At 41.9% G+C, this 141,197-nt stretch overlaps 9 protein-coding genes across 20 annotated transcripts in view; 2 read left to right on the top strand and 7 right to left on the bottom strand.

Annotated features, from left to right (window-relative positions):
- Positions 1–1,586, top strand: part of pycard (PYD and CARD domain containing) — a 3,284-nt gene extending 1,698 nt beyond the window's left edge. Inside the window, exons 2-3 of the mRNA XM_036135534.1 lie at positions 19–72; positions 1,244–1,586. Coding sequence (XP_035991427.1) covers positions 19–72; positions 1,244–1,503 — 314 coding nt within the window. The 3' untranslated portion in view covers positions 1,504–1,586. The remainder of the gene's footprint in view (positions 1–18; positions 73–1,243) is intronic.
- Positions 1,587–4,839: 3,253 nt separating this feature from the next.
- Positions 4,840–9,565, bottom strand: etsrp (ETS1-related protein). 2 transcript variants are annotated; one of them, XM_012856905.3, is made up of 8 exons: positions 9,438–9,565; positions 9,198–9,288; positions 7,886–8,005; positions 7,725–7,799; positions 7,484–7,636; positions 7,144–7,395; positions 6,918–7,036; positions 4,840–5,621 (listed from the first exon to the last, which is right to left on the bottom strand). In XM_012856905.3, exons 2-8 carry the CDS (start codon positions 9,277–9,279, stop codon positions 5,346–5,348), a joined length of 1,077 nt encoding a protein of 358 aa, XP_012712359.2. In that variant the 5' UTR covers positions 9,280–9,288; positions 9,438–9,565; the 3' UTR covers positions 4,840–5,345. The 2 variants fall into 2 exon arrangements, with proteins under 2 accessions (XP_012712359.2, XP_021168864.2); XM_021313189.2 differs by having other exon boundaries at positions 7,886–7,972.
- An 8,037-nt stretch (positions 9,566–17,602) lies between these two features.
- Positions 17,603–42,785, top strand: fli1rs (Fli-1 proto-oncogene, ETS transcription factor-related sequence). 3 transcript variants are annotated; one of them, XM_036135511.1, is made up of 10 exons: positions 17,603–17,806; positions 29,308–29,513; positions 30,469–30,638; positions 34,697–34,900; positions 35,573–35,659; positions 39,386–39,457; positions 39,543–39,605; positions 41,032–41,079; positions 41,585–41,671; positions 41,889–42,785. In XM_036135511.1, the coding sequence occupies exons 1-10, from the start codon at positions 17,789–17,791 to the stop codon at positions 42,410–42,412; spliced, it is 1,479 nt and encodes a 492-aa protein (XP_035991404.1). In that variant the 5' UTR covers positions 17,603–17,788; the 3' UTR covers positions 42,413–42,785. The 3 variants fall into 3 exon arrangements, with proteins under 3 accessions (XP_035991404.1, XP_035991406.1, XP_035991405.1); XM_036135512.1 differs by lacking the exon at positions 17,603–17,806 and adding an exon at positions 18,003–18,267; XM_036135513.1 differs by lacking the exon at positions 41,585–41,671.
- Positions 42,786–45,275: 2,490 nt separating this feature from the next.
- On the bottom strand, positions 45,276–56,693 carry zp3d.2 (zona pellucida glycoprotein 3d tandem duplicate 2). 2 transcript variants are annotated; one of them, XM_036135510.1, is made up of 9 exons: positions 56,578–56,693; positions 50,828–51,288; positions 48,802–48,917; positions 48,612–48,715; positions 47,591–47,765; positions 47,394–47,499; positions 47,210–47,295; positions 47,054–47,127; positions 45,276–45,618 (listed from the first exon to the last, which is right to left on the bottom strand). In XM_036135510.1, exons 1-9 carry the CDS (start codon positions 56,579–56,581, stop codon positions 45,359–45,361), a joined length of 1,386 nt encoding a protein of 461 aa, XP_035991403.1. In that variant the 5' UTR covers positions 56,582–56,693; the 3' UTR covers positions 45,276–45,358. The 2 variants fall into 2 exon arrangements, with proteins under 2 accessions (XP_035991403.1, XP_035991401.1); XM_036135508.1 differs by having other exon boundaries at positions 45,278–45,618; positions 47,210–47,298.
- Positions 56,694–58,787: 2,094 nt separating this feature from the next.
- Positions 58,788–61,352, bottom strand: LOC105921201 (protein Bouncer). The gene is made up of 3 exons (XM_012856904.3): positions 60,915–61,352; positions 59,662–59,781; positions 58,788–59,563 (listed from the first exon to the last, which is right to left on the bottom strand). Exons 1-3 carry the CDS (start codon positions 61,114–61,116, stop codon positions 59,355–59,357), a joined length of 531 nt encoding a protein of 176 aa, XP_012712358.2. The 5' UTR covers positions 61,117–61,352; the 3' UTR covers positions 58,788–59,354.
- Positions 61,353–63,563: 2,211 nt separating this feature from the next.
- ccdc105 (coiled-coil domain containing 105) lies at positions 63,564–70,333 on the bottom strand. Its single transcript, XM_021313190.2, has 8 exons — positions 69,953–70,333; positions 69,056–69,322; positions 68,837–68,941; positions 68,419–68,563; positions 65,997–66,163; positions 65,137–65,232; positions 64,949–65,062; positions 63,564–64,690 (listed from the first exon to the last, which is right to left on the bottom strand). The coding sequence occupies exons 1-8, from the start codon at positions 70,205–70,207 to the stop codon at positions 64,493–64,495; spliced, it is 1,347 nt and encodes a 448-aa protein (XP_021168865.2). The 5' UTR covers positions 70,208–70,333; the 3' UTR covers positions 63,564–64,492.
- Positions 70,334–71,727: 1,394 nt separating this feature from the next.
- On the bottom strand, positions 71,728–86,141 carry si:ch73-95l15.5. 3 transcript variants are annotated; one of them, XM_036135499.1, is made up of 11 exons: positions 85,965–86,141; positions 84,102–84,337; positions 83,033–84,030; positions 82,217–82,366; positions 79,182–79,259; positions 77,506–77,622; positions 77,117–77,266; positions 76,894–77,034; positions 75,430–75,552; positions 74,721–74,912; positions 71,728–72,444 (listed from the first exon to the last, which is right to left on the bottom strand). In XM_036135499.1, exons 2-11 carry the CDS (start codon positions 84,271–84,273, stop codon positions 72,340–72,342), a joined length of 2,226 nt encoding a protein of 741 aa, XP_035991392.1. In that variant the 5' UTR covers positions 84,274–84,337; positions 85,965–86,141; the 3' UTR covers positions 71,728–72,339. The 3 variants fall into 3 exon arrangements, with proteins under 3 accessions (XP_035991392.1, XP_012712349.2, XP_035991391.1); XM_012856895.3 differs by having other exon boundaries at positions 75,430–75,555; positions 85,965–86,136; XM_036135498.1 differs by lacking the exon at positions 85,965–86,141 and adding an exon at positions 85,471–85,630 and having other exon boundaries at positions 75,430–75,555.
- A 2,369-nt stretch (positions 86,142–88,510) lies between these two features.
- On the bottom strand, positions 88,511–132,325 carry LOC105924439 (lysosomal thioesterase PPT2). Of its 6 annotated transcripts, none has more exons than XM_036135504.1 (9): positions 114,629–116,010; positions 110,010–110,402; positions 109,399–109,552; positions 100,637–100,732; positions 100,419–100,526; positions 100,253–100,336; positions 90,490–90,574; positions 89,437–89,491; positions 88,511–89,047 (listed from the first exon to the last, which is right to left on the bottom strand). In XM_036135504.1, the coding sequence occupies exons 2-9, from the start codon at positions 110,166–110,168 to the stop codon at positions 88,904–88,906; spliced, it is 885 nt and encodes a 294-aa protein (XP_035991397.1). In that variant the 5' UTR covers positions 110,169–110,402; positions 114,629–116,010; the 3' UTR covers positions 88,511–88,903. The 6 variants fall into 6 exon arrangements, 4 of the variants coding, with proteins under 4 accessions (XP_035991397.1, XP_035991395.1, XP_035991393.1 ...); XR_004930772.1 differs by lacking the exons at positions 88,511–89,047; positions 89,437–89,491; positions 90,490–90,574; ... (2 more) ...; positions 100,637–100,732; positions 109,399–109,552 and adding exons at positions 116,536–116,590; positions 116,905–116,989; positions 123,523–123,606; ... (2 more) ...; positions 129,485–129,638; positions 132,057–132,310 and having other exon boundaries at positions 110,187–110,402; positions 114,629–116,155; XR_004930773.1 differs by lacking the exons at positions 88,511–89,047; positions 89,437–89,491; positions 90,490–90,574; ... (2 more) ...; positions 100,637–100,732; positions 109,399–109,552 and adding exons at positions 116,536–116,590; positions 116,905–116,989; positions 123,523–123,606; ... (2 more) ...; positions 129,485–129,638; positions 132,057–132,310 and having other exon boundaries at positions 110,187–110,399; positions 114,629–116,155.
- A 7,154-nt stretch (positions 132,326–139,479) lies between these two features.
- Positions 139,480–141,197, bottom strand: part of LOC118556396 (lysosomal thioesterase PPT2-A-like) — a 9,122-nt gene continuing 7,404 nt past the window's right edge. The window contains exon 8 of the mRNA XM_036135505.1: positions 139,480–141,197. This exon is cut by the window's right edge and continues 195 nt beyond it. The gene's annotated coding sequence lies outside the window, so the exon portion shown is untranslated.

Here is a 141,197-nt window from a genome sequence, read left to right as displayed (position 1 = left end):
TTTTGGATTTTTTTGCAGCCGAAGCGGCTAAAAAGGCAGGTTTTCCATACCAAGGTGGTGCTTCCGGTGAAGGTGAGTGTCTCAGCTTTTTTATTTTAAAAAGGAAATAAATAAATAAATGTTAAACTGAATGCAAACAACCATCCTGACTGATGGTCTCTGTTATTAACGTGTAATAAAAAAGTTTCTAATGAATCATTATCACCTTAAAAACACTGATTATCTCCACATAGCATTTTTTATTTTATTTTCTGCAGCCAAAGAGGCTAAACAGGAAAGTTTACGATCCCCAGACGCTGCTTCTGGCGAAGGTGATTGGTTCTGCTTTAATTTTATTTATAAAGGAAACAAGTAGATAAATGTTAAACTGAATACTAAACAACCATCCTGACTGATGGCGTCTGTTATTAACAAATGAGTTAACATAATTTAGTGTCTAGTTAATCATTATCTACTGAAAAACGTTGTTACAGCAGAAGATTATCTCCACATAGCAAAAAGAAAAACCCGGTCAGAGTTCATGAGATTATAAACATTTCCTTTAATAAACTTTTATTTTCTTTTTTAATTTTTTTGCAGTTGATAAAGTTAAAATCAAATGTTTTCTATCCTCAGACGTTGCTTTGAACTTTTCTGCGTCTTCATTCTTAACATGAAATAAACTGTTTAGTTTTTTTTTTTAGTTTTTACGCTTCTGATGATGCCATAAATTAGTCTCAGGTTTCTTCTCTGCCTGAAAAACATTTTGAGCTGCAGTGTTGTTAGTTTTTGCATAGCTGCAACAGATAAATTCCCGCTGATCTGGATTCAGTTTGGACCTAACGCAGCCGTCGGTTCAGCTAAACAGTTAGGCTCGATTTATTCATAAATTTTATTTATAAGTAAAGACGCATAAATTTGTTAGGAGTGGCACCAAAGTCTTTAAACCCTGGAAACCAGTCGACAGGCTTTACTGTTGCTTTAACTTCGCTTCCTGTTGAATAATTCGCTCTGACTTTGTGTGTCTGTAGGTCCATGTTAGCCTTGATATTCCCGCCTCCTAGAACCAAAGAAATTCCCAGAACTTGGTATTTTAGAGGAAAAATGGAGGAGCTCTAGAGCCACACGTTAAACCGAGAAATTCAACTATATATACAGTTAACATGTGAATTTCTCAGAGCATCATGCGTACATGTAAAAGTGAATATTGTACAGTAACGTGGCTTTCTGTGACTAAACAGCTTCTATTCTGTTTTTTCCTCAGAGGAGCACTTTGTGGACCAACACATGGTTGAGCTGGTCCAGAGCGTGACCAGCATTGCACCCATTTTGGACAAGCTGTTAAAAGCCAAAATTATGCAAGATGAAACTTACGATGAAATCAGCGCCCTACCCACCTGTCAGGCCAAGATGAGAGCGCTCTACAGAGGACCGTTGAAGGCCAGCAAACGCTGCAAAGATGTCTTCTACGAAATCCTGGAGGAACTAGAACCTTTCCTCATTAAAGACCTCATGGGGAAATAAATCCTGGGTGGGAAATCAAATTAATTTTAGACAGAGAATCAAGACAAATTTCTTGTAATTGAATAAAAAAAGTTTGACTTGTTTGTTTTAGTGATTTTTCCTGATGTCTGAGACCCACTTCAGCAAAGCTCATGTCAGACCAGATATAAGAGTTAAGCTGTTAAAGTTTACCATTCACCAATCAATTTCCTGGTATTTAATGGTAAATTACATGAAATATGTAATGTCTCTGCATCAGTCAGGGAGGTTCAGTGAATCCAGAAGAATCCCAGACATTTCAGGGCTCCATTGGGTTCAGGACAACTACACTAAAGCTGTCCAACTTAGTGTTTAATTTCATTTACAACGACTGATTAAAGTCTGATTCTCAGACGTCAGCACAGCAGATGCTCTGCAGAGCCTCTCCTGCAGACATCTGCATTTTCTGACGAATTGTCCCTTTTATTTTCCTCAGTAGACGACCGGCACCCTCAGCTGGATTTAAACCACTGGCTTGACTTGGTTATATGAGAAGTTTCCAGGTTTTAGCCGTCAGGATCTTCTGTGTCTCCTCGTCAGTAGTTTGGAGACATTTTGTTAGAACCTGAGCAGATCAGGAGTGTCTATCAACCTCATGTTATCATCAGCATCCATCATCGGTAGAGAGGAGAGTCCAGTTTCTGTGAGAGCGGTTCAGGCCTGAACCAGAACCAGAACCCCACCAGAACCACCATTAACATGAGCTGCCCTGATGTCTGATCCAGGTCCATCCTGCTCTCATTTGTTCAGAAAGTCTCTTTCCAGAATTCTCCAGCCTCACAAGAACGGATCCCAAATCCAACGGTCCTGTCATCGAACCCATGTAGTAGTTTCATCCTGTCGTCTCAGGGAATCTGTTCCTGAAGTCGTCTTTGGATGGGAGTGTCTGAGAAACAACGAGCGTCCTGCAGATGTTAGCAGCACATTCTGTCTGTAAAGGCTTCTCCTCACAGCTGAGTTTGTAATCCTAACTCTGATTTTAGTTTTTCAGACCCAGAGTAGCTCCCTAGACTCTCATTGGTCCATTTTCCTCCACATGTTGAGCAACTACAAACTAAATATTTGTGTTAGATGATGATTTCAGGGAAGCATTTGTGATACTAAAGCTGAAAACTGCAATATCTATCAAAATAATCCATCATTATCATTAAATAATGGTCCAAGCCCACTCCACTAGCTTTAGCATCACAGCCACTGAGTAAATTCACCTGGTGTGGCCTTAAAGAGTCCATGTGACTGGCCAAATATACATACTAGAGATATGCAGAGCATGAATTTCATTTCCCACCAAAGATTGCATCTATGCAGTCCTTTGTGATTGTGATGCTGTACACGCTGACATTGTGGTTAGGATTGTAATAACATCTAATATGCATTTCTGGGAATGCTGGAGATAGGCACCAGCACCACTCAAGACCCCACAAAGGACAAGTTTTTATAGATAATGGATGGATGGATGGATGGAGAGATGGATGGATGGATGGAGGATGGATGGATGGATGGATGGATGGATGGATGGATGGATGGATGGAGAGATGGATGGATGGATGGAGGATGGATGGATGGATGGATGGATGGATGGATGGATGGACGGATGGATGGATGCATTTCTGGTTTGCATCAAGCAAACCAACAATTATTTCAACAACATGCAGTGAAAGCTCAGCTGTAACAGCATAAATGTTGTTGGTGCACATTAGCCTCATATTCCTGGGTTACATTGGTTTGGTTAAGAAACTCATATCACTGTAAATAAATATAGCACACACATAAAGAATCTAAAATAAATCCCTTTTCTAACCTAATTTAAATGTGCAAAGCTTTTACAGCTTTTTCAGCAAACATTTTTATCAACTCTTGATTTTACTTTAATTGTGTTTGAAGTTGATGATCTTTGAGTTTCATTAGTCCATCAGAGCAAAAGTAAAGACTTCCTGCATATTTCTTATTAAATGGAGATACATTTGCTTCTCACAGGTTCTTTTTAACAACCTGAAACATTAATCAAATTAGCATCAGGCCTACAGTAAATTGTGGTAAAAATATCAATTTATTAGAATAAACACAGACCTTGAAGAGGAAAGTCTGATTAAGATGAAGCGATTAGATCCACCAAATGGATCTGATTTTATGAAGTCTACTAACCTCTAAAGTTATATTATTGGAAAGGAGTTTATTGTTTTAATAAAATCAACTTCATCTTAATCATTTTAATCTGGATGGCATTAAATTGGCCTCTGGTAGTAAAAGTAAAAAGCTTTGGTGTTATTTTTGACCAGGACATTAAATTTAAATCCCATATTTAAACAGGTTTAATTTTCAATCTAACTTTGTAAAATGCCTTGAGATGATATGAGTTGTGAATTGGAGCGATATAAATAAAATTTGATTCAGTTGTTTTGCAGGCAAAAACTTGTGGCAGCTGAAATTAGGTACATACTGTATATGATAATGTAGAAAATGTTATATCATCAATAAGTATATAGGCTATTAATCTAAGTTAAAGGGGTGTGTATTTTATTAGTAAAGCTGGAGTGGTAGACTTTGTTGTGTCGATGTTTCTTGCACTTGTAAAGGGTGTGAAATGTAGATCCGAGTGTTCTGTAGGGGTTATTATTAATATTATTATTATTGTTTTTTTTTTCTTGTCGCATTGTTTCCTGGCAGTTGTGCAATATTGACTCCGTTTTGTTTTGTTCCTTTTATTTTTCCTCACTGTTGCTACAGAAACAGGGATGTTACCTAATGTAGCAGACGGATTGTGTTTTGTGTAAATTATGCTGCAGTTCTGGCGTGTTTAATGTCCCTCTGGGGCTGCCGTATCGAGAAAGGCCACTAATGCTGTGGTTGGTGTTGATTGTAGTAAAAAATATTACTTATCTCTGTATATCATTTAAATAATTAGATTTATTTCTCTACACTTTATTCATCCTAGTGTTTATTTTATTAATTCAAAATATTTTAATTGTATATAATTCTTCTTTTTTTTGATTAGCTTTTGGTTATTGAACACAGATGGCCTGATCTCTGATAGAAGTCTAGTTTTATGAAAATGTTTATATTAATATCAATAGACCTTATTTTTGATTATATAAAAAAAACAATAATATGATTTCTATTAGACCGTTTTCTTTGTTATAATGGGGTGTGATATACATGCAGAAATGTTCTCACCTAATGTATAGTGATTTTGTTGTTACTATAACTACTTGTTAAGAATAAAGTTCATGTAAAAAAAATAAAAATTAAAAAATTAAAAATTAATATAAATAACAGGAAGCATCAGTGACACCTAGTGTTCCAGAAATATAACGTCACTCATTTTTTCTGCACCTAGTTTTATTTACACAGAGACCAATAAAAACCTTCCCTGGCAGTGTCTGAACTAAACACCTGTTAATATTTCTCAGTAGCAAAGGAGGTAGAAATGAGCTTTGTATCAAAAAATAACAATAAAAATAAAATAAATGCACAAAACTCTACAAAGTAGTCTTTAAACAATATTTACACTTTTGTTCTTAGACATGCACCAAGTGAAAAGGCGTTTCAGACCCAATCTGTAACATCTGTAGTGCTTTAAATGGCTGCTTCCTGGGCTGCACCGCTCCCTAGGTTTAAAACATTTTACATGAAATGTATTTTTCTTTTAGCCAAAAAAAAAAAGACTGCATTGTAGAAATGTCTGTTTCTGCTAGTCTTCCTTCCTGAAATGCAGCATCTTTACATTCCCTGAAACAGATTCAGCCTCTGAGGACGGTCCGGACTCAGCAGAGTTCCTGTGGCTCCCAGCTGCCTGGATCCTAACCCTCCCAGGGACCCTCGGCCTACTGGGACCCCCACGCCCCGCTGCTCTGCTCGGCCGCAGCTCCGCCCGGGGACGGCCACGTCTCTGCGTTCGTGGGCAGGATGTTCAGGCTGCTCAGGACCTCCTGCGCCGTCTTTCCCAGCATGCCTTGCATGTCACAGACGAAGCGGTAGACGTAGCGCTTGCCCGCCGTCTTGTGGATGATGTTTTTGTGGTAGTAGTAACGCAGGCCGCGGCTCAGCTTCTCGTAGTTCATCTTTGGTTTGTTCTTACACTGACCCCAGCGTTTGGCCACCTGTAGCAACGATAAAAAGTTAGACTTTAACATCAACAAGTAACTAAGGAATTATTTTAAAGCATAGAAAATGAACAATTAGAGTGCAACTGTGCATTATCATGGTCGGTATGTTTAAAAGAGGGTAAAATCCTGTCAAATAATCTTCTAACCTGTAAAAACTATGAAGAAATTATGAATTAGCATAATTAAGACAGTTTTACAGCAATGCTTTATTTATGACCCAATTTATTTAGATGTTAACTAGTTTCTTTATTGGTGTCTTGGTGCAGATTCCCATATGTATGTTGATGAGCCAGTTTTATGTGGCGCTGATGATAAACTGTGTCAATGGACGGAGGGAAACATTCAGCAGCCTGAGTGTGTGCAGTCACTGACATCGATCCGGATTAGAACCAGGACAACAGAAAACAGTGTGTAATATCAATCGTTTAAAAAATAGTAAATTAAGGAGATAATTGTTTATGATTAAGTATCTCCATAAATGATGAGAAATCCCTTACGAGCGTGAGAAATTAACAGAAATGTAAAGGTTAGGCCTATAGGTGGAAGAGGAATGCACAAAATGGCAAAAAGCAGGAATGAAAGGATTCGAGACAAATGTTTCTGTTTTGGATTTTAATCAATTAATACATTTATCAACCAGTTTGTGTATTTTTTTTATTTCCGCCCATCATATATCGCAGGATGCTGTTTTTCCATTAACATTCTGTAAATGTAGGTATTTTAGTTTCACCTTATCTGTCCATAAAAAAAAAATGCAAATTTAATTAATAAACAAAAGTTTACCAATTTGATTAATGGTTAAAACTTTGGTTAAATGTTTTTAAATAAAACCAACTTTTATGGGGGATGATAACAGCTTGAAACAAAAACATGTTGCTCTAATTTTTTTTTATTCTTTAAGCAACAATTTTTGTTTCGTCTGACATTTTCCCCTCAGATTATTTTATAACAGGTTGACTAAAGTGTTTCTCCTACAGAAATACTTAAAAATCTTGATTTTTCACCACTGCCTGACTTTTCCTCCATTATCTCAGTTCTTTAAACAGATTTTTTAAAACATGTTTAACTATTTTTGCTGTTTTCAACTATCTTGTTTGTCTATTTTAAACTTGTCTGTGTTTTATTTCTCTATTTTAATTGTACAGTTATTTGCAGTTGTCTTTGTGCAGAACTTTGCTGACCTTTGCTCTTGTAAACTGCTTCATGAATAAATCTGGCATTAGAACCTGAAGTTTTTTCACGTTCTAAAGAGAGAAGAGGTTCTCGACCTGAAACCAGAGCGTTCCTCACCTCGGTGGGGTCAGACATCTTGAACTCCCAGCCGTCTCCCGTCCAGGAGATAAACGTTCTGCAGGCAGAGTCCAGAAGGAGTTCCAGTAAAAACTGCCATAGCTGAATGGGACCAGAACCTGAACAATCCAGGGAGAAATATATATATATTTTTTTACACTCAATTCATCTGAAATAAGCACTAATTTTGAATTATTCAGAACGTGTTTTTTCTGATTTGTCAGACCTGGATATGCTGACATTCCCGTTATCTGGCCCTCCCTCTCCGGCCTCTGGAGGTGTGCGTTCTTCCGCTTGACCACACGGGGGCAGTAGTGCTCTGTTTGCTGAGTGCTGGGGTTTGAGGCGCAGGATGCAGGAGGAGGAGGAGGAGGAGGGTGAAGTGGAGGAGAGGTGAAGCTGGGAGATGGATACTCGGACCAGAAGGATGAAGTCTGCCTGTGTCCGTCTGAGTCGTAGAAACTCTGGTCCGTTTTATCTGGGAAAACACAGAAAGACCCGAAGTTAGAGAGGAGCGCTGAGACTGAGGGAGGCCTGGGTTTATCTGTTTGGGCCCAACGTCTTACTCTGTAATGTGTTTGATCCTTTTTCGGTCAGAAACGGGCTGTGGCTGCTCCCCAGCGCCGGGCTGAACTGTCCGGGGGCCTGAGGCACCAGGTTCTGGTACGTCTGCTGAGACTCCTGGTATCCAGTTTGGGACTGGTCCAGAGTCGGCCCGTCTGTGGATGATGGAGACAGTCACAAAACCAGAAAAAAAAAAAAACATCCTGGGAGTCATTTTGCACACAGCAGGAGTCCCCGTCTCACCGTGTGGGTAGGAGGCCCACCAGTTAAAGTCAGGGTGTGAGTCCAAGTTGAAAAGCCCGGCATCGGCGGTACCAACTGAGGAAGAAGATGATCCCAATTAGAGGGAAGTCCACAGCAGGATGAGAGTAGAAACCTTAGTGTGAGGCGTCTGGAGGTTTTACCTTTGGCGTCATACGGGTTCTGAGCTTTAGGCGGTTCTGGGTAGCTGCTGTCCGCCGCGTACTGCTGCTGCCCAAAAGCTCTGCTGTCTAACAGAAAAGACAGGTCTTCACCACGGCAGTCTGGAGGTCAAACACAACGCAGACAGAGGGAGGCAGCGAGGTTAGAGGGATGGAGGAGGCTGAGCAGGTGCTGGTTAGGAAGCAAATTAATCAGATTCCTCAGGCTCATCTCTCCTGCTTTCAGGTCCAGACGCACCGATCACGCTTTACCGGCCAATACCGATTAGTTTAAGGCCTGACCTGATGACCCCGGTTTTTATTGATTACGACGCGCCCAGAGTGAAACATTACAGCTAAATGTTTAAACATTGACCAGAAAAGAGGGAATACCCATGAATTAATGAAACGTCTCCGTACTGATGCTGCAGATCAGAGCCGATCGCTGGCTGGTGGATTTGTGCATCTCTATTGGTCAACAGAAAAAATAATAGTTCAGGGAAGGAACAGCTTAAAAAATGTATATGAAGCTGCCAAACACTTTTTAAAGTAAAGTAAAGCCTCTATCTAAAATCCTGGCTCCTGAAGCGCTCTTTGGACCCCCATGGTGGCACATGAAACACCAAGTCAGGATCAGAGATGATGCTGATAGCGCCAATAACGTTTCAAATGAGCCTGCGTGGTGATTTTGTGTTTTATTTATGGTAAGAGGCAGAAACAATCATTATATAGAATTTTTACAGCATGTTTGGCTGTTTCTGCACCTGACAAGTCGAGTAAGCCCGCGTCCTAAATCAGAACCGTGAGGCCGGAGGTTCTTCCAAGCTGGGCTCTCATCAGCAGCAGGAAACGTGGGATGGGTTAGCGTGTTAATGACATGAACCTTCAGCTCAGTGGATGGACAGGGCAGTGAGGAAGCGCTGCAGGGAGGGGGAGGAAACGCCTGCAGAGGGAGTGTGACAGAGCAGTGATGGAGAGATGGGAGGAGGAAGAGGAGGAGGGAGAACTCTAAATCTGTTGGAGGAGGAAATCTGGAGGAAAGGATTAGGGAAGACAGAGACGGGAGTGAACCATGGAGCGAGTCTTTGGCCTGGCCACCCAGCTTCTCCCCCGTCTCTGGCCACCTCCGCCTGGGTCAGGGTCTCACCCAGGAGCCTCTGACAGATGTGATGACACAGTCTGTGGACACGTTTCCTGCGTCCTTCAGCTGCTCGGCCTCAGAGGAAACACCTCAGATAAACAGGCAGAAAGCCCCCCTCCTCCCCCTCCTCCTCCTCCTCCTCCTCTGAGAGGAATCAGCAACATCTGAACTCACCATAAGACGCAAAGTCGAAGCCTGCGGGCACTTCCTGCGTGCTGAAGTCCTCCGTGAAGAATCCGGTGTGGCAAACCTCCATCTCCTCTTTCTGCGGGCAGAAAAACATAAAATATAACTTTTATTCTCAGAAATAATCAAAGCAGACGTAGAAAGAGTGAAAATGTTCTGTGTGGGCTCAGGAGCATCAGTCCGGGTCAGGAATGGATGGATGAGGAGGAAAAACGCAGCGGAACCCACCTTTAATCTCAGCTTCTCTCCCTCTGCGCGTCTCCACGTCTAATGTTCCCAAAACTTCGCCAGAAAGAAGGTCCTGCTGCGGCGGAAGCGGAGCTCTCGGGCTGGTGGTCGGTGTGTCGGAGGGTCGGTGGGCTCCGGGCCCGCTTATAAGTGCGCGGCGGCGCGTGGGCGGGGCGCGTGTCTGCGGTGCGTCGTGACCTGCGGATCCTGGGTTTGTTTACGTCACCCCCCCCCCCCCCCCTACAGCCGCCCCACCCCCACATGGACCAGAGACCAACATTCATTCATAAAAGATCCGCCACAAGCATCTGAAGACCGTTAAAATGTTTCTAAATGTTTTTATAGTAATAAATATAATATTTTACCACCGAGGAAGAAGTGGGGAAAACGTAACATGGAAAAAAACACTTAAATTAGGAACACTGTAGGGCTTGTTTTAACAATAAATGCGATTTAAACCAAATTGTTCTGCCTCATATTGTATAAATCAGACAAAAAAAAGCGGAATTTGTGTTGAGAATATTCAGATTATTAAAGTTTTGTGGAAAACTGTCAGAGTGGAGGCTTCACGGAGCTTTTGGGCGGGGTCTCTGGTTAGGAACGAGGGAAAAGGTGAAAAATAGGTTTACAACAGCATACCAAAAAGAAACTTCTACTATTGTTCACACATGGAGCATTAATAAGGCTCACCGCCCAGGGCGCCGTCCTGTCTGAGGGTGGCACAAGGCCTTGGAGAAAAGTTCTCTGAGTTGTGTCCCAAACTACTTTCATATTGATTGTTTGCTTGTTCCTTTATTGAGATGGATGGATGGGCCCTATGTGTTGTGCAACGCATAAACTGTTGTCTTTAAAGCTGGTGTATGATTCACAGTAGGGCTGATCGACATGGAAGAAAAGCGATATGTTGTTGTATATGTAAATGTATATGTTTAGGCTCAATGTCAATATTTTTCTCCATATGTTTTACTTTTCATTAAGAAATCGTAAAAAGGCGTCTCGGAATCACAGCTTTATCCAAAATGTCTCACAGGCACATTTTTTAACAAACAGCAGTAGATAAATATGTGAAACAGCTGAAAAATAACTCAGTGGAGTACATAAAAGTATAAATATAACGCAACATAGACCTCTTCTTCTTTTTCTCCTGCTTATCGGGTGGCGGGGGCAGCAGCTTCAGTAGGGAGGCCCAGACGTCCCTCTCTCCAGCCACTTGGGCCAGCTCCTCAGGAGGAATCCCAAGGCGTTCCCAGCAGAGAGACATAGTCCCTCCAGCGTGTCCTGGGTCTTCCCCTGGGCCTCCTCCCGGTGGGACGTGCCCGGAACACCTCACCAGGGAGGCGTCCAGGAGGCATCCTGACCAGATGCCCGAGCCACCTCAACTGGCTCCTCTGGACGTGGAGGAGCAGCGGCTCTACTCTGAGTCCTCCCCGGATGACTGAGCTCCTCACCCTATCTCTAAGGGAGAGCCCAGACACACTACGGAGAAAACTCATTTCAGCCGCTTGTATCCGGGATCTCGTTCTTTAGGTCACGACCCAAAGCTCGTGGCCATAGATGAGGGTAGGAACGTAGATCGACCGGTAAATCGAGAGCTTCGCCTTTTGGCTCAGCTCTCTCTTCACCACAACGGATCGGTACAGCGCCCGCTTCACAGCAGACGCTGCACCAATCCGCCTGTCGATCTCCCGCTCCATCTTCCCCTCATTCCTGAACAAGACCCCAAGATACTTGAACTCCTCCACTAGGGGTAACATGGACCATCTCGATATAAACAATATAGTCTCATCTTATCTATCTTTTTCTTTTAAGCTCGATATATTTAAAATCTCAACATATTGCCCAGCCTGAATTCACAGATTCTGTTTAAAGAGACGTTCCACAACTTTCATGGACTCCATCTGATTATGTCTAACATGTAAAATACCTCAAGTGACCAACTCTGAATGCTGGTGACATATTTACAAGGATTTCTGTTAATAGAGAAAAATGTGAAATCTAGTTTTGAACTGTTTAATAACTGAAAAAGCCCTCTGACACCATAGACAATGAGGAAAAAGCTGTAGAGTTACATTTACATGTAACATTAACTGTTTAGTCTGATAGGAAAGCTGTGGAGAACCAGGGTTCTGTGCTTGGTCCTAAACATTTAATGCTGTGTATAAATGACCTCTGTGATGCCTCAAAGACTTTATTTTCAGATGAATGAACACTAAACCGCTCTGGTAAAAGTTTGGAACAGCTTCTGAAAACGGGTGGCTTGACATATAAAACCTGATTTAGGGTAAAAGGTGTAACGAGGATTTAAGAGAGTCTGAGTCACCATTTAAATATATAAAAAAAAATACAGAAACATGTGGGAAACAAATCTAAAAGTGAAGTTTAGTTATCAGTGATTTGAGCTGATTCTCCCATTCATCGCGTCTTTGCTGTTTTTTTCTTGTTTTTTATTTTTAAAAAGCAAAATACTGTCATGTAAGTCAAAGGGATGGTGAGAAAAGTGAAGGTTTGACTTAGTTTAACTTCTGCTGCTGATTCTTCCCTCTATAGTTTGTGAATGTGTTATAAATGTATAATTTATAACTTATTTACAGCTATTGTTTAAATGTTGACACTGAGTAAAAATAAGAATCATGTCATGACATCGTTCTGGCCACATGGTTTTATTGCAAGCAGAGACTAAAGATTATTTAACACTCAGTTTGAGTTTTATGAAACATATTAAACAGCTTTTTCAATGATTTGTCGCCATCAGGACCGTTAGGTGAAAAATGATCCTGGGATCAAAAATTACTTACAGAGATTTCTCCTTTTTTATATAATAAAAACAGACGTTCTGATATTTTGGTTTTGGAATAAAGATTTGAGATGAAGAGAAAACTTGACTGACGCATCAACGTCTAATCAGTTTTAATCACATTTTTATTCATTATGAGAACAGAAAACAAACTTGGTTCAAACTGAGTATTTATTTAAGTTTTTCTCTTATTTTTTCTTATTTTTTGGGGCCATAACTCTACAGCCTGCTGGGTCATTGTTATTCACGCTGCAGAGTTCCAGATCAGCATTGTTATTCATGCTTGGTTACCTTAATCTGGAAGCTCCTGCATTCATAGATAAAAAGACAGACTGAAGAGTATTAATTGTGTATTTTAAATAATCTCAGTCCAGGTTTTTAACTAAACCAATGCAGGTAAATGTATTTTTGTGCTGCTAAAGTTGCACCTTTTACTTTTTCATGTCCGGTGATAATGTATAATTTCATCAAATTTAATCATTTGTCAAAAAATTAAATAAAAAAATCAAACAAGCAAAGTAAAATAAACCCAAAGTAACTGAAAAGGTGTCAGCAGCACCTATGTATTAAATTAAATTGATTAAATTGGTTGAATTGATTTTCTTTCTGTAGAAAACATGATATAGTTATTTGTTTTTAACCCAATTAACACATTTTTATGTGATAACTAAATTAAATGGTAACATAGAGAGGACCACTGCCCCTGTTCACTTTTTTGAGTGACGTCTGTTAAAGTTTTCACAAAGTTAATTTTAAATGTCCTTTATGAATTTATTTCGCCAACTGTTGTCTCTCATTTGTATTTTGTTGATGCCTCCTGACCAGAGGAACATGTCAGGGAACATTTCTGGTTTATTACATATTTTTTTCTTGATGATTTTCTTGAGTTTTCTACATCTGACGGTGATTCCTCGCTAGTTTGACCTCTCATGCAGTTTGTTTTAGTTTTCAGGATTGAGCCTGATTCTTATTTTCTGTTATGGAGAAAGCGGTTGGTTTGGAGTTTGGGTGCAGATTAAATCATGAAAGCAGGCCGACTCTGTTATTACAGGTCTCCATTGTGCGCGGATGGCTTTAACACGGTTCAGCTCCTGATTGTCTCGCTGCAGCCTGAGCGCTGGGTGGAGATCAGCCTGTTTGAAATCAGAGCTCTTTATAATGAGGTGGAGGCCAAGAACAGAAAGAAAAAAAAATCTCTGTATCTTTAAAAACCATTTGACAAAACAATGGCCCGTAAACGCCCCCCCCCCCCCCCCACACACCCCACACACACACACCAAGAGCTGCTGAAGAAAGTCTGAAATCACAGCGTGAGTGGCTGCTGCAGATAAGGCCGAGTCCGGAGACCTGAGTAAACAAACAGTCGCTCATTCTGTTGCGCGCACGCACACGCACATGCGCACACACAGACGCAGAGAGACGCGCGCACGCACGGGGGAAGGCTTGCATCTGGAAAAGTGCGGCGGCGCAGAAGTCGTGCGCAGACAGGAGTCGTGATTGGGAGAAGGAGACATGAGGGATAAAGTTCCACAACAAGCGATTAAGCAGCAGAACGCGTGAGCGCAGGAATCTGGGGGACAGCAGAGGACATGTCCCCCTGAAACCAGGAGAAAAAGGCTCAAAGCAACACGTCTTATTCAGTAATTTAAAGATAACATTAAAAACAGCTTCTATAAACTGCAGACACGGCTGCGCAGAGAAAACACGATGCGCAAAATTAAATCCATACATTCTTCAATATGTTTTTTATTTTCTTTATTTTCTTATTTATTAGAAGATACAGGATATATATATATATATATATATATATATATATATATATATATATATATATATATATATATATATATATATATATATATATATATATATATATATATATTCTGCTCAAACTGAGGTCTGATTGGTTAATTAACTGTCATAATTAACTGCGTCATCCCCACTATTTTCATCCCTGAAACTTCCACCCTTTAACATTCCTGTTGGATCGGTTTGAAGTCACCCAGAACTTGTCACAGATAACTAAAGTTCTGTTTTTAAGGGTCCAGAAGGTCTTGTTTCATATCCTTAGCTTTTCATTAGTTGATTTCCCAGAAATGAGACTGCAGGAGGAACTCCGAACTGAACTGAGAGGCCATCCAGTTCAACAATCATATCTCAACAGATTTTCTTAATAAAGGAACTGTTTCCATTTATTAAAATAATAAATTCAATGAAAGTACATTTGTTTAAAGCAGCGCAGGTTTTCATTTGTAATTTTCTTGTCCTGCTTTTATCTGATTTAAACATGTTTTTTACCGAGCAGGCTGCACCTTGTTAACTCATTATATCCTTTATTGATGATCGAAGGTTTTAACAAATCAGGTGAGAGGTGAGATTAGCAAAATGTAAACATCACAGAATCAGAACCTTAAAGCCAAGCCATCCTGATTTTGGACCTTATTGATCAAATGCAATCTGATGTTTGTGTTTGACGTTTTGATCTATAGATGCACATTGTGGACATATCTACTTCCATCTATCTCTCTCTCAGAGAAGAAGACAAATAAAATATCATATTTTTTAAACTGTGAGTCTAAAACATAATTTCAACGGCAGGTAATGGCTCCTTTTCTTGAAAACAGAAATAAGAAATTGCCTAGTTTGAAGTCAAATAAAGCTGAAATGTGATTTTAGTTTGGTCTTCATTGCAGGACTGCAGACAAATCCGTGTTTTCTAACATGTTGTGCAGGAATTATTGCAGAACTGAACCTGATTGGTGTAAAATCCACCAGTAGACTCTGTGCTGCAGGAATCTGCCCCGTAATGGAGGCCAGAGGGCCGAACTTTGTCCTGCATCACAAATATAAAAGCGAAGCGTTCAGCATCACAACTTTTCAGCCGTTTAAATCTGCTGCAGGTGTTCTTCAGCTAAAGAAGGATGTTAACATGAAGTCATGAAGAGCTCATGATGCTCCTCTGTCTGCTCTACAGCAGATTATGAAGATGAAGAAGTCTGGAATAAACACATTTCATGTTTAATGAGTTCTTTCCTTCTGTTGCTGCAGAACAATCATGCTCGCAGTATTTATTCAGCCAAGATGGGAAACTGGACCAAACTTTCCTCCTGCTGCTTCCGGATTCATTTCCTCCTCTGACGCATCGCTTACCGAAAAAAAAAAAATCCTTGATGGGACGCAGATATTCCAGACAGGAAAAATAAGAGAAGAAAGGAACCTGGACCCGAAGGAGGAGACAACAAGGAAATAAACATGCCAACGTCTTGGTCCAGCAGTCAGTTCTGCCAGGTTTCCTTCCTGAGACCCAGACTGTCCTGTAAGCTGGTGAAGTTGCATCAATCAACATTTTTCCAGGTTTATTTTTGGACTTTTACTCTCACTTGGGAATTGCTGAGGCAGAAACTGGATCCTCGGCCTCTTTGTTGGCAGCAGTCTGTCACAAAGACCATATTTGTCTCCGTTTATGCAGCTGAATTTCCAAGAAAATCCCAAAGTTTGCAGATAAACCTTCTTTTCACACTGAGACGTAAAATCCCCCTGAAGGTGGAGCGCCTTTAGGAACGCAGGAGCCACCCAGGGGCCCAGGCAGGCCTGGAGGCTTGTGTCTGATCATTTCGGAGCTGCGTTGGCCTGCAAATGGCTGTTCAGGAAAACGGTGGATTCTCTGGGCTGAAATTAATCTTGAACTGAACCTTTTCAAACGGACCCTCGAGCCCGAGCCTAAGCCTGGTGAATTGTAGCCAAGCAGAAATTCAGAGGGTTCTGTTCCTGCTGGTGCTGAGGAGACCTGCAGGTTTCTTGTTCTCGCCAGTTAACAGCAGCTCTCTGCTCATTGACTTCTGGCTCTTCTTTGAACTAAGCAGGTTTTAGAGGCTTGGATTTAGGCCCAGGGGCCATTTATGTTTGAAGCCCAGGGCTGGGCTGAGGTATAAGTAAACTTAGCAGCTGTTTGGGCCACTATGCTGCCCTCAAGGCCAGACTGGACCAGTTGACAAATCTAGAAATACTGAGAAAAGCTTCTCTGTTCTGAAAATTCTGAGGTTTTGGTGATTTTGACCCGCCGTCGCTGTAAAAAACAACGTAAGAATCAGAAAAGATAATTTTACATTCATTCTGAGGAGAGACTGGGTTTTTTTGGGAGGCAATAAGATCAACCATGACAATAACGAGTCTGTTGTTTTAACGGCACAGAACCATCATGAAAAAGATCAGCGTCACGACCGGAGACCAGCCAGATTCTGACAGATCCTGTTGGTCCGATCCGGCAACCCTCAGGTTCTTCCGCTCAACATGGACCCATTCAGGAAGAGTTCTCTTAAAACTCACTGCTAAAACACACTGAAATTAAGGTTTCACTGGTTTATTACTGAACATATTATTAGAAGGCCAGCGTGGCAAAAAGCTCTTTTTATTGAGGATATATTTTCTTTAGTTTTTTGCATATTTTAGGTTAGAAAACAAAAACAGCAAAGCAAACTGGTGGTTTGGGCGAGAACAAAATCTGACCACAAATTTGGTTCCAGCTTGAGGAAGTCTCTATTTTTACTCCTTACTTCTTCAACTGCAACCTTTATTGTTGTTAATGCATAACTCCTTTTCTTTAACCTTTGCTTCACTCAAAGACATCCCAGAAGCTCAGACGGATCGATGCAGGACTTTATTTTATTGTTGGCAAAGAACTTAAAGCTGGGATATTTTCTGCAGCAGAAAAATAAATATTAAAGCTGATTAGGTCCACCCTCCACTAAACACAAAACAATTCATTCATGCAGAAGGATTTTCTAGTTTCCTAAATTCTGGTCCCTTCATTCTAAATAATTTGGAGCAGGAACAGAACCGAACATGAGTGAAAACGCAGTAAAAGTCCCAGAAGAGCTCGAAGAACTGTTGATTAAAATAATAATAATACAGAGAAAAATCAGTCTGTTTCTTAGTAAGTTAATGAAAACATAAGCCACATGCAAATAATGGCTGATTTAATGTTTTGAACACATGTATCCATTAGTCATTCTGCTGATGGCACATTTATTCTCTTCTCGGTTCCCATTAAACAAAGTTTCTTGAGTAATCTTTTAGTTGCTCCACATTTTAATCCTACTCATAAATCTATATTTATTTCCTCCCAAATACGCAAAAGTGTCGTTTAAACCATTAAAACGTGTTTTTTTTATTGATGTTTAGCAGCTCTGTGAGCGTCAGACTGAATATTCTGTTGCCAGAAAGCTGAAACGCTTGTGTTTCAGCTCTGTTGTGGCTGCTTGTAAGCGTTTAAAAAGCTGGTTTTTGTCGTTCTTTGTGTGCAGGAGGTGTTGGTTTCATGAGAAGCGTTTTCTGGGTGACTTCATTTCCCAATTTTAGAGGGCGAGAGAGAGAGCGAGAAAAAAAGAGCTGTCATCCGGTTAGAGAGTGCAGCAGAAACTGACTGCAATGGTTTGCGCCACAGAGGCAATGCAAGGCTGCACGAAGTGAACTGAGGTCAGAGGCTGAATTGGCTCCAAGTTTCCCCCCAAACCGACTAAATGCCAGAGAGCTGGAGACATCTGCCGCTGCTGCCGACATGGACTGCTCCATAAAGGTAAGAGGTGCCGCTGGGGCCGCTGCTGGAGCCGCTGGATGCGGCGGGCGGCCACCCACAGCAGACTGCGCAGTGAGAGAGGCTCCCCACTCTTTCCTTCTGCTACAAAATTTCCTCTTCCTTCCCGTTCGTGGTTGTATGTCGGCTCTATAATAACACAACTAACCGCTGCATCTTTACACTCAGATAAAAACACTAATTGGTGGCCGGCTGCGCGCGTAAAAAGCGGAATCTGCCCACGTTTTCGCGTTTTTTCCCCTCTGTCTGCCTCATGAGTGCAACCACGGGCAGAGACACGGAGCGTGGACTCACGCTGAGCTTTTTCTTTGGTTTTATTTTTTGAATTTAACGGAGAAGGAAGGAGTCCATGAACGGATCTCGCAGATGCGCGCAGAGCAGGTGTCACTGAAGGCGTCATGGATCGAACCGGAGCAGGAGGATCCATTCCCAGCTACTAACTGGTATTTCTCAGCTCCTACCTGTCCAGTCCACCTGTTCACCCTCTGCCAGCGGCTTCTTGCTTCTTCGTGTTGAAACTGAGACTCAGAGGCCCGTGGGCCTTTTGTTGCTTCGCGAAAAAAACTTCGCTTTTAAATCGAATTTAAACTTTAACCTACTTATTGCGTAATAAAGGGAAAAATAACCCATCATAAATGTAAAATTTTAGGTTCCGAAGCTAAATTATTCATAGCAAAACTGGAAAGGATGTTTTTTAAATACGTTTTGAAATTAAAAAAAAATCTAACTTTTAGAAAATCTTCCGATTTTCAAACTAATTTAAATATTTCACACTTTTAAAAAATACACGATTTTATTGGGTTGAAGTAGAATAATTTCTAACATTCATTTTTATCTAAATTAAATGCGTGTTTTTTTCTACAAAAACAAGCGCCTCAGATTGAGGAACTAATATTTCACTCGTTTCTTGTTTTCTTTCGGACAAACTTTCATGTGTTCTGACCCATTTCTGGCCTCTAACAGCGGTTCGGTTCGACCGGATTCGCTTTCAGATAAAAATGCGTAATTCGGTTTGTAATTCTGAATAAAATGTGAACTTTCTCCTGATTTCTGGTGTTTCGGTGTCATTCTAACGGTCGGTTGTGGGATTGTTTGCTGGTGAAGGTTAATGATTCTTTTCCAGATGATTTTTCTCCTGAGCTCCGCGCTGCAGATTGTGTTTGCGGGTTATTTTAAGGAGAATTTATGGCTGCAAACGGGAGCGCTTGTCAGGTGTCGTTATCTGAACTCTGCAGGCTTCCTGTCTCAAACCTCAGACTTTCCGCACACATTTCCGCACCCTGGACCCCAGAACACACACAGACACACACAGACACACACACACACAGACACACACACACGCGTACAAAAAGTCAGAAAGGCAACAAAAGGCCGCGCAGAACGGGCCCCTGGACCCACCGAACCTGCCGCTTTGTTTCAGGCCCCGCAGAGAGAAAAGCCCGCAGAAAGCCGCGCAGGCCTTTTGCACACTCAGCTCGCTCAGCCTCTACTTCTGCTTTTTGCGCCATATGGAGGACTGCGCCTTTGCACAACTCCATCTGAGGCCTCCTCGGGCTGCATGTCGCTCCTTCCCTAAAAATCCAGCTTCACGTTCGTAAAAAAAAGAAACAAATCAGCTCAAACGTTTAAAATCTGCGTTAAAATAAAAACACAAAAAAAGGAGCTAAAAAAAAAGACATTTGTAGTTTCTAGAAAAACGCAACGAGGAAAAACTTAAGAGCCCACAAATACTTAAATAACCGAGCTTTTCGTTTTAAAATAAAATTCACAGTAACCAGTAAGAAAACATTCATCTAAACCAACATTTTTATTCAGGTGTGGCTGAATTCCCTGAAAGGCGGCTGAACCAAAAAAAAGTGTCTTTATTAGCAGTTCTTAGTGTGAAAACTAAAGACGCGATGACCCAGAAGTGTGTCACAAACTGATGGATATGACTGTGGTTTCAAGAAGAAAAGTGAACCACAAGCTGAGCTGCAGGCTGAGGAAGTCCTTCCTTTTTTACTTGTAACCTCTATAAATGCAGCTATTTTTGTGGCTTTTCATGCAGAACTTATTTAGAGGCATCAGGGACACATCCAAACACTAATTTATTTAGTTATGATAAAGAAATATGACGTAATAAGAGATACTTTCTGAAGCCAAAAGGACATTTTTATTTAGTTCTCTTTGATACAGAAATTTACTGATCTGACATCTTAAAAACACAAATAGTTTTAAGTGGAGAGAAAAAAACGTCACCTGAATTAGTCTGTTTAGTGTTGAAGTTGGTGAATTTAAACCGTTTTTAGGTTCCTCTCATAGCTTAAATTATACAATGCTTTAATTTTGGATAAATTATAGCAGAAAACAGCCTGGGTAAAGAAATACAGTTTCTTATTTGAGTTATTTGAACAGGACAAGAACGTAAATAAAAAAACAAAAACAAATGCACTGACTGCAAGAAATAAAAAAATAAAAAGTTTTTAAATGAATAAATTCAATTAAACTGCTTCCCAGAAATATAATAATTGTTGATAGAGATGTTTGACTGCTGTGCTGCACTCAAGTCTAAAAGTTTCATGAGCACGAAGAAGATGAAGAAATCCTCCAACATGGCGAGATCTGCTGATCTTTGCCATTATTCTGTTAAAGGAGGCAAACATCTGTGTTGTAAACAGCCTGTGATCGTGTTGAGAGCCGCTGCCGCCGCTGCTGCTGCTGCTGCCGCTTTGGGCAACGGTGCATGATGCAACCTGCAGAGCTGCTGACAGCACAGCCATCTTTTCTAAAAGTTTCCATGCAGGACCTGCTCTTTGTGCAGCAGCAGCAGCAGCAGCAGCAGCAGCAGCAGCAGTGGGTGAAAAGCTGCACAGGCTCCGAGAATTTTTAGGACATCAGCATCTGCTTCAACAGGGTCATGTTTTTTTTAAAAAGTTGTTTTGTGTCACTGAGCAACAGGCTGAAACACATTGAACAGGAAGTCAGTTGTGGCATCAGCGGTCAGGCCACAGTTTGGTATATTTGTATCAGTGTGCAGAGAGAGAGAAGCAGAGAGAAACAGATAAAGGTGCACGGCCTTATTACCCGCCTCACATGCAGAACAAAACACAGGATCCTCGTAACATCGGCAGGAATGAAAGGAACTTGTCAAGTGTTTATTATTCTGGCGAGAGTTTGGTGTCAGAAGTCAGTTTTTATCCCGCCTTCAGGCAAAAGTTTCACTTCTGCACAGAGTAAAGCGGCTCTGCAGAATGAGAGAGAAGCTTCACTACATCAGCAGAAAGAGAAACAGACCACAATCAGTCCAAAACAACAGTCGTTTCACGTAAGAAAGTCACCTTTTTTTTTTTTACGTCATGCAATGGTCATCTGAAAACTGCTCCGAATAAACGCTTTCCTCAATCAGTTTGGTACCAAAGACGAAGGTTTGACCTCTTCCAGAACCTCCTAGAATGATTCCCAGCCCTGGAACCTTTCCTCCATTTGTCACGTTTCAACTAACAGCTTCACGGTAATTTATTCTGTGAAACCGACCGACCCAAACTGGTCCATAATTGTGAAGTGGAAGGGAAATGAAACAAGGTTTCAAAAAGTGTGCTCTACATTGATCATCTCAGAGGTTCTGTGGAGAACATCCAGCATCATGGAGACCAGGGAACCCAGCAGACGGGTCAGGGAGGAAGTTCTGGTCCAGTTTACATCAGGGTCAGGTTCTACAACAACATCCCAGAGTTCTGATCATCATGTGGACCTGGAGAGAGGATGGACCACCTGCAGACCTACCAGGACATGGACGTCCACCTGGACTGACAGGCTGGACCAGGAGAGCATTGATCAGAGAAGCAGGAGGACCAAGGAGGCTCTGGAGGAGCTGCAGAGATCAGCAGCTCAGGTGGGAGAATCTGTCAACAGGACAACTATTAGTGGTGGACTCCATGAGTCTGGTCTTCATGGGAGATTGGCCAGAAGAAGTCCTAGTTGCAGTTCACCTTCGGGTAAAGTAGCTCCTTGGTGAGAACAAAACTGCATGCAAACTACTCTGTTGTGGAAAACACCAAACATCTCTGTGAGCACACAATGACCCACAGTGGAGGCAGCATCATGCTGTGGGGATCATTTTCTTCAGCAGAGGTGATGGATGGAGCTGAATTCAGGACAATCCTGGAACAAAACCTGTTAGAGGCTGCAGAAGACCAGAGAGTGGGGTGGAGGTCCAGCTTCCAGCAGGAGAACCAGCCTGAACAAGCAGCCTGAGATGTTATGGGAGGGTTTAGATCAAGGCGTGTTCATGTCTTAAAATGGCCTAGTCAAAGTCTATACCTGAACGCAACTGAGACTCTGTAGCAAGACGCTCTCCGTCCAATCTGACTCACAGTGAGATGTTCTGTAAAGTGAAGCAGAAATGTCCAGAGCTGGTGGAGCCGCGCCCAGAAGACCTGCAGCTGTGAATGCTTCCCGTTGTGCTGATCTGTCAGAAAATCCCCCAAAAATCCACTGAAGTTGTTGTAATGTGACAAAAGGATGAAAAAAGTTCAGGGGCTTGAACATTGTTTCAGGCACTGTGCGTGTTTTTATTTTTATTTATTTTAATCAGGCATTCAGACGTTGGAAAGGAAGCCCAGACTGCTTTTAAATGTTCTTTTAGGCCCTAAAAGCTTAATGCTGAAGTTCTGCTGATTTCATATACAGGCTGTGTTAGCTCTACTGGTTTTAAACTAAGAACGGCTTTTTTTGGCTCCCTCTAAGCTCTGGTGCGTTGGCTGATGTGTAAAATTTGCTGATCACACCTCTGCAGGATGTTTGAGGCCTGCAGCAGGTGCCTGCATCAAGGCCGAGCGCCAAACCATGAAGAATTAATGAAGTCTTCATGTGCAACTGATGTGAAACAGACAGAAGTGCAGGTTTTGATCGGTGCGAAGCATGTTTTCGTGTCAGGAGCTGCAGTGATCCCACACGCTGCTGACAGCCAGCTTCACTGCAGCGTTCAGGAAATGCCAAACTGTGTGCCATGCATTAAGATGTGGTTTCCAGCGCTCAGCTACTGAGCTAAAATAAAAACAACAACACAAAGAAAGAACAATGCCGTGGCGGCACTTCAAACGAGTTTGTGCTCTCCTTTCTGTCCAATGAACCCGAGCCGAGTTGTTTTCCAGCTTTAAAATGACCCATATTCATACAGCGTGCCTCCGCCCCTCCCTGCCCCCCAATCTCCGCCATTTCCTCTCCCTTGGCCTATGCCAAAAGGTTCCTGTGCACATGGCGGCCCCGTTTCCTGTAGGCCACTGAAAAAGCACGGCACTGACGTACGAGGCCCGAAGACAATGCTCGGCTCCTCTAAACAAACACGCGTTGCTCCCGCTTCTCAATCGGCGGTTGGGGCGCGCATGCACGCACTTAATTTGAGGAGCAGACAAGAACAACAGGCCCGGTTGCTTAAGAGGGCGGGATGGAAGTGCCATCTTAGGGTGGTTTTTGGAGGCCTCTGTGTTCAGAGGAACACAGGAAGACGGAGTTAAATCTGAATTAGACTCCACCTTGAGCTTGCACCCCTCCCCCGCAGCAACCCCGATCCTAACGACAAAATAAAACTGTGGTTAAGGTTACTGATGTCATGTGAGATTAGACAACCTCCTGGCTGCCTTCGCACTATTTCTGAACGCTACATTTCTCACTTTGCTGCTCAGAGCTTTTCTTAGACGCTCAAAAACCTCCCGTAGCTGCAGTTGTTTAAGCTAAACATGCAACGCTTTTAATCGGAGGTTTAAGCGTCGTATGCAGTTTTCTTAGCAAAGCAAATAAAGTTTGTCTGTTTTAAATATTGTCCAACTCAGAGGGAAAAGATTATAAGACGACATTACAATGGATATGATGATATTCTGGTAGCTTCAGGCTTTTCAGATGCACCAAGTAACAACAAAGGCCACCCTTTGATGGTCCAAGTCCTCCAGAATGTAGATCAGTACAAATTTATCTGATTTAGTTCATTTCAATACAACCAAAAACTGTGATGTTTCTACTGAAGTCCAGCTTCCCACAGTCCCTCCATCGTCTGTCTCCTCCGGTTCTTTCCCGGTTCTGGTGGAGCGCTGGTTGCCTCAGCAGAAATATTTTCAAGTCTCTTCTGCTTTGTCTGAAAAACCTCTAAATTTAGTGACTGATTGTCTAAAATCCAATTACAATCTGAAGACCTTGCTCTATGGAACTAAGGTTCTTCGTTCTTAAGTCTTGAAAGTTCCTGCGTGTCCAGCAGCCAGATTTAGCTCAAGTCCATCAGATTTAAATGTTTCTGGTGAAACGGTTTCACCACGGAGAACCAAGGGCTCCACCCTGGTGTCCAGGACGCGGTTCCATAACGGGTCCTAAAGATCCGCTTCTTCTTTCAGGGTCATCGCTCGTTGTTCGGTCGGCGGGTAAAACTCAAACCAACTGATCCAGGGTGGGAAAACAGGGCGACATTTGGTTACATGTGGTGGATCCAAATAAGCTTCAACATTTTTTAAATATTGTTTCAAGACCAATAAAAATATTTCTCTACATTTGTTAAAAGTTAGAATCCACCCATTAAATTCCGCTCATCACAGATCGGGTTGCAGGGAACCAGATCCAGGAGGGAAACCGGGACATTCCTCTCGCTTCCAAGGCCTGATGGGATATCTACTCCCTCCAGGGAGTCTGGGTCTTCTCTTGGGTCGCCTCTTAGTGGGACGTTCCTGAAAAGACTCCAAACGGAGGCGCCCCAGGTGCATCCAGATCAGGACACCTCAGCAGAGACCTTTCAATGCAGAGAAGCAGCAGCTCTACTCTGAGCTCCTCGCCCATCTCTAAGGCTCAGACCGGCCGAGCACCAGGAGCCAAAGCTCGACCACCAGGCGCTGGCTGATGAGCTCCTCCCCCCTGGGAGCCTCTGTCTCCCTTATCCGGGCGAGGCTTGCCCCCGGAATCGCTGCCAGTCTGACCCCCTCCGCTGAGGCCAGTTCACATTGGGAGACTCTACCAGGAGCTGAAGCTCCAACCAGCATAGCCTCAGGATCATAGGGGCACACAGACCCTCCACCACGTTAAGGTGGAGGTGGAGGCGAAATTCACATCGCTTTAAATAAATATACAAAAAGTTTCAGTTATTCGCTGAAGTCTGACTTACATTTTATATCCTGCATCCTGCTGGAGACAAACAGGATCCTGGGCATCGGTTCTCAGAGTTCCCAGAACAACGATGTTCACACACATGTGAAAACAGCAGGACTGGACCTTTCTCTTGTTTTTTTTATGGTTGGTCTTAAAAACAAAAGAACATTTAAACAAAATCTTCATGATTGGTTGGGTTATTTATGCTTCTCACTTTTTCTACTCAGAAGCTGAATTATTGAAGTTCCACATTGGAAAAATGATCAGAAAAGTGCCACAAAGTCTGACTTCTCAGTGGGAAAGTCGGAGGTTTCTCACCAAAAACAAACTCAAAATGCAGTACGGCTTCTTTGCATCAAACCAGTGCAGTAAAAACCTCAGATTTAAAAAATGAATCTTCCACACATAGAAGCACACATCCTCCTGTCTTGTCCCAGTGGTTTTTCAACTTGAAACCGGAACCTTCCCAGATCCAAGTCAAAGCGTCCCTCTCATCCACTGCTGGTGCCGGCAGGACTTGGAGCTTTCTCCACTGCACCTCCTCCAGTTTGTGAGGAGGCAATGATCAGTGTGATGAAATAACTCAGCTCCTTTAGGGCCTTTAGGCGCTGCTTTGGAGCTCTACACCACAGGTAGTTTTACCTGGAAAAGCCGAAAATCTTCTGAGCTCTGCCCAAGTTGGCCCGCGTAGAACCGGAGGTACTAAAGTTTGAGATGCGTGGTTCTAAGGAACGATGAAAACAACATTAAAACATCACCGCAATGCTGGGATCTCAAGTTATTCTTTCACTTGATTTGTTCACTTCATGCAGAAAACATAAACCGTAACATAATGCCAGGGGCCCCAATCAAATGGACCCATCGGGTCGCCAAGCTTCCTGCACCAGTGAAAGGTTCAGTTATGAAGCCTCAGAAATGTTTCTCATACTAAACGCCACTTTAGGTTTAGGGTCAACGACCTCGCTAATGTTTTGGGGAATTACAAATTTACTGAGAAGCAGAATTGAAGTAAAAACCGTGTCCATCTAGAAATCTAACATGGTGGACCTCCAGGGGTCAGCATCTAAGAGGCAGCATGCTGATGCTGAAAACATCTATCTGGACATCCTCAGTGCTTTTATTAAAATGTCATCAGTAAAACTGTCTAGTAGTCACTTTGCTCTAACAAATCCAACAGAGCTAAATGTGAACCTGAACAACAGACTGAATGCAGTTCATTCAGACCAGCTTATCGTCTCCCAAAGCCGTAACAGTTCCTGCTTTACCAGGTGACCAACGTGGTTAAGAAGCCATGAGGAACAGGCTGAGTGGGACGTAAAGTGACACACATCCACGTCACGACGCGTAAAATATCTGATCTGTGAGCAGCCGGCATGCCGGTGGTAGAAAACGTAGAAAAAACCAGCGTGGAGGAGCTTCTTTAGGGGCTGCAGACAGCTTAACTCAGGTAGATGCAGGTGTGCTCACCTGACGGGGGACACCTGGCTCAGGTGAGGATTAGGAGCAGCGATGTGCTGTTGGAGCCATTTCACTCAGCAGTCGGGTCTCTGAATGACGGCGCGTGTTTTTAATCATAAGTTCGACATCCAGTGGAATCAGCACATGGATGAAGATAAAGCTGACTGATGTTAGCGCTGAAAATCTGTTCTGGACCTGCTTCTCCACGCAGGACATGAGGGGCTGCTTCCTCTGGTTAGGAACGAAGGGGGCGGTACACCCGGGACGGGTGGCTGGTCCATCACAGGGCAACGCAAACCCAATGCATTAACGCAGTTATTTAAATACACAGCAGCCATGTTGGATTTGGAGGTGTTGGTGAGGAACCTCTGATTTAAAGGTTCAGTTGTTTCTTCATCTTGGAACATGAATGTTTGGATACGATGGATAAAAATCTGCCACTCAAATACGACATCTCCTGAACAGGAGGATGATAATGACGTCCAACAACTTGCCTGCTATAAAACCCGGTTTGCTGATAAAGTAATGAAATAGCAGGTAGTTAAAATGCTGGTAGCACGTTCCGAGCGCTAACTCAGGATTTGATATGCATCCAGCAACAATTAACATATTTATTATAATATTTTAAAAAGCCGTGCTTTCCACATGCCGTATTTCTATTATTGGTCTTCTTAGACTCTTGTCAAAGTCAAGTTTCTACCAATCAGAGTAGGAAGTCAACACTAAGTGGGCCTGTAAGCTGGTATTTCTCTTCATTTTATATATTTAATAAAAAAAATAAACATGTTTAACAGCTGAGGTCATACAGTACCGTCTGTGCCGCTGATTTAATGAGATACAATCAGTTAAATGTGCAAATATTTTTTTATTTTAAAATGTTTGGAATTTTCAAATGTCTGAATACAAAAAATGCTCAAAAAGTTAATAATTATCCATAATTAGCTGTTTCTGGAGGCTAAAGGTAACAGCTTGTCGAGACCAAACCAGATTTGTACAGAATTTAAACAACTCCAATCTTACCTCACTTGGTAAAAAATCTAAAATATTCTAGCAGTTTAAGGGATTTTATTTAATATTCTGCCTGGATGTGCACAACACTTGTTTTGTGTGTATTTATATTATGATATACTTATGAAAAATGAGTTTAAATTGCCAGAGGGTTCAAAGTAAATAACACGATAAAACATTTAGTTTGCATCAGCTACTTGGACATTTTACATATAGTTGTTTCAGTCTTAACCTGACTGACGAGCTTTCAGCCTTTGATAAAAGCTGATGTATATTTCCTCAAAATTATGAAACTACAAAAGTTACCAACATTAAACTGCTGAACCCAAGTTGAAAAAGTCCCAACTAGACAAATCCAACTCAATCCCCTGAACTTTAGTTTCTGTAGAGTTATTAAATTCTTCATTAAACCCAGGGAGGAGCCTGCAGCTCCAGAAGACCCCAGTCCCTGCCCTAACCCCTCCAGTCTGTCCAAACTGAGTCTTAAATGAGCCAGACTGTTACCAGCAGTCCATGGCCTTTGAAACGGGTCGCGTCATGATGCCTCTGGTCGGTCATAACAGACAAGCAACAAGGAAACAAAGCATCAGGAAAACCCGTCCGCCCTGCAGCTAGCGGCCAGACTCAAGTAAGACAGGCTTGCACACACAAGCCAGCTCCTTCTTTGCCACGTCACCAAGTGAGACGGACAACAGGCGCAAGGGGAGGAGCTTAGCGGAGCATGTGTGCAACGCTTATTTGATATCCAAATATCGGCTGATTTTATCAGAGTGGTCCACCCGGCCTGCGCATGGCTGCCTCCTATTAGGCGGCCTGATGGGGCAGTGAGGCAGTTCATTTGAAATGAGTTGCTGCTGACTCAAAATGACAAAATGACTCGTTAGCGAAAGAAAGCGCTGCAGCGTCTGGGTGCACTGGTCTGACGGAGACAGCACAAACATGTGTAAGATTCTCCAGAAAATTATCTCATTCAAACACAGATATTCCACAAAGACTCGATATCGGTGGAAAGTTTCAGTTTGACCGATTCTGATCCAAATCTTGCCGTATGATTGCTGCCAGTGATTATTTCCTGGATAACACGAGTTACCTCAGATTGGCTCATTATCTGCATTTATTTAAAGAATAAATGTGACAATGAGTCAATCTTCTTCTTTTAAAGAACCGTTTAACAGAATCCAGTTAGAAGACCTCTCTGAAAGGACCAGGTCCAGAAGATCTCAAACAAAAAGTGTTTTTTTGATATTCCTGAAACATTTAAAAGGAAATTCATGTTGGGGAGAAACTTTTCCAAAGCACAACCATTTTTTAACAGTTTATTTTTGCTTTGAAAATTCTTTTTTAAAAACTTATCAAACTGGTTTAGATGAGAATGGAGGGAAAATCCTGATTTTTATCTAAGTTCAACAGAGAAAAATAGATTTTCTGAAAACAAATTGCACTAAATCAACCAGAGAACGTTGCCACTGACAGTAACTACACTGTAATTTCACCTTTTAGTCCATTCACTTGAAACCCCGAGTTTAACTGCTGAGCCCGACGTTGGTTTCACAGAAAACCCACAGATGCATCGGCACAGCTTCACTAGCAGGTGGCTGGCCGGGCCTCAGGTGACGGGCCGGGTTTTAGCGACACTTTCAGAGTTTTTGTGATGTTTGGAGCACAGCGGGTAAAACAGCAAACATGCTAATTTACAGAAAATAGTTTACTGTAGAGAAAAAAGGGCTCAAAAATCAAGTGAGAAATTAGAAAAGTTAATCCTGGAAAATAAATAAAATCTTAAAATGGAAATTGGAAAAGAGAAATGTATTTTTTTTTAAATTAATTTTTAATCTCCAGTCAGGTTAAATGAAGTATAGGGTCCAAATTTTCCATCATGCATCCTGAGCGTCTGCTGGTTCTGTGTTGGACAGGAAGCGCTTTCTGTGGTGAGTGAAGATCAGCCCATATTCGAGCCGGCCTTCTCAGCAGCGCCTGCCATGCACATGAAGAGCGAGATGACGTCGCCCGGCGGCTTCAACCAGGCCTCCAGGCCCAGTCCCGAGCCCACCGAGTCGGAATGGGTGGGGTCTGCGGCACAGAATCCCGGCAAGAGATCCGAACACGTCAACGGAACCAGGTGAGTCAGGGCCAGGGCCACACGGGGGGGTGGAGGCAGGGGGGACGGGTTCCCCCATGGTCTGGCTGGGTTTTTCCAGACGATTAAATTCTTTGTTTACCGTTCAGGATCCAAACTGAGCTCTCTGATTGTTTCTTTGTTCTTTTTTTAACCCGAACTGAAGGAATATACATCATCTGCGCTGGGAGGAAACCATTGCTAATGTCCTGCTACTACAAGACTAGCTTTCAATTATTTACGCAACCGTTTAAGTTCCTTTACAGATAAAAAGTGGATCAATTTAATATTAAACTAACAGGTCAAATAGTACAACTTTAGAAAACTTTAGATTTAGACTGAACTGAATTAAAAGATGACCAAACGTCTGCATGCGCTCACTTCATTTGATCTGAAGTGCATTCAACTCCACATTTTCCTCTACCTGCAGCTGCAGTTTGCAATTCAACAGATGCTTTTGGGCAAAAAGGACAATTTCAAGCTTCCCAATAGAAAATTCATTCAGTGATTGCATCATCGTCGTCAGACCAAGAGCTCAGGCCCTTCATAGGAAATGTGCGAATTAAACTAAATTAAATGAAATTAAAATGAAAATCTAAGTCAGACAACAAAGTAGGCTATGTGCAGGTGGTGAACATTAAAATGTTAGTATCTAAATTTTAACAGTTAATCTGCTTTAAGTCATTCTATTTAGTGATAAGCAGGCAGTGGTCAACTTCTCAGCAGAAAGGTTTTATTCTGATGGGACCTAATTTTATCTCCTGTCACCAACAGATAAAATTTATGCAAGAGGAAATGCACTAATGTTGCAAAATCTTCCCTGCTGCCAGAGATTAGCAGCCACAGCGGACCCCCTCGGCTTTAACGAGCGGCGGTTGCAGCTATCAGGGCGTTCAGAAAACACCTGAAATCTGAGATCCTGTGGAGAAAACCAGAGTTTCCCGTGTGTCTGTTGCAGCCGGGGCTCTCCGGTGGACTGCAGCGTCACCAAACGTTCCCGGCACATGAGCAGCGACGGGGCCCCCCTGCCGTACCAGGCGTCCTACCCGGAGCCTCGGGTCAGCCCCCAGACCGCCACGCCGCCCAGCAACAACCCCGCCGAGGAGAAGAGGGTCATCGTCCCCGCAGGTGAGGCCAGCCGTCTCACATGAGCCGCCGTCCTGCATCACGAGATGTTTCCCAACGGCTGGCACACAGCTCGGCTTGTGCAACAGCCGTAACTGACTCAGAGTTTGTGTGTCTGATCGCCCTCTGAGACGCACAGGCTGCAGCTTCTAGCTCCTATAAAATGCTCCGGCAGGACGGCAGGGGTCCAACAAACACGTTCAAGCAGTGGGAAAAGTAAAAAGGGGCAGATTTAGATCCAGTGAACTGGGATGTTGGACGTTGGTGTTTTTTTTAATCTGTCCAGCTTCCCTTTTCAGATCTGAACAGAAAACATTTCAATAACCTGAATCGGAAATCTAGAGTTGATGCTTCTGCATAAAACAGGAGTCCTTAAAGCCAATAAATGCACAATCCTTACAATAAACTCATCTATGTCGCTCCTAAATGATCAAACATAGTTTAACATTAGACAACAAATAACCTGAGAAGATACTAAATGTAGTTTTTAAATGATTTGTTAATTTGTTCAGAGCCACCACTGTGGAAGAATTTTGTCCCTCTCTGCTTCACAGAGTTTTTAAATTAAGACACATTGGAGGGTTTTCCAGCACAAACGGCCCGTTAAAGCTCTCAATGTGGTTCAAGCCCGGACTTTGACTAGGCCACTCTTTTCCCGGCCAGTCAGAGGTGGTCTTGTCGGTGAGTTTTGGATCATTTTCCTGCTGCTTCACCTCGTGTCAGCTGGAGTCCACAAACTGAACCTTCTTCATGAATTTTAGTTAGAAAGCAGAATTCCTTGTTCCATAAATCGCAGCAAGTCGTCCAGGTCCTGAAGAAGCAGGGCGGTCCCAGACCCCCTCCATGTTTGACTGCAGCAGCAGGCTTCTTTGTGTGAATTTGTTACCCAGACAAGACGGGACCTCCAGAAAGGTCCACTCATCAGCCTCACCAGCCCACAGAATATGTTCTCCAAAGTCCTGATGATCATCAGGATGTTCTTTGGTAATTGTGAACCAGGCTTTTGTGTTCTGTTAGGTCCCAGTCTGTCCCTCTCTCTTTTAGCTGAATCATGACTTCTGATCTTGATTGAGGCGTTGAGGCCTGCAGAGCTTTAGATGATGTTCTAGGTTCTCCTGGTTCCTCCTGGATCAGTCGTTGATGCTCTCCTGGAGTAATTCTGATGGGTCGGACTCTCCTGGGAAGGTTCTCCTCTGTTCCGTGTGTTCTCCATGTGTGGATCATGGTTCTGACGGTGGTTCTCTGGAGGCCCAAAGGCCGGTAACCCTCAGCAGACTGATAGACGTCAGAGCTGTTGGTTCTCAGCTGCTCATGGATGTCTTTAGATGGCAGAACTATGAGCAGGAATTAGACGAAAAAAACGACTAAACTATGACGCAAATGTTGAGAAATATCATCTGTTTTTTAAGATTTGTCTGGTGAAACCAGACGTACAGCCAAAATTATCAGAGATTACTAATTTGCCTTCATGTCACCTTGAACAAGACGGTCTCTCAGTGAAGTCATGGCTGTTTCTGGGTGAAATGGTTTTCTTATTTCTTATTTATCAGACGTTTTAGTCACTCTCTGCTGTCTGCGTTGTGAATAACTTCTCCAGCCTTCTAAAAGTAATCAGGCCCTCCTCCTCTACGCTGCTTCACACACGCAGACGGTCCTCTGGGGTCGTTTCTCTCTTCAGGTGCAGTCAGGGGGACCATTTCAAGCTCAGATTCACCGCGGAGTCACCAGCGGCGTTATTCTGCAGGATAATACGCGGATGTTGCATCAGGGAGGCGTTCGTTGACCGAGAACAATCAGGAGAGCAGGGTGTGGTCGCCCCGACGCTGCCGTCCAGTTCTGCTGGCCGTTCACATGACGCGCTCATTGTTCGCTTCTGGAAACCAGCGTCCTGAGTCAGTGCCAAAGTATTTCAGTGGATCGAGTCCAGCTAAACACGGCAGTAAAGCGTTTTACTGCGTTTTACCAGCAGAGAGCTTCAACCTCAGATTCCTGGTTATGATCCACTGGAGCTGCTGAACTTTACTGGCTTTCTACCAACAAGGTAGTTTTCATTTACAGAGAAAAATGAAACGCAGCTATTTCTACGAAGCATTCATGCTAACAACTCAAATGCTATTACAGTTCAGTTCAATTACAGTACAGTTTAATTAATAAGGGGAAAAAAAGCTTCAAAACATCCAGGCTTTTTAGAGGAAAGGTATTCACACCCTAATAATTTTTTCGTGCTTCACAGCAGCAGGTTCCATGCAGGCGATTGAGATAACTCTGTTCTCCATCAGCGTGGAGGAATTTGACCCACTCTGCTTTACAGAATTGATTCAGATGCAGTTTTCGAGCATCAGCCAGTTTAGTCCACAGCATCTTCAAATCTTCTGGGTTTTGTTTCTGTCTGTCAGAGTTGGACTGATGCTGCTCAAATGAGCTTCAGCCCAAAAACCGATGGTGGGATATTCTCCCTTAAGGTTCATGGTACCAGCGGTCTCTAAGTGGCCCCAGACCATCATACTACCAACACCATGTTTGACTGATGCGTTCCTTTTGACATTTCACATCCCACCTGGGAAGGTTCTCCACTTCTCCAGGTCTTCTCCGTATGTGGATAACGGTTCTGACCGGTTCTCCTGAGTCCCAAAGCGAGAGAACTGGATTGGTGCCCTTCTCCAGACTGATGGGTGTCAGGGATTTTGTTTCTCATCCTTGGGTTTGGCCATGAGGTGTGCCTTTATCAGATGTTTTAGCTTCATGATGTCAGATTTTTATTTATGTGGTTTCTTGATTCTTCAGGGCTGGGAGTAAACAGGAAGGAGTTCCCCTTAATAAATAAATGTTAAAAACTTTTTTTTTTTGCATTTACTTAGTTTATCTTTGATATTAAAATTAGATAAATGACCTAAAATATTGCGGGGAGGAGGCCCTGTTCACACGCAGACACAAAAACTGCGTTTTCTCAACAGCACTTTGAATCGTTATGGAAAAATGCTTTATAAAAAAACATATCTCCATTTTTTGTGATGTGAAACTGAGTTTTTATGTGGACGCAAGGCCAAAAAGCATAAACATCACTTGTTTTCTCAGATATCTGGCTACATGTAGGCCAGCCCTAAAACGCAGTTTTAGACATAAGATAAAATTCTGAAATGTTTTATAAGGAATTTGTCAGCATTATATGATTAATATGCATAAATATGCATTTAATCTAACTTAAATATCAGAGCCTGCATACTTTTACATGAGTGTAATTAAACATTTAGAGTTTACGTTTACCTGTGATTTATATTCACATTTATTCATTTAAGGTGTTCTTTGGCTCCAAACTGCCGGGATCCTGCCAGGTGCCTAAAATTAAAATAAAGACAACAATAATTATTATTCAATTAGTTTGGGGAATCCATGCACGAAGACTTGTTAATGTAACATTTTAAAACGATAACATATTTAAAACTGATGCTTCTAGAATCTGCATACCTCCAACACATTCTTCCTCCTGCTGACTGGAGAACCTGTCCAGCCTGTAAATAAACGTCTCACCTGTTCTCCAACAGAGCCGGCGGTGTTCAGTAATGAGAGCAGAAAACACGGAGCTGAACGTGGTTTCTGTTTTCACAGCTCGCTCATCTTCAGCTTATCACCAACGTTACAATCAGTATCAAAATCACAAGCATCACTGAGCAGTTTCCGCTGTTATTCTGCACCCTCATGTCCTCCAAACTAATCATGCCTACATAGCTTCTCCTCACAGTTTCTCTGTATGACTCCATCCTTTCTGTCACTTTACTACTGTTACTGCGTCTCAAAATAAAATGAAAACCCAACATGCATGGAGGTAGTTAGCAGGTTCAGCTTGTGAGCGCGGTAAGCTATGTGCATTTAACTCATATTTAAGATAAGCTCAAACCTTTCAGACTCAGGCTGTGCCATTTTAAGGGGAAACCCCTGTCTTATTTACAGACAAAGTAACTACAGTTTATATGACATTTGTTTTATTATAATTAAGAGTCTCTAAAACAGCAAACACAAAGGCACCGGTGTGTTCATGCCGCCCTCCCTCACTCTGCTTCCAGATCCTGAGGTGTGGAGCCAGGACCACGTCCGGCAGTGGTTGGACTGGGCCATCAAGGAGTACGTCCTGGAGGAGGTGGACGTCTCGCTCTTCCAGGCGCTGGACGGAAAGGCGCTGTGCAAGATGACCAAAGACGACATGATGCGGCTCACGTCCGCCTACAACGCCGACATCCTGCTCTCTCACCTCAATTACCTTCGGCAGAGTAAGGCCCGCGTTCCTGCGCTGCAGATAACACTGCGGCTCATCTGGTAGATTTCACAGCTCCTCATTAGTGCATGCTTCAGGTCTGGATGACTCAGCTGCTTTTTAAATTATATCAGCACCAATTTTAAGATTTGCCAAGAAAAAACAGCGTTATTTCATGCATATAATCAAGCATTTAAACTGAAAAGACTTTTGTTTATTGGAAGAAGTTCAATCTAACATTAAAACCACAGTGTGAAGACGTTTACAGCAGCAGGCCCTCTGCCTCTCTTTACTGAGATGAAGCCGTGAACCGCTGCACCGCTAAGCAGGTCTTTGGGCGCTCCTCTTTGCCAGCACACAACTTTTCTACAAATGCACCTTCATGATGAATTTGGATTTTTTTCTGCATGACATCATGTCGCCGTCGCTGCAGCTGATCGAGCTTCTGCAAATCACTGCAACAGTCATGCTCAAGTTGTTTTTCAAGAAGTAGTAACTCCAACGACCTCAGCTGGAGTCACTTCTTCTTGAACCTTTCCAGACTTGCAGACCTGTCTGGACACTTTTTTGAAGATCCAACAGGAAATTGTCCTTCTGTATTGAGACGTTTGCAGAGAAAACGGCTGATTATAAACTACTTTGTGAATGCTGGGTATCTAACAGTTTTTTTTTTCATGTTGTACCTCAGGTAGCCCTACGTTCTCATACTCCACAACTCCCACCACCAACACACCTCCACCACAACCTCCACCGCCCCGACTTCAAGTAAAATCAGGTGAGATTTCCACTTTCGTCACACACAAAATGAAAACAATCAACCCTTTTTAATATTAGCTTTTAAGGTGCTGCAAATGTCACAAACACTTTTTACATGAAGAGATTAAGAAGTCTTCTACACCTTATTGCTTCTAAAAGCAGAGTCCAATCATTGAACCCAGTTTGACATGAGAGTAAGAAAGTCTGCTCTGGTTACATGATGGGTGTGCCTGAAGGATGTGTGTTTGGCCCCCGTTAATTAGCCTCTACATAAATTATCTCCAACAACACCGTTTATATTTAAACCTGCATGTTGGCAGCTGAGAAACTAAGTCCTGCTGTGGTTGAGTGGCTTAATCAATCATGTCAGGTTTAAATATTATCCAGAGTTTTTTTACTGTTTTTTTTTTTTAATCAATATTTGGGACAGATTGTAACAGCAGCATTTTTTACCAGCAGTGGTCCATTAAATTAATCTCTGATTATGAGCATCTTTGGATTTATATCTTCTCTCTGGAAAACATTCAATGTTCAAATCTATTTAAATCAGCCGTGTCTTACTCCAGTCCTCCAGGGCCGGCCTCCTGCCTGTTTTAAATCCCTTCCTGCTTCAACATCTGATTCAAATAAACGATTTACCTTCTCAGTCTGTCATCCAGGTCTGCAGAGGACTGTTAATTAAGCACCCATTAGATTCAGCTGTGTGGAAGCAGGAAACACCTAAAACAGCACACTGGCCCTTGGACCTCAATGGTTTAAATTATTTTGCAGTTTAGAGGTGCTGCAAAAATACTTGTGAAAGGATTGATTTTCCTCGTTTTTGGGACAGACAATTACATCCGATCTTAAACCTAAAGTTAATACTTTATAGCATGATCAGTAATGTCAGTATTACATTCAGCTGCAACAGGAACAGGGTTTGCCTCTTCTAGACAGTGTAAATTATTTTTATTTTTTAAAAATTCAAGCAATAAAGATTTGAAATAAAAAAAAATTTCAGTTTTACCAAAATTAAAAAAATATAAAAATAGTTTCCTGAAGATTGCTGTTTATGTGTATAGATTTGAATCTGGTCCGTTACACAGACATCCAGACCTTAATCTACCAACATCACCATTTAACTTCATTACAGCTTGTTTTTGCTTAAAGTTTTGCTTTTAAAGTGACACAGTTACTTTAGGAGTCTGAAGTTCTGTTTTCATGTTTTTCTCAATCAATGGTGTGGACTTTTCTTTATTTCAACCATTCAGTTTGATTAAATCCAGTTCAATTGAATTTTATTTATGTACCGCCAATTCACAGCACACCTTCTCAAGGTTCTTTCCAAAGTCAGACTCCATCAGATCCTCCAGGTTGGTGAGAAAGTTTCCTCTCTAAGGAAACCCAGCAGGTTGCATCAAGTCTCTCCAAGCAGCATTCACTCCGCCTGAAAGAGCGTAGAGCCACAGTGGACAGTCGTCTGCATTGTTGATGGCTTTGCAGCAATCCCTCATACTGAGCATGCATGAAGCGACAGTGGAGAGGAAAACTCCCCTTTAACAGGGAGGAGAACCTCCAGCAGAACCAGAACCAGGCTCAGTGTGAACGCTCATCTGCCTCCACCCACTGGGGCTTAGAGAAGACAGAGCAGAGACACAGAAAGCTCAGAAGCTCACATTGACCCAGGAGTACTTTCTATGTTAGATGGTAATAGAGGATGACCTGCCTCCCCTGATGATGTCACAGCTAACAGAACGCCAGACCAGGTGTACCTTCTATGAAGAGAAAAATGACAGAGAACAATAAGTTAAAAGTTGGAATAACAATAAACAATGAAAATTGGAGAGCAGTAGGAGAACTAAGCAGAGTTAGAGAAATAGACCCTGATGTCCTCCAGCAGCCTAAGCCTATAGCAGCATAACTATAGAGGTAGCTCAGGGTAACATGAGCCATTCTGACTAGAAGCTTTGTCACAAAGGAAAGAAAGGAAACAATTAAATGTAAAAAATAAAATAAAAAAGTATCCTGCAGATCCATCCATCCATCCATCCATTTTCCAAACCGCTTTATCCCTCATGGGGTCACGGGGGTTGCTGGTGCCTATCTCCAGCGTTCACTGGGCGAGAGGCGGGGTACACCCTGGACAGGTCGCCAGTCTGTCGCAGGGCAACACAGAGACAAACAGGACAAACTATCCTGCAGATGTATTGATAAAATTAATAGAATATTAAAGTAATCTCCATTTTGGCACCAAAGCACGCCAATAACCCTCTGATTCAAATAAAGAACATCCAGTCTGTTGATGCGTTTACGAGCTCAAAAGAGAGCCTAAATCATGACTTCCTTTAATTTTTCATTTAGTCTCTTGTGTGATGTTGAGCACATTTTCTGTTCCTTCTGATTTTATCTAGAAGGTTTAAATGGGCTGTAAATAACCCACGAGAAGAAATATTTGACTCTTTAAAGGTGAATTATTGAGTCTATTGCCTCTTGATGGATCTGACAGACGTTCCCGGTCCTCCACAGACTCTGATGGTGGTCAGTTGGAAGGTTTGCGTGTCCTCTGACGACACCGTGATCTGTAGTGAGAAAAAGAGAGGTGGAGGTGTGCTCTGGTCTAGAAAGAAGAACAACGAAAGACAGAAACGTGTGGGTGAGAGGTTAGGAGCGACGAAGCTGCAAAGAACAGAGTTACTGAAGGTGGAAGAGTTCAAACTCCTGCAACCAACCATCCAAAGCGATCAGATAAAATACTGGATATATTAGACTAAAGTCGTCAGGGAGGAAGACATGAGGAAGGCCAGAGAAAAGGTTCATGGATGTAACGAATGAGGAGCTGAAAGGGAAAAATCAGTGTTTGATCCAGTAAATCAGCAGAAGGCGGCTCAACGCCCTGCAGAAGGTTTACCTGTCAGGTGTAGACCAAGACTCCCCACAGCAGCTCCAACTTCTGCTCAAACCTTTTCTAGATGCCTCGCCAGCGCTGCAGAGTTTCACACGTTTGTGAGCAGAATGAGTAACATCCTGTAAACATATGGCTCATTTAAATATTTCAAAAGGCCAAAGAGATTAAATAAAATCTCACTTTTACCGCTCCGTGTCTTTACATAAGAAGCTGCAGACCCACAGCTTCTGTTCAAACCGCATCAATCTGGATGCTTTTCCTGCAGGATGGGCTGAAGAACATCTTCATCTCAGCCAAGCATTTTACTTCTGGATGATATTTGTAAGACAGAACTTCCCCTCAAGGGAAAGAAGTCACTTCAAAGTTTGCACGATTCAAATTCATGCAAAAGATCTTTTCATAACTGCCACCGTTTCCTGTGAGTCACAGTCTGGTGAGAAATAAAACTGCAAGGAAATTTCTTGATTGATTTAGGGACGTAAGAATAACGTGTTGAGTTTCAGAAACGCGTTCACCGAGTACCTCAAGTGTAAAAAGCTCCAACAAATTTCTGTTGACAAAAAGTGTGACGAGTCCAAAACTCAACAGCCAGTTTCAGACAGGAAACAGCTGCACTGACAGAGGAAACGGGGGCTACGGGTCCTGCTCCTGGGACACAATCCATTTCATCTGCTGGTGGCCCCAAACAAAAGAGCGCTCACCCAAGAAGAAACTCTGGGTCATCTTCAGACCTCCAGACTCTTATCGTTTGGGCCTCCGGTGGCTTCCTTCCTCCTCCCGCCGAGCCGGGTCCACTTCAAACATGTTTGTGTCACCAACATCCAGTTTCATCCTTTTTTTCCCCTCTTTGTGTCGCTGCAGAAAGCAATTTTGATGAGATCAGCCGCAGGAACAGCTGGCCGACCAACACCATGACGGCTGCGGTGCCCAAAGGTAGGACAGCGAACACAGACAGACCACTCATGCATGGACACAGAACCACGATCCACATTTAATACGTCCATCTTTTGGTTTCCAGGTTCTCCGATCGAGCACCAACACAACAGCAGAGTAGCGGATCCTACGCCCAGAATCATTCAAGGTACCAACCACTCACACATCCTTTGATTTCATTAAAGAAAAAGGTCGTTTTTGGTACATGGCGTATTTTTCCCCCCACCCAAATGATCGGGTGTTGAAAACATTTAGCTTTTTGCAGAGGTGTGAAAACTGAACTTAAGTCTCTCTCAGTTGGCAGGTTGTTACAGGTCTCCCTGTCAGATAGTCCTCCTGGCTGTCTGAAGGTCCTTCAAAATCACTTTTTGAAACAATTGAGTTGACATGAGTTTGGGGGTTGAAACCAGTTCATAACGGGTTTAATTTCAGGAATTAATACCGCTGGGATTTTAAATTTTGAGACGATGACATTTAATGTTGCCCTGCTTGCCTGCTTTGCTTCGGCAGCGCCGGCTTCATTTATGAGAGCTCACATCTTCTTGAAATGTGCCCGGCTAGTGATTGATAGAAAAAGCCTGATGCATCTTAACGAGGTGATCATAGTTGCAGTCCTGTCACGGATCAGTGGGTTTCATCTGTTTTTTTCGGGTCTGTTTTTGCACCCGGCCATGCAGCATATTGTGGAAAATGTTGTTTAAAAAGGAGGTAACTGCAGGCCTTCAGGAGGTGATCATCAACTTTATAGCCCAGTCCTCCACTGGTGGGAAAAGCTGCATATTTTAGAATCATCCCACTAGGAATCATTTATTTGTTCTTTGAAACAGTTTTTTTACAGATGAAACTAAAGAAATTAGACAAAGAATCAGGAACCAAAACCTGGAACAAAGAAGTCCTTCATGCATTCATGAGCCTTCTTCTGACAAATGTCAGAGTAAAGGCCTTAAGTAAAACACTCGTCTCATAATAATCAGCGAATGTGAAAAAGCAACCAAGTGCCACGAATAAACTTGAAGAGATATTGAGAAAATCTGAGGAGCCTGTTTAATACCACTGTCCACATTTTAAGGAGGTCTGGCTGCTTGGCAGGAAAATATGGCAGAAAGAGTATAAACTGTAATTCTTCACATCAACCTTCCTAAAGTTTCCATTTAAGAGAGAAACAAAACCAACAAGACAGTTGATCGTTGAGCTGAATGGTTCCAGTTTCTCCTCCTGAATGACGGCACAGCGGAGCTGGAGAGACATTGATAGGACACCCGGGTCCAGACCCAGGACTCAGTAGAGGAACTACATATCCATTCTGGTTTAGGGATAAACTGGAATCCTGCAGAGGGAACTGGAGAGGGGAGAGGGAGGCCTGGGTTTACCTCCTGGATCTGTTCTCCTGGTTCCTAAATCTCAGAACGTGAATTAGTTGGAGGTTTGGAAACCAGGTTCAATTAGGAATCGGCTAGCTTTCCTTATTTCCTGATGAAACAGCAGGTCCAGAATGTGGACTTTGATTAGCTTACATGAACAATGAACTTAAAACCAAGAAAATGTCTAAAAAACTATCCCTCTCTTTTCTGCAGACCCGTATCAGACGCTAGGGCCCATCAGCAGCCGGCTGGCCAATCCAGGTAAGGGTCTTAAACCAGAAAACAGAAAAAAAAAAAACACTAAAATCAAACAAATGAGGCCTTTACACTGTCTGCTTTGGCAAATTGATTGAAAATAAGCCAGAAAAGGCTGACACAAAAACGGAACCATCAAGGAATGGTTCTGCCAGCCTCAGTTTTCACCAAGACCAAGGACCGGCGGAATAGTCGAAAAACCTCAAGTCCTAAAACCCAGCAACGGGTTCTGCTAATCTGGGCCTTTCAGTGATCAAAGCAGCTTCTGATTTCAAAGTTTCAGTCTTATCCGTGAAGGATGGTCCAGTGCTTCCTGGGCTACAGGAGATGATGTAGGAAGCACTGAAGCTCATTTCCCTGACATGTAAAGAATCCATCCAGCTCTTTATCAAGGCTGCTTAGACACTTCCAGGTCATTTCACTCCTTCAGAAACCTTGGACTATTCAGCCGGACCTGAAATCTGGCTTCCATCTCACCAAAGTGACTGTCTGCCCTTCTGTTTCCTCGCAGAAGGCCAAGTCCTCAGCTCCTCCAAGAACCGAACAGGCAAACAAAGTCCGTACAAGCTGCCTGACCCCAGCGCTCACAGGCCTGTGGGTAGGTTTCTGCCCTATTGTTCATCTCCTGCTCCAAGCCACACAGTGAAAAGGTCACATTTGGTGAAAAGAAATTAGCCTCTGACCTGATAGATCTGTGTTCTGTTAGAAAAACTAAACAGCTGTCTGAGGTGCGTGTGGCTTAACGTTTAAAAGCGAGAAACAAAGGAATAAACCCGCTTCAGGTCCAAGTTTAACGTCCCCGTTTCTCCTGGCAGGCTCCGGTCAGATCCAGCTGTGGCAGTTCCTGCTGGAGCTCCTGTCCGACAGCAACAACGCCGGCATCATCACCTGGGAGGGCACCAACGGCGAGTTCAAGATGACCGACCCCGACGAGGTGGCCAAGCGCTGGGGCGAACGCAAGAGCAAGCCCAACATGAACTACGACAAGCTGAGCCGCGCCCTGCGCTACTACTACGACAAGAACATCATGACCAAGGTGCACGGCAAGCGCTACGCCTACAAGTTCGACTTCCAGGGCATCTCGCAGGCGCACCAGAACCACGGCGCGGAGGGCGGCATCGTTAAGTACCAGACTGAGATGTCGTACGTCCAGCCGTACCACAGCCACCAGCCCAAAATGAACTTCATGGGGGGACATCCCGGGCCTATGCCCGTCTCCCCCGGGAATTTCTTCGGCCCCCCGTCGACGTATTGGAACTCGGCCAACAGCCCCATCTACCCCGGATCGCCCATGACCCGACATCCGGCCGCTCACTCTCACCTGAGCTCGTACTACTGATGAGGGGACAATCCGGGGCGGAACCGAAGCGCTGAACCCCGTCTGACCATGAGGCGACGTGACGCTGCGGTCCATTCTCCCACTAGGCATTATCACGCGTTCAGAGCGTTCTGCTCAGAACCAGAACCCGAGAGTTGGACTGAGACCGAACATTCAGGCGGCGCAGTGTATGCATTCAATTTCCATTTCCATTCAGTTTGTAAGTAGTTTTGTTTGATAGCACCTGTTATAAACCGTTTTATGCTTGTTTGTATCACTTCACTTAAAAGAAAAACAAGTTATCGCATTTAAAGATGACTTTTTGTAAAACAATCTGTACAGAATCGTTTTCATGACACAATAAAACATTTATGCATTATCTGTAGCTAAAAAATTGCCTCTTGCTTCTTTTTGTTGGACCATCAACACATTTTCTACGACATTTCTGGTAAAAATCCATCTCCAGCGCACAAACTCAGGCAAAGCTGTAGCCCAACTCGATTAAAAACTGGTTTAGCAAAGTTATGACCAGTTTTAATCATTTCAGATTTCTCCATAATAAAATATTTTAAACTGTGCCATAAATAAATGTGTATATTAGAATAAATCCATTTTTAAAAAGAGGACCAAAGTTCCCTCTCTCTGCATCAGTGGAAATCTACAAACACAGCAAAATCCTGCATCTTATGGAACTGATAACTGCATAAATAAAACCCAGTTAACCAGAACCACAACATGCATCTATTATGTATTTATGAGATGAGTTTTAGGAAAGGAAACCAGTCGTGTTCTTGCTGCAAACATAAATGTTGCACCACATCCCCAGATTCTCTGTATTCGTCGACACCATATTTTCAACATAAACAGCTGTTTCAACATAATTGAGAAGATAAAGTTCATGTTTTCTGTAAGACGTGCTAGATGGTTAAATTATTAATTTATTTACTCAAACTATGCAGGAGCCTTAAGCTGCTGTTCTGTGGTTGATTGGAGCAGAGGAGACGTGTGGGGAGCCGCAGTAAACAGGATATCGCTAATATTTCAAAATGATTTCAGTCGACATTTTAACACAACAATGAACACAATAAATGGACATCCATGTTATAACATGAAACAGTATGTTGAATAATAAACCTGAACCAATAAAAGACTAAACAAAAGCCACAGATAAAAAAACAAAGGACACAAAAACCCAGTTAATATTTCCATACCTAAGTGGATAAGGAGTAGATAACTAAGGAATAAACAGGTAAGAACAAATAAAGGTTACAGAAAACAAAATATACATTAAATGGAAAGCAGAAAAATAAAATTGCATCCAACAGACTTGATGTATTCTGTGCTACTATATTTGTTGTGGGTTAGATAAAGAGTGTCTGGCATTAGAACTAGGGAATGAGGGGATCACATCGACTGTGAAGAACATAGCGTGATCCTAAAGCAGTGACCAGAGAATACCACATTGACATTTAAACATTAAATTCAATTAAATTTTATTTATAGAGCACCAATTCCCAAAACAGATCATCAAGGTTCTTTCCAAAGTCAGCTTCCATCAGATCCTCCAGGTTGGTGAGAAAGTTTCCTCTCTAAGGAAACCCAGCAGGTTGCATCAAGTCTCTCCAAGCAGCATTCACTCCTCCTGAAAGAGCGTAGAGCCACAGTGGACAGTCGTCTGCATTGTTGATGGCTTTGCAGCAATCCTCTGTTTAAAGGGTTTTCCAAAAATCCACTTTATTACGTCCTGCTTCTTCTCTTCTCTGACTGACTGCCTGAATGAACAGCCGTCATGCCTCCCTGGAAATAACCGCTTCCTTTCTAGAAGCATCTTGTGCCTCTCTGGCGTCTGCAGACTATTTCCCGTCACCTTTGATTTGATTCTTTCCTCCACAGCAACAACTTCCACACCACAGAGTGTCATCACTGCCACCCGTTGCCTCCATTCAATGATCAGAAAAAGATTCCTTTTTTTTTTTAAGCTTCCAACTTTAAAATAGATCCAAACAGATCAGAATGTCTTAACAGGAGAAAAAAAAAATCCGCTTCACTTCAAATGTTCTGGTATAAAATGGAGAACCCTCAATATTAGGGTCCAGGATTAAGGCGGTCCATCATCCGGTTTGTGAAACAGACTTCTTACTTGGTGGAGCTGCTGAATGTGGACTTCAGAGTCATATATTTCAGTCCAAATGTGTTTTGTGGATTATAGAGGAACTGGTACACATACCAGGTCCTGGTATGTGTACCAGAAGAAGGAGGTCCATTTTCAGCATCTAGTTTAATGTGGAGATTTTTGAGACTGCTCCTCATCTCCATCATGGTTTGTGATATTTGCTGACAGATCTGAAGCAGATGAGACGACAGTCAGCTCCTCCAAATCTGAGGCCGCGATTTTCAACCAGAAAACCGTGGACTGTTCCCTCGGGGGCGGATGTGAAACTATGAAAACTTACAGAGGAATTCCATCATAGGATTGTGTGACATGGATCAGGAGTAAAACCCTAAAGTCCTGGATGCTGAAACCAGCTTCTGTCCTCGGAGATAAGGAGGGGAGCTCCTCAGAGTAGAGCTGCTGCTCCTCCATCTTCTCCTCCGTCCTCTGGGACGGTTTGGACATCCAGTTCAGATGCATCCTTTGAGGGTCGGTGTCCTGCAACTTTTAGACACATCCCTAATCCAACACAGCAAATCGATTTGGTGAATTAGCTTCTTAGCATGCCTGCTAACGACCATGCTGTTTGATTCAGGTGAGTTTCAGCAGAAACATCTAAAAGCTGCAGAGCTCCTTCAGACGTTTCCTGGTCCAGACGGACCCAGAACTCACTGAGCTGAATGCATTAAAAATATGCAAACCAGGTTTTATTTCCTGGTCAGAAAAGTAACCGAAGATTTAACTGAAATATTTATTTTATTCACCAATTTTCTTTTACATGCACTAAACTCTAAACTAAAAGTTGACCAAACCTCTCAGTCAAAATCAAAGATGTCCTCAAACATTGCTTGAAGTGCAGAGAGCTTCTCCTCGCCGTCTTTCCCCCGCCTCCCCTCCGCCCCCCCACCCATCTGAACACCGACCACTCCTGCAGGCCACAGCTTCTCCTCGGTCCTCCCTGCTGGGCTTTCTGTCAGATCTCTGCTGCTGCCCGCCGTCTTCCTCTTCTGGTTCAGAGACGCGGATTTCACTTCAGGATTTATTGTCCAAGATGTGCTGCTGATGACTTCAGTCTCTGAAATATGAAACATACAGCTGACTTTGGTTAACCTTTCAGTCAGATTAGCTGGTTAGACTTTGTCACTTTGTTGGCAAATGTTCAATTTAGTTAAATTCTCACCAAACTGCGTTGCTAAGACAGTAAATAGGAAAAATTTACATAATGGAGCAGAACGAGAACACCTGATGAACAGTTCTCTGGAGCTTACAGGTTTCTGTTAACCCAACGCCAGGATGGAAAGACATCAGCAATGAGCAGCGCTCTGCCAAAGTGTGGGGGGGGGGGGGGGGGACGCCCCGCAGGGTCACAAAACACTTCTTTCCTTAGATGATTTGTTGCTTATGTGTTAAAACGATTTAATATTTCCTTATTTGTGAAACAGATACCAAAGTATAACTTTACAAGATGATCAAAATGCATTTGCAGCACTTCTTTTGTAAGAGTTGTCCTTTCTTTATGTAAAGTTATAACTTGTAGGGATGGGTTCTTTTCACATTTGAACCGATAACCGGCACCTGGGAGCGTTATGGAGCTTATGGTGGAAATCTGACCTCACACAAACCTTTAAAGAGACATTTCCATGTGTGAGAATAAACAGAGCAGTAGTTTGTAGGCTAGTCCAGGGGTCTGCAACCTTTACAGTCTAAAGAGCCATTTTGCCTTCAGTCCACTTGAATTAAACTCGTTCAGAGCCGTAAATGTTGCCTGGCCTTTTGAAAATAGACAAGTTATAATTTTTGATAAAGATCTACTGTAGGAAACATGTCATTGTTAATGAAACACCATTTATGTCTATTTTGAGGTTTAAAAAAAGAGAATGGATGGGATGTTGATATTTGTGGATAATGATGTAAAACAAAATCTGCTTCCAACATAATTAAAAAATATTGATTTAAAATGAAATATTAGTGGCACTTTAAGCATAATTCTGTTGTGAAAATTAAAAGCAATTATTCCAAGAAAGAAAACTACTAAAACCTGCATTTATTCTCATTATTACATTTAAATACCATGATAAAAATATAATTTTTAGCCAAAGTTATAGAGAGCCACTGTGGAAGGTCCACAGAGCCACATAGACCCCTGGGCTAGACCACATGAAGGAGGACATTGTGTATTTCCCTGCAAATGTTACCTTTCTACTAGTATTTGTACATATTGTTAGCAATAAATATTCCATTTGACCTTAAGAACTTGTTGTTGGGTATTTTCTGATGCATCTTAAGTTTTATATTTAGAGTGGACTGAAAGCTTAAGTTGCAGGAAATGTCCTCCATTTGTACTTGAAACAGTGAAAATGCTACAGCTTCCTCCTCCAGATGCGTCATGCTTTAGGTGAAATATGACAGCCGCTCCACTATACTCTAAGTTTCTGGGGAGAACCCTGCTTTATGTTTACTGACACATTAAAGGTAATGTTTTAGTTAAGTTAAAACTACAGTTAACTAACCTGTTGACTGATCTGAGCTGCAGCTGGACTCACAGCAGTCGCAGACCGACTCGGACCCAAACAGCTCCACCCACCTGCAGAAAGACCAGAACAAAAAGTCCATCCCTCAATAATTCACAGGATTTTTTACACTTCTTCCAGTAAAACAAGACAAACCTTCGGACTTTTGTGTCATAGTTGCAGGACTTAGCTGTTGGTGTCGGAGCAGAACTGCCCACAACCATGCTGCAGTGCATGTAGAGCTGCTGCACGAGATAAAGATTCAGGTTTTCTGTCATATCTGGACTTTTTAAAGCAAAAAGAAGTGTGAAATATAAAGGTTATAACAAACTTTGCTCACCTGACCCGTCATTCCCTTAAAGACGAAGGCATCAAGAGAAAATCTCACTGCGTTGTTTTTGTGGGGGATGAATCTGGAGCGGCCGTTCTTACTTTCAACCATGCATCTGGATCAGGAGAGACGGGGGAGCGCAACCTAAATGCTTTTCTGTTAAAATATCAGGGTTTTCTCTAAAATAAATGCCAGATGGGGATTACCCAAAGTTAGTTACGACTGGAAACTGAGGCGTGGAGGTGTGGGACTCCTCTGGGGTCACGTAACATGTGTGGACGTACAGTCGCTCATCTCTGGACAAAGCTTCCGCCTCAGCAGCAAAGAACATGGGCTCACCGAGGACAAAGTGGTCGGACCTGGAAAGCTGGTTCCACTGAGCTGGAAGGCAAATGAAAGGCACGTCAATGTAATCTAAGTTTTTAACATTGAGGGGGAAAAAATAAAGAGCATATTTAATTAGTTCTGCAATTCTGGCTGTTTAACCGGGTTAGGCTTGTAATAATTTTTTTCTCATGTCTGAAATCAAGAAATATGTAGTGATAAAGTCTCCAGATGGACTGTGAGCTAATATGGTAAAGAGTTTTGTTCATTTGTCCAGATTAAGAGGAGGAAATCAGGATAAATGTCTGAGGCAGTGGGTTAGAGATCTAATAGACAGGCACCCCACCCAGAAACATAAAAGCTCTCTGTGCTGAGCCTAGTGCTCTTCACCATGGTGGTGAACTTGCTAGTGAAAATAATAAAAGCAGTCACTGTCAGTTTGCCTTTTGTCCCGTTTAAATGCAAATTACATGTTTTTAGACAGAAGAGCAAAATTGTGTTTCATTTATTTAGTTTATACCTACAGCCCTTCGTTTGTAACGGCCAACCAGACAGACAAAGTGCTGTACAATAAAAAACAAATAATAAAAAAAAAAAAAACATAAAAATCTTTCAAAAACAGAACAAATAATAAAACTTAGAAATCTTCCTGGATTTAAATAGAGCGTCTCAGGATCAGAACGGTTAAGAAAATAGTCTCAGCTTTAGTTAAAAGGCGAAGGTGGTAAATGCTTCATTCAACTATATTTTGAATCTTTGTCCAACCCCCCCAGATTTCTACCAGTACCAGTAAACTGAAGCTGGTGGCGGCATTCTCACCAAACAAAATGGTATTTTGTTCATTTAGAAACAGGAAAATAATTCAGGTGAATTTTTGCGTTCCTCACAGTTACCGCTGGTTACCGTTTCTTGGTGTCAGAACAAATTCAGCAGAGTTCTTCATCTTCTTCAGGACCTTCTGCATCTGCACCTTCGGAGTGTATCCGACTTTATACGAATAAACAAACCTAAACGGTTAAAGGCAGCGTGCAAGTTAAAAGAAACAAACGTGATTTCAGCTCCGCGATGAAACGTGGCTTAAACCCAACCTCACCTGTTGAAATAACAAGCCACCGGCATGCTGAAGGGCGCCGCTCGTCTGATCGGTCCTCTGGGTTTGGGCGGGTCATAACGCAACATGTTAAAGTAGACAATCTGGTTGTTGATCATCTGTAAATAAACGGAGGAAAAAATGTCAGTTTAGGCCTTTAAAGTCTTTCGTGAGTCCAGCTGGGTGTGGACATTTGGAACAATTGATTGGAAACCCGTTCCTGTTTTTAGTGCATTGAGTTGATCCAGTTTGTTGGGTTCTGTCTCTCCATCTTGTTTTTGCAGGATTTCAGTCTGCCTGTCACGATTGTTTTGGACATAGGTTGTTGCTCTTCTTAGTGAAACTTCTCCTGCTACTGATGCTGACCAAGCTCTGCACTGGTGGCAACACAAGTGCAGAGCCTGCAGGTTCCTGGTCCCTCTTGGACGTCCATTAACACAAATAAATTTCAAATTGACAGATACATATTTATAAATGTTTCTCTTTTTTTTTCACGTGGAGCCTTGCGACAAAATTTCACTCAAATGTACATCATGAATGTGCAGCTGGATGACAAAGTCTGTCCATCATTGTCTGCAGCATTCAAGGCCTCTTGTAAGGATCCTGCAGCAGAATTGCTCTTCTTTGTGTGTTACATACATTTATAGAAAAAAATCTCACTGATCTAAACTGCATGAGACAGGGCACACCTTAAAAGAAAACTGGCATCATCCGGGAAATGCCTGATTGGTGCATCTTCACCACGGGGATTGGTTTAAAAGGGAAATTAAAGGATTTCTAAATTATGGAGACTTTAGTGTCTTGAGACTAAGGAGGGATGTGTTCACACGTAAAATCAATTAGGGTTGTCAAAAGTATCGATACTCAAACGCTGTATCCGGATACAACACTAATCTGGCACGGTGTCGTATTAAATATTTAGCATATGAGGCAAACAGAGAAGGAAAACCCAAAAATCCTGATAAGTCTGTGAGCAAACAATCCTTTAAAGTGGTGCAACAAAGTCAAGCAGCACAATAAACAGGCCAAACATCTCAAGGACTGACATCCTGGCCTCCATGATGAATTCCAACATGTTAATAAATTAAAGTATTTACATTTTGATACCATAATAAAAATGTAATTTGTAGCCAAAGTTATAGAGAGCCACTGTGGAAGAGCCACAGGTTGCAGACCTCTGGGCTAGACAACATGAAGGAGAACAGTGTGTATTTGTTGCAAATGGTACCTTTCTACTAGTATTTGTACATATTGTTAGCAATAAACAACATTTCATTTGACCTTAAGAACTTGCTGTTGGGTATTTTCTGACGCATCTTAAGTTTTATATTTAGAGTGGACTGAAAGCTTAAGTTGCAGGAAATGTCCTCCATTTGTACTTGAAACAGTGAAAATGCTACAGCTTCCTCCTCCAGATGCGTCATGCTTTGGGTGAAATATGACAGCCGCTCCACTATATAGTTTCTGGGGAGAACCCTGCTTTATGTTTACTGACACATTAAAGGTAATGTTTTAGTTAATCAAGCAGCACAATAAACAGGCCAAACACCTCAAGGACTGACATCCTGGCCTCAATGATGAATTCCAACATCTTAATAAATTAAAGTGTTACTTTAATACATTAAACATATAATTGATGCTGGCGCGGCCGGTGGTCCGCATTCATGTGTGATTAGCTGTGGCTGCATGCTACTAGGCATATGTTATATTTGGGTTATTTAACTTTTATTTGCACACTTATTTAACTAGCATTATGTTGAGAAAGCATGTTGAGATTGAAAAAGGTCAGTCTTTCATGTTAAAATATTTTTTTTATGGCTTTATCATTTTTTTAATCCCGTAGTATAGAAAATTGTATCAAGTATCAAATATTTTCCTGGGTCTTAATATCAAGTTTTACATTTTAGTATCATAGCAACCCTAAAATCAGTTGGTTTTAATTAAAACATGTGATCCCGATGCTTTCAGTCTAACCATTGTTATCATATTATAATATGATCCATGTCCACCATGGAGTGTTGACACTCACGGTACGCTTGGTTCCGCACATGCGCAGATCGTACTCAAAGTAAACGTGATCTTCAGTAGACCTGCTGACTGAGCAGGTCCCCAGCTTCAGGTGAGAACCTGCGTCTCCGGAGCCCAGGACGCTCCTCTCCACCTGCAGCTGCATCTTGTTGCGCTCACAGGAAGTCCTCACGGCGGCCCCCGACACGCTGGGCGGGCCGCTGGCGTGGGGCCACACGGGCAGCAGCAGCTCCCTGACCGGCTGCGGTAAAGCCTCCTGCCCGGTGCCTCTGGCCGGGGAGAAAAAGTCCCTCCGCAGCAGCGGCAGGTCCGAGTCCAGATACATGGGCAGGCTGAGGTAGCGCTGCTGCAGCAGGGTCGCTGTTTGGCCCCTCGGCAGCAGGAGGCCGGTTCGGTTCGGGCTTTGGACCGCCTGACAGGCTTGATGGGCGGAGGAGAGCAGGAGGAGCAGCAGCAGGAGAACCATGATCGGGTTCTTCTTCTTCTTCTGATTTTTTATTGGCGGGTGACATCTAACGTTTAGATGTATTATCGCCATCTACTATGCTGGAGTGTGGACCAGAGTTTCTCCCTTTACTAAATCCTTACATACAACCCTGTTTCCTTTAAAAAATTTATAACTGCTTTATTTATTTTATGTTTAATTAATATTTTATTAAGATCTATTCTCCCTATATCATATTTCATTATTTCTTGTTTTAGCTTCTCTCTACTTATCTTATACTTCTCACAATGAATTATTACATGTTCCACTGTTTCCATCCCCCTTCCACATTCACAACTACCTGTTGGGTGTTTACCAATCATATTTAAAGTTTTATTTAACCCAGTATGTCCTAATCGTATTCTTGTCATTACTACTTGTTCTTTTCGATTCTCTCCAATTACCTCCATTTTCCCTACTTTCTTTTGTATATGAAACAAATGACGACCTTTAGTTCCTTCTTCCCATAATTGTTGCCATTCAGAATTGATTTTATTTTTAATAATTGATTTAATTTCTGATTTACAATACTCTATTTCCATAATTCTAATTTGTTTTAAAGACATCTTAGCTAATTGATCTGCCATTTCATTTCCTTCAATACCCTTATGAGCTGGTATCCACATAAATCTAATATCTATTTGCATTTGTCTCATTCTGAATACCGCTTCATAAATTTCGTATACCAAGTCCATGCGACTTTCAGATGAAATATTTAATATAGACATTAGTACTGATAATGAGTCTGAACATATAAGAACTTTTTTAGTTTTATTTTCCTCTACCCACTGCAAGGCCATTTTTATCGCTATCATTTCCACCGTGTAAACCGCTAAATAATCAGGTGTTCTTTGTTTCATACATATATCTAATTCAGGAATAACATAAGCAAGTCCTGTTTTGTTTGTAACTAGATCTTTTGAACCATCTGTATATACAATTGTATAATTATTATATACTTTATTAATTCTATCACTTACAAAATTTACCCAGTTATTATCCTTATTAACCTGCATTTTTTTACTAACCTCTAGGTCAACATTTATATTTGGAAACAGCCAAAAGGGAGTAATTGAGTAAGGCACCGCAGCACAGTACTTCATTCCTTGTATTCCCATTTCCCTAGCGGATTTATTTGCTGCCCATGCAAAACAGTCTCTTTTTGCTTTTCCACTCTCCCAACATGTTCTCAGTATTCCTACTGCTGGATTTTTCCCCTCCTCCTGTCCCTGCAAACTCACCCAATAATTAAGCATTATTTGTTTTTGTCTTAAATATAAAGGCCTTTCTCCCATTTCAACCTGTACTGCCAAGGAAGAAGACGTTTTCAACGCTCCACAGCATAATCTTAGAGCCTGATTTTGAATTACTTCTAATTTATTAATTATAGTTTTTGCAGCTTGCTTATAAACTACACATCCATAATCTAACACTGATCTTATCAAGGCTATATATATCTTTTTTAAATTTATTTTATCTGCTCCCCAATTTATACCTACTAAACATCTCATTATATTTATAACCTTTTTACATTTCCCTTCAATATACTTTACATGATCTCCCCATAAAAGTTTGGAATCAAACATAATTCCTAAAAACCGAAATTTACTTACTTTTTCTATTTTTTCTCCATACATTTTTAATTCAATTTCCTCTATTTTCTTCCTACTAAATACAACTGTCTTTGTTTTATCTACTGAGAATTTAACTCCCCAGTTATACGCCCAATTTTCAACAGAATCAATAGCCTTCTGTATTTTCTTATATACTATTTTTACATTTTTCCCTTTCCTCCACAAAGCTCCATCATCAGCAAACAATGATTTCATGACATCCTGATCTACTTCTTTAAAGACATCGTTAATCATAATGGAAAATAATAATGGACTAATAATACTTCCTTGTGGAGTTCCATTATCAATTTTATATTTATTAGATAATGCTATTCCCATCTGTACCTGTATATCTCTATTTGACAAAAAATCTTTAATCCAATTATAAGCCCTTCCCGTAATCCCCATTTTATATAATTTTATAAGCAATCCGTCTTTCCATACCATGTCATATGCCTTCTCTATATCAAAAAATACTGCTACAACTACTTCTTTATTAATTTGAGCTTTTCTAATATCTGTTTCCAGGCACACCACTGGATCCATTGTGCTCCTTCCTTTTCGAAATCCACTTTGACATGAATACAATAAACCTTTACTTTCTACATAGTATGTAATTCTTTCCGTTATCATTCTTTCCATTACCTTTCCTAAACATGAAGTAAGTGCTATTGGTCTGTAACTTGAGGGGTTTGTTGGATCTTTTCCTGGTTTAATGATTGGTACTATGACTGCTTCCTTCCAATTAGACGGTACTCTTCCTTCTTCCCATACTTTATTATATAAGCCTAGAAGTTTTTCTTCAGCTTGATCCCCTAAATTTTTTAACATAATGTAGTTTATCTGATCCTTTCCTGGAGCTGTTAATCCTGTTCTAGATATTGCTCTCTTCAGTTCTTGTTTAGAAAAATAAACATCCATGATATTTCCTGGTGTTATTCCATTTCCTAGAATAAAATCATTTGCCATCCTTGTTTTTTCTCTTCTCATTTTCCCCTGTTCATTTAAATTATCCGAACTATGAATCTTTACAAATGTTCTTGCCATTATTTCTACTTTCTCTTCATTTTTTATTATTATTCTTTCTTCGTGTTTTAGTATTGGATATGTTCTCATCTGTGTATTTCCCCTCATTTTCTTTATCATTCCCCACACATTGGCTATAGGTGTAGATCTACCTATTGAATCACAAAATTCTCTCCACTTTGTCTTCTTTGCTTTCTTAATAATTTTCTTTGCTTGTGCTTGATTTTTTTTATATTCAATTAAATTTTTGTAATTATGTGTTTTCTTCAACACTCTGAAAGCTCGATTTCTTTTCCTTATTGCTTCACTACACTCAGGCGTCCACCAAGGTACCCCTTTCTTTATGTTTTTACCTTTGCTCACCGGAATTGTTGTTTTTGCTACTTTTATTATAACTTCCCTTATCTTATTCTCTATACTTTCTATATCTAACTCTAAATTTACTTCTGCCATGGATTTCTCACACATATATTTAAATATGTTCCATTTTGCTTTATCAAAAACCCATCTTTCCTTTCTTCCTCCCTCTCTCTTCTTTTTAGGAATAAGGACTTTACAATAAATTGGGAAATGATCACTCCCTACTGTTGTTTCTTGTTCTATTTCCCATTCACATAATCCAGCTAAATCACTGGACACCAAAGTTAAATCTATTGCTGAACATTTTCCAGTATGCACATCTACTCTTGTCCCTCTTCCATCATTCATACATACTAATTGATTATCTTCCAACAATTGTTCTATAATTTCTCCATTCGCATCAGTTCCTTGTACTCCCCATAAATTGCTATGGGCATTAAAATCCGCACACCAAATAATTCTATTCCTATTTTGTCCCTGAATTTCTTTTAATTTATCTAACTCTAATTTTTTCCCCGGATTGTAATAATTTACTACAATATATGGTTCTGCATTTATCCAAATTTCCACCATAACGTACTCTTCTTCTCTCCCTTTCTTAATCACTCTAAATGGTATTCCCTCCCTAATGAAAATAATACATCCCCCACCATTACCTTTAACCCTATCCAATCTAACCGCTTCATAACTTAATATTCTAAATTCTAATTGCGGTTTTAACCAAGATTCTTGAATACAAATAACTTCTGGAGCTTCTTCTAATTCATTAATAAAATATTTTAATTCCTGTCCATTTGCTATTAGACTTCTTGCATTCCATTGTAAAATCAAGACCATATTATACCTATCCTATCGATACTGCTTCCTGACTGGCCTGAGCACTAAGCTCATCTCTCACTTCCTCCCATGTTATTTCATTAATGCTAAGATGATTTGCTGCTGCTTTCACAATAATTAGAATTCTTTCAGTTTTTGATTTAATTTCCATAGTTGCATTTATAACCCCTGCAATGAATGTCACTAGCTTTTTTAAGTCCACATGTACTTTATTTTCTTTTGTTTGGTTCAATTCTGTATCCACTCTATTTTCCACCTCAACTTCTGTTCTTTCCTTTACTACTTTAACAGCTTCTGCATAGGATAACTTGTTTCTTACTCTAACTTGTTGAATCTGCACTGCTCTCTTCATTACTTCACATCCCCCATATGCCACACTGTGATCACCACCACAATTACAACATTTTGGCTGCCTGCTCTTGTTGCATTGTTCATATTCATGATCTTCTCCACATCGTGCACATCTTCTCTTTCCTTTACATGCCTGTGCTGTATGTCCAAATCTTTGGCATTTAAAACATCTGATCGGTTTTGGAATATATTCTCTTACATTATAGGTCAAATATCCTAAATACACTCTCTCTGGTAGTCTTTCTTCATCAAATTCAATCAGAACACTTTCACTGTTCTCCTTCTTTCCATTTTTAAAGGTCTGAATCCTTCTTACCTCTTTAATTCTTCCCCCTCTGATATTTGATTTTATTTCTTCATTTGAAACCTCAATTGGGATCCCCCAAATCACTCCCTTCCTCCACTTACTTCCTTCTTGTACCAAACTCACGCTTGTCACTTTATACTTTCCAACTTCTTTCATCCTACTTGCTCTGTCTTTTTGTTCCTCTGTATTACAGATTACCATTAAGTTACCATCTCTCAACACTCTTGCATTTGTAATATCTCCCACTTGATTCTTCAGAATCATAGATAGCTTAACTGGACTGATTAACTGCAATCCCTTCTCCTCATTAACCCTAATAATCACTTTGAACTCTCTTGTCTCCCTTTCCATTTCTTCCTCAGACTCATCCCATCTTTTTTCCACTCTACCTCTCTTCTCTACACCTGCTTTCGCTAAAGAATTTCCTCTTTTTAAACTCATCCTTTCACTACTTGATGATTCACTACTTTCGTCACTTTCAATCTCTATACTATTTCCCCACTCTGATCCATTCACAGCACAGCTGTGTCTACCTGCCTTATGTTTTGTCCACAATTTTTTCACCAATCCACGGGTCTTCCCAACTGGATCCTGATCATTTCCTCGATATCGGCTTCCTTGAGTCCAACTTAGTCTTTTTTCTTTATCTTCATCAGTTCCTCTTTCACTCCTTTTCTTTGTCTTTTTAACCATTTACCTGCAACTCCCAATTCCAACTCGTTTAGCTCCTCCGACCTCACAACCATCCGCTACCACCTCCCAAGACCACAAACCCATGATCGGGTTAAACACCTTTAGATGATTTAATGATTGTAAGAAACTTCTCTCTGGTCGCGCTGCGGCGGTCTCTGTTCTCAGAGTCCAATTAGGAGCACCTGCGTCAGAAAAGGAGGCGCAGTGGCGCCACCTGCTGGATGATTGACATGTTGCAGCCAACTGCTACGGTTTTAATCAGAAACCCCACATTTTTAACGTAAAACTATTTTATGTAACTATCTGAGATTTGGAAGAATTTTTAGACAACATATGTGATTTTATTAGCCATTTTAAAGACCCCTCTTCTGGGGTTTATTGGGATGTCCTGTAGCACCTAAATATCATGTTAAAGTGTATAAATAATAAACGTCTAAATAAATAAATATAAATTATGAGCATTGTGTAAATATATATATATATATATATATATATATATATATATATATATATATATATATTTTTTTTATTAAATTTATTAATATACATTATGAGGATTGTGTAATTTTTATTAAATGTATTTATTTTTGCATGTTTCTGTATTCAAATTATGAGCATTGTGTACAAAAAAGTAATATATATTTTATTAACTAAATGTATTTATTTTTGCATGTTTGCATGTTTCATGGAGCAACATCTGTGATTTTAATGACACCATGACACATCAGGGTTATTCAGGTATAGATTTATCTATAACAATTGTTCTATACATGTTTTTAGAAAAAACTTTCATTTGATTGTGTTGGTTTTACTAGTGTTTGACTATAGGTAAAAAATTATATCTCTTATTAATTTAAAAACTGAAATCAGAAAAAATTCAGTCTACAAAAAAAAAGGAATAAAACAACAAACTATGATGACAGAATGAGTTCAAAACCATTTCATCCAGATAAATTTAAGCTATTGTAGTCATTGATGTTGTCTATTCATGCAACTTAATACAATAAAAAGCGTTACGTAGTTTGTAATGTAGTTAGTAAAATTGGTCCTGGTAGCAGATGTTGCTCTAAAATCTCTGCAGGACTTTTCTTCAGCCACACCGTGATCCAGCGCCAGGCTGCAGGGACTGTTTGCTGACAACAGCCTCATTTTCCTGCAGTGAAGATCTGAAACACTGATCCATCTGAACACTTTATTTCTTTATTTTTACACCCGATACAAAGAAATGTGCACAAAAAGTAAAGCAACTGCTATAACTGTTTTTCTGAAATGGTAAATAAACATCATGTTAGTATTCCTACATCTGTCCGGCCTTGAACTCTTTAATTAAATCCTTTATGAAAAGCATATAATTAGATTTGAGACCCAGAATGTTCATTCACATATTAATTGAGCTTTAAAATAAAGGCTTCAATGATACTGTAGGAAAATCACTTTATATCTTTTCAGATTCGTTGTTGTGGGGTGTTTGTGACAACATCTCACACCTGTGGTCAGTCTTTGTTCAAATCAAGCTGTGATCTGTCTTCAGACTTTCCCCACCTGCTGCACATCACCATAGTATTCATATTTTCCTGATCTCTTCCAGATTGTGTTTTGAAAAAGTTGCATGGATAAAAATCCAAGACATCTTTAGCTAGTCAGATTAGAAGGAGAACATCAGTGAAGATCAGTTTTCAAATCTTGACAAAGATTCTGAGCCATAATAAGATCTGGACTTTGACTAGGCCATTCTGAATCTGCTCTGATCTAAACCAACCCATAATATCTCAGGCTGCTTGTTCAGGCTGGTTCTCCTGCTGGAAGGTGAACCTCCACCCCTCTGGTCTTCTGCAGCCTCTAGCAGGTTCTCCTCTGGGATTCAGCATCATGCTGCCATGTGTCTGAGCGGGGACGGTGTGGTCAGGGTGAGGTGAAGGGCGAGTTTCCATTTACCCACAGCACGTAAACAGTGGTTTCCTTCTTCCTTAAATGCCAAATTTACAGAGTCCACAGCTAATAGTTGTCCTGCTGATGGATTCTTCCACCTGAGCTGTGGATCTCTGCAGCTCCTCCAGAGCCACCATGGTCCTCCTGGTTAACCTCCACCTGAGCTGTGGATCTCTGCAGCTCCTCCAGAGCCACCATGGTCCTCCTGCTTCTCTGATCAATGCTCTCCTGGTCCAGCCTGTCAGTCCAGGTGGACGTCCATGTCCTGGTAGGTCTGCAGGAGGTCCATCCTCTCTCCAGGTCCACATGATGATCAGAACTCTGGGAGGTTCTGTAGAACCTGACCTGCTGTAAACTGGACCAGAACTTCCTCCCTGACCCGTCTGCTGGGTTCCTTGGTCTCCATGATGCTGGATGTTCTCTGACGTTCTCTAACAAAGCTGTGAGGCCTTCAGAAAACAGCTGCATTTACTCTAAGACTAAATTACACACAGGTGGCTCATATTTACTAATCAGCTCATGTCTGAAGAAAATTGGATTTTCTGGATCTATTTTGGTGCATCGGAGCCGGAGGACAGACGGAGGTTTTTAATTTGTGTACCTGTTTGATTCCAGCTCACAGTTCTGCACAACTTTGTGTTGGTCATAAAACCTGAATAAAAAAACTTTTTGTATGTAACTTGACAAAGAAGCACAGAGTTTAGTTGGTATGAATAAAGGTGCTATAATCTGCTAAAAGCTTCACAAACAGCCTGCTTTCCCTCAGTGACTCTCCACTTCTGCTTTGTAACAGGGGACATTAGTATTAGTTTCACTGGAAAACCTTCTGACGTAATGTTTTATCTGTCCGGAGCAGAAAGGATCACTTCCCGTTTCAGACCTTTCCACGGCTGCTGAGGCAAAGCCTCGCCCCTCTTTGCTCTCCTCTTCACCGAGCCGAGCACACAGCGAGCAGGGGGAGCACCAGGGCCGTCCAAAGGGGCCGGGGAGAGAACGAGGCCGCTGTGTTGCACAGATGTGTGTTGCAGCACTCGTTGGTGAAGGTGAAGTTCAGACCCAAGGCATATTTCTCCCCTGTGACTCCACACAGGGCCGGCAGGACGCAGCTCTTCTCGTACAGCACCACACGGAAGTCACCTGAGCGTTCAGCACAAACAGGCGGTTAACACTCCCACAGCTGGGAGTCTCAGCTGGGATTCATCCAAATGTCCCCCAGCGGCTCGGGGCACGCTCACCTCTCTGTCCCTCGGCTCTGCTGGACAGGCAGAGCTGCCCCGGCGGACACTTCAGGGGGAACCTGATGCAGTCCAGAGGAGAGATGGCCGGAAACACACAGGTGTAACAGAACAGGGAGACTGGAGAGGACAGACGGGTTTATCAAGAGGAGATGAACATCTTTCCAATGCACATTTATGTCTTCGTGTCTTATACTATAAAGATTCATAAAATGAGGTTGTATGAGGTTAAAATGGGGTTGCATGAGGTGCTTCCTTGCAGTCACTATCTTACCTGCAACAAGAGCTACAAAGATACAAGTTTGCAGAATCAGGAAAACAAAAGTAAAAAAAAAATCCGAAACAACACAGATGCAAAAAAAGGAAAAAACTGTTGATCGTTTTAAATTTGCTGTCAAGTATTGTTGAACCTTTTTACTGCAGCGGAAGGAAAACAACCACATAAACCAAAGGTTTATTCTGCAGATAGTTTCCACAGGCCCTGAACACAGGATGCCAATATTGATTTCCTGTTTTCTTTCTAATAAACACGTCAAACTCATGTTTTTATTTTAATTCTACAACAAAGTATAAAAAAACATTAACAATAAATGGATCAAATGTGTCGGGGGGTTCCTTGATAGAGGTTCTAGTTTGGAATCTGAAAGAAAAAGAAGCAATTAGATTTTTTCCAATTTAGGCATCAAAGCAAAACTTTTTAACCTTTATCTGATTTCTGCTGAAATTTAAACAGAACATGCTCTGATGATGTGATTACAGACTAAAAAGTGAGGATTTATTTTTAAATTTAATGCAGATTTAGCTAACAGGAAAAATAAGGTTCCCAATCAGAACCAATGGAAGAAGATTTGCTTAATAAAAGGGAGATGGGAAAAACAGATGCCTCTCTGAGACTGCAGCAGGCCTCCTTGTTGAAGTTTAATCGCTAACATTAATCTTTCTGATCTGTGAGGACGAGAATAATCTGATTAAACCAGTTTTCCAAGCAGCTGAAAGACAACAAGGCAGCGTTAGCTTCATTCACGGATCCAGGTCTCAACTTTTCATGACAAAGAAAGTTATTTTATGAGGTTGGCAGAAAAGGTTGGTCAGCTCAACTCAGGAGATTTTCTCCCTGATTCCAAAAGAAACTGCTGACTGCTATTAAAACAGGAGAAACAATCAGTGATTTAAACAAGTCGTTGAGTTATAATTAGCCCCATCAGACTAATTATATATCATGTGATGTATTGGCAGCTTTATTGTCTTCTTACCCACAGCTGGAGGGAGGCACAGGAGAAGCAGAAGGCAGGGAAGTTTGGACATCACTGATAGTTTCTGTGTCTTGGAGGGAGAAATAAAACTCTTCCAGCTGCTTGGTTCTAGAAGTTTGGTTCCTGCAGCCCGGTTCCTGGAGCTCCTCACAACACCGCTCTGTGTTTCATAAAAGCCGTCAGCTGAATGCAACTTGAGCATCCAAACCAGTTAAAATCTGTCCTGAGGTCGTCCCGATCCGGACGTCTCTGTCCACCACGGCTGCAGGGGTCTGAAGGTGAAGCTCATCCCTCCTGATGTTCTGTTGAGCACCCAGCAGAAGCTCCACACCCCTGTACTTGTGATTTCATTAGTGTCCTGGTTAGAGCCGAGCAGCTGCTGCAGTTTTGCTGATCTGCAGAAGAAACTTTCTGCTCTGAGTTAAGATAACCAGGAAGTTTTTATTTATTTTTTTTGTTATTGAGACAAAACATCCATTTTAGATAGATATCTCTCTATATATCTGGTTGTGTTAGTTTGTCTGTGATGAAGGTAAGCAGCCTGTAAGCAGGGAGCCTCAGGAACACGGCGGTTTATTAAATCAGGGCTTGTCTGTTAATGAAAGACGTGGAGTTCTGTTGGAGGACAGTCAAGTGACCAGCGGTCTCATGACTCGGCCGTCGAGCTGAAGCCTCAAACAGAAACTTTACTGAGTAACGTGAATAAATGGACTTCAACGATGAGCTTTATCAGCCGCTCAGGGAAGATAATTACTGCGTTTCGTGAACATTAAATGCTATTTTTCTGTTCAGTGGTCTGGTCCAATGCCAAATTAGATCGATGAAAACTTCCAATGATTCATTTCAGAAAAGTTGAATCTGCAATCTTTCCTAAAAGTTTTGGCAGGAACAGAAATGTTGGGTTTTTACAAACTGCAGCTGGACTTGTGCTGACAGTTTGCTGTCATTGCAAAGAGCTTTCTTACCTTTAAAATGTTTATCTCAGACCCTGTTTTCAGTCTATTTTCACCCTAATGCGTTGCTAACTCCATGCCAGCAGGTCAGCTCAGGTGAAGCTGTGAACGAGTTCTTCTGACATCTCTCTGGTCAGCAGACCTTCTGGTGTAAAAGAGATGAAGATGTGCTGAGATCACGGTCTCCTGATGTTAGCAATGGTAACTACTTTGAGCTCCACCTCTCTGGAGCCCAGCCACCCTCCAGAGGAAGCTTGTTTCAGCCGCTTGTGTCCAGGATCTCATCCTTCTGGTCCTGATCCAGACCTTATGACTGAAGGAGAAGGTCTGAACATAGACGTAGCGGTAGATCAAGAGCTTTGATCATTTCTTCATTACCACAGATCAGCGCCCACATTACTGCAGATGAAGCCCAGATCCGTCTGTCCATCTCTCGTTTCATCGTACAATTCGCTGCTGAACAAGACACCATAAATTACGCTTTTAGAAGTTGTGAATACTAAGTTTCATCTTCAGAACCTTCTTCATACCAACACAAAATAATGACTTTGCATAAACGTTATGGATCTTTTATTGTGGTTCTAAGGTTGAAGCCAGAATTGATAAAAGTTTTGTCTGCTATGCTGCAACCAGACCAGAAGTTTCCAGGACAGACATCTGCACAGCTTCACATGCAGAGAAAAAAACCCATCTCATATATTTTTAATAATTTTTCCACTTACAGAATCGTACAACATCCCAAACATTTTCATGCAAGCAAAAATAGAAAATGGTTAAAAAAAAAGTCTGCAGAAGGAAGAAAGTGCAGGAAAATTCTTTATGTTTTCAATAATCCTCCCACAATATTCAGCCATGGCTCAGTTCTACAGCAGCAGCAGCAAAAGCTGCAAAAACCAAAGTTAGCTTCAAACATCAGTGAATCAGAACCTTCTGAGTCTGCAGGGATTTAGTTAGCAGATCTGACGGCTTCATGCCCAGAGGTGAAACTTACCGGGAGTGAATGAGACTGTGGGCGTGTCTCTCTGCCCTCTGGGCTGTGATTGGACAGAAAACAGGAAGTCATCTAACTGGGGGCCCCATCAGAATCCCCTTAATATCAGCTCCTAGCTCCTGTTCCTTGACCTTTCATGGGGTCAACAGTGAGAACTCTATCGTGGGGAGGAGAGGAGCTACGGACTGCTGTGTTTATACCAGAGAGCCTTTAACTCTGACGTCATTACAAAACCGAAACGCTCATGGATGATTCTAGTCAAACCTACAGCCTTCTGAATATGAACTACAAAGTGTTGCTCTCTTCTCTTCTGACATTTATGTTGATTTCCATGAGGGGGATGTGCTGATCCGTCATTTCACGCAAAACATTCCTTAAGGCTCCCTAGTGCCAGTAAGGGACGTTGCAAAGTTCCTAGGCTAAATTAGCAGTGATAGGAAGCATTCAGGCTCCTTTTCCTACCTCCTTCCTTACTGACTGCTCTATCCAGACAGCTCTGATCATGGAACCCGCTGATGGACTTCTTCTTTGGCTAATGGGTATTCGGATGGACCCATCAGCAACATCTGAATACGTGTTTTGGGTAAGGACTCTTCAGCCAAATCAGGGTTGTCTGAATAGTGCAGTCAGTAAGGAAGGAGGTAGGAAAAGGAGCCTGAATGCTTCCTCTCATAGCTCCTTTAGCCTAGGAACCTTCTGACGTCCCTTACAATGTTTTCCAGATCCCAAAACCCAAAAGAAGCGCAACAAGCAACCCAGCACACAGTAATCCAGCGTTCGGTTCTACAGTGCTGCATTTCTAGCCACAGTCACTGTTCCTGGTCATGAAATTGTTGTCAGCAATGTTTTATTTTGCATATAGATTTGTCTAACTTGCGTTTTTGTAGTTCTTTTTTGATTTTTTTTTTGAAAGGCCGTAGGTCCGGGTCAGACTCCCATCATCCATGTGCGTTTCCGTCGCGTAATGGCATCAGAGTTAAAGGCTGTCCAGAATCGTCACAGCAGTCCGGAGCTCGAGTCCTACCAATGATTTCTGACTGTTGAGCCAATGAAAGGCCAAGCAACAGGAGCTAGGAGCTATAATTAGACCATTTTGGATGCAGCCACTGGCTGGAAGGAGGGAGAAATATCTGTATTTCATTGGTATTTCCCCTGGGTCAGAACCATCTTCACACTCTGGGGGAAAACCAGAGAAAAATCCTCAAACTTAAACTGGGATTGTGGAAAAACAAAAAAATGTCTGACTCTCTGTGACCCATTAAAGCGTTGAATGGTGGTTTGATGAAAGGGGTGGCTGAGTTATGAAGCTTTAAGCTTACGACTGACCTTTCTTACTCATTAAGACAAAATCCCGTCATAGTTTATGAGGAAAGTTTTGAAGTATTATATAAATGTTGTTAAAACGGCACCATGCATGGCTACCAAAAGTCCCAGAACACTTTCTGATTGGGTTTGTATGAGATTTGTATTCATTGTGCAGGTTTGTGAGAGGAAAATGGAAGAATAATTAGAAAGTAAAATTAAAATAATAACATGTTGCTTCAGGCGTCAGCTCCTTTAGCTTCCTGTTTCTTCCCAAAAATCCAGCTAATGTAATCCTGCTGATCTCCAGCTGCTTGCAGGTACAGGCAGCTTCAACACGCTCCCTGCTGCAGAAAAGCGGGCGTGGCTCGCTTATCGACCTGCTGCCTCCTCATCCGGACCACTGAGGCGTCCACCTGAGCTGCTGCAGACTTTCCCCTCAGGTCCTCCAGCAGCTGCAGCCCTGAGCGCTGCAGCCTCAGCAGCTCCGCCTCAGAGGCCTGCAGACATCTCCTCAACGCCGCGCTGCCCTGAGGACGCACAGGAAACAGGTTTTATCCTGGTCAGGTTTGTGTGAGACTCTCAGACACCAACAGGTTCTGAACAGATGCCACACTGTGCAAAAATGGCCTTTAAAAAGATCTGATCTCATAACCCTGCAAGTAAAGGAGGATGAGTCTGATCTTCATGTTCGGGAAGACACGCCGCTCAGACAGGAGGTCCTACCAATGAAGCCCTTCATGCTGGCTGTCAGATCCCCCGTTCAACATTTAGTCAGCAGGATCTACCTGACAGAGGCGAGCGGCTTCAGGCAGCTGAGTCCCCGGGTGTCTCCGGTAGACCTGCACCAGGGGCCTGTCCAGCTTCTCCCGGGGCGGGACGTCAGCGCTGCTTTCAGGGCCCTGTTCAGAGATCATGAAGCATGAAAATGTCCTCCACACGGTCTCTGAGCATCGACTCCAGGTGGGCCACTCACCTGAGCTTTGTCGTGGCTGTGGCGAATGAGCTTTACTTCTCTCTGCTTGCGAAACACGGCGTGTCTGGTAACGGCAGACGTCACCGTCAGGCTTTGCTAGACCACAGAATAAAGTTTGTTCAGTTTTACTCCCCTGATCATGGGTTTTCATTTAAAAACTTAACATTTTTGACTCAAATATCAGAGATTGATTTATAAGTTGCAAATGCAAAACTTCCCCATTAAGTTAAGGCAAATAAAGACTGGAAATCATAAATGATAGACGATTGGTTATTCCTACCTAGCCTTGTGAGACCATCCTGATCTCGCGAGCTTTCAAGGTTTCACTCGCAGATCAGTCTGGCTACTCTCCGTTAAAGAAAATTTGGAGCCATTCACCAAACGAACGTCCAATCAGCGTTGGCTTTGAGGCGGGTTGAGGTGTGACGCAACGGGAAGCGACAGTTCAGTCTAAAGAACATGGCGGCTTCAGCCGATGAAACTAGCGTTAGCGTGGCTATCGAGCAAGTTTTATCGGAATTACAGAGTATTTCTTTGCTGAGCTAACGAGCCTTTACCTGCAGCAGCAAGAGTAGCTTGGCTTGTGGTTGTGTTTTCGTCATCGCTCTGTTACGAGCGACGACGAATCTGATTGGTTCATTTGGCCCGTCTATCACCAACATAGGCCAATCAGCTAACCAGTATTTTCGCCCCTTCCCAAAATTACTTCAATGGAAGGTTTCCAGATGGATATGCGAAGCAAATCTATCTGGCGGAGTCAGGTAAATTCATACCTAACAAAAATAAATGTATATTCCAGTATAAGGAGAATGTTTCATATCAAATGATGATCTGAGATTCTTTGACCGCTCGGTTTCTACCTGCAGGCTGATTGTTTCTGCGATCTTCTTCACCAAACCGTCGTTCACGCTGCGATGGGCGGCGTTCTGCCTGGTGATGGCGCCGCTCAGCGAGCGTCTCAGTTTCTCCCTCAGCAGCTGTGACTGATGGACGGCCAGAGAAGAAGACTCTAACACCTGCTTGCATTCTGCAGAAACCAAAGCAAGCGGTAGCAGCATTTCAGACGGGACAGGTGCAGGAAAAGATTCCCAAACATCAGCGATAACAAAAGTTTAACCTGCAACACACTGAGAGGAGACACAGGTAAGAGCGTTGGCGTGCAGACTGTCTCCACAGCTGCTGCATGCTCACAAACTTTGGTTTGTCAGCCCCTCACTGCAAAGTTTTCCTGGATTTAAATCGTTCACACACCACCGATCTCTGGAAAACGAGTCTGAGGATCAAAGATGCTCAGAGGATGTCAGAGTTTGACAATAACTGAACTGATTTACCCGTTTCTCGCTCTGCAGAAAGATTTCATGAATCCATTCAAGTTAGGAGGAAACATGTTGAAGAGCAGCAAAGATCAAATCTCCAATCCTAAACTGGATCCTCATCAAGAACCGGCATCGACCAACAGCTGACAGAACCTCACAGGAAACCTTTATCCTGCTCTACAAGACGGAGATACGTTCACAAACTGTTCTGTGCAGAAACAAAGCCTGGTTATAGCCTTATCCAGAGGCAGAGGCATCTGGGAAGCACCATCACAGGGAGAAGGTTGACTGGAGTCAGATGGATCTGTGCTCCAGACGTTTGTTGGTAGAAACGGAGCATAAAGGAGACGGTGTCCCTGTAGCCAGGCTCTGTGACGGCAGCAGGACGCATCAGTCTGGGTTTGGATCATCTCCACTGCTGGCATGGCAGCTTTCACGCAGAAAAGTCCAGAAGAGATTTTAGAGTAACATCTGCTGCCTTCAGGGCCACGTCTCCTCCTGGACATCTGAGCATTTTCCACCAAAACCAAAGGAGACCTCAGACCAAAGGCCTGGCTGAGGTTCAGCTGCTGGAGTGACCCGCATGTCACGCCTGGCACATTTATCTGTATCGCACATTTCAGCACAAAGACATGCAAAGTGCTTTACATGAAAATAAAAACAGGATAAAAGCAAGTTGGAATAAAATGTAGAAAAAATTAAACGTTAAATAGAAGATGGGAAAATAGAAACTAAAAGCAAACATTAAAAACAGTTGAACTTAACCAAAGTTAATCCTAAACAAATGTGTTTTTAATCTTGATTTAAAGGAACTCCGGCTTTCAGCACTTTTACAGTTTTCTGGGAGTTTGTTCCAGATCAATGGAGCATAGGAACTAAATGCTGCTTCTCCATGTCTGGTTCTGGTTCTGGTTCTGCAGAGCAGGCTGGAGCCAGAAGACCTGAGTGGTCTGGAGGGTTGATGCCCTGATAACAAGTCTGTGATGGATTTAGGTGCTAATTCAGGGATTTATAGACTAACAGAAGGATTTTAAAGTCTATTCTCTGAGATCCAGGGAGCCATGGAAGGACTTCAGAACCGGGTCCATGTTCTCTATGTTCTTAGTCTTAGTGGAAGGACTTCAGAACCGGGTCCATGTTCTCTACGTTCTTAGTCTTAGTGGAAGAACTTCAGAACCGGGTCCATGTTCTCTACGTTCTTAGTCTTAGTGAGGACTTCAGAACCGGGTCCATGTTCTCTACGTTCTTAGTCTTAGTGAGGACTTCAGAACCGGGTCCATGTTCTCTACGTTCTTAGTCTTAGTGAGGACTTCAGAACCGGGTCCATGTTCTCTACGTTCTTAGTCTTAGTGGAAGGACTTCAGAACCGGGTCCATGTTCTCTACGTTCTTAGTCTTAGTGAGGACTTCAGAACCGGGTCCATGTTCTCTACGTTCTTAGTCTTAGTGAGGACTTCAGAACCGGGTCCATGTTCTCTACGTTCTTAGTCTTAGTGGAAGGACTTCAGAACCGGGTCCATGTTCTCTACGTTCTTAGTCTTAGTGAGGACTTCAGAACCGGGTCCATGTTCTCTACGTTCTTAGTCTTAGTGAGGACTTCAGAACCGGGTCCATGTTCTCTACGTTCTTAGTCTTAGTGAGGACTTCAGAACCGGGTCCATGTTCTGTACGTTCTTTTTTTTCCAGGATTTGTTTTTACGACTCGACATCCTCCAAAACAGAACCAGATGAAGTTCTGGGAGAGGGAATGGGGAACATTGGACAGCCTGCGTTGCCCCCAACAGTTCAGTGGTGGATAACCGATTGTCATAACTTTATCTGATTGTATAAATGGACATCAGCTCACAGGTCAGAGTTACTTCATCAATTAGGATTCTCCAAAAATCTACATGTGATGCATTAAAAATGATTTCCCCTTATTGTGTTTATGTTTTATTTTATTTTCCAGATGAGCTGTTTGATCCCACCTGGAGTGAAATGGCTGAAAGGTTCTGGTTGGATGGAGACCGTGGAGACATTTGGTCCTGCAGGGCAGCTGGGAGGAACCAGATCCAGAACTCGAGCTCGTTCCCTGGCACAGAGTAGCAGCTTCCTGCTGCTTTCCCCCAGAACCTGAACAGTGTTGTTGAGAGAAAAGAAGAGAACACGGTGGCCTGATCTGGCAGAACCTAGAATATCATAACCTGATGATGAAAATCTGTATTTAAGAGAATCCCCCCAGCTCCCTGCTCTACAAACCACTGCTTAGACAGCCGTGATGTTTATTATGTGTTAAATTCCTTTTAAAATGTGTGTTTGAGACACTGGAGCGGTCAGGAAGCAAAGCTAAAAGGTTTTTTTATCGTGTAGGGGTGAAAGGTCAGCTGCTGTAAAGCCATGGAGCACCTGCTGCTGCCTCACTGCGTTCTCCAGCACTGCTTCCAGATCTCGTTTCAGCTCCATCAGCTCTCTCCTCTCCAGCCGTAACAGCTGATCAGCGCCGTCTCTCCCCTGCAACAGCATCAAGTCACCTCTGCCTCTAGTTTCACACAGACGCTCACACCGTTCATGATCCTCTCACGTATTTAAAGAGGCGGTGGAGACAGGAGTGGACATGTTCCGTACCGTCTTAGCGGTGGCTGGCCTCCTGCTGCGGCTCTCTGAGCTCCTGCCGTTGATGCTCAGGTTGGTCCTGATGCTGCGCAGCGTCTTCTCCAGGTGAACCCGCTCCCTCTGCAGCTTGACGGCCTCCTCGGCCACGGTCCCGGCCTGCCTGCGGAGCCGGCCCTCCACCTCCCGGACCCTCCGCATGTACTCCCCGGCCACGGCGACGCTGTCTGCAGCGCACCGCTCCCGCAGGCCGGATGGTGGGAACGGAGCCACCGGCCTCCTCTGGGAGCCCGGAGGGAGGCAAGAAGAAGGTTAAAGAGCAGAGGTGGAGGTCAGCGGTATTCAAAGGAAATATTCAGTCAGCTACACTTTAGTCTGCAGTCAGACGGTGGTGCTGTTATTTATGCACTTATAGTGGGATATTAGAGGGAGCAATAACAAAAACCTTTGTGAAAAAAGATAAAAGGCATCAGACACAGTGTCATCTACAACTGGATGAGTTCCATTTAATTTCCCTCAGGGATTAATTAACTAGTTCTGAATTTAATTTTACATCTAATCTGAATCAGGAAATACCAAATTAATCTCCTTTTATTGGGATTTGGCACCAAGCAGTTTGCCAGAAACAAACAAAGATCATCACGGTTCAGAACGGAGAAACCTTTGGAGGGAATTCTCCTTTTTGCTTCATCGTGGCACCTTCACCTGCCACCAGTTAACATGCTGACTGGACAAAGTCCAAAGGGACACGTTCTGTTCTGAGTTTCTCTCTAGGAGCACCTGTCTGTCTGTCTGTCTGTCTGTCTGTCTGTCTGTCTGTCTCCTGCAGAGACGACCCAGAGTCTCGGATAAAGCGGCCTGGATTAATTAGGAAGGATCTGCTGAGTTGTCCCTCAGTTGTCCCTCTCTCACCGTCCCTCCTGCAGTCTGGGCTCTGGACCTCCTGTCCCTGCAGACGGGGACACGGTTCTGTCCACGCTCCTCCTGCTGGACCTCATCTCCGCGGGGTTCTGCTGAGCTGTCAGACGGGACCTTCTGGGTCGAACCGGCGCAGCGGGACACGAGCCGGACCAGGCGCTGCGCGCGCTGGACGGACCGCAGCGTGGCGTCGCGCCAGGAGGCCGGGCCGATCTGGACCGAACCGAGCGGGACCAGCTGGACCTGCATCTGCAGCGAGGCGTGAGCATCCACCCGGACTGATCAAAGGGACCGCAGGGAGATAACTTTATGTTTGGAGCTGTCTCCGTAGCAACCAGAAACAAGAAGCTGTCTCCATAGCAACCAGAAACTCAGAGCTGCTGATTGGACAGAAAGGAGAACCGGGTTTACCCCACTGATCTCTATTATACTCTGGAGTGCTGATTTGCCAAAAAAATCTGAAGTCACTGGCCGCCATCTTGCTACTCCCTACTCTCACAGAATCCCACAGGATTTAGTTGCAACAACAAGCAGTTTTCTGGCTGAGTGAAAACGTTTCACAGGTAATTCTACAGTCAGTGGATGTACTAACACTATAAACTACTAGGAAATTAGGTGCTGAAATATTTTACACCTTATTCATATATAAATAAATAAATAAAATGCAAAATATTTCAGCACACGACTTTCTCAGTACTTGATAGTGTTAGTACATAACATAAAAATATATGGCATTTGACGTTTTAAGGGTCTTAAGCCCCCCCGAACATGCTAAAATCATCGTTATTCGATGCTGTAGCGCACATATTGCCTAGTTACTGGAGGAAGATAGGGAGTACCAATATGGCGGCTGGTGGCTTCACAGCGACGTGTATTATATACAGCCAATGCGCAATCCAGTGAATAAATAGAGATCAGTGGTTTACCCCTCAGTCATTCCAGTTTAACCTGACTAAACTGGACTCAAATCTTCTTTTTCTTTAAATTAGATTTTTTTATATATAAACAAGTACTGGACTACTAAAAAAAGTAATTAAAATAAATAAAAATTAAAGAATTCAAATAAAATAATTAAAAAATGTTATTCAATCATTTAATAATTTTATTAACTAGGAAACTTGGCAAATAGTGCAATAATGCTCAAAATTCAGGACTAGCTTTGTTTTTAGTAAATTTTATGTAAAAAAAAATAGATAAAATAATTTATATAAAAATACACAAATATCTCAATGGATATAATTCATATCTAATAGTAAGTACACACCTGATTTAATAAAACTTTAATGAATAATAAATCCCAGTATTGACCTTTGGAATGAAATTAATCAATTAGTATCTATTATAAGTTTTTGTGATTAACCTTTTTTTTTGTTGTGCCATAAAAATATGTAAAGACAAAATTTCAAATTTACAAAATTTACAAACAGTTTTTGGCCATGACTGCACAGAAAAGGAGATTTTTGTTGTGTTTCAATATTCTAAGTATTTTTTGTGTCACTTGTGGATTTTATTCTAAAGTGGATCAACAGGAAGTATGGTTCAGAGGGGGGGGGGGGGGGGGGGGGGGGGGGGGGGGGCTGGGGCATGCAGCAGAGGTCCAGGGGCCGGCGATAGAACCCGGGTCAGCAGCATCGAGGACTCCTTATATTCCCCCACAGGCCTGGAGGTCAAGCAGGAATAAACAGTAGATGGGTAGACATGGATAGCACTAATATGGCTGCAGTCTCTAATCATGGATCCATTGTGAGCGCAGAAATAACTCAAACTCGCTGCATTCAGAGATTTTTATTCTCTTGAGCTAAAAAGAAAGGAACGTTTTTCCCAGTATGAAGTCCCACACCAACAGTGTGACGAGTTTAAACACTGAAAATAACAAAATGACTTCAGATGAAACATAAAAAAGGAGAAAAATCAAAAACAGTTAAAACTTTAAACGTTACTCCCAGAACATAAACTGAGATTGTAACCTAGAAGGCCCAACAACACCGACACTAAGCTCCCGGTCAGAATAGATCAGGGTTAAAGCAGCATGGCTCCCGCTCCTCTCAAACATTAAATATCAGCGGAAATGTTCCCATTTCATCAAATAAAATCATTGGCAACCAATCACATTCAACATTAATTAAATACAACATTCTGCTGGAATGATCATCATGACAGGACCAAGTATTAAACGTCCAGCTTTAAAACATGAACTGAAACCAACCCGACTGAGACTGAAGTCCCTGTTCCCTCAGAGCTGAAACTGTGGAAATGGTCCTTTAATTCCTAATAAACCTGAAGCTCCAGGTTCATTAAATACGCCAGAGAGGCGGCGAACAAAGTGCAGATTATCGCTCCCTCCCTGTGCAGCCGTTGGTCCCAACGGGTCTCCTGCTGCATCACAGCGTGTGTTTGACGGCCGTCAAGGGTTCCCGTTTGTTCTGCAGGTTCTGCTGCATCTCTAGGAGAAGGTGGTCTCGCTCCTCTGCATCCATGAGGATTTGCTGCCATGGAGAAGAGAAAATAAAATGTTGCTTTGACAGAGAAGAGAATTTAAACATCAACACTGAAGCATTTTCCAGATCCAGGTGTTTTTCTGTCGTTTTTAAAGTGGTTTTAATTCCTGCTTCTCTGGGTTTATTAAAAAGGTGCCAGAGATATTATTTTGGGCTCATACACTTTATTTAAAAAAAAAAACTGGCTGCTTGAAAGCAACATAAAAAAGGAGTTTAAAACTTTTGCACATTACTGAAAAACCCACGGAAATCATGTAAAAAGGAACAATTATTGTTTTTAAGTGCATTAGACTTACAGGTAGATCTAAAAACATTTGGAATATGAAGAAAAAGTTAAACGTTTTATGTCCCTCACTTCAGAAACTGAAGCTCAGATTTCATTTTGGTTACCGTATTTTTCGGACTATGAGGCGCACTTAAAAGTATGCATTAGCAACAGAAAACCTAGAAAGTTAATTCAATATAAAAGTTACGTTTATTTTAGCTTTATTTTAGAAACAGGGAGGAATATTAAATCGACCTTATAATCCGGTCTGCCTCTTGGTCCAAAAAAATAGGGTATGCAAACAGAGTGAAATGTTTCAAGTCTTTATTTCTAGTCATTTTGAAGATTATATCCCACAGAGAATAAAAACCCCAAAATTCAGTGTCTGAGAAAATTAGATCAGATCAATAATTTTTTTTATTCTAAACAGAAACCTTCCTCTGCTCTCAGTATCAACATCAATGCTGCGACGCGTGGTTCTCCTGAGGTGTTCTGGAGGTCCGGATTGCTTTGATAGTGGCCTTCAGATCTTCTGCGTCGGTGGTTCTGGTGTCTCTCATCTTCCCCTGGACAATGCTCCAGAGATTCTCTACAGGGTTCTGGTCAGGCCCGTTTGCTGGCCAGTAAAGCACAGTACCACCATCGGATCAGTTTCTGATACCTTTGGCAGAGTGGGTCAGTACCGAGCCCTGCTGGAAAATAAAACCTGCATCTCCATGAAGCTCATCAGCAGAAAGAAACAGGAAAACGGTCCTGGTAGAAGGTCCAGTGGACCAGAACCTGCAGATGTCGTGGCACCTTCATCATCACTGACTGTGGAAACTTCCCTCTAGAAGTTGATGGATTCCGGGTCTCTCTTCTCTTCCTCCAGACTCTGGGGCCTTGATTTCCACATGAAATCCAGATTTAATATAATCTGGAAAGAAGAATTTGGACCACTGAGCAGTAGTCCGGTATGATGCTTGTAGGCCATGTGTAGGACCCGTCTGTGTGTAGCGGTTCTGAATGTGCTGACTCCAGCCTCAGTCCACTCCTTGAGAAGCTCCTCCAAATTCTTGAGTAGATTTTTCTGGATAATCCTATAATGCCTGCAGGTCCCCCTGTTGCTGGTGCTCCTTTTCCTACAAGACTTTTTCCTTCCACTCAACTTTCTACAAATATGGTCAGATTCAGCCCTCTGAGAACAACTGCTTCTTCAGCATAGGTCACCTTCTGGACCTCTGTAGTCAGCAGTCTCTCCCTTGTAGGTGTCGCCTACTGACCCAGACTGTGACCCAGACCAGAGGCCCAGAAAACCTTTGCAAGTGTTTCGAGTTAATTAGCTGATCATCAAGACGTTCCAATATTTAACGTTTTCACAGTATTCTAATGTTCTGAAACATTAAATTTCAGGTTATCCTCCTCCATTAGCCATAATTCACTCTGTGTAAGGATTCTATGTAATAAACGAGTCTCACTTTCTGAAATTAGTGACAAGAAATACTGAACTTTCTCACCATATTCCTCTTTTTTTTTTTTTTTTAGATGCTCCTATACGTCTCGCCGAGATGTTCAGACATTTATGTCCAACTGTTTTGTTTGGTTGTACTTGAAATTGAAGTTTGTGACTTAATGCGCTTAATATTAAAGTTTGAATCAAGAATGGAACATCTTTATAAGTAATAAAATACAGTCTTGTTAAAAAAAATCTATTAGAAATCAGCTGCAGTGCACGGTTGCGCCACAAGAGGGCAGAGCTAGGTCAGATGTCTCCACAGGCTGCAGCGCTCATGTCTCTTCAACACTGCAGCAGATAAAGTTCATGTCTGAGTTGGCGAGACGACACAAACTTAAATTTACAGGAGTCACAAAATGGATCAAATTCTCTACTAATAAAAACTAAATGTCATGATTCCCTAAAGGCTGTGAAGCCACCTGGAGGCGTTTTCTGACATCAGCTCCTCTGTTTCTACATCTCAACGAGCTCTGATGGACCTGAACCAGACACCAGCAGCTGTACCTCTATGAGTCTGTCTCTCTTCTGCAGACTCTCCTTCAGCCTCGTCTCCTCGCGCTCGCTGTCCTCTCGGTTGTGGCGCCGCTCTCTGTCGGCCTCCTTCGTCTCCTTCTCTTTCTCCCTCAGCTCCTGCTGAACTTCTCTGAGCTGCGACGTCAGAGAGGAGACCGTCTGGCTGTGGCTCTGTTGCTGAGTCTGATGGAGGAACAAGTCATCCAAAAATGTTATGCATCTAAAATCATTACTTAATGTTTGTGCCTAAAAGAATTTCCTGAAAAAAATAAACAGAAGTTAGATTTTTAATGACCAGGCTTTATTTAATGATTTTATTTCATTATTCAGTCTTATTATTCCCTCTTTTATGGAATATTTTTTAATAGTTTAGAGCTGCACAAACGTTCCACTATATCTGGTTGAATGGAGTCTAACTCCGTCACCTGCTGGACGTTTTAGTGGGCAGGAGGCTAAAGTCCACAGCTGAGGAGAGATAACGACTTGAGATTTTGACTTTTATTGCAAGTTTTTGTAGACGATTTGAGTTCCACTAATCTTCCAATCTTCTAATCTTATACCTGAATTTTAAAACCTTATATTTCATATTTTTGCAATGCATTTCTCTACAGTCTTGTTGTAAGCCTTTCTTACAGTTCCTCCTAAGCTGAAGTGTTTTCTAGGTTTAGTTTAAAACCTTGAATCTTAGCGGTCTGCTCACCTGCAGCAGCTCCTGGGATTCCTGCAGAGCTGCAGTCAGTTTGGTGACCTCCTGACACAAGATGGCGCTGTTTCCCTCTTGGTTCACCAACAACGCTGCAGGCTGGCCATCACTCCCTGAGGACTGCTGACCAATCAGAGAACGAGAGAGAGGTTCAACTTTCAACTGGTTAAACTGTTATAAATAGTTTGTTAATCAAGTTGTTTTTCCTGTTAAGGGTTTAAGCTTTAAACTGTGCAAGTTAATGACAGTAAAATATGTGCATTGATTGGTCAGAACTATAAACTCCTGTTTAAAGTCAGCTTATTTCTCTGAAACACAAACTAAGTGAAGCATCGCTGTTGAACTGCCACACTACAACCCACAAACTCTGCACAACATTTGCATTTTTTTGCACATTTTAGCATCATTGTAGCTCATATATTCACACATTTGCATTTTTTTTGCAAATTTTTGCATCATTGCAGCTCATATAGCATTAAAAATGCTATTGGACTCCTAGTCTTAAAATTGCACAAACAAATGCATTCATGCACAAATGCCCTTGCACAATCCAATCTGTACATAAATAATGTCTCTTTTTTTGTTACATTTCAATTGTTTGTATACTGTATACTTAAAATCTACTGTTTACTTCTAAATCTCTGCCGCACCTAAAACTGTAATTTAACTTCTACTGCGATTTACAAAAGCCGTACGAAATGAAATTTTGTTCTGTATGCGTTTATGCATACCGAATGACAAATAAAGTTGTCTAAGTCTAAGTCTGATGGTGGGGCAGAAGAACAGCACCCAGCAGCTCAGTCGGTCCTTAGGGATCGGACCGACCGGCTCAGATTCTGTTAAAATCAACCTGAGATGAAACCTGAGGGTCATTAAAAGGGAAATCCTGTACTGAGCTTTGCAAACGCGAACATAAACCTGACAATTACTCTCAGAGCATTTCCTGTCGGCTGCTGTGGGGCATTCAGATGACTGGTGACCCAAAGCCAAGAGCAATCACCTTAGAGAAGCAACTTTTCAATCTGAAAATGCTTGTATGGCCATTGCCAAACTATCTAAAATTCATCTTTCTACAGAGAAAAAAATTATTAAAAAACCCAAGAGCTCCATCTCAGACTGGCTGCCTGGAAGCATTGAAGGAGAAAGCCTCTTCTCTCCAGAACCAAGATGGCAGCAGGACTGAGGTCAGGTTCGGGTTCAAATGTGAGTCCCAACACAGCAGCTGATGTTGCAATGGCCTAGTCAAAGTCCAAACATCACCATGATTAATAATATTAATCCTTAATTTCATTGCAACACACGTTCCAATGAAATCCACCCTCTGCATTTAACGGGTCCCTCAGGGAGCAGTGGGCTGCAAACCTCCATGAAACAAAGATGGAGATTTAATTCTGACAGATTGGAGATGAAGCTGCTCTAAATGGATTTCATCACCCAGCGGTCTTTCTGCCTAACGTCTACCTGCTGTTGGAGGCTCAGGATCAGCGCTTCCTTCTCCTGGAGGACAGCAGCGAGGGCTCCGTCCTTCTGTCTCCACAGCTCGCGTTCTTTCTCCGCCTCCTTCAGCAGACGATCCTTCTCGCCCAGAGCCACCCGCAGCTCCTGCCAACGAGAACAAGACTCAGACACGCTCGGTCTGGATCGCCTGTTTCTGGAAAGTCGGCCATTCCTGACGTTCTCCTACGTTGATAACGTCCTGGTTGCACTGCAGCACCGCGCTCAGAGTGTCCAGGTCTCTCTCACGGTCCCGCCCAGCTTTTCTCAGCGCCTCCATCTCCTTCTCCAGGTTCTTCTCTCGCTCAGCCAGTTCAGACCTCAGGGCCTGCAGAGCAGCCTGCAGAACAGAGAGTCTTCATTTAGACACACAACGCCGCTAGGCTGTGCTCATGAACCGAGGCCTTTTAACTCAAAACATTTTGGAAATCAGATAAATCTGCCACGAGACCTTCAGCCCTTCCAGGACAAAACACTCCAGTCTGCTGACTGTCAGCTAAAGTCTGCTGATAGGCGCCATCATCAGCTGACAAAGCCCTGCAGACGAGTCAATAACCAGACCAGTCAGCGTCGACTCACCTTGTTGTCAGACAGAATCTCCTTCAGAGTCTCAGCCAGCTTCCCACTCAGCTCATTCCCCACTTCAGGTCCACTTCCCTGCTCCAGACACAGTCCTCGGATCAGAACCAAGCACTCCTGGAAGGCAGGGCACAGAAATCAGGTCAGGCTGTTGTCAGACGTCTGTCTAGTCAACAAAACTGTTTACGTCACAGGAAAGCTGCTGAAAACAAAGATTGTTGCAGAAAATTAAGACCAAAAAAAAAAAACACTAAAGTGGGTCAGAATGAGCCGACTGGTGGCCAGGAGCAGGAAGGTCTGTTTGGACGGGTTTAGAATCAGAACATGAGTGACAGGACCCCAGAAACCCTGGAGGTGTAGACCTGTGGAGAACTAAAGGCAACCTGAAGCATTTTACAGGATCAAAGGAAAGACGGAGAGAAAATAAGCCGTGAAAGAAAAATATGTTTTAAATCCAGGTATTAAAGACATTAAAGAACCGACGGTTTCAAACAGAATCTTTGATCTAAAGCTGCTGGAAACTAAAACATTTTCAGTCGGGACTGAAAGGAACCAATATTTTCTGCACAGCTCAGGTTTTCAGGCGGTTTGGTGCAGAAGAGCATAGAAACGAGACGCTGCCTCGGTTGGTTCTGGTCCTGGGAACGCTCAGTAAGCCGGACCCTGAAGGCCTGAGGGTTCTGGATGGTTCTTATTTTACATGCAACTCAGAAATCTATTTCAGAACCAAGACCATCCAGCCAGGGATCATTAACTGCTTGAAATTAACACAATTGAAATAAAAATTAGGGGCATTCTGGGAGAAATCTGAAAACGAGCCATAATTGGACCTTCAAGCAATATAACGATCCCAAACATGTGGCTGAATCAGCAAAGTAATGGTTCTCCAGGCACAAGGTCACGCTTCCTCCATGGTCCATCGCAGTGCCCAGACCTGAGCCGTGAACCAAGCAGTAGGACCATCTGGACCAGATGTGGCTCTGCTTCAGCCCACCAGAATCAAACAATCAGGTCGTTTAGCAGAACCTGTAGACCGCATGCTGAGGAGGTGAATCCACCATATTTATTTACCAGAGAGTCAATGAGGGCGAGTTTACTGCAGAGGAATACTTTTAAAATGGTTCAAGCTGAACAGATTCAGCTCCAGGGTTAATGAAATCCAGGCGGCGGCTGGATTTCTGAGCACACCCTGTACAGCTCAGTGTTTCCATGACGGATGAAACTCAGACACAGCAAGTCAAATCAAGCTTATTTCTGCCAATATTCCCTGTTTTACACGTCTGCTGCTGAATATGTAAATGATTCCTCTACTTCAGAGTCTAACTGTGGCCCAATGTGGACTAGAGGCGTAAATCAGTCCGACACATTCAGCGTGGCCCATATGACGGCTGGCCCTTCCAGTCACATGCATCTTCTGCTCAGTGAGAAACATGCTGACTGGAAACGGGTTCTAATTGGGCCAGACTGCTCAGTGGAACAGCCTGAGATCAGAGGTTCCCTCGTTTACCACCGTCTGTCCACAGAAAGTCAAACAGGGTCATCTGTGAATCATTAACACACAGGCAGCTAGAACAAACGCAGTAGCGGCTCCGTCCACCAAAAACTAGCAGCGTCCCGTGAACTTTGGGCCGGAGGCGCCGCAGCAGCGCAGGGTCCACCTGACCAGCCTCACCCACCTGGATCAGACGCTCCCGGCCGTGCAGAGAGCGGCAGAGGTTCTGCAGCACCGCGCTGCCACCGTCCTCCCGGGTCAGCTGCAGGAAAGAGAAGAACGTTGGTTTCACTTTAAAGACGCAGCAGCAGAAGGAGAGGCTTACATGCATGTCCTGCAGAGGGAAACATGTGAACCATCACCAGAACCGGGGTTTAGCGGGTCAGTTCAAATGGCCTCGTGGGTCCTCGGGTTTAGTCAGAACCAGCCGTTATCCGAGCAGGAAGTGGAAGTCTACAACCTTCCTGGTTTATTGTCCAGTTTGTCTGAAATATTGATCAGATCGTGTAAAACTTGGGAGTAAATGATTGATTCCTTGGGCTGCACGGGGGAGCAAGTTGGTAGCTTTGCTGCCTTGGAGCCAGAAGTCCTGGGTTCAAATCCCAGCCTGAGGTCTTTCTGCATGGGGTTTCTCCCTGTCCATGTGTGAGTTCTCTCCAGGTACTCCAGCTTCCTCCCACAGCCCAGAAACATGGCTGCTGGGTTCAGTGGTCTGTGCCCTTAGGTATGAGTGTAATAACGGTAATTATCAGCCGTCGTCTCCAGTCAGTTTTCACATTTTGAATTAAATTGTTTTATTTCCTGTTGGATCTGAATCCTGGCGAGTAAATGGTAACTATCTGGAAAGGAAAAGGCTTCACTCTTCAGGCAGACTTTTAACCAGAACTTCATCATTTAGCTCTGCAGCACATGTAGAGCAGGGGTCACCAACATGTGGCCCGTGGGCACCAAGGAGCCCCTGAGGACCACCTGTGGTGCCCTCAGGCCTGTAATAAAAAAAAAAAAAAACATCATCCACCAGTGAGCTGCATCTAAAACTTCACTCTTCTTGTTTAATCACACTTGCATTTATATAGATTTCAAAATGACAGTATCTTATAATAAAGCTAGTGGTGCAAAATTAATCGCATTTGCAATATAATCGCAATTTCAAAAAATGCAATTTCCAAATCTCAGAGGTCTGCAATTTTTGACTATGTAACAATTAATGGATCAGACGTCCTTTAGGCGTCAATAATTATGTTTAAAGTGGGTTTTCCTCCACATGGAAGGGAAGAGAGCTGCAGCAGTGAGATAATCTAATTTTATTACTTGTTTTAGAGTTTTTATAATCATAGTTTTTTACCAGAAACTTTCAGGAATCTCACCACAGCATTAATACATAGACCTGTCTGTTGGTTGGTTGGTTGTTCTTTATTTTCAACAAGGATTGACGTCCAACACAACAAGCTATTCTCTTGAATAATATCACAAGAGAATAGCTTTAGTTAACAGTTAAAAAAATTCTCGTTTTAAATAGTCCTTGTTTACAAACAACTTTATCTACAGGCCATTTCTGTTGCTTGTGGCTCATGCAGAGAAAAGTCAAAATCAAATCTCAATTATGGTTGAAATGTATCACAATTTAGATTTTTGGCTAAATCATGCAGCCCTAAAAGCATGAAAAATGTATTTAATAAAAAAATAAATAAATAAATAAAAAAAAAACTCTGACTCTTCCAGTTCACAGGTCAGTACTGGAAGCCTTTCGTTCGACACAACATCAATGAAGCGGCTCTTAGTTGCAAAAACGTTGGTGACCCTTGATCTAGAGGGACAGAAAAAGCATGACTAAGGTTTAAGGCAGCAACAACTTCAGCTCAACCAGAAATGGCTGAACTCACAAGCTCCTTCACGCAATAAAAGTACATTTTTTTCATGTAAGTTAATGACTTTACTGCCGGCTTTAAGGCTGCTGCTACGTCTACTTTCCTTTATCTTCACACCGTCTGTCCTCGCTCTGATGGATCCGGTTGTGCTTCGCCGACAGAGCAGCTGAGAGGCTCCGCCGCAGCCTGGGGCAGACTCAACCGGTCGGGGTGGATTCCACACCGAGAGCCATGTGACGTTGAGCGAGCACCTGCATTTAAGAGGCAACGCCCTCTGCAGCCTCGCTGCACGGCCTGCCTTCCCTCTGCTGCTTTCATAACGCTGATCTTCAGGCACCAATTGCTTTATGGAGCTGTTTGGGCATGTGACCGTCCCATAAACCTGTTTTTCTTGTAAATTAAAAAGGATTAAAAGTCCTAACATAACTGGGTGGAAGAAGTATCTATAATTAGAGTATAAAACTATCCTGTTTAATCTGCTGAATTACAGGGTTTTCCCAAAATCTATGATCTAAAAAGGCCGATTTACTTCATAGTGAAGGTGTGTAGCAGACCCAGATGAGTCCTGGAAAGCAACAAAAAGCCTCAATCTGTCACTTGTTTATTTTTGTCAACCTTTGGTTCATAATTACATTTATATGAAAAAAAATATATAGTTCCTTCAGAGCTAAACGTTCTCTGGTTGACAGCTACGCCCCCAGAAAAGCTGAGAGGAGCGAAGAACAGGAGAAACGTTTAAATGCAGGTGAGATGGTTGTGTAAAACAGCCGACAGGTGCTGGTGTCACACAGAACGTTTGGTTTCATTAATGAAGGACGGGTCAGACGGACGGTGGACGGTCACAGCTTCATGTTGAAGCGTTTAGGATCAGCATGAAAAGTTCAACCACATACCGGACCTCCGTAACGTTTATATCAATGCATTAGAAACGAGGCGTAGCATCTTCTGGGCTTTGCTTTCAGATTTATCTGTGAGAAAATATTTGTGTTTTTACTGTAAGACTACAGAGGTTTCTGTAAAAAGCTTCAGTTTCACAGAAACCTCTTAGACTCCAGACGGATCCATGTGTCGTTTAATTTTCACCCAAACTGGTTGAAAAAGAGGCCATCTTGTTTAATAGTTGCCATCATGACAAAAACTAATTAATCCAGTAAAGAAAAGTTGACATCTTAGTAATTATTGAGCTGGTCTGAGTTGTCTGAGTCTTCCTATAGTTTCTTTTTCCTACAACTCTCTGAGCCGTAGCTAATCTGTGCTGCACAGAACTCCAAACCCAAATAAGTGATTAAAGCCCCGGAGCCAGTGACCTTCAGAAAACAGGACAAATTGTGTGTTAGAGGTGGTTCCTTACCAAGGCCAGGTCCTCTGGTGCATCGACTTCAGCTGGTTTGGCTGGTCCACCCCGCTTTAGCTCGGCCTCCAGAGTCCTGATCCGGGTCACAGCCTGGTCCAGTTGGGCTCGGAGGTGCCGGACAGCACTTTGAAGCCTGCCAGTGGCGTTCTGAAATGATAAGGGTTCTCTGAGATCAGGGCTGTCCACACTGCTGCCTTTGGAAAAGCTTTTTGTGGCCCCTGACTGCAGTTTGGCCCTCCAGCAGACGGGCCGGATGCAGGTGGACGGTATTTATCTCTTATTAACCATGTTTTCTTGCTTTCATTTTAAGATCACAGTAAGATGGGCAAAACCTTTTGACCCAAACCAGACTTGGGCAAACCGATCCATTTTAGGCTGGTGCTCATAGCCAGAGGTTGTTATTAGAGAGGCGGGGCACCGCCGGGACAGACCACCGGTCCGTCACTAAAGGTACCAGTAATATTATTTCAGATCTATTTTCTTTTCATTATGCTGGAAACGATGTGCTTACTCCCCCCCCCCCCCCAATCATCGTTACCAGGCCTCTGCAGGGCTGAATGGCCATTTGGTTTGGATCTGGGATGCGTCTAAATGTTGCGGGACAGTAGCTGTGGGGGTCTGGACTTGGACGTCTGGCCTCTAGACGGTGCATGACATCATCTAGAGCCCAGATGTTTTAAATCCTGCTCCTGCAGGATCTCCTAAAACATGTGGACCCACTGAGCTGCATGCCTTAGGTGTCTGAAGGTTCCTGGAACCTTCAGGCTGCTGGATATTAGAGCATTCATCTCAGACGTTAATGGAAGCACTCACCTCCCGATGAAGCGGCATGTACTCGTCTCTCAGCTCCGTCAGGACGTCTCCATCCTCCTCGTCCAGTTCACTTCCTCCATTCTCCAATTCCCCAAAGTTCAGAACCCGACTCACTTCAGCTGACACCAGCCCTTCAACTTTTCCAGAGTTCTTCCTGCCCAGAACTGGGATCTTACTGCCTGAGGGAGAGCGGACCGGCTTCCCTTCAATGCTTCTCAGCTCCGTCAGCACAAAGTCAACCGACTTGTCGCCGGGTGAGCCGAACGGGTCGTGGCCATCGAGCGTATCCAGAGACTGGATGGACTCTGTGCGAGAAGGCGCTCTGAGCGAGAGGCTGGACCCGGTCAGTGAAGCGGGGCTGGAGTTGGGGACCCTCTGCCAGTCGAGGGGCATGCTCTGGGATCTGTCCCGGGTCAGCTCCAACGGAGAGAAGGTCTGGAGAGGCAAGTGGCGAGGAATCCCGCAGACCGACTCGTAGTTTGAATCGGAAACCCGTAAAGAATCACAACCTTCACATCCTTTGCCCTTCCTGCACCTTTTACCCGTTCTGATAAAATAGGGACAAGTGTCCCACTTCTCGGACCAGCACTCGTACTGCGACAGAGCCATGTTCTCTTTGAGCATCTCCCTGTAGCCCTCCTTCTCCGCCTCTCCATCCTCCTCGCTGGTGCTGCTCCTGTTCTGGAGGTCCTGTGGGTGTCTCTGCCGGTAGTTCTGCCGGACCCACTGTCGGATCTTGTCCCTCTCCTGCGTCAGTCTCTGGAGACGCTCAGCTGAAAGCACCCGGACCCTCTCGATCACCGTGTCAAACTTAAACACTCGCTCCAGAGTCGAAACGCATTTGCCGCACACAAACTCTCCTGTTCTGCTGTTCCTCGGTACCGACTGTCCCAGTATGTGGGTCAACACTGCGAGTATGTCCACAGATTTGGACGGGGAGCTCACAGATAGTTGGGACTTGGACAGAGACACAGAAGAGCCCAGTGATGACGTGCTGCCTGTGAAGAAACACCATGGCTTTATTTCATGAACACAGCATGGAAGGTGTTTCGTTTTTCTCCAAACTCACCCCAAGGACTGCTCTGAGAGGACCGGGACAGGCTTCCACTTCTAACAGACTGTGTCGGCGTCCCGGGCTGACCGTTCCTCCGGTTCTGGGCCCCAAACAGCCATCGACGTTGATTTCCCTGAAGACGTCCGCCGCATATCCTGCAATGCTCATTCTTCCCTCTGCTGGACATCTTGGACAAGAGGCAGGCCCCTCCCACGTTCTGGGTCGTAGAAAAGTGGAGACTCCTCTGTGAACTAAAGGAGAAATTGCCATATTAGTCAACCTCAGAGCCTTAATTCCTATTGTTGGCCTTAAAACAGAGCAAACTAGTCCAGAACCAAGCAAAGAAACCCAAACTAGAGCCTGAGCTAGAGAAGCAGATACTTTAGCTCTCAGGAGTACCCAGGATCCTCTTGGTTCAGCTATGGTCCATATTTCAGGACTGGGGATGCACAAAGTGTCAAAGCAGAAACCGGGCCGATATTATCAACCTTTGTTTAGTTAAACTTGTTGCTGTTAGTGTTTCTGAGGGGGGAGGGGTTGGCCATGTCTGTTTGGTCATGTGACAATGATGCAGGATGATGGGGGGGGGGGGTGGACTCAATGTCAGCAGTGTGGTCGGTTTTTGTCACAGTGGTGATAGACTAGAACAATCAGGCCTGCTGATGAGGGTTGTGGCGTAGCTGAACCACATCCAGAGCCTTGGGTTGGTCCATCTATGCTCCATCAAAAGGAGCAACGGTCTCTTTCACAAAGACAAAACCAAATCCATGGACTCCATCTGCCCGCCTCCTGCTCGACCTGTCAGCACTCGAGGAGCAGACCAAGATACTTTACCTCCTCTGCCTGAAGGCAAGCATCACCAGCAACCATGAAGGGAACGTTTCAGGTTGTTCTGGTTGGGAGGGGGAAAAAAATAACCAACTAATGAAAACCGAAAGAGTGTTCAGACATTTGACTTTCATCTAGCCGCTGCACGGCTTTAAGATATTCCAGTTTTACTTCTACATCTGCAACACCAATAATAAAGAATGGAGGCCCGGCTGTTAACTCTGGAGGCTGCAACAAAAAAGGTTCTGGGTTCGGATCCCAGCCAGAAGCTCTCTGTTCGGAGTGAACCGCTCTCCAGTTCTCCCAAACAGTCCTGAAATGTGCAGCTTCATTTTTCACCGATGGTCCTCAGGGGAGACAAAATGTTTGTAAATCTGAATATCTGGAGTGTGTAACAAAAGTAATTTCCCTCTGGGATTATTAAAGCATGTCTGATTCTGATTCATCACTGTCCGTGCTGTGATGCATGGCAGCCCTGCCTGGACACTGGTGACATACAATCTTTATGTAACATTTCTATTTATTTAATGTCAACTGAATAAAACAGACCCCAAACCTGGTTCGTCTCGGTTTATCTGGAACCAGGAAGTTAGAGTGAAGTGGGAAGCAGCTGCAGGGACCTAACCCTGATTCCTGTGAGCCGCAGCTCTGAGTTGGTGCTGGAAGCCGGCCGGGCCACGTCAAGCTCCGATCCCCGGGTTTCCAGCCTCTTCCTGGGAGTTTGAGCCGCTGCAGGACGTTTCCCCTCTGGGCGGGACACGTCGTCCTCCAGCCACGCTGTCACTGGCCTCCCGGCCGATGAATGGAGCTTCCAGTGTGCGGTCAGCGCGCTGAGGGCGCAGCCCAAAGCGGGGAGGGAACCGGTGAACTCTCCTCCATTTCTGCTGCTATTTTTAACCCACAGCGGCGCAACGATTTCATCAGTCAGTCCGAGAGAAGCGGAGCCGCCGCGACGACCCGGTCCGGTTCGGTCCAGACCGCTAAAAAACGCTCCTAAGCCTCTCAACACGCAGTCAGAGCTTTTATTTTGAAGCGCAGCCGCGATCTTACCTTTGAAGTGGTCCCGGGATTCACGCGCTCAGCCGGGATCAAAGTTTCAGTGTCGGCGCGAGGACCGGAGAAGCTTCATCATAGGTGACGTCAGAACGGAGAGGAGAGCAGGAAAGCGATCTGAGGGAAAATGAAAGTTTTTGGGTTTTTTTTTTTCCAGCAGGAAGGATCCGCGTCCGGAACCGACAGACGCGGAGCTGCGTTGCGCCACACCGGAGCTCAGATGGAGGGTGGGAGTCACCTTTCTGACGTCACTGGTCACACCTGTTGGAGCGGGCGGGCTCACGTGTTCAAATCTCAGCCTAGACGGTGACATGCGCAGTTCTGACAGCAAATCATTTCTAAAGGGAAAATATTAGTCAAACCTTGTTTTCTGTTCAGTCTGATTTACCTGCAGAGGATTTATTTAGAACCAACGGGAACATTAAAATACATTTAAAACAGAAATGTAAAAAAATATGCATTTATTCAACTTTCTTTCCATTAAATCTGAACGTCATGTTCAAAAGTCTGACATTCATTTCTTCATAGATTTCCCTTAATACTTGTAATTTGGGCCTCCTGATTGTAGTTCTGTTAGCAGGAAACTTTAAGACAAATATTGCCAATGCATGATCTGTTTTGACAGCAAAATGTTCTAAGTTTTACATTTAGTATTTGATTAATTATCTAATGCTTGAGGTTTTGTATAACAGCATAAAGAAACAAAACTTTTCATATTTAATAATTAACCAAATTCCCATTTAAAAATATCATAGTACACAAATATTAAAAAAAAATGGAGAGAGCAGTAAATGTTTTTTTCTGATTTGTGGCGACGTCTTTTTTTACTAATTTTAAGGTCTTTATTTGTTTACATCTATTTTATCTCCAATGCTAAATTAAAAAGTCTGTATAAAAATGATTACTAAAACACTATCAATGCTTAATTAAAACATTCAGAGCTATTGGTGCTTCATAGCAGGCTTTTATGAATAAAAGCATGACCAGAAATGTTGAAATTAATGTTTAAAAGATTTTAAACATTAAATACAAAAATGTGACAAACATTTTGATTTGAAAATTGCAACTACATTTTTGTCAAAATCATCTGACACAAAAACATGAAGGTGATATTCTTATTTTATTATGTCAAATACATTTACAGCATATTTTTAGATTTATAATCAATTCCAGGATCAATAGCGTCCAGTCCGTGTGTCAGTTTATCCTGGAAAGGCAGTCATGTGTAGCTGACTGATAATTTCCACAGTGCAGCTGCTGTTTAATCATGTCTGGAGGACAAAGGGGTCATCAGGCTGCAGTGGCATAGTGCTCAGAAAGTAAAACAGTTAGACTTCATTGGTATAAGAATTTAACTTTTTATTCCCTTGTATCAGCACATGACACAGCCCATAATATGCAAAATCTAAATAAACTGCAGAAAACATGTATCAGTGATTTATCATTGGTATTTGCTTACATTTTACCCTTTTGTGACCTTAAAACACGCTGAGAACAGAAAAGGGCAGGGGAAAGAAAATGAGGTGGTCAACTCTCCACTAGAGGGCAGCAGTTCACCGGTAACCTCGGTTCTGGATTTTGTTCATGTACAAAAATCCCAGATAAATGCAAGTTTAAAATCTGATCTCAACGCTTCATTAAAAAGGAGAGATGACAAAATATTAATGCTAAATAAATGAAAATTATACTTTTGCCTTCAACAATGTTTAATCCCAGTTGTTTGAGGTTTTTAAGAATCTTTGACTAACAAATCGCTTACAGTTTTTTAAAGTAGCCTACTAACTTAAGAATGTAAAACCTTTTTCAGCATAAAGGCGTCTTTTAATCCAATTGCTTAAGGAGCAAAATTAAGAGTGAACTGATGAATATGGTCATATCATTTTAATTGAGAATACATATTTTGACACAGCAATGACGTTTTATTAATGCAGTGTTTAGAAAATAAAATAAAAGCAGAAATAATCAGAATAAGATCACAAATGATTCATCCTTCTCAACGCTCCTGGTGAGGAACATTCTGCAGAAGACCAAACCGAAGAAGGCTGCAGCTCCAGCTCCTGCACGGATGAGCTGTGTGGCATCATGGGACACATTTATAACAACAGTCTGAGGCAGAGGAGATACCACAGCTGTGGAAACCTCCTGTTTTACTGCCAGAATTTAGATAATGTGTTTGCCGTTGCATTGTGCAGATGCGTCATTGGTACACTTATTTTGAAAATCTTAGGAGGGAACTTTATTAGGGCATGTTGGGTCTGCTGACACACCCGTGAGAGGTGCACAGCTGTGTGAGAGGCATGTGAAGCGTGAGGAAGATGGGTTAAAGCCAGAGGGGCTGATTTATGTCGGAGGAAGTCAAGGGCTGCTAGAGATTGTTTGTGTGGTCCTTATTTTTACTTTTACGTATGTTTACATGTTACATAACTTTATGTCCTTGTTTTGCCGTCTTGCTGTTACATTGAGTTTTATGTTGTATTTTAATTCGACGGTGGTGTTGTAGCAATCAAAATTGTACATCCTACAATAAAGTCAATGTCATGCCATCAGTAGAATGAACTCTTTATTGACACAAGAGGAGGTGGAAGTGATATAGTGGTGCTGGTACCTAAGACCGCACACCCCACAGACCTCTGCAGCTACAGGCCGGTAGCATTAGCATCACATCTGAGGAAGACCCTTGAAAGGCTGATTCTCAACCATCTTCAGCCCCTGGTGAGGTCTTCACTGGATCCACTGCAGTTTGCCTGCCAGCCTGGTATTTATTAAGTGTTTCCGAATTTTAGGGGCAAGAAGGAAAATCATTTATTTGGTTGCAATTTTTAATTTTTACCACATTCTCTGTGTTGAGCATTTATGGTCTTATTTTGGTACCAGCTGAATTTAAAAGCTTACGTGTTTTTAAACTTTAGCACATTTTAGTGTGTGTTCAGCCACTTTTATATGAGCCATTTCTCTATGCAGTTGTTGAACACAGTGATGTTGGAGTGCCAGTGTGTGTGCTCCACGCCGGACTGAACGCACACCGACACGTCACCGCGAGCGTCCAGCGTCTTCAGACCAAACGTGTCATTCTTGTAAAACTGTCAGAGGAGAAGAAGACAGAAACACATTTCCTGCGTTTAAATATGAAACTGTTGAGTCTGACAGGTTTTAATAACATCAGCCGAGCTGTTTGTGGAGCTGTTCAACTCTGATACATTTATACAGGTTTTCCAGGTTCATTTTAATTAAAGCATTCCTGCTAAAGGAAGCCTTTCTCTGACTGATGCAACACATACATCCAGTTTCAGCCTCCAGCAATGTGCCAAAGGTGACCCAGCACCTCATAATCCTTATAAAAGGATTTCTTTCCTCACAAAAGGATATTTTAGCCTCAAATCATTCTTTCTTATCACACAATATTGATTTTAGTTAAAACAGGTGAAAAGAGACATCAACTGGTTGCTGAAAACAGCAGTTTGACACCTACCTCCTGGTTCTTCATTTCCACGACATATTCACTGGCGTTATAAAACCCGTAGTGGCTGTGCAGAAAACAGGAACAAATCACATTTTAGAATAAGGTTCTGAAAACTCTGAACCATCTTTGCTAGAAACTACATATTGTAATTTATAACTGCAAGTGACTTTTTTTTAATCTATTTTCTTGTTGAAGATCTGTTTAAGATACCCCCCAGTTAATGCTTATAAAGTTCTATAATGCACAGGACATCAATTACAGTGGCATCTCTGGCATGATAAGTTAAGTGGGAACACAGAAACTCAACACCTGTTAACAGCAACTAACGTTTTTGTGATCCGTACAACCTGACTTTGAGCAATGTTAAATTAAACAGATAAATTAGCAGAAAACAACACATTACAAAATCCATTTTATATAAACTAAATGTAATTTATTTTTTATACATAAAATTATAAATAAAGGCTCACTCATTTTCTGTTCAATAATAAATTATTGAACAGAAAAGATCCACATCAATCCTTCAATGAGCCATTAAGGACAAGCAGCACTAGATTAATATTTGCTTTTAGTTTCCATTTTCCTATGTTTTATTTTGTATACATTTTCCTACATATTGCAACTGGTTTTTACTTGCTTTTATTCTGTTTTTATTTTCCAATATTTTAACGAAATAAAACGCTTTGCATTGTCCTTGCACTGAAATGTGATATAAAAATAAATCTGCCTTGCCTTGATGGTCAAACACTATCCAGCAGAACGTAAACGCAACGTGTGCATTTCCAGCATTCTGATTGGGCGATCTGAGCTAGGGGCCGTAGGATTTGTGCCCCACGTCTGTCTACTGAGAGCGTGTTGGGCATGCGCGCTGTGATTTCAGATGTTCGTTTTTTAAACAAACGTTGGGGGGCCGGCCCCAAATGCAGAGATGCCACAGATCTTTTAACTAAATTCCAACTAAAAACTAGGCTGGTCATCCTGGGTGCCTAACATGACAGATCATCCTCTCAGTTTAGCTGTTAATGAGCCTAATAAGTAAAACATTTTTGAAATTGGTGAAACCTGGATTGCCACGGTGTGATGACCCCATCATCTGGACCTCCAATCATCACCAACTTCTTGATGCGCAGGAAGTTGTCTCTCCATTCTGAGGAAAGGATGTGCAGACGCTGATAAGATTATAGTGTTGTTTTAAATAAAGAGTAATTCGTAGAGGAGTTAAACAAGCGATTCAACCTCTTTGTCGATATTTGGACATCCGTCCAAATATTTCACAACATTTTGCAAACTGGCTGCATGATTTAACTCGGCTAAATCATCCTACTTCACTATTGGGGAGGGCAGGTGCAGTTATGATTGTCTCCAAATCATCAATATATTTTTAATGAAACCAACAAACCACAGCTGACCTGGTTTAGGTCTGTTAACTAAACCATCTCTAGATTCTTATGGAAAACACATAGAAGCCTGAAGACACTATAAGAGGCTAGAAGCAGCGGCGGATTAGAGCTTCCCACCTTTAACAGCTACTCTGTTGCTAATATTCAATTAAATTTTATTTATATAGCGCCAATTCATGAAACATGTCATCTCAAGGCCCTTTACAAAATCAAATTCAATCAGATTATACAGATTGGGTCAGATTATACAGATTGGTTTTATATAAAGCAACCAGTTGGTTGCATCAAATTCCCGACAAGCAGCATTCACTCCTGGAGAAGCGTAGAGCCACAGGGAGAGTCGTCTGCATTGTCCATGGCTTTGCAGCAATCCCTCATACTGAGCAAGCATGAAGAAACAGCGGAAAGAAAAACTCCCCATTAACGGGAAGGAAAACCTCCGACAGAACCGGGCTCAGTATGAACGGTCATCTGCCTCGACCGACTGGGGTTACAGAAGACAGAACAGAGACACAACAAGAGAAACAAAAAAGCACAGAAGCACACATTGATCTAGTAATCTGTTCTACATTAAATGGTAATAGTGGGTGAGCCGTCATCTCTGGATGATGTCACAGTTAACAGAACGCCAGACCAGGTGTACCTACTATGAAGAGAAAAGAGAGAGAACAGAAAGTTAAAAGCTGAAATGATGACAAGCAATACAAAATTGAAGAACAGTAGAACTCAGTAGAGTAAGAAAACTAGAAAAATAGGCCCTGATGTCCTCCAGCAGCCTAAGCCTATAGCAGCATAACTATAGAGGTAGCTCAGGGTAACATGAGCCACTCTGACTAGAAGCTTTGTCAAAAAGGAAAGTTTTAAGATTAGTCTTAAAAGTAGACGGGGTGTCTGCCTCACGGACCAAAACTGGGAGTTGGTTCCACAGCAGAGGAGCCTGATAGCTAAAGGATCTGCCTCCCATTCTACTTTTAGAGACTCTAGGAACCACCAGCAGGCCTGCAGTCTGAGAGCGAAGTGCTCTGTTAGGAACATACAGGGTAATCAGAGCTCTGATATATGATGGAGCTTGATTATTAATGGCTTTATACGTTAGAAGGAGAATTTTAAATTATATTCTTGATTTAACAGGAAGCCAATGAAGGGAAGCTAAAATTGGAGAAATATGATCCCTCTTGTTGATTTTCATCAGAACTCTTGCTGCAGCATTTTGGATCAGCTGAAGGCTTTGAACTGCATTTTGTGGACTTCCTGATAGTAAAGAATTACAATAGTCCAGCCTTGAAGTAACAAATGCATGGACCAGTTTTTCAGCATCACTCCTGGACAGAATGTTTCTAATTTTGGCAATATTCCTGAGGTGAAAAAAGGAAACTCTGGAAACCTGTTTAATATGGGATTTAAATGACATGTCTTGGTCGAAAACAACACCAAGATTTTTTACTTTATTACCAGAGGCCAAGTTAATGCCATCCAGATTAAGTGATTGGTTAAGAAGTTTATTTTTTGAGGACCCTGGTCCAACGATTACAACTTCTGTCTTGTCAGAATTTAAGTGCAGGAAATTTAAAGTCATCCAGCTCTTGATGTCATCAAGACATGACTGCAGTCGAAGTAATTGATTGGAATCATCAGGATTTATGGATAAATATAGCTGGTTGTCATCAGCATAACAGTGGAAATTAATCCCATGCTGTCTCATAATTTGGCCAATTGGAAGCATATATATAGTAAAGAGAATTGGTCCAAGGACTGAACCCTGTGGTACTCCACAGGTGACCCTAGAGTTTGAGGAAGATTTATTATTAACATGAACAAACTGGAATCTGTCCGACAGATAAGATTTATACCAGCCTAATGCTTTCCCCTTCCCTACAGTATGCTCAAGTCTTTGTAGGAGAATATTGTGATCAACTGTATCAAACGCAGCACTGAGATCTAACAGGACAAGTATAGACACAAGTCCATTATCTGAGGCCATGAGAATATCATTGGTGACCTTCACCAGAGCTGTTTCAGTGCTATGATGAGCTCTGAAGCCCAACGAACAAATTTGCTGCCATCTGCAGGGCATTTTTGCAATACTGAAGATATTAAAAGGGGGGCAGACTAACAAATAAAACTGATTTTGCTTTTGCTAATTATACTAGTAGCTCCAGGAGGAACCACAGACATCCCTCTCTCCAGAATTATCTTCCAGCTCATTTCAAGAATCAAGAATCTGTTATTGTCACCATGTGTTACCATAATTAAATTACCTCTGGCTTAGTATGTACAGGAAAAAAATCAAGTAACATGACACACAAGCAAAACAAACATATTAATTAAAGGGTGTTTCCCCATACACTAGAACATGTAAAAGATAAAAAAAAAGGTACAAAGGAAAGTCTGTGAACTCTGATATCCGTCCCTTAGCGAGTGGTAGGAGCCCTGGTTAGTCCGTCCTTCATGAATCTCAAGTAATGAGGTAATTTTGTACAGTGATTTTAAAGCTTCAATTACGGAAAAGTTCAATTAGATATTCTTGAGAATCAGTGTTCAAACTGGCAATAACAGCAGTGTGAGTGTAACATATGATGTACCACAAACTTCAGCTGCCCTCACAGCTCTTAGAAAAAAGCTGTTCCTGTGTTTATTAGTTCCGGATTTGAGGCTTCTGAAGCGCTTACCTGATGCGAGAGGTGCAAACACTGCGTTACATGGCTGGATGGGTTCAGTGGAGATCCGTCTAGACCTTCTTGGGACTCACTCTGCATAAACTGAGTCCACAATCCCATGCACTGTCCTCACCATCTGTGCTAAATCCTTCCTCTTCTGTACTGTGCTGCTCCTATACCACATTGTTACTCTTAGACATAAAAACACTTTCCGTGGTAGCTCTGTAAAAGTTTGTTATAAGAATTATTATTCTGAAGTCACTATGGCCTCACACCACTCGGACAGAGGAGGTCTGGAGACCTGATGTCTGTGTATAAGTTCCACTGTTTGCCGAGTGCAAGGCTGAATGCTGCGTAGAATGATTATTGTCTATGATAGACTGTCTTTGTTATGTCTCTAGCCAAGGCCACGGTGCAGTATTAGGGGAAGCCGGAAAGTGAGACAGACAGAGACAGGGCAGACGCAGACCGCAGCGGAACCGTGGGGTGCGAATACTTTCCAACTATGTGAATCTCTGCTCTGTTTCTCAATAAAAGTGCTGGAACGTCATACCACCGTCTCGTCATTCAGTAAAGATGGGAACTCAGTTACTATTGTTTAATATTCCACCCAAAACTCCCATAACAGCAGGTTCTGGTCTGGCTCGCGGACTTCCTGTTTGCGGTAAGGCGTATTGCGTCACTTCCTGTTGTTGCTGTGTGAACGACGGAGCTTTGCTCCAGGCTCTCTCGCTTTTTATCTTTAAACCTCTTTGCTGTAACATCTGTTTCCAAACATAAGCACTTTTAAAACATTGTCTGTGGCTGCTCATCACGTTTGGGAACTCCTCGTGTTTCACACGGTTTGTTCTTTGGCGTGGTAATAGGGCGTTAGCCTAGCTTTAGCCTAGCGTTAGCCTAGCGCTAGCCAAGCCTTAGCCTCATAATGGCTGCTCCGGCTCTGACTAAGTCTCCTATCTGCTGCTTTCTGTGTCAGATGTTCAGTTATTCCTCTGCCTCCTTTAGTGATGATGGTACATGTAATAAATGTAGTGTTTTTGTAGCTTTGGAGGCGAGGGTGTCAGAATTGGAGACCCGGCTCCGTGCTGTTGAAAAACCAGCTGATAGCCGCTCTTTTGCTAGCGCGGAGCCGCATAGAGTAACTTCACGTAGCGAACCTAAAGCAGTAGCACCCGAGCAGCCTGGTAACCAGGCTGGCTGGGTGACGGTTCGTAGGAAGCATAGCTCTAGATTACAGACCCCAGATCACCACCAACCCATCTGCGTTTCTAATAAATTTTCCCCTCTGAGCGACAATCTCGCCGAGGAGCCGACCTTAATTATTGGCAGCTCCATAATGAGAAATGTGGCACTAAAGAAACCAGGGACCATAGTTAAATGCCTACCAGGGGCCAAAACAGGCGACATAGAATCCTACCTAAAACTACTGGCTAAGGATAAGCGTAAATACCGCAAAATTGTTATTCACGCTGGCGGTAATGACACCCGGTCACGCCGATCAGAGGTCACCAAAGTTGGTGTTGCTTCGGTTTGTGAGTTTGCTAAAACTATGTCGGACTCTGTAATTTTCTCTGGTCCCCTGCCTGATCTGACCAGTGATGACATGTTTAGCCGCATGTCATCATTCAACCGCTGGTTGTCTAGGTGGTGTCCAGAAAACGACGTGGGCTACATTGATAACTGGAGAACTTTCTGGGGAAAACCTGGTCTGATCCGGAGAGACGGCATCCATCCTACTTTGGATGGTGCAGCTCTTCTTTCTAGGAATCTGGCCGGATTTATTAGTTCTCCTAAATGCTGACAACCCAGGGTCCAGACCAGGAAGCAGAGCCGTAGTTTAACACACCTCTCTGCAGCTTCTGTACTGTTACCCACCCATTATCCTATTGAGACGGTGTCTTTCCCACGGCCAAAACTTAACAGATCAAAAACTGATCTAAAAGGAACAAATCATAAAAACCTAATAAAAATCAATATGGTTCACCTTGAACCTAAAAATAAAATTATAAAATGTGGTCTATTAAATATAAGGTCTCTCCCTCCAAAGACTTTGTTAGTTAATGAATTGATTTCTGATAATCAGATTGATTTGTTTTGTCTCACAGAAACCTGGCTACAAGAGGACTACGTTAGTATAAATGAGTCAACCCCCTCCAGTTATTCAAATTTCCACATTCCCAGATCTGTGGGAAGAGGAGGAGGAGTGGCAACTATCTTTCAGTCTGATTTATTAATTAGTCCCAGGCCAACTAATAATTACAGTTCTTTTGAACATTTAACCCTCAGTTTCCCTCATCCAAACTGCAAAGCAATAAAACCTCTTCTGTTTGTTGTTTTGTATCGTCCACCAGGCCCTTACACTCAGTTTTTGGATGAGTTGTCAGATTTCTTATCTGATTTGGTGTTAAATACTGATAAGGTTATTATAGTGGGTGATTTTAACATCCATGTTGACACTGAATGTGATAACCTTAGTGTAGCCTTTAAAACTATCCTAGATTCAATTGGTTTTGTTCAAAATGTGCATAAACCGACGCACTCTCGGCTCCATACTTTAGACCTTGTTCTGACATATGGCATTGATTGTGAAGAATTAACAGTATTCTCTCACAACCCTGTCCTGTCTGATCACTTTTTAATAACATTTGAGTTTAATCTAACTGAATTCTCCACCCCCAAAAGAGGGTTCCATTATAGTAGATTTTTATCGGATAATGCTGTATCAAAACTTAAAGAGTCTGTCCCCTTCTTAATATCCTCAGTATTGCAGAAATGCCCTGTAGATGGCAGCATTGCTGTTTCTTCCCATTCACAAATCGATACCTTTGCTAACAATGTGACTTCCTCATTGCGTTCTGCATTAGACAATGTAGCTCCCTTGAAAAAGAAGGTGATTATTCACAGGGAAGCTGGCTCCTTGGTTTAATTCAGAGCTGCGTTCCTTGAAGCACAATGTTAGGAAATTGGAGAGAAAATGGCGCTCTACACACCAAGAGGAATCCTACTTAATCTGGAGGGACAGACTATTGTTGTATAACAAGACCCTCCGCAGAGTTAGAGTAGCATATTTTTCATCATTAATTGAAGAGAATAAAAATAATCCTAGATTTCTCTTTAGTACAGTTGCCAAACTTACCCAGAGCCACAGCTCTGTTGATCCATCCATTCCCTTAGCTCTTAGTAGTAATGATTTTATGGGATTCTTCATAAATAAAATTGATGCCATTAAAAATAAAATAATTGGCATCCTCCCAAACATGATTACCTCGTCCTCAGTAAGTGAGGCAGCATTGGAGGAATCTTTAGAATCTGCGCAGTGTTTGAACTGTTTAGAAGCAGTAGAGCTTTCTGAGCTATCTAAAATTTTAGCTTCATCTAAACCTTCTACCTGTATGTTAGACCCAATCCCAACCAAGTTGTTTAAGGACATATTCCCTTTGATCAGTGGCACTATTTTAGACATGATTAATCTATCCTTAGTAAATGGATATGTACCACAGGTTTTGAAAGTAGCTGTTATTAAACCTTTACTTAAGAAACCTTCTCTTGATCAAGATGAGTTAGTAAATTACAGACCTATATCTAATCTTCTTTTCTTATCTAAAATTCTTGAGAAAGTAGTTGCTAATCAACTTTGTGAACATTTACAAAGTAATGACCTACTTGAGGAGTTTCAGTCAGGCTTCAGAGCTCATCATAGCACTGAAACAGCTCTGGTGAAGGTCACTAATGATATTCTCATGGCCTCAGATAATGGACTTGTGTCTATACTTGTCCTGTTAGATCTCAGTGCTGCGTTTGATACAGTTGATCACAATATTCTCCTACAAAGACTTGAACATACTGTAGGGATTAAGGGGAAAGCATTAGGCTGGTTTAAATCTTATCTGTCAGACAGATTCCAATTTGTTCATGTTAATAATAAATCTTCCTCAAACTCTAGGGTCACCTGTGGAGTACCACAGGGTTCAGTCCTTGGACCAATTCTCTTTACTATATATATGCTTCCGATAGGCAAAATTATCAGACAGCATGGGATTAATTTCCACTGTTATGCTGATGATACTCAGCTATATTTATCCATAAATCCTGATGAATCCAATCAATTACTTCGACTGCAGTCATGTCTTGATGACATCAAAAGCTGGATGACTTTAAATTTCCTGCATCTAAATTCTGACAAGACCGAAGTTTTAATCTTTGGGCCAGAGTCCTCAAAAAATAAACTTCTTAACCAATCACTTAATCTGGGTGGCATTAACCTGGCCTCTGGTAATAAAGTAAAAAATCTTGGTGTTATTTTTGACCAAGACATGTCATTTAAATCCCATATTAAACAGGTTTCCAGAGTTTCCTTTTTTCACCTCCGGAATATCGCCAAAATTAGAAACATTCTGTCCAGGAGTGATGCTGAAAAACTGGTCCATGCATTTGTTACTTCAAGGCTGGACTATTGTAATTCTTTACTATCAGGAAGTCCACAAAATGCAGTTCAAAGCCTTCAGCTGATCCAAAATGCTGCAGCAAGAGTTCTGATGAAAATCAACAAGAGGGATCATATTTCTCCAATTTTAGCTTCCCTTCATTGGCTTCCTGTTAAATCAAGAATAGAATTTAAAATTCTTCTTCTAACGTATAAAGCCCTTAATAATCAAGCTCCATCATATATCAGAGCTCTGATTACCCCGTATGTTCCTAACAGAGCACTTCGCTCTCAGACTGCAGGTCTGCTGGTGGTTCCTAGAGTCTCTAAAAGTAGAATGGGAGGCAGATCCTTTAGCTATCAGGCTCCTCTCCTGTGGAACCAACTCCCAGTTTTGGTCCGTGAGGCAGATACCCTGTCTACTTTTAAGACTAGGCTTAAAACTTTTCTTTTTGACAAAAATTATAACTAGTGACTCATGTTACTCTCAGCTACCTTTATAGTTTTACTGCTATAGGCTTAGGTTACTGGAGTATATCAGGATCTAATTTTCTCACTATATTGAGTTCTACTGTTCTTCAATTATGCATTATGTGTTGTCATTTCTGCTTTAACTTTCTGTTCTCTCTCTTTTCTCTTCATAGTAGGTACACCTGGTCTGGCGTTCTGTTAACTGTGACATCATCCAGAGAAGACGGCTCACCTGCTACTACCATCTAATGTAGAACAGATTACTAGATCAATGTGTGCTTCTGTGCTTTTTTGTTTCTCTTGTTGTGTCTCTGTTCTGTCTTCTGTAACCCCAGTCGGTCGAGGCAGATGACCGTTCATACTGAGCCCGGTTCTGCCGGAGGTTTTTTTTCCCGTTAATGGGTGGTTTTTCTTCCCACTGTCGCTTCATGCTTGCTCAGTATGAGGGATTGCAGCAAAGCCATGTACAATGCAGATGACTCTTCCTGTGGCTCTACGGTTCCCCAGGAGTGAATGCTGCTTGTCGGGACTTTGATGCAATCAACTGGTTTCCTTATATAGGAAATTTTTGACCAACCTGCATAATCTGACCCAATCTGTATAATATGATTGAACTTGACTTTGTAAAGTGCCTTGAGATGACATGTTTCATGATTTGGCGCTATATAAATAAAATTGAATTGAATTGAATTGAAAGTTAGTGTAAAGTCCAGTCCGTTTCAGTTTCCTGGGGAAGAACAGCTGTTGTGGGGCCTTCTTCACTAGGTGGGAGGTGTTCACAGTCCAAGAGAGGTCTAAAGAGATGTCGATGTCCAGGAAGTTAATGCTGTCCATGCACTCCACCACCTGCCCCTGTATGTAGAGATGAGCATGTTCAGTCCTCCTTGACCTCCTGTAGTCTATTGTTACCTACTTGGTCTCACTGGTGTTCAGGATCAGATTGTTCCTGGAGCACCACTGTCTCACATTGCTGACCTCATCTCTGTAGCGGGACTTATCATTGTTGGAGATGAGACCCACTACAGTGGTGTCGTCTGCAAACTTCACCACCGTGTTTGTGGGGTGGACAGCAGTGAAGTCCTGGGTGAAAAGGGTGAAGAGAGCTGGGCTGAGGACACAACTCTGTGGTGTTCCTGTGTTGAGGATCTATCTATCCTCACCACATGGGCTCTATTGGTGAGGAAGTCACTGATCCAGGAGCAGAGAGGTGTGGATAATCCCATGTTGTGGAGCTTCAGAGCCAGCATGTCTGGGAGCCCGGTGTTGAATGCTGAGCTGAAGTTCCATCAAGAGCATCCTAACAGTTGTTGGGCTGCTGCCAGTGAGTCAGAGCTGAGTGCAGTGCTAACGGGACAGCGTCCTCCGTGGAGCGATTCTCTCTGTAGGCAAACTGCAGGCTGTCCAGGCCAGCAGGGATGGTGTCCTTGATGTACCTAAGGAGGATCCTCTGGAAGCACTTCATGATGACGGGGGTCAGAGCGATGGGCTGATAATCATTGAGACAGGTGATGATTGGTTTATTGGGGACAGGTATGATAATAGAGCATTTTAGGCAGGTAGGAACCATGGAGAGCTGCAGGGAAAGGTTGAAAATTTCCAGAAAGAAATTTCTGGAAATTTTCTGCCCATGATCTAAGCATCCAGGCTGACACCATGCCTGGACCTGGGATGGGTCAGATCTCATGACCATAAGTGAGGGTCAGAATGTAGAGAGACCACGACTTTGATTAAATAAAAGCAGTTGTATTAAAGAAACAGGAAAACCTGTCCAGACGCTGTAATGTAGCCAGATCCACTAGACTGTTTGTCTATGTTGTGAGAACAGGATACATTTACATAACTAATGAATAATAAAAGGTGCCATCTTTTACTACCTTTCATGAACATGTGAGGTTTTTCACCATTTAGAAGAGGCAGGAAAGTGTTACCACTCAGGTAGTCGGCTCTATGGTGAGGGTCTGCACAGAGAGAGAGACCATAATCTTTGTTTTATACTATGTTGACAGAGAAAGTCATGCAACGTTTTTGTTCCAAACTCACCATTCCAGTAGTCACAAACTGAAATGTCTTGCCCCATTTTGTTGTAGCAGAGCAAGTAAACATACTCCTTTAAACTGTCAGGAAACGCCTTCATCATGTAATCTGTGTCTGTGAATAAAGTCCAAGATCATCAACATTGTATTTATTATCCTTTAAATAATTAACATTTGTGTGAAGAAGAGAAGATCTGGACACGTAAACACAAGGAAACATCTAACCTCCATACTGTCCAGCCAGCGGAGATGACAGGGCGATGAACGTGTGCACGTTGTGATTGGGAGACGTCGAGAGAACTGCTCGACAGATTACACCGCCTTAAAAAGGAAAATAGACAAAATAAGGCAAGCATGACTTTAGGTCAGGGTTTCTCAAATAGTGGGCGAACCCCCTAAGGAGGGTGGGGTTGAACAGACTGTTGTGTGTGTATGTGTGTATCCCCTTGGAGATCGCACAGGATCAGATACTTATGTGGCCCCTGTCACTGGACAAGAACCATGGAAACACTGTCATCGTCAGAGCAGGAACCAAGGCAGTAGTCCATGCTGGTCAGAGAGGGGGTCAATCATCTTCCCCTAAGCTTGCAGGAGGAGCTATAAATGTCATGAATCGGAGACAGGGGACCCAGTATTCAGCCAGACAAAAAGTAGGTATGATTAAAGAAGGTTTAATGGAGGCGTTCTTCACAATGCAGGGACAAGCAGGCTCGGTGGTCAGAATAACAGTCAAAAATCCGGTACACAAGAAGCAATCCAAAAACAAGCAGAAGTACAGATCGGGGTAAGGCAAACTCAGAATATCACCAGGCAGGTCCAGGTCAGAAAAACGGGTAGGCAGACAGACAGGGCAGGGAAAAACAGGTTCAGGATGGCTCAGACGTCAAAAAGGCAATTGGGTAATATCAACAGACATTATGGATGCTGGACAAAACTCACCAAAGGCTTGTAAAGACAATGATCTGGCAGAGTGCAGGAGACAGAGGCAGATATAAGTAGGGGAGTGAGCAGGTGAACAGAATGAAACTAATTACAAGAATGGGTGGAGCTGATCGGGGGAGACAAGATGGCTGCAACTAAACTGAAGCTGATTGGATGGTAACTGGTGAAGGGGAGTGAGAGCAAGACAAAAGAATGCTGGCAGGTGAACTGAATAAAGGCTGGTGACAGAAGTGATTAGAGCAGGCCAGATGAAAAGTACAAAATCAAACCACATTAAAACCCAAACTATTCCATTAACCAAAACTAGTACAAAAACCTAAACCTAAGACAGAATTGATTACATAAAAGAATCACTAAACCAAAACAGAACTTCAACTAATCCAGAACCAAAATCACCACAAAGACCAAACAGAACATAAGCAAATAATAAAAACCCAAATCATGACAATAAAGTTTATAAAAATGAATGTCTTGGTAAAATTTACTTCAGACAGACTTCTCGACCACGCGGTGAAATCATCTTGATTGGTATTGTAAACTCTGTCTTCATATTTAATTTCTATGAATTAAATATGCATATTAAACTGTTCTACCTCTTGATTAATGTTTTGTCACTTGCGGCCAAATCTGGAACCGGGGTAAGATGGGTTTCAATAGACATGTAGCAGCAGGCCGGTAAACCCAATCTTTAACATGGTGCCATGACCTTCGGATTTTGGCAGTAAGCAGAGGAACCGTTTGAAAATTGGACACGAAAGAGGACTTTTCTGCAGCACCACAGGTCGACCGAAAAAAAAAGGTAAGGAGATTTTTTGTTAGATGTGTAGGCTAAATTAAGTGGTGCTGTGGTTTAAGATACTCTCTTCTCAAAATATCAGAGGCTGAACAGTACAACTAGGTTTGAATGGAATTTATGTTGAAACCTAGAAATGACTGAATGGGATTTATGTGTATGTCAGAAAAACGTAAAATAAGATAGAAACTTAGAAGAGAATAAAAGCCAAGAAGCCGTAAGTGGTGAAGCTGTCGAAAAATACAATGAAACAAAATAAAAAACATATAACACAAAGACAAAAAATATGTCCGGGGGATTGGCCACACGAAAACCAGACTGACAAACTGGTGATATTAGGGCTGAGGGGCTGCGCTACCTCTTGAGAAATAGGACACTCATAAAGAAGCAGGGGATAGGAACAGCCGAGAATACATAACATCGAAAAGTTGAGGCTAAGAACACTTAAGATCCTAAATGGTGAAGCTGTTATAGAATAATAAGAGATTTTAAAAGGGGGACGATTTGGATTGTTCCCTAGCTCCAGAATGGGATTCTGGACATGACAGTTAGACTAAGGAGGTATTACAATAAGTGAAAAAGTTCTGTCTACGACAGAAGGGGCAAGGGTCCCTCCGTGATGCGCTAGCTGTCTAAATATTAATGTTTGTTATGTCTTGTCCAACATTTTGAATGTCTCGGTTGTGAATGGGATCCATGCTGTGTGAGTGTGCTAAAAGAGAAACTGGTTGAGCCTGCGGATCTGCAAAGTTTGGGTGTAACTGTGTGTATCTCTGCTTGGGTGTGTGTGTCTTCATGAGGGTGTCAATTTCCCCACGTGCGTGGGCCCCAAGATAAGGGAAGTGTTGTGAAGCAGAGTGCATCTGGTTCAGTAAAAAATATGGGTAAAAAAACTAAGGGGAATTTGGAAATCATTGGAAAAAAGGTCGATGCATTAATGATGTTTGTTGAAGTGCAGGTGGAGTTTCAATGCAGACAAGCGATTTGAGGTATGGGCTGCAAGCTGATTGGGTGAGTTGCATTGGGAAGCGCACGGCCAGCTGCATCTTGGTGAGTTTTGGAGAAAATTTTTATTTTAAACTGTAGCCTAAAAGTTAGAAAGAGCTTAGTAGTTTGGAAAAGTTGTTGGAAATTTGGGAGTACATTAAACATCTGTTTGAGGCATTATAAATTGGGAAAAAACAAAAAAGGGAAGATGCCTTCTGTAAAAGTGTAATTTTAACTAGCGTTATCTATTGCAAAATAGCATTTTAAAATGCCCAATGAATGTATACACTTTTAGAAATAAAATATAATTTGCGATTAAATAGTGATTATAAGGTTTTCATTGTTTGATAGCCCTAGTTATAATAGATAAATAAATAGATATAATCCGTCAGACTTCAATCTAGCTGTTTAATAGAGAATAGTAAACCCTATCAGCTTTTGGTCATTTGCAGGCCTGGGAAAAACACGAGTAAGCAAAACTAAAATAGAGTTAAAAGTTAAGGTTAAAATGTACCTTAATAGTGTGGGCAAAAGGACATTGCGGTTGATTTGACAGATTTTGTTAACCGTGCATTTAGTCATGAGTCAGTTTTGAAGTCATCCTCAAATGAAGCAGCTAAAATTGAGGAATCTATGACAAAAGTTTATGGCTTGCATCATTTTACTATAGATACTGATATCACAGAATGGCAGAAACTAGTAGAAACAGAAAATATTACGGGGTAATCACAGGACGGTCCCCAAATTATTCAGTATATGTAACCACATTTTCATGGTCCCACAAAATGTAGATGCCCTTGTTACAAAGTAATTTAGAGCCCGAGGAATCTTTTTTCTTTGTTCATTTGGTAATGTGCAAATTCTGGTGAATATACTTTTCAACATCAGTTGCTGGTGATCGATCGTGGCTGGCAGACTTTGATTTAAAAGATTTCTAAATAAAGGCACAGAACTGATTTTAGTGCCATTTTAAAATGTAACTTTAGTGTTTTTTATAATTTCTTCCTTGACAGATGTAGTTACACAGCATTTTCTTTATTCAAACTTGCCATAAATTTACAAGTTTGACTGGGACTCACAACATCTACCGAGATAAATCAGTAGGATGGATCAAACACACAGGTGTGGATCCTACAACAACTCTGTCCATTATGGGTGGATTATTTGGAGTAATAATGTTAGACAGCGTGTCCTCTTCAGTGTTTCAGCGGATGAACTTAACTCCTGATACGCTTGCTGGGACAATATTTGATGCACCATTTGCCTGTGACTCAAAGGAGGGGTGAAACACAACGCTTGAGTTTGTTAATTACTAACAGTTAGCAAAATTACAGTTATTGGGAAACAACATAGGAAGAGAGTAACAGTAAGCGGCAGATTGCACCAACCAATGTCTCTAATTTAATTAAAGGAGGGGGGGGGGGGCGCCTCTTCCACTTTTCTGTTCCTCATTTCATTCCAGATCTGTTGTTCCTGCACATGAACCCGGATGGCAGTGTAGCGATCAGTGCAGACATGGGAGAAGGAGCAGAGGACCGAATAGACGAGGTGGACATGTCAGAACTTTTCAAAAACCTACAGCTGCTGACATTGGGCCCTGGGCATGTGACTGTTTCGCATCAGCAAGTCAGCCTGGCATGGAGTCACCAAATCCTGGCATGAAGTCCCAATACGACCTCACATCCAGAAGGTCAGTACCCCAGCAAGGGGATAACGCTCCCATGAACAATGTCTCCGCACCCTGGAAAAGTGGCCAAAGCTCATGAACAGCGCAGATCCCAGGGGGTCAAGGGAAGTGACTGTATGAATTTTCTGTGCACATTGGAGCCACTTGATTCATCAGCATCTGAGTTGTGAAAAGGGGACTTTGACACTGAGGTGCTCGCAGAGACATTACAGCGATCAGCTACTGCAACACTGGGGAAGAAATGTGGAGTGTCACACATGAAAGCCTTGAATATGAAGTCTTAACTCCGATCTTATGTTTGCCTGATCTGTTGCATGTCAGTCCGAGTCCATCTCAGGAGCCACAGACTGGTATCAAACATCTTTAAGGTAAAACACAGACAGTTATTTCTAGCCATATACTACTGACCAAATTTAATGGGATGTGATCTGGATGGCCTGTGTTCTCATATTTTTTCTTTCTCTCCATCTTTAAGCTCCCAGGCAAATGAATCAGGGACATGGTTAAACATTCTTTTCATGCAACTGATTAAGCACCTACCAGCTACAGGTTTGCGGTTTTGACAAATGTACTGATATCTATTAAATGTTTTTGCTATGTAACTGATGTGTTCCTTTTAAACATGAGTTTTAATTCTATTATGTCCAGGACTGTATTGCTCATAATTAAACAGCAGCAGGTGTATTTTCCCATATCTTCTAAGAGCAGAAAATCCACTGGGATAGGAATATTTTTACATGCTACACTCACTCATTTAGGTTTCTGTGAGTTGCCTTTCTGGTTAACAGCTGCATGCCATAAATTTACAAACTGCTATAGAGCTTAGGATTTCCTGGGGGGAAGGTTTATTATGCGGGCCTCTCTGGTAAGCACAGATGTGTCCTGATTGAGACATTCTGTTTTTGAACAACATAGGTTAAACGGATCTGTTAGGTTATTTCTTAATAACTCACAAGTATTGAGATTTTTCTATTGTACAAATAACTGTTGCCTACTATGATACATCAGCTTTTCACCAGAAAGTTGTTATGTTACCAGGTGTTTTATTCAAGTTCCACTCTGTCTCAGTATGTTAATAACTTGGAACATCCAGCATTCTCACAAAACCGACTTGCTATGTGCAACTGAGGCCATCAGTCTGCAGTCATCATTTCAATGGGTACACTGATCTTACACAACTTTTGAAGGACCTCTTGCAGATATATGGTATGATGAAATTGCCTTATATTTTGATTTGGATTCAGGATACAGGGAAGTGGTTTTCCTACTTCAACAAAGACAAGTGTTTGCAGTTGAATTGTCTCCACTTGCCGACCATATACTGTTCTCGGTTGATGTTTTTGTAACAAAATTATTTTTGTTCCAAGGAGGGATAATAGGATAAAATAAAAAACTACACAAAATTGAAAAGGGGATACTGTTAATTGACCTGGATGAAGGTTTTTTTTGCAGGACCCAAGGGGAGGTATGTGACAAAGGGCCACAGTTTCTGCAGTACCATAAAGTGAATGTTAAATAAAATAGAACAACTACATAAACTAAGAAAAACTGCATAAAATAGAAAAACAGAGGGTAACTTAATGTATAACTAAACTAATTCTATTAAAGACCCTGTTAAAATAGGATTCAAAGCCGCATATCTCGTGTTGGAGTTAACTGGATCAGGGTTTGAACACTTGATAGAACGATAGGTGAACAACATGGGGGTTTGCTTTTTCTCTCTGATTAAAAATAGGAACGTTTTCGCAGCACACAGAGTGGACATCTGAAATTGGAGCAGAGGTTAATGGAGTGGTGACATGCTGAGAAGTTTTGTGTGCAATGTCTGGTAATTTTTTTATCCAAAAAAGCATGCTGACATTCTTACAGGATAAATGTACTTTGATTTCAAAACTGCATTAACAAATTTTTGATTTTACAGACAAGGTGATCCTCACCAGAGATTAAAGTATGTGTGCTTGCTGCATTTTCTTACAGGACTATCAGAGGCCCACGGAAGGAGAGGATAGAGAAATTGCGATAAAGTGTCTCATTAACTATTACATTTCTAAAATAGGTTTCCCATAGGATGGAGATGGAACCGTGGAAGGTGGAGTGTTCAGTTAATTTCATTACAGGATACGATTCCATATGACTGAAAGGAGTTTTTTGGACCGAAGTCAACCTCCGGAATTACAGGTAGCACACGACATTTGATATCTAAAAGATTGTCGTGTAAGTATCAGGTTGTATTGGAGACATAAAAGTAGGAGGGTCCAGGAATGGGAGGGGGAGTCCACCGACCCCCGACCTAGAAGGAGTGCGCGCTAAGGTCATCAACAGACAGATGTGGTGGGCCAGAGGTCAGGGGCCCATCAGGATTCCAGAGCTGTGTGTGCCAGCCGCTAGAGGGTTCAAGGAAAGATCACGGAACAATTTGACGCGCTGATTGCCACTCGCGGATGAGGCTGCTGGATTTTTATTTTGTTTCTGTTTTTTATTTTTAATAAAATGATTCACATACAGCTGTGTGAAGATCGCGGTTGGAACACTGACTCGTTAACCCATCTTCTTTAAGGGCGAGGAGAAGACATCTCTGAGACGCAAGACATCATGACAACATTTGAATGCATTGTGTAAAAAAAAAAAAAAGAATTTTGTAATCACTGTATTTGCCATATGAGTTACATATTCCTTAGATGTTAAATGCTAGTACTGTTAGAATCTTGGTTTTGCATTGCATGATAATCTGGTTTTTATTCTGTGGTTTGATCTGAGTGGGGGTGGTCAGAAGGAGAGGGGGTCAGTCATCCTCCCCCTGAGCTATAAAGTTGATAAAAAGAAATGTCTTGGTAAAACTTATTTCAGACAGACTTCTCGACCACACGGTCATATTTAATTTCTATGAATTAAATTTGCATATTAAACTGTTCTACCTCTTGATTAATGTTTTGTCACTTGCGGCCAAATCTGGAACCGGGGTAAGATGGGTTTCAATAGACATGTAGCAGCAGGCCGGTAAACCCAATCTTTAACACACGCCACCGCCAGAGTATATCAGCCACAGGTGGGGATAAGTGTGCACCTGAGCTGACGGCTTTTGAAATCTAGCCCACTATATTTCACGGTATAAAGGCCTACATTAACATATTGTATTTTTTGGAATATAAGGTGCACTTAAAATCCCTACATTTTCTAAATAATTTATGTTAATTACCATTGTGCTTACTGACTGATTTTATGTGGGACAATGTGCTCAAAAGTCTGTTAGAATGTGTAACTACAACTTAAGTTAGCAACAAAGCCACTCCATTCAATGGATATCCAGAGCTTTATGGTACAGTGTGTCACAACCTGATAGGACCCCTGTCTACAAGACTGCCTGACTATAATGTCTAAAGTAGAAGTGCATTTATGTAAGGAAGCCCGCACCCAGAGTACTCGCTAGCAACAATATGTCTAGTAAGTTAAGTCAATATAAAAGTTAAGTTAAAACCAGATGTGCATTCATGTAAAGGCCCCCACATACTGGGTGTTGTTCATGCCGCTGATCCCTGCCTTCAAGCCACTGGTCCAGACCTGTGATCAAGACCATTCCGGTTTGGAAAGAAGAGGCCTGCTCTGTTCTATAGGACTCTTTTGAAAACACAGACTGGGATGTATTTAAAGAGGGTGCTGATCTAGAGAATTATACATTCTCTGTGCTTTCTGACATTCACTTTTGCACTGATGCTGTCCGACCCACAAGGCGGACTCTACACAGACTCCGCACATGCAGGTACATGTCACACTATACATTACTTGGAGGCAATATGTCTTTACATCAAACTGTTTTATATGTGACACTGAGCTTGATAAGCTGAGCTGCTCCCAGCAGTCTCCAGGACGCAGCATCACAGTCCCTCTCTGGGGACCCAGGCTCCCTCACAGACAGGTGGGAGCCTGCTGGAAAAGAAACGGCTCTAGGTGCTCTGATAGCTAATCACACATTTTACCATCTGTATGCGCACAGTACGCCAGAATATGTGGGAGCCTTTAGAATGCGGTAGCAACAATAAACCTAGTAAATTAATTAAATATGAAATTTAAGTTTATTTCGGCCTTATGTTAGAAACAGGGCAGTGTAGTCCAGTTACTATGTCCTCCCCACAGAGATGGATAGAGAGCTGTGGACGTGGAGGGGCAAAGTGATATTACGCGCTTGAGAAGAATATTTAATACGTCTTATAATCTGCTGCGCCTTATGGTCTAAAAAATACAGTAAATGATGATGCATGATGAGGCCTGATCTGCAACCATATTTCTTCTGTTTGCTTTGTTTTTTCTTTCTGGTGTAGGAGCTGCAGAATCATTAGTGCAGACACTAAAATGGGAAGGGAAAATAATCTACTCTAACCCTGAAAGAGGAACCTCAATGTTTGCAGGTTTTCTCTTGGGTCAAACATTTGTGTTCGTAATGCTGGACTGCATAGATGTGTGAGTTAATGTATGCCCAGCTTTTAGCTCACAGTACTTTTAGCACACCAGGCCATGCATACATGTTGTGGTTTATGTCCTGCATTATCTGCAGTGTTTTAACATAATTTTGTGCTTGATCACCTTGTGAGAAACACAGCAGATGGACTCCTTCTGGAGACTTGCTCATGATCTCCTCGATGGCCTTCCTGAAGTCTTCAACCTGCATGCATAACGGCACCAGACTCTCCATGTGGTTGTAGAGACTAATGGTATGCACCTCGGTGTCTGGATGTGCCTGGATGCAAATCAGTAAAAGAACAGGAATCAGAAAAAAAAAGGTATGAGTCAGTAAAACTAACTACAGATTATTCTGGCAGCTTTGTAGTTGAGTGCTTTCAGCTGCTCTCTCTAAAATAAAACTCATTGTGACAAACTGAAAATCAGGCAGGAACAGAAATCAGTGGGTTTAAAGCCAAGAAAAACCACAGAAACCTGAAAACTGCTGAATGAGACAAATTTCAAAGATTAGAAGAAAGTCAGACTACAAAACTGAGTTTTGCACCATATCTTATGAATGACAGAAAAATTATATAAATGTCTTGTGCATTTTCACAAAGTGTAACCTAGTTAACAATATGATTTTACAAATTAATATAGGCGATGGTTATAGCTAACTGTGTACTTGTCAATGATTTGGATTATCAGTGAGCTCCTCTGGACTGGACTGGTCCAGAGGAACTGAACAGACCTACCGCCTTAATGAACGTGGAGAGATTTTTTAAATCCTCCGGTCCGTCGAAGATGCCGTGAACGATGATGACCGGCTTGTGTCCATCAATGCAGCACGCAGCCTGCAGAAGCAGCAGCACCACCACCGCCAGGGGAACCCTGCTGGTCCACAGAGCCATCATTTCCACCCGGTCACAGGTCGCTGGAGGATCCACGGGAGCAGGAGATCTGAGGAGAGACTGTGTGTGTTCTCTGAGAACATGCAGGTTCCCTCCTATTTATTACGGTGGGTGTGTTCGTTTTACCACATTCTTTTTCTGTCGTTATTTCATCAGAAATCAATCCCACGCTGCAATGAACCAACCCACTGTGTGAATCTGAGTTCATCAGGCCATCACAAATGTTAGAGGCAACTCCTCGAGAATGAAGAAGAAGATATGAAAGGAAATAAGCAAGAATTACAAAAGGTTCATTTGAATAAATAATTTTCACTTTCAGTCAGATAGCTGTAGCAGTTAGAAAGGAACGATTCCCAGCTTAAAGTGATGCATAATAAACCATTTAATGAATAAAATCATTTTCTGAGAGGAAATTTTATAAAATAAAAAATACATGACTTGTGGACGGTAAGAAAAATGTAATGAGAATAATTACAGTATATATTATGAATATGTTTTTGAAGCATGTATTTGGTCATTTTAGTTGGGTTTTTGAATTTACTTTATTAGTTAACTAATTTGTTTATTTTTATTGTTTTATTACTTTTTTTAACAAGGATCTTAAGGAAAATTCAACGTAATCAAATCTGCTGAATTATCATGAAGTGATGCACGGGTGGCAGTTTAAAACTTGTTTGAGCATCACCTCTGTTCTTTGGAAGCTGATGAGCTGGAAAGTTTGTTCTGCCCTGAGCTACTAACCGCCATACCCCTGTCTTCTGAAAAAATGTTACTATACAGGTTTGTCAACACAAAGATAAGTAAAACAGTGGATTCATGTGTAATACCCTTCTGTACAGCCAGTGGATGTGAAATACTGTATTAAAGGTTACTGTCTTCACCGTACCCCGTCTACGGTGAAGCACCCTCGGTGGACCCAGCTCTTTTTATCCAGTCAGGCGACCCCCACTTACTTATTACCTTGAATGTCGGACGCATAAAACAGACAAGTATACTTTTAGTTATATTTTATCTACGTAAAGACAGAGAAACAGTTACAGTCACACCAGCGCTGATGGGCTCTTGATCGGCAAGAAGCCCCGATTGCTCATCACACAAACATTATATAGGGATCTAGGTACACACCCATGCAAGGGCTGTACACATCCAAACTGTGACATCAGTAGAGAAACTGTCACCTCCGGGGTGGTATATGATAGATATGTGCCAATCTTTTGGGTCAGTGCTATCTAAGTTTGCCATTCAGTTCTAGGATAAACAGCTCGCTCCACTTGACCTCGTTGATGATGATAATAATAATAATAATAATAATAATAATAATAATAATAATAATAATAACTTCAATTTATATAACGCCTTTCCGGATACCCAAGGTCGCTTTACAAGAGTGGGAGTAGGGGGGTAGGGACAGGGTGGGGGTTTAGGGAGGGTAGGCAAGAGAGAAAAGGTGTGTTTTGAGATGCTTTTGGAACTGTGTCAGGGAAGTGGCGGAACGGATAAGAGGGGGCAGGGTGTTCCAAAGAGTAGGGGCAATTGCACAGAAAGCCCTGTCACCAAAGGTCTTGAGTCTGGTGCGGAGAATGGAGAGTAAGTCCTTGCTGGTGGAGCGCAGGGACAGTGACTGGGTGAACGGGTGGAGGAGGTCAGTGATGTACTTGGGTGCCAGTGAGTGAAGTGATTTGAAGTGAGGAGGAGGATTTTGTAGGTGATGCGTTGTTTGATTGGCAGCCAGTGGAGTTTCTTGAGGATGGGGGTGATGTGCTGCCAGGGCTTGGTGTGGGTTAACACCCTGGCAGCTGAGTTCTGGACATACTGCAATCTGTCTAGGGCTTTGTTGGGCAACCCAAGCAGGACACCACTGCAGTAGTCCAGACGGGAGGTGACAAATGCATGAATGAAAGTTTCAGTGACTGAGTCAGTAACTGACGGCCGGAGTCTTGAAATGTTACGGAGGTGAAAGAAGGCAAATTTGGTGATGCTCTGGATGTGGAAACTGAATGAGAGTGCGGAGTCCAAAATGACGCCCAGGTTCCGCACTTTGGGCGATGGAGAGGTGGGACAGCCGTCAATGACAAGGGTGAGGTCTCCAACCTTCCTGAGCAGTGGTGCTGGGGCCACCACCATGAGCTCTGTCTTGTTGGTGTTGAGTTTCAGAAGGTGATATCCTAACACCGTAGACGGGGTACGGTGAAGACAGTAACATAAGGAAAAAGGCATGTATATTGGTACTTTAACACTGGGACATGTTCAGAGAGAATGCAGAGGTTGATTGGATCGTTCTGTATGTCGCCAAGGATGTCCCAGTGTCCTGCACACTGGCCAGGAAGGTGCAGGAGCATCCTCCAAACGTCAGCAGTATCCGCAAAGTACTACCTCCACAATGACTGAGACCTGTGGTCATGTTGGGGCCGGCGATGGAGGTCACTCTGTCCTTTGTATTGTTGCTGTCCAAGTCAGGAGACCAAAAATTCATGCAGCGGTATAGACTTATGTATTTTTGGACCAGGGCAGCACAGGCACATTTTGCAGAGACAGTTTGGCCAGAAAATTGCAATCAAAAGGCAAAAGAGCAAGTATTGTGTTGTGAACAATGACACATAAAGATATTGTGAGTACAAACATCATCTCTGGACTACAAGTAGCATCCATCCATCCACTTTCTATATCCAATAATCTGTAGAGGGTCACAGGGGGACAGGTGCCTATCTCCAGCAGTCAATGAGCAGGAGGTTGCGTACACCCTGGACAGGTTGCCAGTTCATCACAGAGAAACACAGGACAACCAGAGGGAATCTGTTATAGGCTCAATGTTTTATGTGAAGTTCTGTCAACTTATTCAGTTATAGTCAGGCATCACTGTGGACAGTAGTAAGGGTTAGCTAGGGGTGTTCTTCTTTTCATGCTAATACATTTAAATCATCATTACACAAAACATGGTCTAAGCTGTATACAAAAACATGTCACACTATGTAAGAACAGGAATAAGTTGAAGAACACATCAGTTCAGAAAAAATGGTGCATCATGCCCTGAGCATGGGTTTTACAAATATTATTATATATTCTAGATACTTTAACATTCCTTTTCATATATTTTCATATTTTTTTCTTATACTTAAATTTAAACAGTGAAATGCTTGACAAAGTCTTTAAGGTCATTTTCCTGTAAGTTCCACTGTTTTACAGCAGCAACAGAAATAGTAATTTGTTTAAGTGTGTTTCTGGCAGATGGATGTTTAAAATCCAATATTCTTCTGCTACTATTCTCATTCAGAGTAAACAGACCTTGGATGGCAGGTGGTAACTGATAAAGTTAATAAATGATTATCAAACAGCAAGACACTCTTTCAATACAGAGACTGGTGTTTATTGAAAGCAAAACAGCATTAAAGGTGCATTGTTCCCCAAAGGCAAAACTGTGTCTTCATAGGGAACAGATGTACAGAAACATGAGGAGCGTCTGTGATGAACAAAGAGCCTCATGTGACATATTACATTCTCCACACTTTGACACATATGGAGGAAATAGTAAAAGTTCTGATAATGCTTTACGATCATGTAAGCACACATTGAGAAACTGAACTCTGATTAACCTTACACTTCTGTAAACACAGGCTGTAGACTATACATGCCATTCTGTTAAAGGTGACAACATATTTTGCATAAAGTTTAAATTTAGAAGTAGAGTAGAACATTCTCCACTATAGTCCGCCCTTTGATTATGGAATAATCACACAAATCAAACAAAATGTTAAACTGTAGATCTGACGCTATCCAGGTCTCTTAAATAATTTACATGCATTTAACGCTCCTCATTACACAGACTGATCTCATTTACACCAAACCGTGATGAAAAAAGAGTTTACATCTGATTGAGGTTGTTTCCATAATTTGTTGAGATTGTATGAGGCTAAATGCGATTCAGTTGATGCTCCTTGAGTTAAATAAAACTGAACTGCGTTAAATTTAAGTACATTTAGGTGAGTTTTAGATATTTGTTTGTTTGTTATCTTGAAATTGAAAATGTTTGTGTGGATTTCTGCACAATTTCACGCAATGTTATTTTTTCCACATCCTGAATTGTGAGTTAAACATTGCGACACAGTTTTGTAGTGCGTATGCATGCTACATACATGAGACCGCTGGAAACTTTGACATTTGTTCCCGGACCAATGCTTTTTAATCCCAGATAACTGCAACTTTAAAAACTGATTTTAATGCTTCATTAAAAAAAAAACGTCAGATTACAAAATTTTATGCTGAACAAACCAAACTGTTACATTTTCTCTTTAAGAGTCTTTAATCCCAGAAGTCTAAAGTTTTTTATGAGAAGCGTCCATGACAACAAAGTACTTACATCTTTTTTAAAGTACTAACTTCAAAATTGAAATCTTTCACCATCAGGTAGTATTTTAAGAGAGGTGAGTCCCTTTTTGAATAACTGCGCATGCACAAGACCGGCTTACCTCGCTCTTCCACACTTCAGGGGGTTCACATCTTAAAAATCTCCCAAATTCACTCTGGTTATATTTCTTTCTACTGAGGACTTCCTCTTCTCCTCATAAACATGAACGAGGTTCACGTCGTGCAACTTTCAGTCATGTTCAAAGTCTACGGTCAGAGCATTGGAGCTTCAATAAACAGCTAACCGTTAAGCTAACTGCTAACTTAGTCACTAATCTATCCGTATACATAAACACCAGAATTGCACAGCCAGCAAGTGGAAACTGGAAAGGAAAGACCACGGACACTGAGCGCGTGAGAATCATTGACATGTGGGACAACCAATAGTTAAGGTGATGATACCCCCGCACCTTGAGGGACAGAGGGGGGGTGAGAGCAAAAACTCGTTCTGAAGGGCATGGATTGGTTAGAGTTTTTATAGGTCTGCAGCTCCCACAGAAAACATTTTTTAAATCTTGTTTTTGTGAATAAATAATGTATTTACTACTTTCAGGATGGAAGGACTATTTTAACCAGTAGTAGCAGATTACCAGCTATAGCTTTAACTGCTCCCACCTTACTCTCCTGCTCGGTGTCTCAGGTTAGGCCTTGGTGCCTCCAGATCAGCTGCTTCTGGAAGCTCAGAGGGGACGGTAGTTTTAGTATTCCTGCCCCAAGGCTATGGAATGATCTACCCCTCAAAATCAGATGAGCTCCTTCACTGTTCACTTTTAAAACCCTATTAAAAACGAGACTTTTGCTTTTGCTCTGTTTTATTGTTTTATTTGTTGTATCATTTTAACCGTCTGTTCTTGATTTTTTTTCTTGCTTTATGTTTAAATGTTTCATATTTTTTCATATTTTTTATGTGCACCACTTGAATATGTGCGGCCATGGTTATTTTAAAGTGCTTTATAAGTAAAGTAGTAGTAGTAGCAGTAGTTGTGAGAAAATTGCACTAACACAATATCTAAAAAATAAACCATATGAGATGCTTTTTCTGATTAGTATAAATGTCTGCAGAATAAAAATGAACAACAAAGCAATTGACTTAAAAAGGCATTTAGGATTTTTCTCCCTTCACAAAAGATTTCATTATCCTCATGAACAAAAAATAAAATACAAAAATATCTATTGTTGTTGTCATTTAACTCAGTAGAAATATAAAAAATGAGATTAAAGTCCTACAGATCAATAGTTGAACTGAACACCTATTTAAGTGTTTCCTGATTTTAGGGGAAAGAAGGAATATACTTTATTTGGTTGTAATCTTAATTTCTACAACTAGATGTCACCACATTCTCTGTGTTGAGCATTTATGGCTTTTACTTTAATTTAGTACCAGCTGAATTTAAAAGCTTACGTGTTTTAAACTTTAGCACATTTCAGAGTGTGTTCAGCCACTTTCATATGAGCCATTTCTCTATGCAGTTGGTGAACACGGTGAAGTTGGAGTGCCAGTGTGTGTGCTCCACGCCGGACTGAACGCACACCGACACGTCACCGCGAGCGTCCAGCGTCCTCAGACCAAACGTGTCGCGCTTGTAAAACTGTTAGAGGAGAAGAAGACAGAAACACATTTCCTGTGTTTAAATATAATGAAACTGTTGAGTCTGACAGGTTTTAATAACATCAGCTGAGCTGTTTGTGGAGCTGTTAAGCTCTGATACATTTATACAGGTTTTCCAGGTTCACTTTTATTAAAGTTTTCCTACTAAAGGAAGCCTTTCTCTGACTGATGCAACACGAACCCACTGAAAGTGCCTATGGTGACCTAGCACCTTATTACGTCCATAAAACTCAGATTTCTTCCCACATAAAAGGATATTTTAGCCTAAAATCATTATTTATTATCACACCATATTGATTTCAGTTGAAGTAGTAAAAAGACTGATCAACTGGTTACAGAAAACAACAGTTTGACACCTACCTCCTGGTTCCTCATTTCCACAACATCTTCGCTGGCGTTATAAAACCCGTAGTGGCTGTGCAGAAAACAGGAACAAATCACATTTTGGGTTCTGAAAACCCTGAGCATCTTTGCTAGAAACTGCATGGTATAACACACTGTTTTTCTATTTTATTGTTGAAGATCTATTTAAGATCCCCCCCCCCAGTTAATGCTCATAGAGCTCTTTGATGCACAAGACATTATGTAACTAAATTCCAACAAAAGAAGGCTGGTCCTGCTGGGTGCCTAACATGACAGCTCATCCTCTCAGTTTAGCTGTTAATGAGACAAATAAGAACATAAAACACAAATAGAACACAAATAAAACATTTCTGAAATTGGTGAAACCTGGATTGCCACGGAGTGATGACCCCATCATCTGGACCTCCAATCAGCACCATCTTCTTGATGCGCAGGAAGTTTTCTCTCCATTCTGAGTAAAGGATGTGCAGATAAGATAAGATTAAAGTGTTGTTTTATATAAAGAACAGTTCTTAGAGGAGTTAAACAGGTGATTCAACCTTTTTGGTGATATTTGGACATCAGTTCAAACATTTCACAACATTTTGTAAACTTATTGGATAGAACTAAATCATCCTGTTTCAGTAATATATTTTCAATGAAACCAACAAACCTTTTCGTCATGATCTAGACCTCATGACCATAAGCGAGGGTCAGAATGTAGACACACCGCGACTTTAATTAAATAAAGGCAGTTGTATTAAAGAAACAGGAAAACCTGTCCAGACACTTGTTATAAGAATTATTATCCTGGAGTCACTATGGCCTCACACCACTCGGACAGAGGAGGAGACCTGATGTCTGTGTTTAAGATCCACTGTTGCTGAGTGCAAGGCTGAATGCTGCGTAGATACTGTGCAGCATGGTGTTTGTCTAGGATAGACTGTCTTTGTTATGTCTCAAGCCAAGGCCACTATGGAGTATCAGGGGGAGCCGAAAAACGAGACAGGCAGAGACAGGGCAGACGCAGACTGCAGCGGGACCGTGGGGTGCGATACTTTCCATCTATGTGATCTCTGCTCTGTTTCTCAATAAAAGTGCTGGAACTTCATAACCACCGTCTTTTCATTTAGTAATGATGGAAACTCAGTTATCTTTGCTTAGAATTCCATCCACATTTGGCGTCAACGAACAAGATCTCTGACCGACGAGCGAGGGAGTCCGGGGACAGGAGCTGCTTTGGCCGGCCCGGAGAGGTTATCCGGCCTCTGGTACCCCGAATGGATTTTCAAGGGACGTGGAGGAGCTCCTGGTCTCGGAGCGTCTCTGGGGCGTCAGCGCGAAGATCCGAACCTTTCTTTCATGAGACGGTAAGGGGATTATTTTCCAGCTCTTTTAAAAAACAAATGCAATTGCTCAAAAATGCTTGCAAGCTTTTAAAATTTAAACCCCATTTAAAGAATACCTCAAGAAATTTAAAAATTTAAAACTGTAAACCTAAAAAGGTAGTAATAAGTAAAAACTGGTAGAAATAATTAATTATATTTATTCCTTAAAGCAAATAAAACAGAATTTGCAATACAGAACAGTGACTAAGGTTTTAACATTAAACTAAAATTCAAAATTTAATTAAAATACGTTTTCAGCTGAAATACGGACTCTCCCGCTGGATAGAGGAGGGGCAGAACGATTTTCACCTGGAGAACGGGTGACCGGGCTGAGCGGTTTGCAGCTGGTCAATTAAAGTCTTCTTGTCTTGGTTTGCACAAGAGGCTGTCCACTAGTGTAGTGGGTGAAAGCGGCAGGGAATGCTTAATTGCCCTGACTTCCGCATAGACATATGCAGATTTGACGAGTGGGTTCCTTATGGGGTAAAAGCGGTTCCATAATAAACTTGTACATAAAAGGATAGTTGTGTCCATATTAGTCAGAAGTTGTGCATAAAAAACATTTGTAAACTCATAATAATTTAAATCGCATTCAAAAGATACAACATACAGTTTAAATAGTTACAACTTCAATAACTAATAAATACAAATTTCAAGTTTAAATTTGTGCTTTACTCTTTATGAACACAAACAGTAGCGGCTGCTTGAGAATACGGATTTTTTCTTTGAGAATACGAATTCACAACAGTGGTCTGACGTCACGGTTTCCAAGGCTGGTTAATGGAGCACAGAGTGCGAAGATAGGAGCCGCGCATGCGCTCTTCAGACTGACCGTCTCTGAATGCACCGCGGCTGCAGCTTCATTCCAGACAGCGCAGAGCTCACAGTGGTAAGTTAAACACTCCCTTTTCTGCTGCTGTTGTTCAAAAGTACGTTTTCAGATCGTTTGAGGCGAGAACATTATACTTTTAAGCTTCCCAATTTACAGAGTTGGTGCATAATTTAAAAAAAGAGTCTGATTTATTTGTTTTGTGTTTATCAGACTGACGCGTGTTGCTTTATTAACTCAATAATTGCTGGAATAAATTGTAAATGTCTCCAAAGGATGACAGCATCATATAAAATAGGGCTGGACGATAATTTAATAACAATATATATCAGTCGAAAGACCTGTGGCACCATAAGGGAAAAAAGGATCGATAAAAGTTGGTTATACAGACAGTTTTCCTTTCTTCCTTTTAACCTAGTTGATGCTACAGTCACTGCTTCCTCTCAACCAATCGTAATCGCGGACCCAGGCACGCCGTCACAAAGCGCCACCCTCTCAAACCACAACACAGAGCACGTGAATATGTCGCAGAAAGAAGCAGCGGGGGAAACGGTCCCAAAACGGGGTTTTACTAGTTCGCCAGTCTGAAAGAAATAAACCAGTGATTTGTAAAACTTGCAAGGAACCGGTAAAAACAAAGTCTGGTAACGCAACCAACTTGTTTCATCACGTAAGCCGCTCAGTCGCTCACACCCGCAGCAGTGCGAGCCGTTTTAGCCCCGCGTCATCTTCTTAGGAATCTTCTGGAAGTTCTTCCAAAACAAAGCAGGTACAGCAACTAAACTAGGCTTCCTTCTTTGTGATAAAATGACAAAGCGTCCTGGCGGCATAAGGACATCACGCATGCAGTAACATGCTTCATAGTGATGGACATGAAAAACCTGGCTTCAAACTCGCCACTCTTGATCCGCGATATAAAGTTCTGGTACGCAAGTTTTTCTCTAACAGCGCTGGTCACTTTAGTTTATTCTTTGTCAGTATTTAATAACATCACCCAGGTCTCTTAAGTTGAGTTATTTTTCTTTTTAAAAAAAATCAGTTATGGTTAAAAATGTTGGGTAAATAAGAATTTATTTGGGATTGAGTGTTTGTGTGTGATATATTAAAATTAAGTAATTTAGCAATATTATAAGAGCCAGGTTTTAAATCTTTTTGATAATTATCTATCCATCAATATGCATTTTTTTATCAATATGCTTTTTTCTATATCGTCCAGCCTTAATATAAAATCTATAAATAAATCTATAAATAAATTCTATAAATGTTTTTCCTATCTAAGTGAGTTTCCTCTGAGTGAGGACACGAAGAATCGAGAGAAGAAAGAGGGAAAGAAAACAATAGTAACAATATATGAAAAAATACAGATATTTATTTTAGACAAATGTTTTAACTTTGGAACAGAATGAAGGTGTAACATATTCAACAAATTAACAGTTACTAACGTGGTTTAAAACAAAGAAATAACTTCTATTAACATCTTATACAAATAGACAACACCTACAAACATATAATTAAAAATAGTTGGAATGGAAATTAATTCACTGATTATTTTATGTATTGTTACAGGTGGTGAAAAAAATGAAATGAAGCAGCATGTGAACATGACTAAAACTGATCTACATAAGGTCAGGTGTAGTCATGTTCACTTAAGCATGCAGCCAGCTGGAGCAGCTTCCTGTCTTCAGCCGCGGGATGGTCATCCTCCTCTGGGTCAACCTCCTCATCTAGCTGGTCACCTGCTGCTATACTAATATTGTGGAGGATGCAGCAGGCGGCGATTACTTTTGGGGCAAACGTCAGGCGGACCTCCAGCACCCTTAAGAAGATGGAACGCCACCGTGTCTTCAGATCACCAAAGGCGCGCTCAACGATGTTAATCAGCCTTGGCGTGGTGCCTGTTGTAGCGTGCCTCCACTAGACCTGTACCAAATATAAAATTAACTTGTAATTTAGGTAATATGTTGATCTGTCTTAATCTTCTATCCAATTAATATAATGTATGTATCAATTGTGTGTCATTGTTGGCTCTATTTAAGGACAAGAAGGTAAGAGATCTTACTGGCAAGCTGTTTCCCTATAGGATGCACCGCAGGCCAGCCAGCAGAGGGTCACCTCTATCTCCTGTGGCCATTCATGGACCTTCTGGATGGGCAGCAGCTGAAGGAGGAGGACGATGGTGGCCCTTCTTAGCCTGAAGGCTGGTTTCAGGTCCCCTTCATTAAAAAATATTTAGAGGATCGGCACAGAAGTGTTTATCCTCGCATTTTTTGTTTCTGTTTCTTACTGTAAATAAAAAAAATGCCAAATGTTACCATAATTGTTTTTTTCAATCCTCACCTTTTCACACCATAAAACTATATGTAGTTAACGTGCAGATTATTATAGTTCTCAAGAAAGAAAGGGTCAAATGTAGTAGTAGTAAATGTAACAAATGGCTTCCCTTCTCTGGTATTTCTACCATTTCACTGAAAGAATGAACTGAACTAACTGCACATAATTTATAGATTAATCGCTGTAAAGGTGGACAGACAGAAATAACTTTTCCTTAATGAACAATGCTGTGAAGGTTAGACAAAGTAGCTTAACTCTACTCCCTTTACTGTTACTAATAAATAAAAATTATGTTTTCATTTTAATTATTTACAGATAAATAGTCACAATTTCAACGTAATCACATGTTTAATACCATCCTCAATGTTGTTTTTTTAAAGATAAAAGTAGGAAATAGGCTGTCAGTCTTAAAAAACCTACCAGTTGGCACAGACGCTCAACGTCGGACTTTTTATTAAAATTACGCACTAACTCTGTAAACAGGCCACATAGGGAAGCTTAAAAGTATAATGTTCTCGCTTCAAACTACCTGAAAACGTACTTTTGAAGAACAGCAGCAGCAGAAAAGGGAATGTTTAACTTACCACTGTGAGCTCTGCGCTGTCTGGAATGAAGCTGCAGCCGCGGTGCATTCAGAGACAGTCAGTCTGAAGAACGCATGCGCGGCTCCTATCTTCGCACTCTGTGCTCCATTAACCAGCCTTGGAAATCGTGACGTCAGACCACTGTTGTGAATTCGTATTCTCAAAGAAAAAATCCGTATTCTCAAGAAGCTGCTGCTGTTTGTGTTCATAAAGAGTAAAGCACAAATTTAAACTTGAAATTTGTATTTATTAGTTATTGAAGTTGTAACTATTTAAACCGTATGTTGTATCTTTTGAATGTGATTTAAATTATTATGAGTTTACAAATGTTTGTTATGCACAACTTCTGACTGATATGGACACAACTATCCTTTTATGTACAAATCTATTTAGAAAGCTATCTTACCCCATAGTTCCTGACCATTATACCAAAAGTGACCATCAGATGTGAGGCCTTTCATTTTAGTTGGTCGGTCGTGCTAAGGACAAGTAAAATTTTAAAACATTTTTTAAAAAGTCTGGAAGCAGAGTAGTCCGTATAATGGGTCAAAGGCAGAGTTCCCAGGGTCAAGCCTTGCCCCAGGGTGAATAAATGATTGGATTAAACATGCAGATTTCCCACATAGGGGTTCATTTTTTATTGCAGTACTGCTAAAAAATAATAAAAATTAAATTAAGAATTAATAAGAAGAAAAGCGAAAATTGTGTAAAATGAATAGAATAAGGAATCAGAGTTCTCATGTTTGATTTTTTTGTGTTATGACATTTATACTGTAATGTTGCATCATGTTGATCAATATGGGTTTATGGTAAAAAATGGAAACTGTTTGCTTAAAACACACAAAGACCTACGGTTTATGCACTTTTTGATTTTATATAGGAAGAACCTGGGGTGACATCAGTTTTTATCATCCTTTACAGAGGATGAGTTTTTCTGGTGAGTAAAGGCCCAGCCTGCCCTCTGATACCCCACACTGATACTCCTGGATTTTTGAGGTATAAAAGTGATGGATTTACTGTCCATGGGAATGGGGAATGGAGAACAAAGTGGGGTTTGACAGGGTGGGGGAAGAGTAGACGGATTCGACCTTGGTTACTGAACAGGTTTAGCTTATCTAGTCTAATGTAAATTTAAAATAATGTGCGCATAGGTAGCTAAAACAGGCCTTACTTAATTAGATGAACCCTAAATTGTACATAAAAGCTAAACTTTTGATCTTGTGTGTTAAACCTCTATAAAGCACTCATGTTGATCTATACTAAAAGTTCCAGCACTGCCCTGTTCCAACACGGGAACCCTTTGTGTCCCACTTTACGTGCTTACAGAAATGGGTCCTCTGTGTTTTGTTCACATTTTCATATGATGGGTCATCTTGTTTTGTTTTGATGCCGACAACACCATCATCATCAAAAAAAAGAGAGGAATGTTATAAAAATTATTATCCTGAAGTCACTATGGCCTAACACCACTCGGACAGAGGAGGCCTGGAGACCTGATGTCTGTGTATAAGATCCACTGTTGCTGAATGCTGCGTAGATACTGTGCAGCATGGTGGTTGTCTAGGATAAATTGTCTTTGTTATGTCTCAAGCCAAGGTCACTGTGCAGTATTAGGGGGAGCCGAAAAGTGAGACAGGCAGAGACAGGGCAGACGCAGACTGCAGCGGGACCATGGGGTGCGATTACTTTCCATCTATGTGATCTCTGCTCTGTTTCTCAATAAAGTGCTGGAACTTTATCACCACCGTCTTTTCATTTGCTTAGAATTCCATCCACAACGCTGTAATGTAGTCCACTAGACTGTTTGCCTATGTTGTGAGTACAGGATACAATTACATAACTAATGAGTAATAAAGGTGCCATCTTTTACTACCTTTTATGAACTTGTGAGGTTTTTCACCGTTTAGTAGAGGCAGGAAAGTGTTACCCCTCAGGTAGTCGGCTCTATGGTGAGGGTCTGCACAGAGAGAAACCATAATCTTTGTTTTATACTATGCTGACAGAGAAAGTCATGCAGCCTTTCTGCTCCAAACTCACCATTCCAGTAGTCACAAATTGAAATTTCTTGGCCCATTTTGTTGTAGCAGAGAAAGTAAACATACTCCTTTAAACAGTCAGGAAACGCCTTCTTCAGGTAATCTGTGTCTGTGAGTAAAGTCCAAAACCACCAGCCTTGTATTTGTTATCCTTTAAACAATTGACGTTTGTGTGAAGAAGAGAAGATCTGGACATGTAAACACTAGGAAACATCTAACCTCCATACTGTCCAGCCAGTGGAGATGACAGGGAGATGAACGTGTGCACGTTGTGATTGGGAGACGTGGAGAGAACTGCTTGACAGATTAGACCACCTTAAAAAGGAAAGGAGACAAAATAAGGCAAACATCAGTTTAGGTCAGTGCTTCTCAAATAGTGGGTGGTGAAGGTACTGCGGTGTGTGTGCGTGTGTGGGCTGTGGGGTTGGGGCAAGAACCCTAGGAGATCCTACGCAGAGGATCAGGGACTTATGTGGCTGTTGTCACCGGACAGGATCCATGTTTCGGTCATCCACAGAGTAGGAACCAAGGCAATAGTTGATGGTGGAGCAGGAACCTTGACGGCCGTCGGGAGACCAGCGGCAGTAGAGCATAGATCTCATTTGTAAAACATTGTGTTGAGTCCATAATAGGATCTGTGTTTTCCCAGAGACCTGCTCTGCCGTGGATGACCTCAGGGCGGCCCACCAGAACCTTTGTTTCGCCTTGTCCAGGTAGTTTTGTTTTTGGACTCTTCAGCTTAATTTTTACTTGTCTTCCTGTCTCCCACAGTCATTCTCTGTCACATTGTCCAAAAGCCTTGTGTGAGTAGCCATCCAGCATTAGAGTTTACATAGCCTGTATTTTACCCAGATTCTCTGTTGTTGTTCCTGCCCAGCGCCTTTGTTCTTGTCTGCCTTCTCCTGCTGTGAGCATCCTGCTCCACTGTGAAGTGGAGAAGGACATTTTCCTGCCCACATCTGATTTTGTTTAATTTAATTTTTGTTTAAATAAACATTTAATGTGCAACTTTGTGTCTGGCTTATATCGGGTTCTCTGATCTACTGTTCCTGACAAACACGTTGTCACTACTGTTAAAGGTGACAAAAAACGTTTGACACGCCACCGCCGTAGTATATCAGCCGCAGGTGTGGATAAGGGTGCACCTGAGCTGACGGCTTTTGAAATGTAGCCTACTATGTTCACGGTATAAAGGTCTACACTAACATATCATGTTTTTTGGAATATAAGGCGCAATTAAAATCCTTAAATTTTGGAAGTAATTGATGGTGCGCCTTATATCTGATTATATCAAGATAGACATCTGACTAACTGATTTTATGTGGTACTTTTTTTCCTTTAATTTTGTTAAAATGTCTAAGTACGACTTTGGATAGCAACGAAGCCGCTCCACTAAATGGATATTTGGAGCATTACGGTACACTGTGTCACTACCTGATAACCCCTGAGCTGTCTACAAGACTGCCTGACTGTAATGTCTAAACTAGAAGTGCATTCATGTAAGGCCCCCACTTACTGGGCGTTGCTCACTCCACTGATCCCTGCCTTCAAGCCATTAATCCAGACCTGTGATCAAGACCATTCAGGCAGGTATGGACAGAAGAGGCCTGCTCTGTTCTATAGGACTCTTTTGAAAACACAGATTGGGATGTATTTAAAGAGGCTGCTGTAAATGCCATTGTTTTGTTTATACAATAATTCTGACCTCCAATAGATGGCGCTGTTGCACCTTATATAAGTTTGTACTTCTTGTTTATTTTATATAGTTTTAATATTTGTGATGTTGTACCTCATAATTATCATTTGTTTTGAATATTATTCACAGTATTTAATTTCAATAAGATTAAGATGGATTCACGTATTTTTTCAAGTGACATTTCCGTTTCCTGCCAACATTGTAAGCTATCGGCACCACACTTGTGCGTCAGCGTGGACTGTAAGAGCTCACAAAAGCTAAGAACTACGTTCGCTAGTTAAACAGAAGATTTAAACAGAAGAATAAACCCCAGCCTTAGTCACAAGCAGGCCAAAGTGGTACGTTTATTTGCTACATGTATTGTATGTTAAGTTATGTTGTGAGACTAATTATTTCGGTTGTATTTTGTGTTTATTTTGTCAGTTCTACGGTGTTTAAGAGTGCTGTACATTTCAAGAGCATTAAACATCAGTAAAAGGCTTGGTGGGTTGAGTAGTTGTCTGGCAATCTGAGGGTTGTGGGTTCGATTCCAGCTTCCCCCTGCCACATGTCGATGTGCCCCTGGGCAAGGCACTTAACCCCAAGTTGCCTACCGAGCTGCGTCTCGGTGTATAAATGTGTGAGCGTTAGTGAGAGCGACTGGGTGAATGTGGCTATAGTGTACAGTGCTTTGGGTGGTCAACATGACTGGAAAAGCGCTATATAAGTTCAGTCCATTTACCATTTACATGGACTTTGTTTGGATATCATTGAAATCCTTCAGACTTGTGTTTCTGATCATTTGCCTGTTTTATTTTCTATTAATATTTCATCTTCTGTGGATACTAACAATACTAAACCCCTACTTTGTCGTACTACAAACTCCTATACTGTTTTTCAACTAAATAAAGTTCTTGCTAATACTACGTTCCCTACTGATAGCAGTCTTGATATTTTATCAATGTATGTTCAAATGCTCTAAACATGGTAGCTGCCATGAAAATTATAAAAACTACAAAAAAGAAACTTTTAGAGCCGTGGCTTAATAAAACCACTCGTGCACTCAGACGGGAATGTAGGCGTGCTGAGAGGAGAGGGAAAAAGGATAAACTGCAGAAATTTTAAAAGACAGTTTATTTAATTATCAGAATATTGTCAAATTAGAAAAATCTAAATATTTCATTAATCTTGTAGTTTCAAATAAGCATAGGCCTCAAGTCCTTTTTAGTGTCCTTGATAGGATTGTTAATCCCTTGATCACATCTGGCCCTGTAGCCTCTGTTGAACTTTGTGAGGCTTTCTCTGAGTTTTTCACAGAAATAATTGTAGCTCTTAGAGGCTCGAATAGCCTGTTAGATTTAGACTCCCAAGAAATGGCACAATGCACAGCTGTTTTGGATAATTTTCAGTTTCTTTAGATGAACTGACTTCAGTTATTAAGCATCTGCTGCCATCAAATTATTCTTTGGATTGTCTTCCTACTCGTCTGATAAAGGACATTTTTCTCACTTCCAGCCATTTTATTTTAATAGTGATAAATTCCTCATTGCAGTCAGGTTGTGTTCCATCAATACTTAAACATGCTGTGGTTAAACCCCTTCTTAAAAAACCCAATCTAGACTCAAGCGTATTAGCAAATTTTAGGCCCATTTCCAAACTCCCCTTTTTATCTAAGGTTCTGGAAAAATTAGTTCTTAATCAGTTTGAGATGTTTTTAAAAGACAATATTATAACTGAGACATTTCAGTCTGGGTTTAAAGCTGCACATAGCACTGAAACAGCTCTGCTTCGAGTGTACAATTATCTTCTTTTAACAGTTGATTCAGGCAATGTTGCAGTTTTACTACTTTTAGATCTGAGTGCTGCATTTGACACTAGATCATCAGACTCTTATACAAAGATTAAAACATTATGTTGGCCTGAGAGGCCCAGTATTTGAATGGTTTCAATCTTATTTAGAAAATAGAACTTTTTCAGATCATCTTGACCAATGCTGTTCTGGGGCCAAACCTTTAAAGTATGGCGTTCCCCAAGGCTCAATTTTAGGTCGTATTTTGTTTATTTTGTATTTACTGCCTCTTGGTCAGATTTTCCATAAATTTAGTGTTTCTTTTTATTCCTTTGCACATGATGTTCAGATTTATATGCCCCTTAAACTACAAAATGGAAAAAATGAATCTCTTCAGATATTGAGATTGTTTAGCTGAAGTCAAATCTTGGATGGAACAAAACTTTCTTCACCTTCAATTAAAGTAAAACTCAAGTTATATTATTTGGTCAGAGTCTGCACACTACAAATCCAGATCTGATTCTTGGTTCTTTAGCTCGGTTTTGTCAGACCTCTGCTAGGAATCTTAGTTTTACTTTTGATAGCTGTTTAAAGCTAGATAAACAAGTTAGCTCTGTTGTTAGATCAAGTTTTTATCATCTGCGGATTTTAGCAAAAATTAAATCCTATTTTTGTTTTAGGGACTTTGAAGGACTTATCCATGCTTTTATTACATCCCAGTTGGACTATTGCAATTCATTATATAGAGGCATGGATAAATCACAGATGCAGCGACTTCAATTGATCCAGAACGCAGCGGCTCGGCTTCTTACAGGAACCAGGAAGCGTGACCATATAAGGCCTATACTGACCTCTTTACATTGGCTGCCCGTCTTTTATCAAATAGATTTTAAGATTATTTTATCAACCTATAAGGTCTTAAATGGATTAGCTCCCCCTTATCTTGGAGACCTTTTAAAATTCCAGTCAGTGTCGAGAAGTCTGCGTTCAAATAATCAACTGCTACTGACAGTTCCTCAGACTCGACTTAAGAGGAAAGGAGATCAGGCTTTTTCTGTTGTAGCTCCAACTCTGTGGAACAATTTACCTCTTCAAATTAAATCTGCCCACAGCCTGGATCATTTTAAATCGCTTCTTAAAACTTATTTTTATTCGTTGGCTTTTATTTGAAGCAGTGTTTCCCATTATGTTTTGTTGATTGTTGTTGTCTTTTTGTAAAGCACTTTGGTGCAGTTTTATACCTGTTTTTAAAGTGCTATATAAATAAATTTGACATTGACATTGACATAGGTGCTGATCTGGAGAATTATACATTGTCTGTTCTTTCTGACATTCACTTCTGCACTGATGCTGTCCGACACACAAGACGGACTCTGCACAGACTCCTCACATGCAGGTACAAGGCACACTATAAACTTCTCAGAGGCAAGAAGTCTTTACATGTAACTGTTTATTATGTGACACTAAGCTTGATAAGCTGAGCTGCTCCCAGCAGGCGGTCTTCAGGACGTATGGCATCAAAGTCCCCCTCTGTTCTCACTGACTGGTGGAACCTGCTGGAAAAGAAACGGCTCTAGGTGCTCAGCTAGCTGATCACACATTTTACCATCTGTTCTGCCACTTCATCCCACTGGCAGAAATAGTGGGAAATGTAGGATTCTTCCACAACAAATGTAGGCAACAGTATGCTCAACTATGAAGGTAAAAGGTCTGCGGCTCCCACATAATGCCCAGAGTATGTGGGAGCCTTTAGGCAGCCTACGTCCAGAGAATACGGTAGCAACAATAAACCTAGTGTGTTAATTCAATATAAAATGTAAGTTTATTCTGGCCTTATGTTAGAAACAGGGCAGTGTAGTCCAGCTACTCTGTCCTCCCTGCAGAGACGGATAGAGAGCTGTGGACGTGAAGGAGTGGAGTCATATTACACGCTTGAGCAGAATACTCAATATGTCTTATAATCTGCTGCGCCTTATGGTCTAAAAATACAGTAAATGCTATCTGTGCATGATGAGGCCTGATCGGCAACCATAGTTGTTCTGTTTTCTTTGTTTCTACCAGGTTTAAAAGCTGCAGAATCATTAGTGCAGAAACTAAAATGGGAAGTGAAAATAATGTACTCTAACCCTGAAAGAGGAACCTCAACGTTTGCAGGTTCTCTCTGGGTTTGGGGTCAAACATTTGTGTTTGTAATGCTGGGCTGCATAGATGTGTGAGTTAATGTATGCCCAGCTTTTAGCTCACAGTACTTTTAGCACACCATGCCATGCATACATGTTGTGGTTTTCGTCCTGCATTATCTGCAGCGTTTTAACATAATTTTGTGCTTGATCACCTTGTGAGAAACACAGCAGATGGACTCCTTCTGGAGACTTGTTCATGATCTCCTCGATGGCCTTCCTGAAGTCTTCAACCTGCTCCCACAACGGCACCAGACTCTCCATGTCGTTGTAGAGACTAATGGTATGCACCTCGGTGTCTGGATGTGCCTGGATGCAAATCAGTAAAAGAACATGAATCACAAATAAACCCAAAATATGAGTCAGTAAAACTAATTACAGATTATTCTGCCAGCTTTGTAGTTGAGTGGTTTCAGCCTTCAGGTGCTTCGAGTTGCTCTCTCTAAAATAAAACTCATTGTGACAAACTGAAAATCAGACAAGAACAGAAATCAATGGATTTAAAGTCCCATGGGGATTTTAACTTCATCTAAAACCTAAAGTTGTGCTTTTAACTTTTCACTCTTTATTTCCTAAATTTTGCAAACTGAACTTCATTGTATCCAGTTTTTCTCTCTCTGGGCCTCATTGAGATTTTTTGAGGATTTAGTAGGAATTAAAAATGGTGGATGTAATTTTTAACTGTAACACTCAGTAAATAAGAGAACCTGGTATTCAAGCCTGAACACCGTATTGTGCGTAACAGGTTTATTATAGAAAATAAAAAAAATCTCCTGCTCAGGCTGATTATGCTGGATGCAGATATCTTGTACCTGCTGGTAAAGATTTCCTCTCATAGCCTTAACGCTACATACAGAATGATTCATTATTCTTTAAACCGTTTCTCAACAGCTGGAGTTTGGTTTGTTTCTCCTCTGTAGACCCTCCTCACTTTGGAGTCCCCCAGGGGACATGTGGTTTCTTTGCTGTTTTTCACTCTGTGAAAACACGGCCTGGGTCATTGGATTTGGGAACACTGATCTTCTCCTTAGGTGAATGTTTTTAGTTTCCTGGCTCCTCATTGTTCCTATGTTGTGAGGACTCTGGGTGTTATTCTGGTGGCTCTCTAAAGTTAGTCAAACAGATTAACGGTGGTATAAAATCTAGATTTTTTTTCCAACTAAGAATCACTGCATTTAAAATTATCTGAAGAAGGTTAGTCCTCCTTTTTTCACATCTTCGTATGGACTACTGTGATGTAGTCTTACTGATGGTATTATTGGGGAAGATTTAATTGATGCATGTAACTCTGATCATATGTTGTATAGGGTCAGCTGCATTTTCCCGTGTGAAAGAAGTTCACGTGGTTACGATATGATTTACTATTGTGTTTTCTTAACCAAGGGAAGTGAAATGTAGATGTAAATGTAAATGGACTGAACTCATATAGCGCTTTTCCAGTAATACTGTCCACCCAAAGAACTGTACACTATAGCCACATTCACCCAGTCGCTCTCACTGACGCGCACACATTCATACACCGAGACGCAGCTCGGTAGGCAAGTGAGGAGTTGTTAGATAAGGACTGGATCGTATCAGCTGTATGCAACTCCTATGTCCTGGTGGAAAAATGCCGCTTGGATGAAATATATTCCCTAAAAGCGCTCCTTGATAAACAGTGTGTATAATTATGTATTGTGTTTTTTTGTTCTTGCTCTGTTTTCTGACTGCATTGGGGGCAGAGAAACATTTAAATGCTCTATGCTTTTGAATAAATTTGCAAAGACAAAGATTCATCTTTCTTTGATTTACTGAGTAGTGTTATCTTTCTTTTTGATAAAGATAAATCTACAACAGTTTCTTCCCACCAAAAACAGCCGACTAGTTTCTCCAGCTCTGGGATCCAAAGGTTAAGGTGTGGCTGCCCCTTAGTTGTGGAAACACTTAAATCCACGTATTGGCAAACGTCAAGCTATAGATTCATTTAAATGTCTGGAAAAGAGCCATGAGTGCTTGAGCTTTATTTATTTGTTACATGGTGATTTTTAAAATTGTATTTATTTTTTTAAATCTGTATTTATGTTTGTCTGGTTAATTTTTTTTTAAATAAATATTTTATGCTTTTAAAAGAAAACAATCATCAAGTCAGTCAACAAGTGACTGACCTGATCTAAACATGAATTATCCTTCAATTCGTCATCTTCTATATGCAAAAGACGTCTCTAAGAATTACTTTTTTCAGACAAAAATCTTATTTTCCTTCTTCCAGACTGCCCTTTAGGATTTTGCATTTCTTTTCTTCTTCTTCTTAGAAAAATTATATTTAATGTGAGTTTTTGTTCCGAGATGCTTGTTATAGATGCCGCACTGTCTTCCCTTCAAAGCACCAACAAATACAACAGAAACTGTTCGTGTCTTAAAATAAATGAGTGAAAAGAAACCAAAGGCAAAAGAAAAATTTTAGAAAAACCCCAGAAACCTGAAAACTGCTGACTGAGACAAATTTCAAAGATTAGAAGAAAGTCAGACTAGAAAACTGAGTTTTGCACCATATCTTATGAATGAAATAAAAAAAGTATATAAATGTCTTCTGCATTTTCACAAAGTGTAACCTAGTTAACAATATGATTTTACAAATTAATATAGCCGATGGTTATAGCTAACTGTGTACTTGTCAATGATTTGGATTAAAAACTGTCAATGAGCTCCTCTGGACTGGACTGGTCCAGAGGAGCTGAGCAGACCCACCTTCTTAATGAACGTGGAGAGAATCTCAAACTGCTTGGGTCCGTCGAAGATGCCGTGAACGATGATGACCGGCTTGTGTCCATCAATGCAGCGCGCAGCCTGCAGCAGCAGCAGCAGCAGCATCACCGCCAGGGGAACCCTGCTGGTCCACAGAGCCATCATTTCCACCCAGTCACAGGTCGCTGGAGGATCCACGGGAGCAGGAGATCTGAGGAGAGACTGTGTGTGTTCTCTGAGAACATGCAGGTTCCCTCCTATTTATTACGGTGGGTGTGTTCATTTTACCACATCCTTTTTCTGTCATTATTTCATCAGAAATTCATCCCATGCTGCAATGAACCAACCCACTGTGTGAATCTGAGTTCATCAGCCCATCACAAATGTTAGAGGTAACTCCTCGAGAATAAAGAGATATGAAAGGAAATAAGCAAGAATCATGTGCAGCTGAAGATTGGGCTAATGTTTGTTCAAAAGGTTCATTTAAATTAATCACTTTCGCTTTCAGTCAGACAGCTGCTTCCCCCTCCCCACCCCCAACAACTGGACCGTGTCACATGTAGTTCATGTAGCAGTTAGAAATGAACAATTTCCACATTAAAGTGACGCATAATAAACCATTAAATGAAATACAATCATTTTTAGAGAAGAAATTGTGAAAAATAAAAAACATGACTTGTTGATGGTAAGAAAAATGTAATTATAATAATTACAGTATGTATTATGAATATATTTTTGAAGCATGTATTTCGTCATTTTAGTTAGGTTTTTGAATTTACTTTGTTAGTTAACTAATTTGTTTATCTTTATTGGTTTATTTCTTTAACAAGGATCTTAAGGAAATTTGAACATAATCAAATCTGCTCAATTATTATGAACTGATGCATGGATGGCAGCATAAAACCTGTTTGAGCATCACCTCTGTTCTTTGGAAGCTGATGAGCTGGAAAGTTTGTTCTGCCCTGAGCTACTAACTGCCATACCCCTGTCTTCTGTGTAAATGGTATTTAATGACATGATAACGTCCAGACAACTTTGTTCATAGTAACTAATGGAGAGACAGCAGGCTCAATTTGTGGCAGCGGCATGTGACACCGGCACTTCCTGTGGCATGCTGTGATTTGTGGCATGCGGAGTGGCATGCGGTGTGGCATGCGGTGTGGCATCCGGAGTGGCATCCGGAGTGGCATGCGGTGTGGCATGCGGAGTGGCATGCGGTGTGGCATGCGGTGTGGCATCCGGAGTGGCATGCGGTGTGGCATGCGGTGTGGCATGCGGAGTGGCATGCGGTGTGGCATGCGGAGTGGCATGCGGTGTGGCATGCGGTGTGGCATGCGGAGTGGCATGCGGAGTGGCATGCGGTGTGGCATGCGTTGTGGCATGCGGAGTGGCATGGTGTGGCATGCGGTGTGGCATGCTGCGGCACTTAATGTGGCATGCTTTGTGGCATGCGGTGTGGCATGCGGTGTGGAACTGCTGTTTCTGTTTTTACGCAAACTGTTTGTTACAGACGTCTGTTACACTATAGCTACTTGTAAATAATCATATTTTTATTGCATTATTTCCAATAAAAGCTGAACCTCCACCAAGTCCTGGCACTTCTTGTGACACCTCCACCAACTACTGGCTCTTCTTGTGGCAGCAGGAGTGGCAATTGCGGTGGTGGCTGCAGGACTTTCACTGGTATGCACTTACCAAGAAGATGTCACGGCTGTTGCTGCATTCCTGTTGCTGTGTGTGGGCAAATGATTTGTTAGCTACCCGTTACTCTTTAACTACTTCCAAATAATCATGTTTTATTCATATTATTTCCAATAAAACCTTGTTTAATAACCGCCAGCTTTGTGGCAGCTGCAGTGGCATACATCCGCCACAAGGTGTCACTAATCCGGCATGCCACCTGCTGCCCTTCTGCGAAAATGCTTAGATTTTTGGGTTATTTAATACCTACTATATATTTACATTCAATTATTCATGTATTAAATTCACATAATTTAACAAACATTTTCAAGCAATTTAATACAAAAGTTATAAGGTTACTGTATGTGTGGTTTAACTCGTGATTAGATAAACAAATGTGGTGATATAAATACATCACTTGAAAACACACTGGCACGCTGTGGCCGTTAGGTGCCACAAAGACGATCATGTATTCAGTGATGTATTTATATCACCACATTTGTTTCTCTAATCACGAGTTGAACCACACATACAGTAACCTTATAACTTTTGTATTAAATTGCTTGAAAATGTTTGTTAAATTATGTGAATTTAATACATGAATAATTGAATGTAAATATATAGTAGGTATTAAATAACCCGAAAATCTAAGCATTTTCGCAGAAGGGCGGCAGGTGGCATGCCGGATTAGTGACACCTTGTGGCGGATGTAGCTGCCACAAAGCTGGCGGTTATTAAACAAGGTTTTATTGGAAATAATATGAATAAAACATGATTATTTGGAAGTAGTTAAAGAGTAACGGGTAGCTAACAAATCATTTGCCCACACACAGCAACAGGAATGCAGCAACAGCCGTGACATCTTCTTGGTAAGTGCATACCAGTGAAAGTCCTGCAGCCACCACCGCAATTGCCACTCCTGCTGCCACAAAAAGAGCCAGTAGTTGGTGGAGGTGTCACAAGAAGTGCCAGGACTTGGTGGAGGTTCAGCTTTTATTGAAAATAATGCAATAAAAATATGATTATTTACAAGTAGCTATAGTGTAACAGACGTCTGTGACAAACAGTTTGCGTAAAACAGAAACAGCAGTTCCACACCGCATGCCACACCGCATCCCACACCGCATGCCATATAGCATGCCACACCGCATGCCACCGCATGCCACTCCGCATGCCACTCCGCATGCCACAGCATGCCACACCGCATGCCACTCCGCATGCCACTCCGCATGCCACACCGTATGCCACACCGCATGCCACTCCGCATGCCACTCCGCATGCCACTCCGCATGCCACACCGCATGCCACATCGCATGCCACTCCGCATGCCACACCACATGCCACTCCGCATGCCACTCCGCATGCCACAAATCACCGCATGCCACAGGAAGTGCCGGTGTCAGATGCCGCTGCCACAAATTGAGCTCGGCCCTGCTGAACTAATGTTACAATACAGGTTTGTCAACATGAAGAAGTTAAAACACATGAAGTCAACATGAAGTAAAACACTGGATTCATGTATAACACCCTACTGTACAGCCAGTGGATGTGAAATACTGTATAAAGGATGAACTAATACTCTATTAAGGAAAAATCAGAATCAGAATCAGAATGAGACATACTTTAATAAAAAAAATAATAAAAAAAAGCATGTATATTGGTACTTTAACACTGGGACATGTTCGGAGAGAATGCAGAGGTTGATTGGATCATTCTGTCACCAAGGATGTCCCAGTGTCCTGCACACTGGCCAGGAAGGTGCAGGAGCATCCTCCAAATGTCAGCAGCATCCACAAAGTACTACCTCCACAGTGACTGAGACCTGTGGTCATGTTGGTCAGTGGTGAAGGAACCAAAAGAGAGAGAGAGGAATTGAAGGCAACAGAGGAGAGAATTGCAACGGATCCGGGAGAAAAACGTTGACATTAGCAGAGGAAAAATTTAATCCGGGCCGAAAGTTTTATTTACGAGATTAAATTGAGTGACTCTATCGATCACACAGCACCTATAAACAGTGCTGCTGCCCATGCTGCTGTGAATGAACCGGTGACCAGCACTGATGCGCATGACACGCCCACATCGCTGCCATCACCGCTGCTGCTGGTGGGGTAGATGCAGTTTCTTGACTATGTTCACGCACTGAGCTGTAATACTTTTCATTGTGATTCAGATAGGTGCAGTTCATTTTAAAGATGCAGTTTTAGCACATATTCAGACAGAAACAGGGAAACCGGAGGTCGGGCTGCTGGGGGCTGAGGTGTGTTGCCCTGGGCATGTTTACCTGCTGAACGTAACCGCTGTGAAACAATCACAAAGATTTCTCTGTTTAAAAACATTTTTATGGAGCGCTCTGTTATTGTTACTGTGTGCCACTCGCTAACTCGCTTGTCATCGGACACAATTCAAATTAAACTTCTTCGTGTTTCTATTTTGCGGCATAAATTGTGCGTCAGACTCATATTTAGAAGCTGGTACATGAAATAAAGTGAGAACACACACAGGTAGATTATCAGAGTTCAGTCCGTGAATCCACCTGGATGGTCTCTGCTTCAGAGGAGCTGCTTGTTCCAGCTCCTTAAGAAGGGAGGTAATCACCTCAGATGTGGTGCACCTGCCCGTCCAGTACTGCTGAGGAGAGAGAGAGAAAGGAAACCTGGCCTGCACCCAGACCTAGGAGTATGACAGCACCCCCCCCCCCCCCCTCCTTAACAGACACCCCTTGGCGGCTGTCTGGTGGAGGAGGCCTCAAAGGCTGTAATCAAAGCAGGATCTAAAATAAAGGAATGAGGAATCCAGGAACGTTCCTCTGGGCCATACCCCTCACAGCCCACTGCGTACTGGAATCTGCGGCCACGTCGCCTGGAGGCCACAATCTTGAGGACTGTAAAGGCGGGATGGCCGTCTCCGACCTGGGCGGGTGGAGAGGGTCTGACAGGAGGGACCGACTGGCTGGAGATGACAGGCTTGATTTTGGAGACATGGAACGTAGGGTGAACACGGAGATGAGGAGGGAGTGTAAGGCAAACGGCTGTGGGATCTTGAAGGGACCAAGATATCTGGGTGCCATCTTTTTGGACATCACCTTCAATGGGAAATCCTTGGAGGAAAGCTATACCTCTTGGCCAGGGGTGTAAGTGGGAGCCGGGATGCGCTTGCGGTCAGCAACATTTTTGTCCCGGATGGAGGAACGTTCGAGGGCTGTCCATGTCTGGTCCCAGGCTCTACGACAACGGAGAAGGTGAGATCTGACTGACGGAAGGACGGAATCAGGGAACGGAGTGGGTAGGAGAGATGGTTGATAGCCCAGGGATGCCTCGAACAGGGACAATCCAGTGGCAGCGGAAACATGGGTGTTGTGGGAATATTTTACGCAGGCCAGATGTTGACTCCAGGTGCTGGGGTTGTGTGAGCAGAGACAGCGGAGGGTGTTCTCGAGCTCTTGATTTAGCCGCTCACACTGCCCGTTGGACTGGGGATGGAACCTGAGAATGAACTGTGGGCCGCGGTCTGAGACGATTTCTGAGGGCAGGCCATGGAGCTTAAACGCATGGTTAAAGAGTAACCTGGTAGTCTGATGAGCAGATGGGAGTCCGGACATGGCCACCAGGTGGCATGCTTTGGAGAACCGATCTATTACAGTGAGGATGACTGTCTTATGATCAGACGGGGAAGACCAGTAACAAAATCCAAAGCAATATTGGACCAAGGACGGCTGGGTCTGTATAAGGGCTGGAGGAGGCCAGGAGGCGGTCTACTGGAGCCCTTGTTCTTGGCGCACACAGAGCATGCTGACACGAATTCTGCAACATCTCTCAGAGATGGCCACCAGAATTATCGCCGGATAAAAGCAATGATGCGGCTAGAGCCAGGGTGACCGGAGAACTTCGAGGAATGCCCCCAGCGGATTACTGGGGAACAAACAACTTAAGGTACGTAGAGTCTCTGGGGGGACCACCTCCAGGATCTGGTTCACCCACTTGTGCCTGTTTAATCTTTTTCTCTAAATCCCAGGTGATGGCTCCCAAAACGCAGGATTCAGGGACAATGGTGTCTGGTTCTCCGGCCTCTTCAGTGGTGAAAAACAGTCGAGACAGAGCATCGGGCTTGGTGTTCTTGAAACCAGGGCGGTAGGTGATGGTGAAATTGAACCGGCAAAAGAACAGGGATGGCTCTGGCATTGTTCCCCAAAGGCAAAACTGTGTCTTTATAGGGAACAGATGTACACGAACATGAGGAGCGTCTGTGATGAACAAAGAGCCTCATGTGACATATAACATTCCCCACACTTTGACACACACGGAGGTGATAAAGTTCTGATAATGCTTTACGACCATGTAAGCACACATTGAGAAACTGAACTCTGATTAACCTTACACTTCTGTAAACACAGGCTGTATACTATACATTCCATTCTGTTAAAGGTGACAACATATTTTGCGTAAAGTTTAAATTTAGAAATAGAGTAGAACATTCTCCACTATAGTCCGCCCTTTGATTATGGAATAATCACACAAATCAAACAAAATGTTAATCTGTAGATCTGACGCTATCCAGGTCTCTTAAATAATTTACATGCATTTAACGCTCCTCATTACACAGACTGATCTCATTTACACCAAACCGTGATGAAAAAAGAGTTTACATCTGATTGAGGTTGTTTCCATAATTCGTTGAGATTGAATGAGGCTAAATGCGATTCAGTTGATGCTCCTTGAGTTAAATAAAACTGAACTGCATTATATTTAAGTACATTTTGGTGAGTTTTAGATATTTGTTTGTTTGTTATCGTCGATTGAAAATGTTTGTGTGGATTTCTGCACAATTTCACGCAATGTTATTTTTTCTACATCCTGAATTGTGAGTTAAACATTGCGACACATTTTTGTTGTGCGTATGCATGCTTCATACATGAGGCTCCTGGAAACTTTGGCTTTTGTTCCTGGACCAATACTTTTTAATCCCAGATAACTAAAACTTTAAAAACTGATTTTAATGCTTCATAAAAAAAAGTCAGATTACAAAATTTGTCACAAAACATTGATGCTGAACAAACCAAACTGCTACATTTTCTCTTCAAGAGTCTTTAATCCCAGAAGTCTAAAGTTTTAATGAGAAGCATCCATGACAACAAAGTACTTACATCTTTTTTAAAGTACTAACTTCCAAATTGAAAACTTTCACCATCAGGGAGTATTTTAATACAACTGCTTACAAAACATAATAAACAATTAAAGGATTAATATAAAACAAATGATTTTATACAATATAATTTTAGGTCAAATCACTTCATATCAGAATATATATTTTGACAAAATTAAGATATTTCAAATATATTTATGTACTTCATTACTTAGTACATAAAATAAAAACACAAATTATTAGAATAAGACCAAATAAAATATACAAAACTGTATCAATTATGTCAGGTAATTTCTTATTTAGCGTAAAAAATTTATTCATTGTCTAAAAGGTTGACTCTTCTTGTGAGAAATTAAATAAACTATTTGTTTTAGGATAGCAGCTTATGAATCCTCCTCTGCTGCTCTGTCTCATGGGGTTCCCCAGGGCTCAATCTTAGGTCACTTGCTTTTTCCTTTTATCTTCTCTCTCTGGGTTTCAATACTCAGGAAACATGGGATCTTTTTTCATTGTCATGCTGATGACAGATATATATATATATATATATATATATATATATATATATATATATATATATATATATATATATATATATATATATATATATATATATATATATATATATGCCATTAAAACAGGAACCCCTCGCAGTGAAGCTGCTTTTGCTGTGTCTTAAAGACATCAATGCCTGGATGGCCTTGAAATTGTTAAATTTTAATTGGAGAAAAAAAATACAGTGACGGGTAATGGTTTTTGGTCCCAGTGGCGTCCAAGTGATTTGGGATCCATAACACCATATTTAATGCAGACAGTTTCTATCTTGGGTTTTAAAATTCACACTGATTTTAAATGAGATTACCAGGTTGGAGGAGTGGTAAAGTCCAGTTTTTATTATCTTATGGAACTGGCAAAGGTAAAAACCCATTCAAACCAAAATGTGAAAAAGCAGGCTATGCCTTCATTACAACCCAGCTTGACTACTGTAATTGGCTTTATCATTGAGTCAGCCAGTCCTCGCTGAAAAGTGACCACTTGGTCCAGAATGCTGCAGCCAGGCTTCCAACTGGAGTTCATAAGAGGGAGCTCACTCGGGCTTCCCTCCACTGGCTACCTGTGCATTTTAAAGTTTGCATGGTCTTTCCCCATGTTACCTCTCTTAAAGCTAGGGTCAGCTTTAAGAGAGGTGAGTCCACACTTCAGGGAGATCACAACTGCTAACCTAGTCACTAATCTATCCGTATACATAAACACCAGAATTGCACAGCCAGCAAGTGGAAACTGGAAAGGAAAGACCACGGACACTGAGCGCGTGAGAATCATTGGCATGTGCGACAACCAATAGTTAAGGTGATGATACCCCCGCACCTTGAGGGACAGAGGGGGGTGAGAGCAGGACCAAAACTCGTTCTGTTTTACATACTTTTACGTTCTGAAAGTAGTAAAAGTATTTACTACTTTCAGTAAAAGTATTTACTACTTTCAGGATGGAAGGACTATTTTAACCAGTATTACAAAAAGTGTTTCTGAACAGGATTACCAGCTATAGCTTTAACTGCTCCCACCTTACTCTCCTGCTCGCTGTCTCAGGTTAGGCCTTGGTGCCTCCAGATCAGCTGCTTCTGGAAGCTCAGAGGGGACGGTAGTTTTAGTATTCCTGCCCCAAGGCTATGGAATGATCTACCCCTCAAAATCAGATGAGCTCCTTCACTGTTCACTTTTAAACTGTATTAAAAATGCATTGTTATTCCTTGGCTTTCAACAGAGCATAACACTTTTTGCTTTTTTTCTGTTTTATTGTTTTATTGGTTGCATCATTTTAACCATCCGTTCTTGTTTTTTCTTGTTTATGTTTTAAATGTTTCATGTTTTTTCATATTTTTTATGTGCGCCACTTGAATATGTGCAACCATGGTTGTTTTAAAGTGCTTTATAAGTAAAGAAAGTAGTAGCAGTAGTTGTGAGAAAATCAATATCTAGAACAAAAACATATGAGATGCTTTTTCTGATTAGTACAAATGTCTGCAGAATAAAAATTAACAACAAAGCAAGGTACTTAAGATTTTTCTCCCTTCACAAAAGATTTCATTATCCTCATGAACAAAAAATAAAATACAAAAATATCTATTTTTGTTGCCATTTGACTCAGTAGAAATATAAAAAAGGAGATTAAAGTCCTACAGATCAATAGTTAAACTGAACACCTATTTAAGTGTTTCCTGATTTTAGGGTCAAGAAGGAAAATACTTTATTTGGTTGTAATCTTCATTTTTACCACTAAATGTCACCACATTCTCTGTGTTGAGCATTTATGGTCTTAATTTAGTA

The sequence above is a fragment of the Fundulus heteroclitus genome, chromosome 3 (genome assembly GCF_011125445.2).
Source record: "Fundulus heteroclitus isolate FHET01 chromosome 3, MU-UCD_Fhet_4.1, whole genome shotgun sequence".
Taxonomy (NCBI): Eukaryota; Metazoa; Chordata; class Actinopteri; order Cyprinodontiformes; family Fundulidae; genus Fundulus; species Fundulus heteroclitus.
Note: the sequence above shows the minus strand (reverse complement) of the source record. Positions and strands in the feature narration are given on the sequence as shown.

What these genes read in the sequence shown, in the direction of transcription:
- etsrp (XM_012856905.3), bottom strand. Translation starts at nt 9,279, where the DNA reads ATGGAGGTTTGCCACACCGGATTCTTCACGGAGGACTTCAGCACGCAG. An exon ending in CTTCGACTTTGCGTCTTATG is followed by an intron (nt 8,006 to 9,197) that starts GTGAGTTCAGAT and finishes TTTGACCTCCAG; the next exon opens with ACTGCCGTGGTGAAGACCTG. An exon ending in AGATGTCTGACCCCACCGAG is followed by an intron (nt 5,622 to 6,917) that starts GTGAGGAACGCT and finishes TCGTTGCTACAG; the next exon opens with GTGGCCAAACGCTGGGGTCA.
- fli1rs (XM_036135511.1), top strand. An exon ending in GAACACGTCAACGGAACCAG is followed by an intron (nt 29,514 to 30,468) that starts GTGAGTCAGGGC and finishes TGTCTGTTGCAG; the next exon opens with CCGGGGCTCTCCGGTGGACT. An exon ending in CAGCCGGCTGGCCAATCCAG is followed by an intron (nt 41,080 to 41,584) that starts GTAAGGGTCTTA and finishes GTTTCCTCGCAG; the next exon opens with AAGGCCAAGTCCTCAGCTCC.
- zp3d.2 (XM_036135508.1), bottom strand. An exon ending in CCAGTCGTAACTAACTTTGG is followed by an intron (nt 47,500 to 47,590) that starts GTAATCCCCATC and finishes CTCCTGATCCAG; the next exon opens with ATGCATGGTTGAAAGTAAGA. An exon ending in TATGACACAAAAGTCCGAAG is followed by an intron (nt 47,128 to 47,209) that starts GTTTGTCTTGTT and finishes GTCTTTCTGCAG; the next exon opens with GTGGGTGGAGCTGTTTGGGT.
- LOC105921201 (XM_012856904.3), bottom strand. Translation starts at nt 61,116, where the DNA reads ATGCTCAAGTTGCATTCAGCTGACGGCTTTTATGAAACACAGAGCGGT. An exon ending in GTGCCTCCCTCCAGCTGTGG is followed by an intron (nt 59,782 to 60,914) that starts GTAAGAAGACAA and finishes TGTCCTCTCCAG; the next exon opens with TCTCCCTGTTCTGTTACACC. An exon ending in CAGAGCCGAGGGACAGAGAG is followed by an intron (nt 59,564 to 59,661) that starts GTGAGCGTGCCC and finishes CTGAACGCTCAG; the next exon opens with GTGACTTCCGTGTGGTGCTG.
- ccdc105 (XM_021313190.2), bottom strand. Translation starts at nt 70,207, where the DNA reads ATGCAGGTCCAGCTGGTCCCGCTCGGTTCGGTCCAGATCGGCCCGGCC. An exon ending in CCCAGACTGCAGGAGGGACG is followed by an intron (nt 69,323 to 69,952) that starts GTGAGAGAGGGA and finishes CCGGGCTCCCAG; the next exon opens with AGGAGGCCGGTGGCTCCGTT. An exon ending in ACAGCCACGACAAAGCTCAG is followed by an intron (nt 65,063 to 65,136) that starts GTGAGTGGCCCA and finishes ATCTCTGAACAG; the next exon opens with GGCCCTGAAAGCAGCGCTGA.
- si:ch73-95l15.5 (XM_012856895.3), bottom strand. Translation starts at nt 84,273, where the DNA reads ATGTCCAGCAGAGGGAAGAATGAGCATTGCAGGATATGCGGCGGACGT. An exon ending in AGATTCTGTCTGACAACAAG is followed by an intron (nt 77,267 to 77,505) that starts GTGAGTCGACGC and finishes TCTGTTCTGCAG; the next exon opens with GCTGCTCTGCAGGCCCTGAG. An exon ending in TCCTGAGCCTCCAACAGCAG is followed by an intron (nt 75,556 to 76,893) that starts GTAGACGTTAGG and finishes CTGATTGGTCAG; the next exon opens with CAGTCCTCAGGGAGTGATGG.
- LOC105924439 (XM_036135502.1), bottom strand. Translation starts at nt 132,218, where the DNA reads ATGATGGCTCTGTGGACCAGCAGGGTTCCCCTGGCGGTGATGCTGCTG. An exon ending in ACTGGCTGGACAGTATGGAG is followed by an intron (nt 123,795 to 123,904) that starts GTTAGATGTTTC and finishes CTTTACTCACAG; the next exon opens with ACACAGATTACCTGAAGAAG. An exon ending in ACCTCACAAGTTCATAAAAG is followed by an intron (nt 116,990 to 123,522) that starts GTAGTAAAAGAT and finishes TCCTTTACTCAG; the next exon opens with AATGGAGAGAAAACTTCCTG.